The sequence below is a fragment of the Nerophis ophidion genome, linkage group LG06 (genome assembly GCF_033978795.1).
Source record: "Nerophis ophidion isolate RoL-2023_Sa linkage group LG06, RoL_Noph_v1.0, whole genome shotgun sequence".
Taxonomy (NCBI): Eukaryota; Metazoa; Chordata; class Actinopteri; order Syngnathiformes; family Syngnathidae; genus Nerophis; species Nerophis ophidion.
The window spans coordinates 35,054,358-35,162,390 of NC_084616.1; the positions used below are offsets into that span (position 1 = coordinate 35,054,358).

Genomic DNA, 108,033 nt, shown 5'->3' on the forward strand with positions numbered 1-108,033 from the left:
CATCGTCACAACATCCGGTTCAGTGCACAGATACTAGGCTTTAATATATCCATTCATGCTGTAACGACCTGCTGGTGGTAATGTTTTATGTTCATGTGGTTTATACTGTTGTGCATCGTTCCCAAGATCGTGAATACATCGTCCATATCAGAAAGGGGATTGGCAGAGAATGGGCACCTGTTGTGTGTCTGAGAGTAAAGCACGAAGACTGACGTGTGTGCACAGGAGGAAATACATGTTTGAATTGAGCCCGGTTGTTAGCATAAGATTGGCAAAAAAAGTTAAGAATAGCGTCAGAGTTTGTGTGACTTATTCTGCAGGCGACAATACCTTATGTTACTTTATTTTGTTTTCACATTAAAAAACTAAAATAAAATTTAAGATGTGGCAGCTTTAATTTTGCCGAGGTAGTGCGTCAAGATCACGGTGGCTGGTTCTTGCACATACACTTTTACTGCCTTCCTCCCAGTGGCACCCACATTGGCGTATGAATGTGCAGGACTCTCTTGAAAAAGAGGTATTTAATCTCAATGGGTACTTTCCTGGGTAAACAAAAGTTTTAAAAAAAAGGCTCAAAAAGATAAAGTTCTGGATCATCACTTGTCCCAAAGTATTGGCTCTCACAAAGTCTGCCATAATTAGTAGTAGTTGTTTTTTAATGTGACTGTTACTACATTACATATATACTTACAGCATGTATATAAAATGTTGTTGGCAGTTTTTGGATGAAGTGAAGTGAAGTGAATTATATTTATATAGCGCTTTTCTCAAGTGACTCAAAGCGCTTTACTTAGTGACACCCAATATCTAAGTTACATTTAAACCAGTGTGGGTGGCACTGGGAGCAGGTGGGTAAAGTGTCTTGCCCAAGGACACAACGGCAGTGACTAGGATGGCACAAGCGGGAATTGAAGTTGCTGGCACGGCCACTCTACCAACCGAGCTATGCCGCCCCATATGTTTTTTGTAAAGGGCTTTATAGGTGAAATTTGTCTTGCCTGTACTGTTATCCACCTCATGATAGACTTTTTTTTTTCCTATTTAGATTGAACGAAACAGAGAACATCATGAGTGTTGTCTCACATAGGGGTTGTGGACATGTTGGCCAACCTTGAGACCTCCGATTTCAGGAGGTGGGGGGCCGTGGTTGGGTGCGGGGCGGGGCGTGGTTGGGGGTGTGGTTAAGAGGGGATGAGTATATTTAGAGCTAGTGTCACCAAGTCAAGTATTTCATATATATATATATATATATATATATATATATATATATATATATATATATATATATATATATATTAAGGCTGTGAATCTTTGGGTGTCCCACGATTCGATTCAATATCAATTCTTGGGGTCACGATTCGATAATATATCAATATATAGATTTTTTTTTTAAAAGATTTTCAAATTGTAAAGGACAATGTTTTATCAACTGATTGCAATAATGTAAATTTGTTTTAACTATTAAACAAACCAAAAATATGACTTATTTTATCTTTGTGAAAATATTGGACACAGTGTGTTGTCAAGCTTATGAGATGCGATCTAAGTGTCAGCCACAGTGACACTATTGTTCTTTTTTTTTATTTTTATAAATGTCTAATGATAATGTCAATGAGGGATTTTTAACTAATATTGATACTGCTTTTGAGAATATTCATTTTTGTTTCACTACTTTTGGTTTGTTCTGTGTCGTGTTTGTGTCTCCTCTCAATTGCTCTGTTTATTGCAGTTCTGAGTGTTGCTGGGTCAGGTTTGGTTTTGGAATTGGATTGCATTTTTATGGTATTGCTGTGTAGTGGTTTGTTGAATTGATTAAAAAAAAAGAAAAGAAAAAAAAATAATGCTAATAAAAAAATCGATTTTTTAAAAATGAGAATCGATTCTGAATCGCACAACGTATTCAATTCGATTCATATTTGAATCAATTTTTTCCCACACCCCTAATATATATATATATATATATATATATATATATATATATATATATATATATATTATTTTTGTTTTAATATGTTTGTTATTTATGCATATATATATATATATATGTATATATATATATATATATGAAATACTTGACTTTGACAAGTATTTCACTTGACTTTCAGTGAATTTTAGCTATATATATATATATATATGTATATATATATATATATATATATATATATATATATATATATATATATATAAGAAATACTTGACTTTGACAAGTATTTCACTTGACTTTCAGTGAATTTTAGCTATATATATATATATATATATATATATATATATTTTTTTTTTTTTTATTTTTTTTTTTTTTTTTTTTTTAATCATATATACACATTTGCACACACATAACACTCGTCTAGTTAAGGGTTGAATTGTCCATCCTTGTTTTTCTTAACATAGGCATGTACAGTAAGTAGATGGCAGTATTGTCCTGTCTAAGAGTGTCACAACATTGCTGTTTACGGCAGACGAACTGCTTTTCGGTAGACGAAAACAAACTGCTGTTGTTGTGTGTTGTTACCGCGCTGGGAAGACGTTAATGAAACTGCCTAACAATAAACCCACATAAGAAACCAAAAACTCGCCCTCGATCATTCTACAGTTATAACGTCATTGGGCAGACATGCTGTTCTGGGAAAGCGGACAGGAAAACAGGCTGTCGACACGTCACTCAGGTCCGCATGGAGCTGGATTGGGCGTGACCTCCAGCTCCGCCTGAATTTCGGGAGATTTTCAGGAGAAAATTTGTCCCGGGAGGTTTCGGGAGAGGCGCAGAATTTCGGGAGTCTCCCGGAAAATCCGGGAGGGTTGGCAAGTATGGTTGTGGATGATAAAAAAGTGTAGTTTCCCTCTCAGCCGGTCCTGCTTCTCTCGCCTTACCGTCTATGTAGAAAAACATATCAAGTATGTTGTTAATAATATTACTAAAAAAGAGCCCATGTAAGTCGACGTTGGCATACATTGTCTGCTTTTTTTTCAGAAACTGTACCACATATGTTGACATCTGTTGTAGAATTGTCAACTTCCATAATGTTGCAGAGCCACACCACAATTACTGTGGTATTAAAATGTGACTGTGACTTCCTGTTCAGTGCGAAAAAACCTTCAAAATAGAAGCACAGCAGTGTTACCCAAGATTTTACGGCCATTACATTTTTTTTAATTTTTTAATTATCCACAATCGAGAGCTTTATTGTCATCGTAAACAAGACTTGCAGCCAAATGACTGCGGCAGCTGTTATATAAGAGCATAAACTATTGTAATGTCGGCGGAATGACGATAAGGCAGCATGACTGTGCGCAAAAACAGCATTTTATTGGCATCTCCAAAACAGCACTGAATACCTTTAGAGCAAGACACACTACAATTCAATGCGACCAACTGCCTCTTCTTCCGCTTCTTGGATTAGCTCTAACAGGCAAACACCACTGTCCCCTATTGATGAACCCAGGAATCACAGCAATAATTCTGCCATTACAAAATTACATTTGAACATAAGAATCATAATAAAAACATTCAATAATGGAGGAAAAACATGTCAACCAAATGCTGTAGGTTCAAAAATCATTGGCGTACCACTAGGTGGTATTGCACATTCTCCTTATGTCTGTCCAAAGGCCAATATGCAAGTAATTGTTAGTTTCAGTTTTGATTCCAGCTACAGGCATCAAGATAAGCAGGTTTAACTGAAAGCAATAAAGCAATGTCTTAACTTTGATTGTGCTTTTCATAGCTACTTCTTCGAACATCCTAACCAGTGTTGACAAATGATTACATCTTTTAATCACATTAATCATACTTTGGAATTTGGAATAATCCTGATTTTTCAAAGGTTATTATTAGCTCTTTTCAGGGTGCACCATTTTGTGGGTGGCTCTATATATGTGCCGAACCCTTCCTACAGGCCAAGCTCCCTTTGACTATGTTTCCAACTCATCAGACATGTTGTCATTTTTAGCCCTTCTATATCGAGTCTACTAACAGAAGTTAAAACTATAAGAGACAGCACTGGGTTGTATTGATATACCTTAATAAAGTGTCAACACTTCTAACCACTATTTAAGAAGGATTGCCATAAGGCAACCCCTGGCGGCCTACCTGGTTCCTCAGGATGGAGAGAGTGGTAGTCACGCGGAAGGGATGGATCGAGGATAAAGGAACTGCCCACCCATGAGCGATCTTCAAGGCCATACCCTTAACAAACAACCAGATACTGAGCGCTCCTGTCCCACCTGGAATCTGAAATTGCCTTCACAGTGTAAGATGGGTGACCATTGAGCATGCGTGGAGGAGGAAAATGCGTCAAAGAACTGGTGGTAACCGATTTGAGGTTGGAGACCTGAAACGCGTGATGGATAGGGGCAGCTGGATCAGCCTAAACGGATGATTGCCTAGCTGTTCAAAGTCGGGACCCAAGATGGACCACTCCTCTTTGCATCAGTTGGTGACGTCTCTGCGCTGCTGACTTGTCTCCAATCAAGATGATCTCCTGCTGGCCTCCCAATGGACTGGACTTTCACATGAAGTCGGGACCCGGGATGACCACTCCTTATGTATCAGTCAGTGACGTTTCTGCGCTGCGACATGTCTACATGCAAGAGGATCCTTTGATGGCCCCACTATGGACTGGACTCTCACATTAACTGTATCCAATCGGCATGCATTGCACCGGTCACACAGGGCGGGATCCCCACATCTGCGGTCCCTTTCAAGGTTTCTCATTGTTCCCATTGGGTTAAGTTTTTTCTTTCCCTGGAGTGGCGTCTCAGCCGAGGATGTCGTTTTGGCTTGTGCAACCCTTTGAGACACTTGTGATTAAGGGCTGTATAAATAAAATTTGATTGATTGATTGATTGAGGGCTGATGGTCCTGGTGATCTTGAAAGGTCCCACAAAAAATATTAAAGCTCGATGACTTGATAAAATTGCAAACAGCTAAATTGATGTACAAAGCAAATTATAACCTGCTACCAAAGAATGTATAACAATTCTTCTCAACTAAAGAGGAGAAATATAACCTTAGAGGAAAATCTAACTTAAAACATTTGTATGCCCGTACAACACTTTAAACTTTTAGCATATCAGTATGTGGACTTAAATTATGGAATAGATTAAATAAAGAAGTTAAACATTGTACTGATATGACCCAGTTTAAGAGGATGTTTAAATTAATAGTGCTTACAAAGTACAAAGAAGAAGTATTATGAGAAACACTTTCAAACTTATTGAAAATAAGATATTCTTCATCTTAGTCAATCAATCAATCAATCAATGTTTATTTATATAGCCCCAAATCACAAATGTCTCAAAGGACTGGACAAATCATTACGACTACAACATCCTCGGAAGAACCCACAAAAGGGCAAGGAAAACTCACACCCAGTGGGCAGGGAGAATTCACATCCAGTGGGACGCCAGTGACAATGCTGACTATGAGAAACCTTGGAGAGGACCTCAGATGTGGGCAACCCCACCCCCTCTAGGGGACCGAAAGCAATGGATGTCGAGCGGGTCTAACATGATACTGTGAAAGTTCAATCCATAGTGGCTCCAACACAGCCTCGAGAGTTCAGTTCAAGCGGATCCAAGACAGCAGCAAGAGTCCCGTCCACAGGAGACCATCTCAAGCGGAGGCGGATCAGCAGCGTAGAGATGTCCCCAACCGATACAGGCGAGAGTATGTTAATAATGACTGAAATAATTAAGTACATGTTAGAAAACTGCTGTGTTACTCACTCACAGATGTCATTTTGCCATTTTGATATTTTGCCGTAAAGAAGGTCAGTGAATGAATGTATATATTTGTGGGCGCTTTGAAGTGGAAAAGGGGTAGGATTAAATAAGCTTTGCTTCTTCCTACTCCTTTTCGGACATGATGTATGGTGTATTGCGAAATGATGAAATTAACTGATGTATAATGTTGTATGTATGTCATGTTCGAAATAAACTAAGAAAAGAAAAGAAAGAAAAGAAAAGAAACCTGGGAAAAAGCTTACCGAAGGAGCCAGCCGATAGTAAGTCCCAAGACGACAGTCCTACTTCTTCTACAGGTTAATGAATGGGGGATGGTGTCATGCTGCAATCTGCGAACATACGGTTCCAGGCTGCCGTCCAGGACGGAGCGGCTCTTATATACTGCTACTCCCGATGAGCTTGGTGAATGTGCTGGTAGACGAAAGGGATTGTGATCTCCGGCGGCATCGGACACCTTTCTCTCCACCTCCAATTAGTGAGTTCCCAATACTCCTCAGCAACAGGACCGCAAATTCTGGAGAGCACATGGGGCTTTGTGTTGCGGCAGTCGGGTCCGTAAGTAATGGAAAAGTTGAAGCATTTGAGAAACAGTGAACAACGTGTAGTAAACATTTGTTTAAGCAAAAAAAGGCAGCCTCAGCTTGTGGGGTCCACCTGAATTGTACCTTAGTGCATGTAAGTCTCTTCAAAAGTTTAGCTCTGCTGCTAAAGTTACAGATGAATCGCCTATAGAATTTAGCGAAACTCAAGAACCTTTGCAAGTGCTTTTTTGATGTAGGAAATGGCCACTCGACCACTGCCTGGAATTTGGCAGGATCATGTTTGAGATGGCCCTTCTCCACATTGGACCCTAGAAACGACACCGATGTAAAGTTAAATTCGCACCCTTCAGGTTTGACATATAGCTGATTTTCCAATTACTGCTGTAAGACGAGACGAATGTATAGGGCATGGTCTTGGAGATTTCCGGAAAAGATAAGAATGTCTTTAAGGTGCACAAAACATAATTTATTGATTATGTGCCTAAGGACATCGTTAATAAAATTTGACAAATTGTGGGTGCATTAGTGAGGATGATAGGCAAAAATAAATATTCAAAATGCCCCATAGGACTCATCCCTCTCCTTCAGTGAAAACAGCTGCCTAAGATAAAGAAATGAATGCCGAATTGATAACTGGCAAAGGATAGCTATTCTTCACAGTTATATCGTTTAGTGCCCCTGATCAACTAATGGTCTCATTTATCTGGCTTGGGGTGGCCGCCGAGGGAACGGCGGAATGCAAACAATTAGCGTAGCAAAAAGTGCTCCAATTCAAAATGGTGGATCTACCCTAATAAATACTGGAAATGTGCAGTTTTAGCCATGGCAGACCTAATAAAATGGGTGTAGACTTACATGGAAAGATAAAGAAGAGTTTCACCTCATGGTGATTACCTGATAACTATGAAGCTAAAATCTCTGTTTGGTCCGTCACTCTTGCCAGCGAACAACCTCCCCCGCCGAAGTCAATAAATGCAATAATCTTGACACTGCTTCCCTCCACTGACAAAGTTCCTGAAAGTACAAGTCTTTTTCTAGGTCCATGGACCTGAGGGTTTTCACACAATCCATTAGTAGTAGGCTGTATGTTGATCCCCACAGGAGAAGAAGACGCCTGAAGAGCGGGAAGTGCAAGTGCTGTCTGTCTGGGAAGATGAATGGAGCAGTAGGAGATATGGTGGTCCGGGTTTTAACAGTAACGGCAGAGGCGTAATCTTTGCAGACGAGCTCACTCCGCAGGGGCAACTTGTCCACCAAGCTGCATAGGCATCTCTATAGCATCGTAAGGCTGACGAGTGGTGGTTATGACAGGAATGATTACAGGGTTGACTCCTGCCACTGTATATATCGCTCCCTTAGGCGAAGACGTAAGTTATCAGTTATCTTCCTTAGCTTTTTATCAATCGTACTTGCGTATTCTGTCGTCTTGACCAATGGCTGAGCTAATGGGTGTGTCAAGGGTGGCATTTTTATCACGGGTAGCAAGTTTGTTCTTGATGCAACAATTTAATCCCTTGCGAAAAATGCTGCATGAAGCAGCGTCACCAAATCTGCTCTCTGCACCCAGGATGTGTAAGTCAATGGAATATGTGGCCAGAGAGAGCTTGCCTTAGCTAGAGTCCAGCAAGCGGCTACCTGATTCTCTGCTTTTTAGGGGGTGATCAAACACCTTCACCATTTCTTTAGTAAACAAGGGTAGTGACGTGCGCACAGCGGGAGCATTCTCACTAACCGCCATGGCCTGGATTACAGGATCATGATAAAACTATTTTAGGAACCAGGCTGTGGATGTAATGAGCACTGATGGACTGATGGAGGAACTGCTCGCAACAGCCAGACTTACCACTGAATATTTGCTCCCGAGGTGTGGGAGGAACAGCCTCTGGTGGGCGTTAGGTGAGGGTTGAGGATGCCGACATTGGCGGACAGCATCTCGAAGGCAGCCGTCAAATCACGCATCAGCTGCTCATGATTATCAAAAGTCTATCCAAAGCCAGTAAGCGCAGAGTTAATAGTTAGCTCCCTGGTTAACTAGTGGGTAGGATTCGGTGCTTTCACCACCGTGGCCTGGGTTCGATTCCAGGTCAGGGAAAGCTATCCAACCCTTTACCATGAATTGATTAACGTGGACCATGACTTAAACAAGTTGAAAAACTTATTGGGATGTTACCATTTACTGGTCAATTGTACGGAATATGTACTGTACTGTGCAATCTACTAATAAAAGTCTCAATCAATCAAAATCAAATGCGTTCCTTTTCTGCGGGGTCCTAGATGACAAGTAGATTTGTCGCGACCGGCTGTAGACAGAGTAGGACCCCCACGCAGAGAAAAATAATAACAAGATCAAAACACGCACTCAAAAAGGCGTGAAGAAAAACAACTAAGAATGCACACAAAAGGTGTGGACAAACAGAAAACACACACAAAAGGTGTGGAGAGAAAATAGTTAACACTACACGGTAGTGCCGGAGCATAGACACAGGAACGAGGAGTGTGAGTGGAGTCAGAGAGGAGGAGATGAACACGACTTGAAACATCAAGAATCTACTGGCGCAAAGTGAATGGGACTGGAGAGCTCATGTAGTCAGGAGGAAATAGGTATCAGGTGTGTGGAAAGATGGCTCCGCTACGTAACCCAAAAACCAGGCATTGTGATATTTTGTGATTAACCGCATGAGTAAACTGGTTATTTTTTTGACAGCCTTAATTCTAACATTATTCAAACTTGTCACACAAATGTGAAAATAAGTCAACCACTATTAAAAACCACAAATGCTTAGCCTCATGTGTGTCAGCTTGCCTAATGTTACCCCCTACCCCCATTCTACCCCCACCTGTATTGCAAACGAGCCAGGGAAAAAGGTAAACACGCACAGTTAACTGGGTTAATCACATAATGCAATCGTGACTACACGTGACGCGATGCATGATGGCGGTTCAAAGTGCAAAATATAGTGCAGTAAATGCCAATTTCTCTTTGATTACGTTATCTGCTTTCTACATACTACTTGCGGGAGAAAAATAACTAAATATGGAAAAATAAAAAATAAAAAAGTAGGGCCTGATCCACTAGGATCAAGATAAAATACATGCTATATAGTGTTTGCAAACTATAAAATTGTATGTACTTTTAGTGGGTGTGTTACGTGTCATCTGCTAATAATGTGTGCACAACTTATAACAAGTGAAAAAGTGGTGCACACATCCATCCATCCATTTCTACCGCTTTTCCCTTTCGTGGTTGCGGGGAGTGCTGCAGCCAATCTTAGCTGCATTCGGTTGGAAGGCGGCGTACACCCTGGACAAGTTGGCACCTCATGACAAGGCCAACACACAATACAATTCCTTATTGTTTTAAAGGGGGCCTAAAATGCAAAACCAACTTTTCTTACCTATTGGTACCTGTTTTTTGTGTATTTGGGACTTGCAAAAGTCCCGCAAATTTGAAATCAAACCATGGAGGCATGGCAGAAATATTTATAAATAGTCCTTCATACTTTCTCCAAACTCCCGTTTGAAATTTGCCCACTTTGTGGCGTTTTTCCAATTGGTGATATCAGCGGATTATCCATATATAGTAAAGACAATCTTATTTTAAGGGGATGAATAAAACAAATGAAATGGATTGGTTTTGGTGTATAAAGGCATTTTTTTTTAGTGGTGGTAATATTTTTCATAGAGGAGATATTTTGTTGTATCTTCTATATGGAAAAACTATTAAAATATATTTTTTCTTGCGTCTGTTGAACACCTCCCACAGTGCACCCTCAGCATGCTAAAAGTAGGTTCTGTTGACTTCATCGAACTTCACTATAGTCTAGAAATGGTGGTTGTAATTGTATTTGTGTGCTGCATGTCAACAACGCCACGTCGGACCATGTACATGCCATAAATGTTTTTCCACTGCGGTAGCCAGTATAATTAATTAAGTCATCTAGCAGGTATGAAATTAAAAAATAATATTCCTAAAAAGACAATGTGTCTGTTAGTTTTTATTTATGAAAGTCCAAATGTGTGGATAGACACATAGGATGAAATATGTTTTTGTTCACGGTCCGTCTTTGCAGTGCAATCTCCTCCTTTTTCACCGCTATTTGTATGTAGCGGTTCAAGATTGCACACACATTTCAAGCTGAAATGTATTTACGAAAATAAATACAATCGTCAGCATTAGGGGTGTAACGGTTCACAAAAATTTTGGTTCGGTACATACCTCGGTTTAGAGGTCACGGTTCGGTTCATTTTCGGTACAGTGAGAAAACAACAAAATATAAATTTTTTGGTTATTTATTTACCAAATTTGTAAACAATGGCTTTATCATTTTAAGATTGGGAACACTATAATAATTCTGCCCACATTAATCAACATTAAACTGCCTCAACTTGTTGCTCAGATTAAATAAAATGACAAAACTTTTCTTCTGCATATAAAAAGTGCAACATTGAACAGTTTCAAGTCAACTCCATCCATCCATCCATCCATCCATCCATCCATATTCACCGCTTATTCCCTTTGGGGTCGCGGGGGGCGCTAGTGCCTATCTCAGCTACAATCGGGCGGAAGGCGGTGTACACCCTGGACAAATCGCCACCTCATCGCAGGGCCAACACAGATAGACAGACAACATTCACATACACATTCACGCACTCGGGCTAATGTAGTGTTGCCAATCAACCTATCCCCAGGTGCATGTCTTTGGAAGTGGGAGGAAGCCGGAGTAGCCAGAGGGAACCCACGCATTTACGGGGAGAACATGCAAACTCCACACAGAAAGATCCCGAGCCCGGGATTGAACTCTGACTACTCAGGACCTTCGCATTGTGAGGCAGACGCACTAACCCCTTTTCCACCGTGAAGCCCCAGTTTCAAGTCAACTCATCATGCTTAATTTATTACAGCATTTGGAAAGCCTGTAGTTGATTTTTATTCTGTAAATGTTATATTTTTATCAACATGTGATAGCAGGGAACCTGCCATTCAAAACTAGGCTGCTCCATAATAAATGATTAATGTAACCATGGCTGAAAAAAATAGTACAGTAGGAACAGGAGAGACTATTCATCCCTGAACACCATGCAGTTCATGTAGGCTTAATGATGCACTTACCTTATTATGTCACTAGCACACACACACACGCAGACACACACACGCGCGCACACACACACACACACACACACACACACACACACACACACACACACACACACACACACACACACTTTCTAGAACGTTAACGGGCTCATAGTGATGTTACTAGTAGTTGACTTGGAAGTGTTTATTATAATTTGGGGAGAGTCCGCTGCCTTATGCTCGCCTGCTAAACACCTATCTGCTAACCCCACCGCAGAAGCACTGACTCAATGCGCTCTGAATACGCACTGCTGATTGGCTGTTACCGCTTTGAATACGCACTGCTGATTGGCTGTTACAGTTATGGTTGTAACCAATTAGATAGACGGTTGTGTGGGTGGGACAATGCTGGGTGCTGTGTAGGAGACAGAGGCAGAAAGCAGAGCAGCTTGTCAAGCCTTTAGGTTGGGCGGCTACTTCATATGTTTGTGTGGAAACTCGTCCGGTACACCTCCGAACCGAACCGGAACACCCATACCGAAACTGTCCAATACAAATACTTGTACCGTTACACACCTATTCAAAATGCAACAGCAAACAACAACACAGACAAAGAAAGCAAAAAAAAAAAAATTTGCATGATTGTCTAAAATGAAACCCTCATCCGCAGATCAGTTTTACCTTTGATGAATCACATTTCAGGCACAAAATGATTATATTAGCTTTTGTTTACATTTATTCTGCATATAAATGAAGACAGACACACTAGATGGATTGCCTTCGCTCTTTTTGCTCATTTAAGAGACGCAAGAGGGATTCATATCCTCCCATTCCTGTGTGGATCTTCTGTGAGAGGAAGAGGGAGGGTAAATCATTTTGCAATGCAGTCTGATGAAAATAATGGAAAGCGCCACTCTACTTAGCAACTGACGATGTGGTCAAACTTGGAATTGCCATTAAACACATTTTAAGATATGGATGAAACACAATTTTCTTCAACTAAACAGCTCCAAAACTGAAGCCATTCTAGTCGGCACCCCACATCAGACTCAGTCGTACACCATCACCAGCATCACCTTTTTCGGCCGCGACATTCACCTCTCATCCTCAGTCACAAATTTGGGTGTTAAAAAGGACCCTCACCTGACATTTGAGACTCAAATAAAACAAATTTGCAAGACCTCCTTCTATCACCTCAGTAACATTGCGAAACTCCGCCCCTCTCTCACTCTCTCTGATGCCGAGAGGCTCGTCCACGCCTTTGTCTCCTCCAGGCTCGACTACTGCAACACACTTCTTGTCGGGATCCCCAGCAAGAACATTCAGAAGCTGCAGTACGTACAGAATAGTGCTGTGAGGATCCCTTCCACATAGACATACCGCAGCCCAATAAAACGCGATAGTGCTTAGCTTTGTCCAAAAAAAAAAAAAAAACATTTAAAAAAACATTTCTATATAACGCAATTTGTTTTTAATGGAGCCCAATGACCTCTTTATATCGAACTTTGAGTGTAGTCAAGCGCCCTATGCCTGTTAGTTCGTACAATATGTGTTAAAGTGATTTGTGATGCTTATCCACATCCTTAAAAAACCTGGCATCACAATTATGTCGAACGGCCGTCACATTGAGAGGACCATATGGCTCTTGTTTCATTAAAACCCTTCGGTTGCCTCATGCTGACCGCTGTTGGCACAGATGGGTTCTGTCTTCAGCTCAGCTCCTTCAAATTATAGGCCGCGCTGTCACCACACAACACAATCTGAATGTGTGAAGGCTGTTAGTTTTGCTTTCACTTTGCTGCTGAAGCTGAAGCCCAGGCCCTTTCTGCACGCCACTCCTCCATAATACATAAGTTAACATAACGCAGTGTACCACACGGCACCTCCTTATGCACGGGCCACTTCGATGGGAGAATAGTGACCCTGTCACGGTCACGGCTCATGCATACGGGTGTGATTGATCTTTAAACTACAGCAAGATGACAAAAGCCTGCTTGTATCTGCTGGTACACTGTAAAAAATACAATTTGCAATTGTTGGATTAATTATAGTTTTTAAGTTAGTTAGACTCATAAATAAGGTTTCACTATGTTCAATAGGGGTGTGGGAAAAAATTGATTCGAATTTGAATCACGATTCTCACATTGTGCGATTCAGAATCGATTCTCAGTTTTTAAAAATCGATTATTTTTATGTATTTTTTACTTTTTATCAATCCAACAAAACAATACTCAGCAATACCATAACAATGCAATCCAATTCCAAAACCAAACCTGACCCAGCAACACTCAGAACTGCAATAAACAGAGCAATTGAGAGGAGACAAACACAACACAGAACAAACCAAAAGTAATGAAACAAAAATGAATATTATCAACAACAGTATCAATATTAGTTATAATTTCAGCATAGCAGTGATTAAAAATCCCTCATTGACATTATCATTAGACATTTATATAAACAAAAAAAAAGAACAATAGTGTCACAGTGGCTTACACTTGCATCGCATCTCATAAGCTTGACAACACACTGTGTCCAATATTTTCACAAAGACAAAATAAGTAATATTTTTGGTTAGTTTAATAGTTAAAACAAATTTACATTATTGCAATCAGTGGATAAGACATTGTCCTATACAATTATAAAAGCTTTTATTTTTAAATCTACTACTCTGCCAGCATGTCAGCAGACTGGGGTAGATCCTGCTGAAATCCTATGTATTGAATGAATACAGAATCATTTTGAATTGGAAAAATATAGTTTTTGAATCAAGAATCGCAATGAATCGAAAAAATCAATTTATAATCGAATCGCGACCCCAAAAATCGATATTAAATCGTGGGACACCCAAAGATTCGCAGCCTTAGTGTTCAACTACCAAAACAGTGTCTGGCCAGCAAAATTCTCTCTATTGTTGCATCTAAGGGTATTTTCAAAACACTACAACAAGGATTTTGGAGTTGCAATTAGGCAAATGTCTTTTTGTTGGAAACCCCGTAGATTCCGTATCAGAGGCACGAGTGAGTGGGTGTCAGTTTGGACAGACGAAATCTCAATATCGACTTTGTAGCCATGCAGAGCTGGACAAGGATCAAGTTTTGACGATTTGTCGAGTATTTATTTGGCGAAAAAGGTAAGTGTTTTTCTTTTCTTTTGTTTTCTACACAAGAAATGTTAATGGCAAAGTGCACTGTACTATTTAAATTGAAGGATGGAAAAAATGATTTGCCACCTAGACTACTGATGGCCCCAAAATAATATATTTCACGAATGGGAATAAATGGTATAGCACTGAGGGCATTTAGTGGGACAACGGTGATTTTGTGTAATTATGGCATAATGAGAGTAAAGGTTCCACTCGTGCGTTGAAAAAAGAAAAAGACGGGGGGGGGGGACGCGAAGGGTTCGGTCGGGCCTGTCAGTCAAACAAGAATAGTAGCTCAGGGAGTGCATGTTTGACCCTGGTTATAATCGACACTCGTGTAATATACATCAGTTGTGTTTTATTCGAGTTTTAGTTTGCCACTGTCTTTAAAGGCCTACTGAAACCCACTACTACCAACCATGCAGTCTGATAGTTTATATATCAATGATGAAATATTAACATTGCAACACATGCCAATACGGCCGGTTTAGTTTACTAAATTGCAATTTTAAATTTCCCGCGAAGTATCCTGTTGAAGCGCTATACAAGTACAACCCATTTATCATTTATTTATTAAAACGTTGCGGAATAATGACGCGTATGATGACACTACGCGTGACATCACCGGTTGTAGCGGACATGTTCTTCCAGCCCGATCCAAGCTATATGTAGTCTGCTTTAATCGCATAATTACACAGTATTCTGGACATCGTGTTGCTGAATCTTTTGCAATTTGTTCAATTAATAATGGAGAAGTCACAGAGGAAAGATGTAGGTGGGAAGCGGTGTATTGCGGCTGCCTTTACCAACGCAAACACACCTTGTTTACATTCCCGAAGGTGAAACTTTACTATGGAACAGAGCGATCAAGCGAACATGGTTCCCGACCACATGTCAACCGGCAGGTTTTGTTGAGAAAATTGTGGTAATAAGTCGGCTCTTGCCGTAGACATGAGTGGAGCTTGCGTCCTCCTGCCACTGCGGACTATTACCTCCTCCCACCGGAGACACTGGCGGTCACCACACCCGTGGCCACACCCCTCCGACTTTCAGGTACCATATAATCTCACTAAAACACTAGTAACACAATAAGCAGATAAGGCATTTTCCAGAATTATCCTAGTAAATGTGTTTAATAATATCTGAATCGGTCCCACTGCCCTCGCTTTTTTTTTTTGGTTTTGTTTTGGGGCTTTTTCTAGTCCTTCACTTTCACTATCCTCATCCACGAATGTTTCATCCTCGCTCAAATTATTAGGGAAATCGTCGCTTTCTCGGTCCGAATCGCTCTCGCATTCACGTCTCGCTCGTGCCAAATTCCCTCTGCGTCGAAGAAACAACCTTAATCCAGGTCAAAATTTGACACTTTTTTATTAGCAACCAAAAGTTTCGAACTTTATCGTCGATGTTCTCTACTAAATCCTTTCAGCAAAAATATGTCAATATCGCAAAATGATCAAGTATGACACATAAAATGGACCTGCTATCCCCGTTTAAATAAAACAATCTAATTTCAGTAGGCCTTTAAGACATGACTGTGGTTAAGCGTGTGTCGTGTGTGTGGCCTTGATAATGGCCAAGATGGCGGTCGCCGATAGCAATGACTGCTAAATGTAAACCTGGTCACTTTCTGTGTGGGTCGAAACGAGGGTAATACATGTTTATAGCTATGTATGGTTAAGGCATTGTGGTGGTAACAAACTGTGTGAATGATGAAATGGGTAAATATTTGCGGATGCCGAATGAGCAGTGTGTACTGACGGATTACCCCGCCAGAATGCTCTAGCCCAGTGGTCCCCAACCTTTTTGTAGCTACGGACCGGTCAACGCTTGATAATTTGTCCCGCGGCCCGGCGGGGGGATTTTTTTTTTTTTTCTTTCCCTTTGTCATGAAAAAGGGAGGTTTTTTGGGGTGAGTGCACTAATTGTAAGTGTATCTTGTGTTTTTTTAATTTAAAAAAAATAAATATATATATATATATATATATATTACTTTTTTATTTATCTTTTTATTAAAAAATTCTTAAAATTAATTAAAAAAAAATATTCTGCCACGGCCTGGTGAGTGGGGACCACTGCTCTGGCGGAAGGCCAGGGATATCCCCCTCTTAATAAGTGTAGGAGTGTATTACATTGACACATATATTAACACACTCCACTATACCTGCCCTACCACTCCACAACATGGTCCTCCAACATAAAGCACCCCACTATACCATCAGCCCTGAAATTTGAAGTCAAAAGCTCACATTGTGATTAAAGTTAAAAGCCATTGCTGATTGTGTTTTTCAGATATCTGATGAATTTAATCGCATCACCAGCAAAAACCTCCTGAAGACTTTCAATGACTCCCTTGAGAATTATGTGCCTCGCCTGCTTAGACTGTACCGGGCTAGAAAAGGATGAGCATTTGGTCAACAAATAGAAGACTTCCTAGATAAGCTTGATTAACAGGTAAGTGATGGACATGTGTCTGTAAAATGGATCTTATCAGTTATTGCTATATGTTCTTAGTTTGTGCCATTTGATAATTATAACATTTTTTGATTTGCAAAAGTAGAAAATGCACTAATACGAAGGCTTGAAGTGTTTTTTTTTCCTTTTCTTGAGCATGGTACTGGTCAGACTTGCTGTCTACTGGTCATTACTAAAAACAACTTTTGATTTTGCCATTTGTATAAATCCACCATGGCGCTTCACTAATGTATATGCTTATGTTTTCCACTGTATACTCTATAGACATCAGACATTGTGTCTCACCGAAAGATGACAGCACTGAGATGCCTCCCCGTTTTTGTCCGGGACGACACAACTACGTTTTTCCTGCAGCATTTGGTAAGTAATAATAACAGTAGGAAATTTACTCGAAAATTACAAGTAACTTGGCCTAATGTAGCTTTGATGGAACTCATATGGAAACAGGGTTTGTACGCCAAATTTGTGCCCAGCAGAAATAAGTGCTCAGGGGGGGTGTGAGAATGTGCGCACCTGTGCAGTCCACAGGTGCGCCAGGCAGTTTTTTGGCAGGGCGGCGTCATTGTCAAACCAACGTGTGTGTAGCGAGAGAGAGACCGTCCACCATTTTTAAAAGCTTAAATCACCAAAATTAAAACTACTGATCTTATTTGTTTCATCCTGCCGTTTCTCCATATTTAATAGCCTAAGACAATAAATATCACAGTAACTTTGGTATGATAAAGTTTTTCTTTTAGCTAACAATATCAGCAAATCCACAGGGGCAATTATTTGGCAAGCCGTCCCATACAAAAGGGTGGGCATATATTTCGCTCTTAAAGGCCTACTGAAACCCACTACTACCCACCACGCAGTCTGATAGTATATATATCAATGATGAAATATTAAGATTGCAACACATGCCAATACGTTTTTTTTAGTTTACTAAATTACAATTTTGAATTTCCCGGGAGTTTCGACTTGAAAACGTGTACGCAAGACGTCACGCGTTTTTAGGAAATATGAGAGCTACAGACACACACACAGCTAAATGCCGTCTGCTTTAACGGCATAATTACACAGTATTTTGGACATCTGTGTTGCTGAATCTTTTGCAATTTGTTAAATTAATATTGGAGAAGTCACAGTAGAAAGATGGAGTAGGGAAGCTTTAGCCTTTAGCCACACAAACACACGGTGATTCCTTGTTTAAAATTCTCGGAGGTGAACATTTCCTATGGATCAGAACGCGGTCAAGCGAACATGATTCCAGGCCAAATGTTAACCAGCAGGTTTCGGTGAGAAAATTGTGGTTAAAAAGTCACTTCTTGGGCTGTTCATGAAGCAGCCGTCGACTCCCCTGAGACACTGCGCGTCAAAACCCGTGGAGACACCCTTCTGACTATCAGATACTATTTAACTGACGAAAACACTAGCAAGACAATAGAAAGATAAGAGATTTCCCTGAATTATCCTAGTAAATGTGTTTAAAAACATCGGAATCCGTCCCTATGCAATCACGTTTTTTTTTTAACTCAGTTTTTTTTTTTTTTTTTCTAGTCCATCGCTATCAATATCCTTAAACGCGAATCTTTCATCCTCGCTCAAGTTAATGGGGAATTTGGTGTTTTCTTGGTCCGAATAGCACTTTTTGTTGGAGGCTCCCATTAAAAACAATGGGAATATGTGAGGAGCCATCAAACATGTGACGTCATCGTCTGCGACTTCCGGTAGAGCAAGGCTTTTCTCCAGTTGCGAACTTTATCGTGGATGTTCTCTACTAAATCCCTTCAGCAAAAATATGGCAATATGGCGAAATGATCAAGTATGACACATAGAATGGACCTGCTATCCCCGTTTAAATAAGAAAATCTCATTTCATTAGGCCTTTAATAGCCTAAGATGATAAATATCACAGTAACTTTGGTATCATACGGATTTTCTTTCAGCTAACAATGTCAGCAAATCCACAGGGGCAATTATTTGGCAAGCCGTCCCATTCACACTGTATACAATAGGGTGGGCATATATTTCCCTCTTAAAGGCCTACTGAAACCCACTACTACCCACCACGCAGTCTGGTAGTTTATATATCAATGATGAAATATCAACATTGCAACACATGCCAATACGGCCTTTTTACTTTACTAAATTACAATTTTAATTTTTCCGGGAATTTTGACTTGAAAACGTCGTGTAATGATGACGTGTACGCAAGACGTTGCGCGTTTTTAGGAAATATGAGCGCTACGCACACACACAGCTAAATGCCGTCTGCTTTAACGGCATAATTACACAGTATTTTGGACATCTGTGTTGCTGAATCTTTTGCAATTTGTTCAATTAATAATGGAGAAGTCACAGTAGAAAGATGGAGTTGGGAAGCTTTAGCCTTTAGCCACACAAACACACGGTGATTCCTTGTTTAAAATTCCCGGAGGTGAAAATTTCCTTTGGATCAGAGCGCGGTCAAGCGAACATTAATCCAGACCAAATGTTAACCAGCAGGTTTCGGTGAGAAAATTGTGGTTAAAAAGTCGCTTCTTACTGGAGAAAAGCTGAGCTTGGGCTGTCCATGAAGCAGCCGTCGACTCCCCTGAGACACTGCGCGTCAACACTCGTGGAGACACCCTTCCGACTATCAGGTACTATTAAACTCACTAAAACACTAGCAACACAATAGAAAGATAAGGGATTTCCCATAATTATCCTAGTAAATGTGTTTAAAAACATCAGAATCCGTCCCAATGCAATCGCTTTTTTTTTTTTTAACTCGTTTTTTTTTTTTTTTTTCAAGTCCGTCGCTATCAATATCCTCAAACGCGAATCTTTCATCCTCGCCCAAATTAATGGGGAAATTGGTGTTTTACCGGTCCGAATAGCACTTTGTGAATATGTGAGGAGCCCCCACACTTGTGACGCCATCGTCTGCGACTTCCGGTAGAGCAAGGCTTTTCTCCAGTTGCGAACTTTATCGTGGATGTTCTCTACTCAAATCCTTTCAGCAAAAATATGGCAATATGGCAAAATGATCAAGCATGACACATAGAATGGACCTGCTATCCCCGTTTAAATAAGAAAATCTAATTTCAGTAGGCCTTTTTGGTATGATATGGTTTTTCTTTCAGCTAACAAAATCAGCAAATCCACAGGGGCAAGTATTTGGCAAGCCGTCCCATACACACTGTATACAATAGGGTGGGCATATATTTCGCTTTTAAGGCGCAAAATATATGCCCTGACACGCTTGGGCACTTATTTTGCAGCAACCACTTATTTCGCCAAGGGATTAGGACACCTGATTGTGATCATTTGGATGGGCGGCCAACCACTCTGACCTCCTTAGAATGAATGCACTGCTAGCAAGGTGCATCACAATGATGCACGTGTGCCATTTCCCCGGACTTTATCTATGTGTCGTTAGCTGAAGCCTCTCCCTCTTTCCCCTGACAAGAGTGCAAGGTCCACTACTGCCTGCACCACAAGGAAGGACTCCACATGCATTTTCTATTTTGAAATATTACACGCACTACAGCTTCCTCGGGACCGTCCCACTCGTGGATGATAGCTGCGTTAAGACCAAAGAGCAAATCACTTGGACGGCATGAAAGCACACCCGGGGTGGGGGGAGGAGGAAAGAAGAGGAGGTGTGGGTGTGGAAGGGGGTTGGGGGTGAGGGGAGGGAGGGGGGGGTGTTCTTCCATTCCGCTTAATTGGCTCCAATTTGCGTGTTGGCGCGCCGGCATGAAATATACGTTTGTTTGCTGAAAAACACCCTCCCGGCTTTGTTTAGTTTAAGCCGAGTTATTGACGTTAAAGCCCCCCTTGCACGGAGGAGGATGCGCCTCTCTCCGCCCGGAGCTGTGAGCGCACGCATCGGCCGTGGACGCACGGAGCTCGAACACCTGCTTGGGATAAAAGAGGGATCCTCCATCCTTGTTTCTATCACCCACGAAGCGTGGATGGGGAACTGATACGGACGCGAAGCTCATTTGGTAGCCAGAACAATTTGGAGGCTTTTTGTTTTTGTTTTTATACACAGGAGATCAATTCCCCCACCCTGCAAGGATGCCGGGAGGACCTCTGTCTCTCTACATCGGCATGGAGGTGGCCATCGCGGTTGCGTCCGTCATCGGCAATGTGATGGTGGTGTGGGCGGTGAAAATCAACAGATCCCTGCGGGACACCACCTTTTGTTTCATTGTCTCCTTAGCCCTGGCCGACATCGCGGTGGGAGCACTGGTCATCCCCCTGGCCATCACCATCAGCATCGGACTCCAAACTCACTTCTACAGCTGCCTGCTGGTCGCCTGCACCGTGCTGGTGCTCACGCAAAGTTCCATCCTGGCGCTGCTGGCCATCGCCATTGACCGTTACCTCAGGGTCAAGGTCCCCATCAGGTATGAGAATGGTCCGTGATGATGATGGTGGTAGGCTTGCATGTGTCTTAATTTAAAAAAATATACTCCCAAGTGGTCCAAGCTGGTGAAATCACGGCAAGATAACTTAAAAATAAAGACAACTTCAGATTGTTTTCTTTATTTAAAAATAGAACAAAATTTAGAAATCATAATGTTTGTTTTTTTGTTTACACTTACATGTTGCGGTTAATAGTGTCCGATCTTTATTTTTCGTTATTTGTACTTTCGGAATAAATGATGTGACGATGTTCCTTAGTTCATTAGTGCAGTGGTTCTCAAATGGAGGTACGCGTACCCCTGGGGGTACTTGAAGGTATGCCAAGGGGTACGTGAGATTGTTTTTAAATATTCTAAAAATAGCAACAATTCAAAAATCCTTTATAAATATATTTATTTAATAATACAACACTAAACTCACGTGAGTGTGTGAATCTGAGCATGAGTGATTGTCTATCTGCAATGAGGAGGCGACTTGTTCAGGGTGTACCCTGCCTCGCGCCCGAGTCTAGCTGGGATAGGTTCCAGCCCCCCCTACAATCCCGAGAGGGACACGCTGTAGAAAATGAATGGACGTTGCCTTTGACTTTTGTGCCTGTATGTAGAAATGGCACCGCTTAGTGTCTCTTATGTCCTTCTTGTTCATTAATGTTTCCCTCTTGCTTTCATGCGTTTTTTGCCTCGTTCTTTGTAGACTTTTTGAGCCTATGCTGCAACCACATGGTTTTGATTATTAGCCTGAAAGAGTGGCAATTGAGCGGTCTGTCAAACAATTTCCCTTGCAGATTAATAAAGCTTGTCTTGGACCAGTGTTTCTCAAATGGGGGTACGCGTACCCCTGACGGTACTTGAAGGTATGCCAAGGGGTACGCGTACCCCTGAGGGTACTTGAAGGTATGTCAAGGGGTACGTAAGATTTTTTTTAAATATTCTAACAATAGAAAATACTAAAAAATCCTTCATATTTATTGAATAATACTTCAACAAAATATGAATGTAAGTTCATAAACTGTGAAAAGAAATGCAACAATGCAATATTCAGTGTTGAATTTTTGTGGACATGTTCCATAAATATTGATGTTAAAGATTTAATTTTTTGTGAAGAAATGTTTAGAATGAAGTTGATGAATCCAGATGGATCTCTATTACAATCCCCTAAGAGGGCACTTTAAGTTGAAGATAACTTCTATGTGTAGAAATCTTTATTTAGAATTGAGTCACTTGTTTATTTTTCAACAAGTTTTTAGTTATTTGTATATCTTTTTTCCCAAATAGTTCAAGAAAGACCACTACAAATGAGCAATATTTTGCACTGTTATACAATTTAATAAATCAGAAACTGATGAAATAGTGCTGTATTTTACTTCTTTATCTTTTTTTTTTTTCAACCAAAAATCCTTTGCTCTGATTAGGGGGTACTTGAATTAAAAAAATGTTCACAGGGGGCACATCACTGAAAAAAGGTTGAGAACCACTGCATTAGTGTTAAAGGCCTACTGAAACCCACTACTACCCACCACGCAGTCTGATAGTTTATATATCAATGATGAAATGTTAACATTGCAAAACATGCCAATATGACCTTTTTAGTTTACTAAATTGTAATTTTAAATTTCCCGGGAGTTTCGTCTTGAAAACGTCGTGTAATGATGATGTGTACGCAAGACGTCACGGGTTTTTAGGAAGTATGAGCGCTGCGCACACACACAGCTAGAAGTCGTCTGCTTTAACGGCATAATTATACAGTTTTTTGGACATCTGTGGTGCTGAATCTTTTGCAATTTGTTCAATTAATATTGGAGAAGTCACATGGAGTTGGGAAGCTTTAGCCTTTAGCCACACAAACACACGGTGATTCCTTGTTTAAAATTCCTGGAGGTGAAACTTTCCTATGGATCCCGACCACATGTCAACCAGCAGGTTTCGGTGAGAAAATTGTGGTTAAAAAGTCAGTTCTTACTGGAGAAAAGGTGAGCTTGTGCCGTCCATAGCTGCCGTCGACTCCCCTGAGACACTGCGCGTCAAGACACCCGTGGAGACACCGTTCCGACTATCAGGTAATATTTAACTCACTAAAACACTAGCAACACAATAGAAAGATAAGGGATTTCCCAGAATTATCCTAGTAAATGTGTCTAAAAACATCTGAATCCGTCCCAATGCAATCGCGTTTTTTTTTTTTTTTACTTTTTTTTTTTTTTTTTTCTAGTCCGTCGCTAGCAATATCCTCAAACACAAATCTTTCATCATCGCTCAAGTTAATAGGGAAATTGTCGTTGTCACGGTCTGAATAGAACTTTTTGTTGGCGGCTCCCATTAAAAACAATATGAATATGTGAGGAGCCATCAAACATGTGACGTCATCGTCTGCGACTTCCGGTAGAGGCAGGGCTTTTCTCTTAGCACCAAAAGTTGCGAAGTTTATCGTGGATGTTCTCTACTAAATCCTTTCAGCAAAAATATGGCAATATCGCGAAATGATCAAGTATGACACATAGAATGGACCTGCTATCCCCGTTTAAATAAGAACATCTCATTTCAGTAGGCCTATAATTTTCATTTATTTTTTTTCATTTATTCATTTATGTCAAGCAATGACATTAAAACAAACAACAAATACAAGTATAAGGTAGACAATACATAATAATATAAAGTAATATAATGAAAAAGCGGGCAGCATGGTGCAACAGGGGTTAGTGCATCTGCCTCACAATAAATAGTTCCTGAGTAGTCCTGAGTTCAATCCCGGGCTCGGTATATTTCTGTATGGAGTTTGCGTGACTGCTTGGGTTCCCTCTGCTTTCTCCCATGCACTTCCAAAGACATGCACCTGGGGATAGGTTGATTGGCAACACTAAATTGGCCCTAGTGTGTGAATGTGAGTGTGAATGTTGTCTGTCTATCTGTGTTGGCCCTGCGATGAAGTGGCGTCTTGTCCAGGGTGTACGCCGCTTTCCACCCGATTGTAGCTGAGATAGGCACCAGCGCCCCCCGCAACCCCAAAGGGGATAAGTGGTAAAAAATGGATGGATGGATAATGCAAAAGCACGGTGGAAGATGGGTTAGAGCGTCTGCCTCACAATACGGAGGTCCTAAATTCGGGATCTTTCAGTGCGGAGTTTGCATGTTCTCCCCGTGACTGCGTGGGTTCCCTCCGGGTACTCCGGCTTCCTCCCACCTCCAAAAACATGCACCCTAGAATAGGTTGATTGGCAACACTAAATTGGCCCTAGTGTGTGAATGTGAGTGTGAATGTCTGTGTTGGCCCTGCGATGAGGTGGCGACTTGTCCAGGGTGTCCCCGCCTTCCACCAGAATGCAGCTGAGAAAGGCTCTGGCGACCCCCTAAAAGGGACAAGCGGTAGAAAATGGATGGATGGATGTATAATGCAAAAGGTAATGTCCATCCAATATGTAAGCATGATTTGCAATCTTATCAAGATAAAAAAATTATATCAAAATCAAATTACAGGATGTTATTTATGTAGTGTCACAGTTGCCATTGACAGTTTGTTTGTGTTTTAGTTTCTCCTCTGTGTATTTTGTATTTCCTGTCCTTAGTTCCTGTCTAGGGCTCTTATTTTGGTTCAGCTTCCTGTTTGTCTCCCTATGTCCTGTTTTTACTCAACTGCGGCTGATTGGCATCTGGTCACACCTGATGTCAATCGGCCAGCTCCTATTTTACCTGCTTGGTTCCTCCAGTCAGTGCTGGATCATTGTATTGTCGTTTGTATTGTCGTTGCCTCATGTCACTCTTGTCGTGCTACCTGTCGTTTTGTTACAGCTATTACCTGTCGTGCTACATCTTGTCCTGGTCGTCGTAGCGGTAAGCTGTTTTTGTTAGCCATAACTATTTCCAGTTTTTCTGTTTGTGATCCTCTAGCTTCCATGCTAAAGTTCCTTTTTGTTTCTTGTTAGCTTCTATGCTAAAGGCCTTTTGTTTTTTATCCGCCCACGTGCGCGCTTTTGGTTTGAACCCTTTGTTTGGTTTTGTCTTATTATTTATATTAAAATCATGTTTGCTCACTCCATCTCTGCATCTCGGGGTTCGTCAACAAATAATCCTGACATGTAGTTTGCTAATTTTCCTCGACTGGTGCGCTAACATCATGTTTTTTTTTTTGTTTTACATATGTACCAACATCTACAAAATAATTGCTATTGGGACATCTAGTGGACACATTTAAAACTGCAATTTATTGCATTCAAAAATTTCAAGTCATTTTTATACTTAGCAAACTCATCCCGCGGGCCAGATAAAACCTTTTCCGTAAGTTTGACGACCCTGAACTAGCCTTTATCAGCGCTTTTCAACTAGCAGCCTGGGGCCCAAACCTTGCCCGGGAAGTTGAGCTAATAACTTGAGTGATAGCAATTTTGCAGCACATTTATAAAACCACTAGAGTGCTCCCGTTGTTTAGAGCAGTGTTTTTCAACCACTGTGCCGCGGTACGAGATACAGTCTGGTGTGCTGTGGGAGATTATGTATTTTCAACTATTTGGGTGAAAAATGTTTTTTGCAAACCATTTATTGTACTCTGCCAATGATGTGTTGTTGAGTGTCGGTGCTGTCTACAGCTCGGCAGTGACCGTGTAATACTCTTCCATATCAGTAGGTGGCAGCTGGTAGCTAATTGCTTTGTAGATATCGGGAACAGCGGGAGGCAGCGTAAAGGTAAAGAGGTGTTTAATGCTTAAACAAAAAATCAACAAAATACGAGTGCCCCTTAAGAAAAGGCATTGAAGCTTAGGGGTGGCTATGCAGAACGAAAGTAAAACTGAACTGGCTACAAAGGAGAAAAAAATTGAATGCTGGACGACAGCAAAGACTTACTGTGGAGCAAAGGCGGCGTCCACAATGTACATCCGAACATGACATGACAATCAACAATGTCCCCACAAAGAAGGATAAATACGACTGAAATATTCTTCATTGCTAAAACTAAGTAAATGCGGGGAAAATCGCTCGAAGGAAGACATGAAACTGCTCCAGGAAAATACCAAAAAAAGAGAAAAAGACAGCAAAATAGGAGCCAAGACAAGAACTAAAACACTACACACAGGAAAACTCAAAGTAAGTCAGGGCGTGATGTGACAGGTAGTGACAGTACATCTACTTTGAGACAAGACCTATATTGCTTGGTTATGGTTTAAAGTCGTATCCAACAATTGCGACTACGACGTTTTACAGTCAACTGATATTTGTTTTTTAATGATTTCTGTTGGTGGTGTTCCTCCGGATTTTTTCAATGCAAAAAAATGTGCCTTGGCTCAAAAAAGGTTGAAAAACACTGGTTTAGAGGAACTTGGAACACTGGAAACACATTGGCTGATCCGTGTGTTGAAATGTTGGGGTCCAAAATTGGGATTTACAATAACTGAGGCGTTCCTCAAGGCACCCCTTTAAGTCCTCACTGTTGCAGTTTGGTCGTGGCTAATTTGGTAGAGCAGCCATACCAGCAACTTGAGGGTTCCTGGTTCCATCCCCATTTTCTGACATCCCGACAATTCAGTGTTGCCCTGACTGTTAGCTAAAAAAATTAAGTGTAGTTTTGTGCTTCAACCAGCAGAGGCGCTAAAAATGCAGCTTCAATATTGTGTGAAATATTGGGTTGGTTTATTCTTGTATAGCCCTTTTCTACTTTGAAGGTACTCAAAGCGCTTTAACACTAATTCCACTTCCACCCATTCACACACATGGCGGGAGCTGCCATGCAAGGCCCTAACCACGACCCATCAGGAGCAAGGGTGAAGTGTCTTGCTCAAGGACAGAACGGTCGTGTAGCTGGGAATCGAACCAGGGACCCTCAGATTGCTTGCACGGCCACTCTCCCAACCCTGCCACGCCGTCCCCAATAATACTTGTTGACGACATGTGTTGATTTAAGTCACTAAAGATCATGTGGTTAACTGATAGTCGCAGGGAGCGTGGGTTCAGGCCTTACTCAATGACAGTGTGAATGTTTTTTACCGTATATGTGCCCTATGGTTAACTGGTAAGCAGTCCAGAGTGTAGTCAACTGGGACAGGCGCCAGTTACCCACAAGCCTAAACAGGATATGCGGTAGAACAGTTGTTCTTAAACTTTTTGACCTCGAGGCCCAACTTTTTCCACTCCTGAGGGGCCCAGGCCCACTCAAATATTAACACTGAATAATAAATATAAAGTCCATCCATCCATTTCTACCTCTTGTCCATTTTGGGGGTGCTGGAGCCTATCGCAGCTGCACTCGGGCAGAAGGTGGGGTACACCCTGGACAAGTCGCCACCTCATCACAGGGCCAACACAGATAGACAGACAACATTCACACTCACATTCACACACTAGGGCCAATTTAGTGTTGCCAATCAGCCTATCCCCAGGTGCATGTCTTTGGAGGTTCAATTCAGTTCAGTTTCAGGTTATTTCGAATATGCATACGATTGATTGATTGATTGACTGAAACTTTTATTAGTAGATTGCACGGTATAGTACATATTCTGTACAAATGACCACTAAATGGTAACACCTGAATCAGTTTTTCAACTTTTTTTACGTTGGGTCCACGTTAATCAATTCATGTAAAGCATCACACAATTCCAGTTGTTTCATTACAGCATGTCCAAAAAGGATTATGAAGAAGCAGAGCTTATTAAATCCTACCCCATTTGATACCATAGCAATTTTATCCCATATCCCTGTTCTCTGCAACAAAACAGTGAACAAATAAATAATGAATAAATACTTTACCATCGTAAGCATACAATATTAAATACATCAATAATCTTTGCCTCAATAAAAGGTTTTTTTTTTTTAAAAAGGGTTCAAGATGTTCATCATCATTCTTGTTCTGTGTACTTTTTGTACACATTTGTAGTTTGAACAGTTTCTTAAACAGAATCATATTGGTGCTTTGTTTGATTTCTTTAGTTAATCCATTCCATAATTTCATTCCACATTCCGGTGTATATATATGCTAAAGGTTTTAAGTCTTGTACGAGCATACACATTTTTTAAATTACAGTTTTCTCTAAGGTTATATTTCTCGTCTTTTGTTGAGAAGAATTGTTGTACATTCTTGGGTGGCAGGTTATAGTTTGCTTCATACATAATTTTAGCTGTTTGAAAATGTACCAAATCGTCGTATTTCAATATTTGTGATTCAATGAATAAAGGGTTTCTATGTTCTCCATATGCAACATTATGTATTATTCTAATTGATCTTTTTTGTAACACACTTAGTGAATGAAGTGCACATTTGTAGTTGTTTCCCCATATTTCTGCACAATAACTAAGATATGGTAACACTAGCAAGCAGTAAAGAATGTGAAGTGATTGTTGGTCTAGAACATGTTTTGCTTTATTCATTATTGACGTGTTTCTTGCTACTTTATGTTGTATATATTTTTTTACATGAGATTTACAATTTTATCATTTATTATTACACTCAAAAATGTGTTTTATTTTAGCCGTTCAATATTTACTCCGTCTATCTGCATGTGTTTCACTTTCTCTTCTTCTGTTACCAAATAGCATTATTTTAGTTTTACTGAGTTTCAAAGATAGTCTGTTCTTGTCAAACCATCTTTTTAATTTGTTTATTCCTTCTGTTATCATTTGAATTATCTGCTGTGTGTTAAATTCTCTCCTGAACAAAACGCAGTAGTGTCATCTGCAAATATTTCTAACTTTAAGTCCTTTGTAATTTTAAAAGTGTCATTTATATAGAGATTGAACAATGTTGGTCAGAGTACTGATCCCTGAGGTACGCCACAAAATATTTCAAGCTCTGTGGAAGTGTGTTCGCCTATCTTCATGTAATGCTTCTTGTTGGTTAAGTAGCTTCTTACCCAGTTTAAGACCAACCCTCTGAATTCATACCGTTCTAATTTGTTTATTAGAATGCTATAATTGTGTCAAATGCTTCTGTTAAATCCATAACACTCCACCAGCGTACATGTTTTTACTATCTATTGCATTTGTCATATCTTTCTTTATTTCGATTAAGGTGGGAGGTAGTAATAATAATAATTTATTTTCTTAATCTTGGTTTTATTCATATTCAATAATTACATCAAACTTAGAGTTTGCAACTTTGTCAAATGTATGAAACCTTATGTTAATCACAAAGATTATTATTTATTTGACTCATAAACCTTAGACTGAGGTCAGGCTGATTACAAAAATAAATACTAACAAAATATATTGCTTAAGAAGAGACTCATAGATATCAGACAACAAAATACTTTTACATTGTTAGAATAATAATGTGTAAGTTATCACACAACTCTTATTCTTAAAGGCTGTTGCTATAGTTATCAATCACAATTATAATGTGCTAATATAAATAAACTATTTTATCAATGAACATGTTTCTTAAATAAACTGTCAATAAAATTTAACTGCAACTGTAAATTCTTCTTCACCACTTTATTCATGTTGTTTTGTGCTCAAAAAACTTCTCTAAGGCTTTAGCCCCAGAATTGTGTCTGGTTGTTTGACGTTGTTATTAAGTGGTGGAAAGTGTATTATAACTGAGTACCACTGTGGCCCATACGAACCACAGCTGAGAAACAGATATTTTTTGGCGGCCCTGTAGGGGGCACTTGCAACCCGATGATGGTTAGGAAACACTGTGGTAGAAAATGCATGGATGGATGGAATTCAATCATTTAGGGCCATTTTCTCCCATATTTTTAAGTGGAAAAAAGCTATGCGGCATGAATTCGCACAGTTTCGCAACTTTTTTAATTTCTTCACATGACTGAAAGGGGAACTGCACATTTTTTGAGGGAATTTTGCCTATCGTCCACAATCATTATGAAAGACATGATGACGGATGGAAAAAAAAAAATGCATTCTCAATATTAGATCAACGTGATCAAAAGTCTATGGGAGCCGTTAACTTCTGCCTATAAAGCCCTTAAAAAACATCCAAAAATCTCCATTAAAATGTTGTATACATGATGTAAGAATATATGAAATGTAGTAACGGACACATGTATAATAACATGCAATATTAACTTTTTATGATCATTTTAAGTATACGTGGCACATAACATTTTATAAAAAAGCATCACGTATGCTTTTTTTTTTTCTTTCTTCATCACTGATTATTACTGATTGCAGACTTTATGAGAGCCAACAAACATAATAAAACATCACTTCTAGTGCAAGGTCCGCTATCATAAGGATGCTGACTGTCAGGATGTTTGTAGCTGTTGCTGGGAGAGTTTGCATGCGTAAAATATGTGTTATAAATATATAAATACTAATAAATAAGTTTATATTGCAGAGTTATAAAATATTACAAAGTGTGTGATTGTGTTAATTGTGTTGCAAAGCGGAACGAGAGTTGGGACGGACTGTAAACACTGATTAGCTTCAGCTCTTCGAAATATTAAAAGTCTTTTCATTGATTTGTACAAAACTCCGCTGTAAGAAGACATTTATTCAAGTTTATTTAATATTTAGAATGCATTTTTTAAAATCCCTCTGTTGTCTTGTCTTTCATAATGATTGGGAACGATAGGCAAAATTCCAAAAACAAGTGTGGATCCCCTTCATCCAAGATGCACACTTTGGGAGGAGCAGACCTTAAATATCAAATCCAGCCTTCTGCATGAATATTGTAAACAAATATGGTAAAAAAAATGACTTGAGTCGACGGGAAAATGTTGTTCTTACGTGCCCCTATGATGTGTCACTGCTTCACAAAACATTTGTTCTAAACACAACTCTTAACATCACAAATGACACCAGGAGGATTATTATAATAATTGGAACAAAGTTTCATCTACGAATTATTATGTACATTCCGCGAGGTAGAAGATGCTGTTGTAGCATGCGAACACACACTACGCCACTTTGACAACACATACAAACACCACATGGCTTGATTCGTCCATTTCGAATTTAGAGTGTTTAGTTTTTTTGTGTTTTTGGGCTGCTGGTGGCAGGAGCTCTGTGCTCTTGTATCATCCTATTGTGTTCCTGATGTTTCCCTCTTGTTTTCATGTGGGGTGTTTTGCCTTTTGGTTCGAGACCCTTTCGAACTGTGCGAACTTTTGTGACTTTGTGCTATTTTAGTGAACTTCTGGATTTGCCTCCCGGGAGCCTTTTGGCCATGGAGACCAGCTGCTGGGTCTCTGCCACACCAGAATCCATTTGGAGAGTCTGGAGGGGGTGCGGGTGAAGAGACAGGGCTAGCTCTGATTGCCTGGACAGACAAGCTTCACAGTTTCTTGGCTAAATGAGCAGGTATCGAACACTTCGGTGACCTTAGATGCATCCTTGCTCATCCCTGCAGACTGGACACTGGCCAAGAGTTAGTTGGTAGCCGAGGGTGGAGTCGGCTCTCATGGTTGCTTTGTTGGGTCTGCTCTTGTCTCTGGCCATGCTTCACCCACCTCAGCAGACGATATGGGTGTTGAAATTACGTTTTCGTTTGGTTGCTTGTTTATGCATGTTGCAATCGTGTGGGCGCAATATATATTATTGGTTAATTTTTTGTTGTTGTTGTTTTAATTTTGTAGCTGTATGTAGAAACGGTTCTGCTGGAGTGGCAGCTGGTTGCATCAGCTCTGCTCTTTTAATGTATTTAATGTCCTTTGTGTCAGGACTGTGACATGGATTTATTTTGCTTCTTCTACGCAAAGGATAATTAGCACGGGCGAGACGTGAATGTAAGTACATTTTTTATTTATACACTATAACACAAAACAGGAAAAACAAAGGTCGCGCTCGGTGGCGGATAATAATCAATACTAAAAACTTTAAACAAAAACAGCACAAAGGCAGGACTATCTACAAACAAACAGAAGATACTATAAAAGGCACAAGGCAAACCAAAAACTAGCACTGAGGCATATATACAAAGAAGTCTTACATGGAGTCGTCAAACAATAAACAGCGTGGCAAAGCATGAGGGTCCGCCAAGGAAAGGTAGGTGCGTTATGAGGGTTCAACACAGTCCAGTAGGTAAAGTAGCCAGGCCGAGAAAAGGAAAACAAATGACTTAAATACTGCTGTGGTAATTAGAAACAGGTGTGAGAGGCTGAGGATCGGGGCGTGACTAAGGGGACCAGGTGGAAACCAATGGGTTGGCATGGAAACAAACAAAACCAGGAAGTGCAAAACGTGAAGCAAGAGTCCAAAAACAAAACAAAACATGACCAAACATAACCCTGATTTACAGGCATGACACTTTGTATACTTTGTAGTTCGCCTCTTACACACATGTTTATGTGTGCTATGGCTATATGGTGTTTTTCCCCTTGGCTTCAGTCAAGAATCCCTCTACAGGGGCCCAGGCTTATAGACTGATTTTTTTTGTTTTTAACTGCTTGTTAATTTCCCAGAGTACCCAGTTCTATTGATGCCCATCCATCTATCCACCCATCCATCCCTTTTCTAAACAATTAGTCCTGCTCGCCTGTGTATCGGCTGGGGACATCTCTGCGCTGCTGATCCGCCTCCGCTTGGGATGTTTTCCTGCTGGCTCCGCTGTGGACGGGACTCTCGCTGCTGTGTTTGATCCGCTTTGGACTGGACTCTTGCGTCTGTGTTGGATCCATTATGGATTGAACTTTCACGGTATCATGTTAGACCCGCTCGACATCCATTGCTTTCCTCCTCTCCAAGGTTCTCATAGTCATCATTGTCACCGACGTCCCACTGGGTGTGAGTTTTCCTTGCCCTTATGTGGGCCTACCGAGGATGTCGTAGTGGTTTGTGTTGTGGTTTGTGCAGCCCTTTGAGACACTAGTGATTTAGGCCTATATAAGTAAACATTGATTGATTGATTGATAAAAGGCAAGGGTAAACTGGAGCCTATCCCAGCTGACAATGGGCAAGAGGCAGGGTACACCCTAAATGGTTGTGTGTCAAACCCATGACACATACAAACAAACAACCATTCACAGTAAAATTACACCTATAGACAATTTAGAATCTCCAATTAGACAAATGTTCATATTTTTGGAATGTGGGAGGCAGCTGAAGTTCTCAGTGAAACCCCCCCACATGCATGGCTCTAAACAGAGATTTCAAACCCTCAATCATCTGACAGTGTGGCCAACATGCTAACCACTCGGCGAGCATGTGGCGTTGTATTGACGTAAACAGTAAAATAACAGCACGTGTTAAGCACAAACCCACTATTGCATACATTTGTTTTTCGTCCTCCTCTACTCTTTGGGAGACACCATCCTCCAGGCTTAGCGTGGGAATTGCTCCGCTTTTGAGAGTCAGCCGTCCCAACACTTAACATCTGCAATCAATACTAATCCAATGCATTACGGCCGAGCCTAATTGCAGCATTTCCTCCTGCTTCAGGCCAGACATGTGTGAATGTGGTGTTTTCTGCAGAGTGGGAACAGCCATCCTGAAAAGTGTCAATCATTTCTCTGTGTGCATGTTTTAACTTCACCCAACCTTCCCCAACATAATCAAACCGGGTGTGGTGAATGAACAACGGTTTGTACTGGGTTGTGATATTTTTGTAATGATGAATTATTTAAAGAAATTTCATTTGACTATGCAGGTGTAGTTCATTCAAAAATAGAATTCCTGTTCCTTCTGTCATTTGGTAAAACAGAAGTAAGTGAACAGCAACAAATCATTATTTTTTTACTTCAAGTCCCTTTTAAGGTCCAATGTGGACTGTGGACCCAAACTTGGGCAAGAGGTGGGGTACACCCTAGACTGGTTGCCATTTAATAACAGGGCACATAAATAGACAACCATTCACACTCGCGTTCATCATTTTCAATTAACCTGACATGCATGTTTTGGAATTTGGGAGGAAACAAAAGTCCAAGCTTTGACTTAAAACCAAAAACACCTGGCTGTGAGACAGATGTTCTTACCATATGTCCTACTGTGTTGTCTAAATAGCTACAATCTAGGATCTAAATGGCTAAAAGGAGGTCAAGTTATGTGTAAATGAAACGGAACAACATATAAGATTAGTGACAACAAGAGAACTGCAAATTATTGACCACTTGCCAAGATTTAAAATGTAATTTCCAGATATGTGCCTAGTTTTAAGACAGGGGTGCATTTGCCAAATGTACTGCCCGCAGGCCAGATCAGGCCCGCAAACAGGTTTTATCCAGCCCGAGGGATGAATTTGCTAAGTATTAAAATTCACTTAAAATTTTTGAATGAAAGAAGTAGCTGTTCTAAATGTGTCCACTGGATGTCGCAAGAGCAATTATTTGTATCTTTGTAGTAGAGATGCGCGGTTTGCGGTCACAACCGCAGTGTCCGCGGGTAAACCGCAGGTCGGGCGGGTGACATGACGAAAAAATTGATTTTAAATAGATTCGGGCGGGTGGCGGTTGAACCAATTAGGAAATATATATTGTAATAATCCCAGGAATGTAGGCTCATAAAACTTCTTTGTTTGTCTTGTCTTTATTGCACAAGATGTAATACAACCACACGACAGCTCTCATGTCTCTAACGCTTTTCCCGGTACAACGCGAACTCTCACTTCCTGTCGATAATGTCCCTTCCCAATCTCTCCCTGAAGTCCCGCCCCCCAACCAAAGTCATTGGCTAACACCCCGTAGCCAGCCGCTACATTATACATCAGGGGCGGTTCTAGGCATGCTTATATGAGAGGGCAGTCAGAAATGTGAAGGGGGCATCATGTGTACACATCATGCTTCAGCACTTTTTTTCCTGTGCTTATAGTAACGATGCTTTCTTCATTGAAATAGGTCTTTAGCTATGTGTCCAACCCCAACCTGGAGTAGTGGATTGCACTTTGTCAGGCCTCTACCTTCAGACCTGTCCAACTTGGGTGTCCCACCTGAAGACCAAGCTCCTGCTGGTATAGCTCTTACGGTCACCGAGGCACGCAAACCCCCTGACCACAATAAGGTGGCAATCCCTCAGGGGGGGAAACATTAACAGCGCTGCCATATTTCCGACAGGGGAAACAGAAGCAGGCGTCTTGCACCACAGAATACTGTAGCCATGGTCGTGTGCGGTACCAGGCAGGATTGAATGATCTTAATGTTGTACCAAATGTACGCTTTGGATAGCCACCCAGTATTGGCTGAGATGCTGCGGTGCCATTCAAGTCACTGGGTAGCTGAGCAGGCTGCTTTGGGGGGACGGAGGGAGCTGGTGCAGGAGAATCAGTGCTTGCTGGTGCTAAAGGTGCAGTATTGCTAGCTGCTGTCCCTGATGTACTAGCAGTAGCATCATTGCTACTACTACATGCAGGAGCAGGACTAGACTTTTTAAATGCTCTGAAAAATGGATGCATTACAGAGCATTAACTTTCTCTTTGTGAGCTGCTGGAAGCTGGAGCAGAAAATAAGTAAGCTTGAACAACAACAGAAAAAACCTGCTGTGATTACATGAAGAAAAACAACAACAGTACAGGACTACAGCCTGGGGCGGGGCTTTACGTAGGGGTCTGTCAGACACAGGTCACTTGTCTTCAGTTTGTCACATGCAGTGGACGTGGGCCAGGGACGTCGCCAGACAGATTTCACTGGGGCACGTGCCCCACTGTTGATCTGCAGTGCCACAGTAAAAAATTCACCAATAAAAAACAACGCTTCAGAGTTTTAAGTCTACATAACATAGACAACAGCGCACATACTACTTAGTATGGTAATTGATTGCTACTGTATTCACTCCACGAAACAATGAGCACATGGCTAATTAATACGGTAATTTATTCACGTGTGGATCGAGACTTCGGTTGAGAGAGAGAGGGGGGGGGGGCGGGGGGTGAGAATCACTGCTGAGGTAGGTAACGTTAGCCAACAACAATTTGTTAATTACATTATTTTGATTTTGATTTGACTCAAACTGTAACTCCTAGATGGATTTAAGAAAGTTATTCGCCCGCAGCAGAGAAGAAGCAGCAGGAATGAGAGATGTAAGTGAAGTCCTAGCTAGCTAGGCAACATCATTGTCTTAAGTTGATGCTAAGTTAGCTAACGTTATTCCTTGTATCAAGACAAACATATTCATTTGCTGTAGAGCTGTCGGGGGAATTTCCAATAAACATGAAACATAATGTTGGTTATTGTCTGCTGGTTCTGCATCAATGATGATTTGGAGTAAGCATGTGTGAGTTGAGTGCTTCTCAAATGGTTTATCTTCAGGAAGAAAAACATTTTTCCAGATCATCAAGTCGTGAGCCAAATTTCTAAATCATTCAAGTTTATTTCACAGAAAAATAGCACAGTAGACTTGTCTTGTTAATCGGTGTGACTTTGACTAAAATAATCTTGTTTTGTCACCAGAAAAATGGCTACAGCTAAAGCATCTGGTTTTGTTTCCAGAAAAAATTGTAGCATTTCTGTATTTGTTTTCAGAAAGATGGCTGAAAATATCAGGTTTTGTTGCCCCATTTAGATTTAAAAAAATATGTATTTCCATGTCTGTCCTGAGTCCTCCTCCAACTTGTTAGTCGGTTTGCCTTTTGCTGAAATACTCACTAATAGTCACTAGAAAAAAATCTAAAAATATCTGGTTTTGTTGCCACAATTTGATTTTTTTCTCCCTAAACTTTTTTTTTTCCATGCACACATCTGACTGCGACTCACTGAAAATGACACACAACCCACTTTTATGTCACGACCCAGCAGTTGGGAACCACTGGTCAACTGTATAACAGTTACTGTAATATTTCCATGTCTGTCCAGAGTGATTGACCACTTTGCAAAAATGAAAAGGAGACGTTACAGTTTACTTCTCAGAAAATGATTCCCTGAACAGACACACAACCATTGTTCATTTATTCTACTACTGTGGCTTTATTGTTTTGTGTATATTTTATAGTTTTGTTTATCTAAAATAGGATTAGCCACATTGCCATAAATGGAAATTAAATAATATAAAACAACCCAGAGATGTAGGGGTGCTTTATTTTTTGTTTTACTTTTGTAGATGTTAAATTTGCAGATGATTACTGCAATATATATTTCAAAAAGATTCATTGCTCTTCCTTTTGGCTTTTACCAGTAGCAGTTTAGAAGTCTGGAGTAAAAAAGTGCACAAGTAGGTCAAAGGCATTAGTTAATTTCAGGTGGTTAATCAAAGATCCATACAACATCATCTGATATGATTTCATAGTTTAAAGCACTATGTATGTATTTTTTATGATAAATAAGAGCTAAAAATGTTTTTGCTTGCGCGCTTTGCACACTTACTTGAATTATTTGTGCCCCAGGTGTGCCCCAGTACAGTATTAGGTCTAGTGACGCCTCTGGCTCAGAGCCTCCGTGGTCACTGCTCTCGTCAAGTTGTAAAAAAAAAAAAAAAAAAAGGGAACTCCGTAGCACCGGAAGTCCGCGACGATAAACGTGTTTATGACAGATAAGACTACACAAATACACCCATCCTAACAAGTATATGATAAATGTAGACAACTTTTCCTTTTCTTTTACTTTCATACTGCAACAGTGATTGGATGTTTACTGACGGCTGAGGGGTGTGTGCGGGTGTGTGTCTGCTGCGCATCCTGTGGAATGTTGAATACACGCACAGCGGAGGGAGGGATGGGAGGGAAGCCGACACTACTATATCGTGTGTGTCCCTTTTTCGGCGGATTTTTCGGCTAGTGCAGATAATTTTCTCAACTTGTAATGTAGTAATTTTGTGAGTTTATTAAAATTTGCTTTCTCAAATTTTGAATTGTGGGGGCAAGACATTTATTTAAGGGGGCTCCGCCCCCTCTTTCCCCTGCGTATGTATGTTATACATAGTTAAATGTTATGTTGAAGAGGTTCATTTAGCCTACTGACGTGTATTTATAAATGTTTGATTTATGTAGGCTAGTAGGTAAACTGTTGTACCTGACAACTCTTGATGGTACAATCCATATATCACGTCACAGACAACGTCACGCTAACATCACGTGACACCTCTGATGAAGGCTGCAGAAGCAAGGTAGCTCAAACTTGTCAGGTACAACACTTTACCTTACTAGCCTATAGAAATCAACCATTTATAAATAGTTAAATGTTGTTACCCACATACGAAAAAAGAGCAGCACTCTTTGAAACAGTATGTGGGCATACTTTTATTTTGAAGTGTCTCGTTCGGTCTGTCGACGGATGTAAGGAAGCTACTTCCGGGTATGGCCAACGAGGTATTTGTCATTTGTTGGTATTTTACTTGGTAAAATGTTTGATCCTCATGCTGTGCATGTTTTTATTTTTACGTTTGTAACATGCTTTATTTATTACAGTTTTCACGGTGAATTTGAAGGGAAAGTAAGCCTTCAAATAAATCAGTTCAAGAAAGACATTGTGTCTGTGCTATTTGGAGGGAGTTACACTTTTTAACCTCACTAATGCCTTGCATCGTCAATATTAGATATATAACAAAGGGCGGGTAGCCTGCGGGTGTGGCTTTGATGAAATGTTGGTTCGGGTGGGTGGCGGGTGAGTGACGACTTTAGTGATGCAGTTGCGGATGATATAATTGCCTAACCGTGCATCTCTACTTTGTAGATATCTACATTATTTAAAAAAAAAAAAAAAAAAAAAAACCCTTTAGTAAACCAGTTAAGGAAATTGGGCAAACTACATAAATAACACACTGTAAATTGATTTTGATGTATTTTTTTTATCTTGATAGATTAAAATTTAAGACCAATGAGTTTACTGATGAACATTATGACATTATTTATTCAGAAAATATAAATAAAGGACAAATAAAGGTAGAATACTATTAACCACAACATGTAAGTGTAAAAAAAACAAAAAAAACATAAGTGATACATTTTCAGAATGTGCTTGTTTTATTTTTAAACAAAGAAAACATTCTGAAGTTGTCTTTGTTTTTAAGTTTTCGTGCCGTGATTTTACCAGTCCGGCCCATTTGGGAGTAGACTTTTCTCCATGTGGCCCCCGATCTGAAATGAGTTTGACACCCCTGCTTTAAGAGCTATTTACCTATTTTTAGTCATTGACTAATCTAAATTTTAGCATGACTAATAATATGTTGTCTATTGTAGTTTAAAAATCAAAACATTAAAAGCTTTCAGACGAAAATACTTATTTCAATTTGAAAAGTTATTCTAACTTCTAAATGTACAAATGTTAATTCAGGATGTATTATCAAGTAAAATGATATGTCCATACAGCTTGTTAATTCTTCTAGTTTTTAGTATTTTGTTTTCTAAAATCTAGTATTTTTATCTTAGCTCTTTTTTTGCAATGTATGGGCATTACCATTGTTATGTTTACTAAATATGAGATTTGGATTGAATTACTTTGATTGGGAAAAAGGTTTTCAAAGTGTGAGGAGAGGTGCATCAGCATGAGAGAAATAAAGAAAATACATATTCCAACCTGCAAAGATTATACATTTTTTTTGTTCACTATAGCGAGAGAGTGAAAAGAGCGCAGAAAACTCCACAAAATGTGCTCCAGAAGATCTGTCTTTTATGTATATTATGTTCTCTGAAGAGAGGTTCAATGCGCCACACTTGAAAAAAAAAACAACAACCCTGGACTAGATTGTTAGAGATGAGTGACAATAGTGAAATCCCTTAGGATATGGGCTTTTTTTTGTTCCAGACTAAAATAAGTAGCAACTATGTTGGAGAAATGCTAGTCTGCTGACAGATTCTTCATCACTGACAGCTCGCCTTGCCTGTATGTGTGTGTAGTTGTAGTCTTTGTGTGGGGCACAGTAATGCATGCAACACAATATACACAGCAGAGTGACAATGGATATTCCCTTTAGGGATAAAAACAAATAATGTAAACAGAATTAAACTTGGTGTTTTGTCATGATCCGTGATCCGGATCATGTTTTGTTTAGTTGTGTTCTGTTGGTTTTGGACTCCCTTGGTTCCTGTTTTGTGCACTTTGGGTGTTTGTTTTGGTTTCATGGGTACTGATTGGTTTCGCCTGCCTCTGATTAGTGCTCAACAGCAGGTGAACGTGCAGAGCACTTGAGCATTAATTAAAGTCGGCAATGCGGAGTTCCTACTAACCTCTCTGGAAACCCTGAGGGTCATCACCGCGTCACCTGAACCCCCCACGGCCTACACAGGTTTCAGGGGACTCTTCGGAAATCCCTGGTCATTGTTCTCAACCTCACCAATACCCGCGAATAACACGTCAACTCCCACCACTCCTACCTGGCCTCCCCTCTTCAACTCCACCCCTCCCCCATCTCCTGGACGATGAACAATGAGCGTCTCCCCCATCCCCAAGTCTTGCCACACAAACTTCAATAACAACCATCCCTCCCTCTTCTGGACAGTACCTCTCCCCAACGAACTCTGATGTTCTTTTTGGTCCCGGTGGGCTACACATCATCCATCTTAATGTGAACAGCCTCTCTGGAAATAAACTCGACCAAATCAGACAAATATTCCACAACAATAAGGTAAAAATCCTGTGTTTCTCTGAAACTATATTAGATGGAAGTGTTTCTGACTCAGAGATACAGATAGGAAACTTCTCGGTCATCAGAAAGGACAGGAATAAACATGGTGGTGGTGTTTGTATATATATTCAACAGGATATTAAATACATAACTCGCTCTGATCTTAACCACAATGCCCTTGAATCTGTGTGAGCAGAAATCAAATTCACAAACACTAAGCCGGTACTGGTATGTACTGTATACAGACCCCCTAATCAGAGTGATTTCTATGGTGCTCTTGAAGAGTGCTTAGCTGGTGTAGACAACGTGGAGAAGATTATAACTGGAGATCTGAACACAGATATTCAACGCGGTGATGCGCCTGTCTTCAAATCTTCCAGCAAGTTCTGTAATCTGCACGCTCTCTCCCAGCTAATAACACTCCCCACACGGGTGTGTGATTCCACCCAATCAATCATAGATCTCATGCCCACATCAGACTGGCATAACATAAAAAATAGTGGGGTCATGATCTGTGGTCTTAGCGACCACTATATAACCTACTGCACGCGCAAAATAACCAAACCCAAAGCCAATGGCCACATAACAGCTCAATCTAGATCCCTTAAGACATACTCCAGTGATAATTTCAACCTTAAATTGGGTGAGTGGGACTGGACATCGGACTGTGCTCAGGAGCAACCTAATTGAAGATACTTGGGATCGCTCCAAAACAGCGTTTCTAGCGATACTAAATGATATGACTCCTGTGAGAACAGTCAGAATCAAAGCCCGCTCTGAACCAAGGATAGATCCAGACCTATTAGCCTCCATAAAAGACAGATACAGAAAATACTACGAATACCAAAAGTATAAAACCGAAGTAGATAAACAACCCAATAATAATCTCCAATCACTCCTTTCAACACTCAAAATGCAATGCAATAAATTAAGAAATAAGACAAACAACCTGACTAAATCCTTAAAAGAAAATTATATCAACTACAAAATAGAGGAAAACACAAATAAGCCACGTGAGCTCTGGAAAATTCTCAACAACCAGCTTCCTGGATGCAGCCAGAAACTTAAAGCCAGACTCACCAACATCAACATCAAGGAAGGTGACTCCCTCATTACAGACAAAATGGAGGTAGCAAGCAGACTTAACACCTTTTTCACCAGCATAGCCACAACTCTCGTCAACAAGCCGTCCTATCATTTTGGTCGCTTTGGTGTAGAAATCGTTAAAGCCTATTACAGAAAGCTAGGAGTAATCAACAACAATTTCAAATTAGAAATGGTCTCAGCTGACAAGGTGCTTAATAAATTGAGCGCGCTCCACCCAAAAAAGGCCACGGGCCTTGACAATATCCCCTCCAGATTCCTCATGGACTCTGCCACAACCATTGCCCCAATAATCACTCATATAATAAACCTCTCAATCAAACAAGGCCAAGTACCCAAGGATTTCAAGATAGCAAGAGTAACCCCCTTTTATAAAAAAGGAAGCAAATTAGAACCTGGTAACTACCGACCTGTTTCTACTCTCAGTTCCATTTCGAAAGTAATGGAAAAAGTAGTTTATGAACAGGTCAATAGATACCTTGCTACTAATAAACTAATGTACACATTCCAATCCGGCTTCAGAACTAACCACTCCACTGACACATGCCTTGTCTATCTGACCGAACACATCAAACATGAGGTGGACGCGGGCAAATACTGCGGCATGGTCATGCTGGACATTCAGAAGGCCTTTGACACCGTTAACCACACTATACTGTTGGATAAGCTCAGAGCAATCAAATTCGATAAAACCTCATCGAGCTGGATGCAATCTTACTTGGAGGGGAGGAAACAGGTGGTAGAGGTGAACGGCACCATGTCCCCTCCCCTCTCAGTAAGCTGTGGAGTCCCCCAAAGCAGTAGACTAGGACCTTTACTGTTCCTAATATACGTAAATGACATGCCATCAGCATGCCACTGTGAATTGTTCCTGTTTGCGGATGACTCAGCCCTGCTGGTATCCGGCAAGGACAAGTCACAAGTGGAACAAATCCTGAGTGCTGAACTCCTTAATATTTGCACCTGGCTCGCTGACAACAAGCTATCCATACACTTAGGTAAAACGGAATCCATCCTATTTGGGTCCCATATCGACCTTAAAAAAGTCACTGACTTTACTATAAAAGTGGGTGACATTGTTATCACCAGGAAAGATGAGATCACCTACCTAGGTTCCATACTAGAGGCCAATCTTTCCTGTGATAAAATGGCAACCAAGATAATCAAAAATGTCAACCAAAAAACCAGATTGCTCTACAGAATCTCCTCTCTGGTCAACAAAAGCACCTTGAAGATTCTAACGGGAACTCTTATTCAACCCTTTTTCGATTACGCTTGCACCTCCTGGTACCCCAGCACCTCCAAAACCCTCAAATCAGGACTCCAAACATCCCAGAACAAGCCGGTTACTTTTAGACCTCCACCCCAGATCACACCTCACTCCAACCCACTCTTCCAAAGTGGGCTCGCTCATGGTGAAGGACAGAGTAAAACAACTTGCTCTAAGCCTAGTCTATAAAATCCGCTACACCTCCCTGATACCGAAGTACATGTCAAATTACTTCCTTAACGTAAATGACCGCCATAACCACAACACCAGGGGGAGCTCCACAAACCACGTTAAACCCAGATTCCGATCTAACAAAGGTCTTAACTCATTCTTTTTCTATGCCACATCAATGTGGAATGCACTTCCAACAGGTGTAAAAGTAAGTGCATTTCTATTCTCCTTCAAAACTGCTCTAAAACAACACCTCCAGGCAACTTCAACCCTTTACTAACACCCTCCTCCATTCACATTCCATCTCCCCGGATTGTAAATAACCTAATGTAAATAATCAGATGTATTTCAAATGTATTTACTTGTTCTTATGCTATCTGAACTCACTATGTTCTCTGCTGGCTGTACATATCCTACTATGTAAGACCTACACTGTTTCAATGTCCATTTCTCTGTTGATGCAATTGTTGATGACTGAAGTACTGATATCAACCAAAGCTCCTCATCCCACCCCCTGGATTGTAAATAATGTAAATAATTCAATGTATATACTATGATGATTAACTTGTGTGATGACTGTGTTATGCTGATAGTATATATTTGTACCATGAATTGATTAACGTGGACCCTGACTTAAACAAGTTGAAAAACATATTCGGGTGTTACCATTTAGTGGTCAATTGTACGGAATATGTACTTAACTGTGCAATTTACTAATAAAAGTTTCAATCAATCAATCAAAAGCATGACTTATTGTACCCTCCCACAGTATGTAGTGTGGTGTGATTAGATATTCCTAGTACTCCAGTGATGATACCTGGAAGTAATGTTTTTTTATTTTTATTTTTTTTCTGCCATTGAGGCGAGGGATTAGTGACTTAGAAGTGGCTTTGCACCGTACAGGGACAATAGCCGCTAGCAAGGATGCTACATTGCGTTAAGAACGCATTTGTTTGTTGCTTGTTGCCGTTAAGTTTGCAGAACACCGCTATCAACATGCAGTAGTTCCACCATATACAGTTACTTTACTTGGTATCGCTACTGATGATATTTGTATCAATCCACTACCCCTGGTTTGTATATTTTAGCGGTTAGCATGACTTATTGTACCCTCCGACCGTCTGTAGTGTCACATGATTAGCTAATCCTAGTCATCCAGTGATGATATTTATAACAAATGTTTGTTTGTTTTTCTGCCATTGAGGCGAGGTATTAGTGACTTAGAAGTGGCTTTGCACAGTGCGGGGACATTAGCCGCTAGCAAGAATGCTACATTGCGTTTAAAACGCATTTTGTTTGTTGCTTGTCGCCGTCAAAATTTCAGAACACAGCTATAATGTGTCATATAATGATAGTACTGAAAGTGTCATGCTGTTGTCGCATCGTGATGCGTGGATTGTTCTCACAAGGATGCAGTATTAACTCCGGAGGCAATGTGCAGAGATAATGATTTGTTGTCCACAAAATCAGGCAGAATGCAAACAAAAGCAACGCGTGCAGAATGCACGGGGAGCAAGGCTAAAGCTTAGCAAAAGGAAAACAAGCATTAGAATCGAAAAGGTAACAGCATAACATGTAGCATGGAAGCAAACAACACAGCCAAACTGAATTGTGTGCGAAAGGCAGGAATAAGTAGCTCTCTGATTATTGCCCAGGAGCAGGTGAGTGTCCCGAACACTAATCAGAGGCAGGTGAAAATAATCAGCACCCATGACGACCAAAAAACCCAAACCCAAGAGTGCTGAAACAGGAACTGAGGGAATCGAAAACTAAACAAATGTGATCTGGTCAATGGATCATCACAGTAAGCTCTATCATCAACCATCCATCCATCCATTTCCTACCGCTTGTCCCATTCAGGGTCGCAGGGGGTCGCTGTTGCCTATCTCAGCTGCATTCGGGCGGAAGGCGGGGTACATCCTGGACAGGTTTTCACCTCATCACAGGGCCAACATAGATAGACAGACAACATTCACACTCACATTCACACACTAGGGCCAATTTAGTGTTGCCAATCAATTTATCCCCAGGTGCATGTTTTTGGCGGTGGGAGGAAACCGGACCACCCGGAGGGAACCCACGCAGTCACGGGGAGAACACGCAAACTCCACACAGAAAGATCCTTAGCCCGGGATTGAACCCAGGACAACCGAGGACCTTCGTACTGTGAGGCACATGCACTAACCCCTGTTTCACCGTGCTGCCTATCATCAACCAAAATCAAATAATTAATATTCTATCCATATCACGCAATCCTGAAATAGAGAAATCCGCACCAGTGTCCATGATGCTCAGTGCAGGGCCAAAGTAGTGTGCTTCGTTTCGGTGACTCTACAGCTGTGTACACTCTAACAAGGGTCTTCTGGGGTTTCCTCTTTAAATGTCATATATGTATTGTCCAATCGGTTGACAGCATCCGTCCTCTCTGTTGGCTCCTGCAGGTACAAGAGTTTGGTGACGCCTCGTCGAGCGGGGATGGCGGTGGTGGCGTGCTGGACAGTGGCTTTCATCGTGGGTCTCACCCCCATGTTGGGCTGGAACAACCTGGGGCGTCTTCAACAGAACGGCTCCATCAGCCCCGACCTGGTCATCACCTGCCAGTTCGAGAACGTCATCAGCATGGAGTACATGGTCTATTTCAACTTTTTCGGCTGGGTGCTGCCGCCGCTCTTGCTCATGCTGGTCATCTACGTCGAGATCTTCTACATGATCCACAAGCAGCTCAATAGCAAAAAGTTCACTTGCAGCCACACTGACCCCAACAAGTACTACAACAAGGAGCTCAATCTTGCTAAATCTTTAGCTCTGGTCCTTTTTCTCTTTGCCATCAGCTGGCTCCCCCTGCACATCATCAACTGCATCACACTCTTCTGCCCCAGGTGCCAGAAGCCCATCATCCTCTTATACATCGCCATCCTGCTCACCCACGGCAACTCTGCCGTCAACCCCATCGTTTACGCCTTCCGCATCAAGAAGTTCCGCACAGCCTTCCGCAAAATCTGGCAGCAGTATGTCTGCTGCAAGGACACCCCTGCTCTGGAGATCCAGCCCAGTGACAGAAGGGAGATGCCCAATCTAGAGCCGCTGAAGGCCACGCCGCTGCAGCTCACCTGGAAGAGGAATCAGACAGCCGACACCTTGCAGCTCTCGCCTCAAGCTGGGGAGTACCTGGACCAGAGGACCGATACCTTGCACATGAAACACCATCCCCGCTTGTTGGAGCAGAATGCAGTTTAAGCTGAAAGCTGTCTGGGGATTACTAGTCATAGCACAAAAACTGTCCATCCTCATTGGGAATGTATTCTAATGAGGAGGAGGACTTCCTCCAAAGTGCTCGTGGATGCTGAGATGAACTAACCTGACTCGCCAGATCCTTGTAGTTCGCTGAGCTCCACACAAGAATCTGGGACTTCTCAATTGCAGATGTAATTCAGAAGACGGGCTCTTGTAAAAAAAATATTGCATGTGATTGGATAAACTACTTGTCCATTATCTCACATGGAAATCAATCCGTGACGCTGATGAGAGCGACGCTGGGAAATCCAAAACAGAAGAGCCGCCATATTGGATAACAGAGCGAAAAATTCTCTGTTCATCTCTTAAATAATTAATATTCGATAGGTTAAAAAAAACAGTTGCAATAGCAGAATCAATATCAGCACACGACTCCTCGCTGCATCCCGCCATTGTTTGAATCAAACAGTCACTTCGGCGCTACGTCACATCTATGAAATCCCTCCCGGCGATCCTGATTGGTTCATTATATTTTATTATCTTGAAGGAGTTTGCAATGCCCTTGAGCCCAGATCCATGTGAGGAGCTCAGCGAACTACAAGGGCCTGGCCAGAGTCAGGTTGGAGATGAACACGATCAACAGGAAGATCATTTGCCTTTTCTCAGGAGGAGTGCGTAACACTGGAAATCTGAGCTGGAATAAACTTGCAATAATTGAACATAAGTCTATGACAGTGACATTATGTCCCTCTTTGTGTGGGAGGCGGTTTCATTCATTTTGATGCATCAGTCGGTTTGAAAGAAACAAATGAAGACATTTTGGTTTATCAGTATCAAAGTCAGATTTAAACATGACTTTAGTGAAAATGAACACAATCAACAGTTAAGCCACTTCTTGGGCCAATTTTAAGTCATTAGGCATTGTCAGTTCTGCAGTGTCAAAGTGGGTAAGGGAGGCCATTGGCAGCTCCCTATACTTATTTTTCTTGCAAACTCTCTGACCGTTTTTAATTATGGCGCCTGCACAAAGTGGATAAACAGCCAGCTAAAATCACATTGTGAAGGACATTGTTACGTTTGCGCGGCATTGTGGATGCGCGGGGAGTGTCGCCTCTCGATGCGCAGGATCACAGCAGGCAGGAATGAAGGTATGAACAGCCTTTTAATGTGAAGTTACAAAAGAACACTGGTACAAAAGAGCAAATCAAAGGCGTGTCTGAGCACAGAAAACTAAATGCTAATATACACAGAAGACAGAGTTTGAAGTCCATAAAGCGCGAGCCAAGCGCGCGGAGGCAAGCTACATTTAGCAAGCAGAAAAATAAACAGAGACTACTCACGTAACGGTTGCAGGTGCAAACAAACTGGCGAGAGCGAACTTAGGTAGCAGAGGGGCTTAAATACAGAAAACATAATTACAAACCGGTGTGTGAATGAGCCATGCAGGAGGAGCAAATAAGTTGTCATGGTGATGAATGTAAATAAGGAAGTGCGCTAACAAACGGGATCGGTAGAGTCCAAAACATGATCAAAACATAGTAGGACAATACAAAAAAGACAAACATGCTAGAGATGTGTGATCCGGAAGCCGGATCACAACATTACCCCCCCCTTAAAGGGCAGATCCCAGATGCCCCCCAAAAAAACAGCAATAAAGAGAACCCCCTCCCACAATGAGACAGTCTGAAAAATGAAGGGAGGGTGGAGGGTCGATAAGTCCTGTGTCCCCGGATCCACCGAGGACACGCTAGGTGGCGGCGGCGGATGGAACGTCGCTGCCACAACAGTCCAGGCGGGCAAACCCGCAGAGGCCACTTTAGTTGCTGACGAAGACCCGGGCATGTCCTATGGGGAGGACACACGGGGTAGGACCACAGCCGTGGTCGACGTGGAGGTGGACGCGCCCATTGCGGGGGACGCCCGTGGTACGGCCACACCCGTGGCCGGAGTGGAGGTGGACGCGCCTGCTGAGGCGGACGCCCGGGGTCGGCACGACGTGGAGGAGGACTCGGTTTGGCAGCAGCAGACGAAGGCGCGGGGGCTGCAACCGAAGCAGGCACCGATGCTGGTGTGGATGCCGGCAGGGAAGCAGGTGCGGATGCCGGCAGGGAAGCAGGTGCGGATGCCGGCAGGGAAGCAGGTGCGGATGCCGGCAGGGAAGCAGGTGCGGATGCCGGCAGGGAAGCAGGTGCAGAGGCCGGCAGCGGATCAGGTGCAGAGGCCGGCAGCGGGTCAGGTGCAGAGGCCGGCAGCGGGTCAGGTGCAGAGGCCGGCAGCGGGTCAGGTGCAGAGGCCGGCAGCGGGTCAGGTGCAGAGGCCGGCAGCGGGTCAGGTGCAGAGGCCGGCAGCGGGTCAGGTGCAGAGGCCGGCAGCGGGTCAGGTGCAGAGGCCGGCAGCGGATCAGGTGCAGAGGCCGGCAGCGGATCAGGTGCAGAGGCCGGCAGCGGATCAGGTGCAGAGGCCGGCAGGGAAGCAGGTGCGGATGCCGGCAGGGAAGCAGGTGCGGATGCCGGCAGGGAAGCAGGTGCGGATGCCGGCAGGGAAGCAGGTGCGGATGCCGGCAGGGAAGCAGGTGCGGATGCCGGCAGGGAAGCAGGTGCGGAGGCCGGCAGCGGATCAGGTGCAGAGGCCGGCAGCGGGTCAGGTGCAGAGGCCGGCAGCGGGTCAGGTGCAGAGGCCGGCAGCGGGTCAGGTGCAGAGGCCGGCAGCGGGTCAGGTGCAGAGGCCGGCAGCGGGTCAGGTGCAGAGGCCGGCAGCGGGTCAGGTGCAGAGGCCGGCAGCGGATCAGGTGCAGAGGCCGGCAGCGGATCAGGTGCAGAGGCCGGCAGCGGATCAGGTGCAGAGGCCGGCAGTGGAGCAGGAGTCGGCTTCAGCCGAGGAGCAGGAGTCGGCTTCAGCCGAGGAGCAGGAGTCGGCTTCAGCCGAGGAGCAGGCACAGGGGCCTGCCGAGGAGAACTAGGGGACTGGTTGTGAGCAGGACTAGGACTATGATGAGTGATAAGACGAACACTAGGACTCGGGCAAGGACTTGAGAGAGGACCAGGACTTACAATCACACTAGTGCTTTGAGAAGGGCTTGGGCAACGACCAGGACTTACAGTCATACCAGGGCTTGGGCAAGAACTAGGACAAACTGTCAAACTAGGGCTTGGGCAAGGACTGGGACTAACAATCAAACTGGTGCTCGGGCAAGGACTAGGACAAAGACTAGGACTTACAGTAACACTGGGGCTCGGACAAGAACTTGGGTAAGGACTAGGGTTCGGACTAAGACCACGAGGGGAATCAGTACTAATATTACAAAGGCAAGAAACAAGACTCGGGACCGGACTCGAAACAGGACTCGGACTACGGATCAGTCTACGAGTGGAACTAGGACTACGACGACTACGAGAAAGACTAGGACTACAACTAGAATCAGAACGGAAACTCGGACCAGGACTTGGACTACGACTCAGTCTACAAGTCGGTCTACGAGTAGGACTAGAGCATGGGCTACGAAGAAGGCTGGGACTCGAACTCTGAGAGAGATTGTGACTAAAACTAGAACTAGGGCACGGACGGAACACAGGTGGAGGAGGTCTAAGAGGGCGTGACTTGACCGGGGAGAACACCGGTGGAGGAGGTCTAGGAGGCCGTAGTGGCTTAACAGGGGTAAACACCGGTGGAGGAGGTCTAGGAGGCCGTACTGGCTTAACAGGTTTAACAGGGGTAAACACCGGTGGTGGAGGTCTAGGAGGCTTAGTAGTAATACTGGCCCTCCCCTCAAGACCCGGATTCCAGATGGGGCCCAGTTGGACAGAGGCTGACCGTAAGGGCGGGCGGTGGGAGGTTTGGAGGAGGGCAGTCTCCTCCCCTCTAAAATGTTCAAAATCCTCACTAAATGAGGTGGAAAAAGGAACGGATTCAGGCGGAGAACGAGACTTGAGAGGGGGGGAAGCAGGTATGGGGGGTGAAGACTGACTAGAGTCATAGTAGTGGCGGAAAATGTCCTGGTAATAATTAATTATATTATTAAAGTCATTGTTGGGGGTGTGACTGGGCTTGGATGTGCTACAATTATCCTTGAAAATTTTCTTATATAAAATTAGGTCCTTGGGTGGAATGGGAGAAAGTTCATCTTCAAAAAACTCCTCGTCACTAAGGTCAAAAAAATGTGCAGAGGAATCCACTAAGGTGTTAACGGTGACGTCATAGGGGGGCGTGAACGGAGTGACGTCACTGTGAGTGACAGGGAAGGCGGAAGATGGTGGGATGCTAATGGGAATAACAACATGGTGACTGGGAACGGGAGAAGTGAACAAAGTACCAACCCGTAGAGAAGAGTCCTGGGTTGGAGAGGAGGAGTACTTGGTCGGGTATGCTGCTTGTTGGGAACGGTGTCCTGGAGGATCCAGCGCGAGGTGACGCGTTTCTGCTCGCCAGTTTCTGTTACGTTTGCGCGGCATCGTGGATGCGCGGGGAGTGTCGCCTCTCGATGCGCAGGATCACAGCAGGCAGGAATGAAGGTATGAACAGCCTTTTAATGTGAAGTTACAAAAGAACACTGGTACAAAAGAGCAAATCAAAGGCGTGTCTGAGCACAGAAAACTAAATGCTAATATACACAGAAGACAGAGTTCGAAGTCCATAAAGCGCGAGCCAAGCGCGCGGAGGCAAGCTACATTTAGCAAGCAGAAAAATAAACAGAGGCTACTCACGTAACGGTTGCAGGTGCAAACAAACTGGCGAGAGCGAACTTAGGTAGCAGAGGGGCTTAAATACAGAAAACATAATTACAAACCGGTGTGTGAATGAGCCATGCAGGAGGAGCAAATAAGTTGTCATGGTGATGAATAAGGAAGTGCGCTAACAAACGGGATCGGTAGAGTCCAAAACATGATCAAAACATAGTAGGACAATACAAAAAAGACAAACATGCTAGAGATGTGTGATCCGGAAGCCGGATCACAACAGACATTAATTTATCACAACTAGACTGTTCAGCTTGTCTAGGACAGGGGTGTCCGAAGTGCGGGCCGCAGCCCATTCTAAAAATATTACTATATATACTAATTATAAACATCTAAAACATGGAATAAAAGGGCAAACAGTTGTAACGTAACACGACAAAGTTAAAATATTCATGTGTTTTCTGTAAATAATATTTGTTTCAAACTGACAAATATGAACATTGTTCTCTATGCAGTCCTCAGTGGATGAAAGTTTGGACATCTCTGGAAATAGGAAGACGCTTCACCTCTGATTCATGCTGGCACCGTCAGTTTTTGATTGATTGATTGAAACTTTTATTAGTAGATTGCACAGTACAGTACATATTCCGTACAATTGACCACTAAATGGTAACACCCGAATAAGTTTTTCAACTTGTTTAAGTCCAGGTCCACGTTCCATGCCAGACTTAGAACTAACATGAAGTGGAATGTCTTCTAGAACAACCTGCACACTCCAGTTTCCACTGATTCAATGCTCTGAGAATACATTGACAATATTCACACAGGAAAGAGTGTTGTAGTGCGCGTACATGCACTTAGGTTGCTTTCTGTGGAAATCTAGACGCAGACAATGATAAAAAGCATAATATTTCTCAGTTTAGGTTGTTTATATCATCAGCACTAATGGCGTCCCAGTCCGATATTTATAGCAGATATCAGCATAACGAGTATCGGATTACTGTATATTGGCTTGCGTCTAAACTTTCCCACATACGTCTCAGATACAAGCAGTCCTGCAGCGCATTTACTTGTGCAAAGTTGGACAGCCAATTAACATCTAAATATTCATCAACAATCACACACAGTTGGTCTTTTCATGTATTTTTCAAGTCATTTACAAAAACATAAATATTTTGGCCTCTGACTCTGAGGGAGACAATCGATAGAAAATGGATGGATGAATAGTTAGGCTGTAAATTACTAGGATCTATCAGCTACACAACAGCTAAGCGCACAGTAGCATACATGCTAGACATACGTAAAAACTGACCTTAATTGAACAACATTGCAGTCCAAAACACATTTGTCATATAAACAAGGATCAAATAATAATAGTTACAGATACAAAGCCTCCAAGGCAAGAAATCATCCAGTAACAAACGTGTCCGCATCAGTCAATTTACCGCGTCGCCGTCTCAATTAAATGGATTATTTGGCCGCTCGTTGTGGCCAAATAATCCACTAAATAAGAATAAAAAAATACCACTCCACTTCAATTTTAAAACTGACATAGATATATTCCAGAAATAAATGCATTTTTGATTGATTGATTGAGACTTTTATTAGTAGATTGCACAGTATAGTACATATTTTGTACAATTGACCACTAAATGGTAATACCCGAATACATTTTTCAATTTATTCAAGTCGGGGTCCACGTTAATCAATTCATGGTTAGTGTTTCTAATACCTACCATTGTTCTCTGTTTGAGTAATGTTATTTGAACAACCTTTTTCTAACATGCCAATCTACAACATAGTCAAAAGTATGTATGATTAATGGTGATAATAAATAGGGTTAATATCAATTACAGCCAATACTCAAGACCCCGATATCGGTATCATATCGGAAGTAAAAAAAAAGTTGTTTTACAAAATGCTTTGTAAAACATGCCAGCAGATACAGTATACTACGGATATCCTCAGTTTCATTAGTGATATAGTAAAAATCTTACAAACGATTAGTTGCTTTAAGTCTCACCCGTGCCCTCACAAAGAAATTTTTGTTGATGGCGGCCGTATTTTTTAACCAATTTTACTCAAATATTCTTGTCCCTTGTCCAACAAAATGACCGTAGTGATTGGTCTAAAAACCCACAGGATACAACGAGGGTCTAGAAGAATGCAATAAAGGGGATGTTTGCAACTTTTATGAGGCTACTAAATAATAATAAAATAAAAAAAATACCACTCCACTTCAATTTAAGAACGGCATTTGTTATATTCCAGAAATAAATATGTTTTTGATTGACTGATTGAGACTTTTATTAGTAGATTGCACAGTACAGTACTTATTTTGTACAATTGACCACTAAATGGTAATACCCGAATACATTTTTCAACTTATTCAAGTCGGGGTCCACGTTAATCAATTCATGGTTAGTGTTTCTAATACCTACTATTGTTCTCTGTTTGAGTAATGTTACTTGAACAACCTTTTTCTAACATGCCACTCTACAACATAGTCAAAAGTATGTATGATTAATGGTGATAATGAATAGGATTAATATCATCCATCCATCCATCCATTTTCTACCGCTTATTCCCTTTTTTGGGGCCGCGGGGGGGCGCTGGCGCCTATCTCAGCTACAATCGGGCGGAAGGCGGGGTACACCCTGGACAAGTCGCCACCTCATCGCAGGGCCAACACAGATAGACATACAACAGTCACACTCACATTCCCACACTAGGGCCAATTTAGTGTTGCCAATCAACCTATCCCCAGGTGCATGTCTTTGGAAGTGGGAGGAAGCCGGAGTACCCGGAGGGAACCCACGCATTCACGAGGAGAACATGCAAACTCCACACAGAAAGATCCCGAGCCTGGATTTGAACCCAGGACTGCAGGAACTTCGTATTGTGAGGCAGACGCACTAACCCCTCTGCCACCGTGAAGCCCGGATTAATATCAATAGCAACCAATACTCAAGACACAAATATCGGTATCATATCGGAAGTAAAAAAAAAGTTGTAGCGGACCACCACTATTTGACGTCATGCATCCATGTGAAATTAATGTATAACATCCCCTATGTTGTGTGTTCAAAATGCTTTGTAAAACATGCCAGCAAATTTCATTAGTGATATAGTCAAAATCTTACAAACGATTAGTTGCTTTAAGTCTCACCCGTGCCCTCACAAAGACGTTTTTGTTGATGGCGGCGGTGTTTCTTAACCAATTTTACTCAAATATTCTTGTCCCTTGTCCAACAAAATGACCGTAGTGATTGGTCTAAAAACCCACAGGATACAACGGGGGTCCAGAAGAATGCAATAAAGGAGGTGTTTGCAACTTTTTTGAGGCTACCGAGAGGGTGCAAACTTTCCAAAGTGATGTGATCATTGTTTCCAGCCTTAGATCAGTGTTCTGTAGATGCAATGAATCTAAGTAATGCAGAAATGTAATTGAAGTTGTCTCACATGAATACAATTAATACCCTGAACGACACTAAATATTTTTCTTAAATGTTGTCATTTAACATATACGTTTCACACTACTAACAATCAAATATATGATTTATTGTGCTTATTTAATCATGAAACCATAACCCAATCATATTTACACATTAGCTAGTTTAACTGTTTGTAGTGTGAAATATCAAATGACAAAATGTGTACAAAACTGATAAAATATGCATAAAATTGCACAGTGTGTATAATAAACAACGAAATACACAATGTATTCTTTTACATGTGGGTCTCAGAAAACACATAGCTCTCCAAGTACCACCATTATGACCAACTATTAAAATGCAAGATCGTAGTAGGCCTAAGTATTCATTAAAAACTACGCAGAGATTTTATTTGACAAACATGTTAATATTTTAGCCGCTGTAACATTACCCTCAGTTTTAACAGTAACACTGCGTTTTAGTATAGGAAACTAAAACGCTGTTGAAGTGATTCTTTCACTAGATGGAGCCTGCGAAACACGACAGAAAGTTTGAGAATCACTGTACTATCAGAATAACAGCGTGACAGCAAATTGTTAGTCGTTTCTCTGCGACTGCTTTTGTGTACGTGCACACGCTGTAAGTGAACACAAAACAAATTCCTTTAGCCCAGGGGTCTCCAAACTACAGCCCGCCAGCGTCCAAAACCCAGCCCGCAGGAAGTAAAAAAGTTAAAATTATTTTAATTATTTTTAAAAAATTAATATTTAAAAAATTCTGTCCTTTCTAATCCATTTTCTACCATTTGTTACTCTCGGTGTCTCCTAGCCGCTCAGGCAAATCATATTGTCTAAAAATGCATTTTCCCAACGACAACGTGACATCAGTAGCGGAAAGTGCGCGCTCTTTCAGTCAATTAGTGTGCAAGAATTATATATATATATATATATATATATATATATATATTTATTTATTTATATATATATATATATATATTTCTTAATACATACATATACACATATATGTACACATGTACATTAAAATATGTATATACTATATATACATATATATATATATATATATATATATATATATATATATATATATATACAGTATATATATATATATATATATATATATATATATATATATATATATATATATATATATATATATATATATATATATACACGCACATGTATACACAGCCCGGCCCCCAGCCAAATTCTTTTAACCCAATGTGGCCCCCGGGTAAAAAAGCTTGGGGACACCTGCTTTAGCCAAAACAATTTTCATTTACTCTAATTAGTAACTATACTGTTATACTGATGTACTGGTAGGAATATTTATTGAAGAAAAGGTAAAATGGCAATGCCACACGAAAAGCGCAGAATGAAGATGGTGAAAGATTGGGCCGACATGCCACATCGCCTCTCTCTCTCAACAAAATGGCTACCTACAGGATGTGGCGGACAGTTTCTGAAAAACAGGATGTGCCAAAATAAAAGCCTCAACTTCAAAATAAATTTAACCAACTAAGTCCCTAATCTGTTACAATATAGTAACTTTGTATAAAAAAATATGTGAACATGTTGTGTTGAATCACTATACATATATAACATAACCAGCTCGTGTGTTTTTGTTATGTTTTTGGTTTACAAACATGGATTGATTGATTGATTAATTGAAACTTTTATTAGTAGATTACACAGTTCAGTACATATTCCGCACAATTGACCACTAAATGGTAACACCCAAATAAGTTTTTCAACTTATTTAAGTCGGGGCCCACGTTATCAATTCAAGGTAAAAAAGGAGAGTTCCCTGACCGGCAATCGAACCCGGGCCGCAGCGGTGAGAGCACCGAATCCTAACCACTAGATCACCAGGGAACTTTAAGCAGGTTGCAAACAGTTCCTTTAAGCAGTGTAAACAAATTCAAGTCAATCCGATTTATGTGTTTAAACTTTGGGTTTTGATAAAAGCGCCACCATTTGGTGTTTTTGTCCAACAAAAGTAAATGATTGACTAATGTTCAAATGGAGTAAAAGAGTAAGAGACTAATATTTCACACAATGCTGTACATGCGAAGCGACACATTCTTAAATTGTTTTGACAATTCACAACTGTTTGAAACACATATCTGACCCCTACATAACCTCCAATCAAATACAGCACCGATCCTCAAACTGTGGTACGGGTACTTTTTGTACGTGTGCTCTATGTAGTAGTAAGCCAAAGAATCACCTTATTCAAAATTCCAATTTAACAGTTTTATTTATCTATATTAAAACAAAGTTGTACTGTTTAAACCAGAGGTGTCAAAGTCGTTTTTACACATCGCAGTTATGTTTGGCCCCAGAGGGCCGCTTTTAACACACATTTTTTTAATGCATTTCATAAAAACATTTTAAAAACTAAAATGTCGAAAAAATAGTTGCAATAAATTCACCTCAAAATGTAGTGTATATTACTCTAAATGAAAAAAAAAAGTAATGCTGTTTTCTGGTAAAAAAAAAAAATGCGGCTCAGTTGCCAGAATTTTACTGTAAAAATTACATTTGTTTTTTGACTGTAAATTTAAAAAAATGCAAATTTACAGTAAAATTTTGGTATTTAAGCTGCCGGGTTGCTCGTTTTTTTTTTTTTTTTTACCGCAATCAACACCTGTTGATTTTTTCCGTGTATTACTGTTCATGCCAAAACAACACCACAGTTTATTACAGTAAAAAAAAGTAGTTTTTTTTTTTCATTCAGAAAAAAATGCTGTAAATTTCATAATTTCACCATTCTATTGCTACTTTTAAATTGCACAATTTGATGGATAACTTGCTTTAAAATCATTATTATTATTATTAATTTCTAATTGAAATTGGTTTGAATGTTTGATAAGATTTTTTGCATAATTAGACCAGTGTTTTTCAACCACTGTGCTCACCAGTGTGCCGTGAGATACAGTCTGGTGTGCCGTGGGAGATGATGTAGTTTCATCTATTTGGGTTAAAAATAATTTTTGCAAACCAGTAATTATAGTCTACAAATTATACATTGTTGTTGAGTGTCGGTGCTGTCGAGAGCTTGGCAGATTAACTGTGTAATACTCTTCCATATATAAGTAGGTGGCAGCCGGTAGCTAATTGTTTTGTAGATGTCGTAAACAGCGGGAGGCAAAATGCAGGTAAAAAGGTATCTAATGCTTAAACCAAAAAAAAACAAAAGGTGAGTGCCCCTAAGAAAAGGTATTGACACTTAGGGAAGGCTATACAGAACAAAACTAAAATTGAACTGGCTACAAAGTAAACAAACACAGAATGCTGGACAACAGCAAAGACTTACTGTGGAGCAAAGACGGCGTCCACAATGTACATCCGAACATGACATGACAATCAACAATGTCCCCACAAAGAAGGATAAAAACAACTGAAATATTCTTTATTGCTAAAACAAAGTACATGCGTGAAAAATCGCTCAAAGGAAGACATGAAACTGCGACAGGAAAATACCATAAAAAGACACCAAAATAGAGTGCAAGACAAGAACAGCAAAAAACTCCAAATAAGTCACTGCGTGATGTGACAGGTCGTGACAGTACACCTACTTTGAGACAAAAACTATAGAGATGCATGCTTGGTTATGGTTTCAAGTCATATCCAACAATTACGACAATTACTTTTTACTGTCAACTGAGTTTCGTTTTTTTAATGATTTTTGCTGATGGTGTGCCTCCGGATTTTTTCCAACGCAAAAAATGTGACTCGGCTCAAAAAAGGTTGAAAAACACTGAATTAGACAATATTTAAATTGACATAATTTAAGATTACATGGAGTACATGTATTTTATTTCTCCCTAAATAGAAATAAATAATACATTTAGTAAGAAAAGTTACATTACTTTATTGATGCATATTAGTTCAGGCTTTCTAGGGCCAAATTGTCACAACATGGCTTGGACGCGGATTGTTTCTGCGACGCAGATGAGAATCAGCACGAGTGAGGCGTGGACATGAGTACATGATATTTATTAAATAAACAAACAAACTACAAAAAGGCAAACCAAGGTCGCGCTCTGTGGCGGATAATAATCTATACTAAACTTAAAACCAAACAGCACAATGGCATGACTATATACAAATAAACAAAAGATACTATCTATGGCATAAACAACAAAACGAACAGCAAGGCATGAAGTGGATTATCGAGGTCGTGAAGGAGGTGCAGCATGGGTAGGGTGCGTGCGAGTGTGAAGATCCCAGAATGAAGACAGGAAAAAGAGTGACTTAAGTAGCTATGATAATTTGTGAAAACAGGTGTGAGGCTGAGGACAGGGACGTGACATGACAGGTGAAAACTAATGAGTTGGCATGGAGACGAAAACAAACCAGGAAGTGCCAAGACAGAACTTAAATGTCCATCCCATCCATCCATTTTCTACCGCTTATTCCCTTGTGGGGTCGCGGGGGGCGCTGGCGCCTATCTCAGCTACAATCGGGCGGAAGGCGGGGTACACCCTGGACAAGTCGCCACCTCATCGCAGGGCAACTTAAATGTCCAAAAAACTAAACATAACCTGACCAAAACCAAAACATAAACTTACAGGCGTGACACAAATAAAATGAAGTCGCGGGGCCACATTTGGCCCTCGGGCCTTGAGTTTGACATGTGTGGTTTAAACTGTGTGTAATGTTACAATATACTTGCTCAATAAATCTGCCTTCTTTTTAATGAATGCGTAGGTCTACTATGATGCTGTATTTTAATGTTGCTCACTATGGCGGTACGTGGAGAGCCAAGGGATTTCTGAGTTAGTACTAGGTGAAAAAGTATGTTTTTAATGAATATGTAGGTCTACTACTATACTGTATTTTAATGTTGGTCTTTCTGTTGCAACTTGGAGAGCCAAGTGTTTTCTGAGGTGGTACTTGGTGAAAAAAAAAAATGACAACCACTGAAATACAGCATTTACTTTATACATTTAAATTGTCCGATTAGACGTGCAAGATGGAATTTACGGTTAAAACCCATCCTATTACTGTTTTAATGCGCTGGCAGGAGAGCTCAAGAATATGAATGTAATATTAATGTAAATACAACATGAGGGCAGCTTCGCTGTGAACTTCTTCAGGGTCTTAATCGCACAACAGTGACAAGCAAGCGGCGCTCGGAGAGAATATGTTTTGCACAAAGGTGTGTATGTGTTGAGATTTTTTTTTTTTTTTTTTTGGTGCTTAATCCCCTAACTCTTTTTCCCTCAATGATCTAGAACAGCAGAAATGCACTTGCAGGGATGAGACAAGAGGGGAAAGACATTTGAAGGCAAATACTTTTAACCTTTAAGAGACTACACGCAGGAGCCTTGTAGTGATGGGATGGCTTATATTCTTAGGGGAGAAAGCGAAGATGCACTTAAAGCGCCGTCCTCTGGTTTTTCCCTTCAGGTGATGAAAGTGAAAGTGGGTGGATGGATGACGACCTAATCCCGGTCTACCACTAGAAGCAGTGGCTCCCATGGCCTTATTCACTGTGGACTGGTTTAACTGTCTTTGAAGACACATTACATGAACACAAGTATCGGGACACCTGGCCACTACACCTACAGGAAATGAACATCAAATTGGCGCTCATTTTGTTGTGTCCGTCCGCAGACTTTCCACCAGATGTTGCAGTGTTGTCCAGGTGAGGTTTGACCAGAAAGGGTCACCATTTCCATTCTAGTTCATCCCAAAGTTGTTTGATGGGATGGAGATCAGTGCTCTTTAGGAATGGGTACCTTTCAAAATTCTACAGTACCTGGGAATCAATGCTGTTATTTAAGGGTGCCAATTTTTGGTACTTTTGTGTGTGTTGATAAATGTTATTGTTTAATTAAAATGTTTTGAATGTAACATTTAAAAAATTAGCTGGTATAATACATTTATTACATCTTGTTTTCTTAATACACAGTATTATAAAATGGACTTTGCATGCATGTGGTTACGATTCCAAGACGTTAGATGGCAATAGTGCAGGCTGTTCAACTGGTGGCCCGTGGACAAAGTCCAGCCCAGGACTGACAAACCTTGTTTGCAGCCAATTCCTAAAACCACTAGAGTGCTTCTGGTATAATTTCACCTATTAAGATTAAAAATATTTTTTTCAAACCAGTAATTATAATCAGAAAATAATGTGCCGTTGCTTAGTGTCGGTGCTGTCTACAGCTCGGCAGAGTAACCATGTAATACTATACCATATCAGTAGGTGGCAGCTGGTAGCTAATTGCTTTCTAGATGTCGGAAACATGGTTTGTCGTGATCACAATATGCAGACGACAGCGGGAGGCAGTGTGCAGGTAAAAAGGTATCTAATGCGTAAACCAAAAATAAACAAAAGTTGAGTGCCCCTAAGAAAAGGCATTGAAGCTTAGGCATGGTTATGCAAAACAAAACTAAAACTGAACTGGCTTCAATTTAAACAAAAACAGAATGCTGGACAACAGCAAAGACTTACAGCGTTTGGAGCAGAGACGGCGTCCACAAAGTACATCCGTACATGACAATCAACAATGTCCCCACAAAGAATGACAGCTTCCGCACAACTTAAATAGTCTTGATTGCAAAGCAGGTGCGGGGAATAGCATTCAAAGAAGACATGTAGCTGCTACAGGAAAATACCAACAAAACAGGAAAAGCCACCAAAATGGGAGCGCAAGACAAAACACTACACACAGGAAAACACCAAAACATTAAAAATAAGTCACGGCGTGATGTGACAGGTGGTGACAGTACACCTACTTTGAGACAAGAGCTACAGTGATGCATGGTTGGTTATGGTTTGAATTAATATCCAACAATTGCGAGAACTACTTTTTACTGTCAATATCGGTTGCTGAGTTTCAATAATTTTTTGTTTTCTGCTTGTGGTGTGCCTCTGGATTTTTTCAATGAAAAAAGTGTGCCTTGGCTCAGAAAAGGTTGAAAAACACTGGTATAGAAGACCTTGGACAAGGGTAAAAACATTGGCTGATCCTTCTATTGACACTTTAACTGGGGTGCACACTTGTGATTTTTGATTAACTGAGGCGTTCCTCGAGACCCCCTCATAAGTCCTTTCGTTTTTGGCAGTTACAATGTTTTTCATGAAGTGATTTACAGTATGTAACTAACTTGCTGTATCGTGTTTACTTCAGATGCAATCAGTAGTCGTTTGTTCAACTTCTTTAGTTATTCTTGTGGTGGTCATCAAGGTTCTGGCTATTCAAAAAAACGTGTGAGAGACACAATTCTGCAGCGGATTATTAAAAAGTGCTGTCATAGAGATTATCTTTGACTAGCTTTTTTTGCAGTAGGTCCTTAAAACGACAGAGCACTCCTAAAATTGACACAAAATAAAAAGACCAAAATCAAATCAAATGTCTCTGGGAGACGCTGGTTCTCCAGAATATACAAAATAGGACTAACGGTGAAGGGAGAAATCCTGCACCTCGGTCTGTAGCTTTCTGTAATTACAAACAAATGAGTGGAATATCCCTACAGTTGTGTATAGCCTATAGTGTGTTGTCCAGCTGGGAAGTAGCCCCTTGTAGCATTTAAAGTGTGTGCTTTTTTATAAAAAACTATTTTTTTCACTGATTTTATGTAACTGAATTTTCTGCGCTGGAATTTTCTGTACACATTTTTTTTTACACCAATTTATGCTGACAATTTCATTAAATAAAAATGTATTTCAAAATTCAGTAGATTAAAATGCAGTCCATAATAGTTCAGGGCAAAAACAAAGTGCAGGAAAATTAATTGCTTCAAAACTCAAGACCCACCGTCAGTCGGTAAATTAGGACTGAAGCAGTCGATCCTGATTCAGAAACGACCACTGAGGTGTCAAGTCTGCAGTCACGTGACACGGGTCTGAATTTTTAAGCTTTAAGACGCTTTTTGAACAATTGTTATTTAATGAAATCGCCACCATAATTTCATGTCAAATAATTTTGTTCACAAAATCTAACTGCAGAAAAATCGGTGAATAAACTCAGCGTCCAAAAAAGCTACATGAAGCTGTCTAGTTTGAGTTGTGCCCTACAACGTGTTTGTGCTGTAAGTATTTCACTACAGCTGTTTGAATGTAACATACATCTCAGTTGTAGTCTTCATTACCACATTTGGAGATGTGGAAATCCATCCATTTTCTACCGCTTATTCCCTTTTTGGGGTTGCGGGGGGCGCTGGCGCCTATCTCAGCTACAATCGGGCGGAAGGCAGGGTACCATCGCAGGGCCAACACAGATAGACAGACAACATTCACACTCACATTCACACACTAGGGCCAATTTAGTGTTGCCAATCAACCTATCCCCAGGTGCATGTCTTTGGAAGTGGGAGGAAGCCGGAGTACCCGGAGGGAACCCACGCATTCACGGGGAGGACATGCAAACTCCACACAGAAAGATCCCGAGCCTGGGATTGAACCCAGGACTGCAGGACCTTATTGTGAGGCAGACGCACTAACCCCTCTGCCACCGTGGAAATCACCATGTAAAATCACTCATGCTAATCAGTCGCATGTATAAGGCACAGCCTATCAAGCTTGCACTTTTTGAAAAAGTGTATTGATTGATTGAATTGTTTGATTGAGACTTTTATTGGTAGACTGCACAGTTCAGTACATATTCCGTACAATTGACCACTAAATGGTAACACCCGAATAAGTTTTTCAACTTGTTTAAGTCGTCATCCACGTGATTCAATTCATGTAGCCTTACTTTACGTTTGAGCGTTTAGTTTTTTTTATCAGGCATCCTTGCTTTGTTGGCAGCTAAAATTGCAACAGTGAGGGGGTTTGTCTGAGTCCGCTCTGAGTGCTCCTTGGGTGCTTATTTCCTCGCCAAGTATTTGAGCCAGTGTCACACGCAACAAAAGTATTGAAATATGGCACTGTTTGATTTTCCGTAAATCGTACCTTGTAGTACTGCCGGAATTTGGTTGGTGCCTATGAATGTGCTAAATTGTGTACCCATGCCTAATGTGCTTAAATTCTTCCACATCCAACTCATCAAAGCATACCTTGTGCTTGCGCAGTGGAGCACAATCACTCAATGTGTTCCTTAAACATTGTCCAAAATATATTCCCAAAATGAATTCAGATGAGTTAAATGATGGGGGTGTTTCTCAAGACTACTGCAAACAGTGATAATTGTATGTACTGTATCTCTACTACTCTATAAGCTCAATATGTTGCCTAACAATGACAAACTGAGACATTTGTAGCTTAGTAATAAAACTATGTTCCATATCACTGGCATAAAAACGATCTCACTAGCGTGTCTTCTCCTGAAAAGTAATTATTCTCAACATTTCTGGTTTTCACATATGAAAAATGTGCCAAGTCAATCGCTCGGTACAGTAATGTTTAAAAATGCTTAATGCTTAATGCACTCTTGGTTGCCATGTGTAATTACTCCTCAGAAGCCAAGACTTTAAAAGTGAGGATATCTCGACTTTCCACTGGTGCTCTTCCTGCAGCGCTGTCAGAATTCTCATTACCACAGTGCAATAACGCAGCGGACACTCTTTGATAAGTCGGGAGATGTCAACACTCTACCAGCCCACTTCTCCACTTATTACACCTTCATTTGGTGGGAGCAAAAGACTGAATATTCCAACTGTCAAGATGTTTTCTGTATGTTTGTCTTTCGCCGTAGCAGAAAATTTACATTGCAGGAAACCGTGATCGTGCCAAGCAAAACTGAAATAAATGGAAGCCCTGGTTCAATGAGTGTGTTCTTAGCATGCAGACTGTGTTTCCTGGACAAATGCATTGTTTCGAGAAACTGCTATATATCATATTCAGATAAAAAAACTGTAAAGAGAATGTGAGAAGAGGTGACCTTTACTTGCAGTAAATCTGTCCTGTGGGGCAATGTGGTTGTGTAGGCTCACTTTTCTCCTCAAAATATGTACACTATATTACAAAAGTATTTGGCCACCCATTCAAATGATGAGAATAAGGTGACCTAGGTGTATAAAATCAAGTTTTTAGGCATGGAGACTGTTTCTACTAACATTTGTGAAAGAATGGGCCAATCTCAGGAGCTCAGTAATTTCCAGTGTGGAACTGACCTAGGATGCCACCTGTGCAACAAAACCAGTCATGAAATGTCCTCGCTCCTAAATATTCCAAAGTCAACTGTCAGCTTTATTATAAGAAAATGGATCAGTTTGGGAACAACAGCAACTCAACCACAAAGTGGTAGGCCACGTAAACTGACAGAGAGGGGTCAGTGGATGCTGCACAGTCAGTTGCTACAGAGCTCCAAACTTCATGTGACCTTCCATTTAGCCCACGTACAGTACGCAGAGAGCTTCATGGAATGGGTTTCCATGGCCGAGCAGCGGCATCTAAGTCATACATCACCAAGTCCAATGCAAAGATGCAGTGGTGTAAAGCACGTCGCCACTGGACTCTAGAGCTGTGGAGACGCATTCTCTAGAGTGACGAATCACGCTTTTCCATCTGGCAATCTGATGGACGTGTCTAGGTTTGAAGGTTACCAGGAGACCGCTAAATTTCGGACTGTATTGTGGCAAGTGTGAAATTTGGTGGAGGAGGAATTATGGTGTGGGGCTGTTTTTTACGAGTTAGGCTTGGCCCCTTAGTTCCAGAGAAAGGAACTTTGAATTCTCCGGGAAACCAAAACATTTTGGACAGTGCCATGCTCCTAACTTTGTGGAAACAGTTTGGAATGAGAACCTTCCTCTTCCAACATGACTGTGCACGAGTGCGCAAAGCAAGGTCCATAATGGATGACAGAATCTAGTGTGGATGAACTTGACTGGCCTGCACAGAGTCCTGACCTGAACCCGATAGAACACCTTTGGGATGAAATAGAACAGAGACTGAGAGCCAGGCGACAGTCACTTTTGGAAGAATGGTAGACAATTCCAATAAACACACTTCACAACCTTGTGGACAGCCTTCCCAGAAAAGTTGAAGCTGTTATAGCTGCAAAAGGTGGACCGACATTATATTGAACCCTATGGGTTAGGAATGGGATGGCACTTCAAGTTCAAATGTGAGTCAAGGCAGGTGGCCAAATAATTTTGGCAATATCGTGTGTATGGTGCAAAAAACATGTTCTGGGTCGGTGGGATGGATGAGCCACAAATGACTGCAAATGACCTTTTTATTCGTAGGCCCTGGTGGTTAAATGTCCAATCTGTATTTTCTTGGGGTGCTTTGAATCTCGTCAGTCTTTTGCTGAACACTAACTGACGTTATTAGTTGTTCCCTTGGCATCAGCAAACCATCACGTGCATGCCATGTCTCAGTATGGGGGCTCTTTACATTAAAAATGGAAGAGGCAGTTTGATCCACCTGGACTCTGATCAGGATTCATGAATAAGCAAGAGCGCTGTGCCCGTGTTGCAGCAAGACAACAGGAAACGGGACTACTTGTCAGAACATTCTCCACTTTGTACCCTGCATTCATCACTCCGAAGGAGCTGCTTGGACCGGTGGCGTTTTCATACACTTGGGGTAGCAACCACTTAGAAAGGCTATAGTAGGAGAACTCCCTCTTACTGTGTAAGTATGCTTTCAATACATCAGTGTGCAGCAGTATATTGTGTTCTGAAATAGCTGCACTTCTGTGTTCTATCTGTCAAACTAGGGGCTGATGGTGCTGTGATGCTGGACAGGAGGTCAAATAGACTAAAGCTGCAACGATTATTTGACTAAATAAATTAGTAACAAATGAAAATTGATCAATTCAAACAGAGTGCCCAGAACTTTAAACACACGGACATTATTTCCCGAACAGCAATAGAGTGCACATGACAGCAGGGGATGTGTGGGTTCCGCGATCTGTGCGGTGGATAGTTTTTTTATTGTTTATTTTAAATACTGTATTTTTTGGACCATAGGGAGCATCAGATTAAAAGGCGCACTGCCGATGAGCGGGTCTATTCTATTTTCACACAAAATGCACTGGATTATAAGGCATGTTAAAGGGGGTCATATTATGATTTTTTTTAATTTTTAAAACACTATCTTGTGGTCTTCATAACATGTAATGGTGGTTCTATGGTGAAAATGTTGCATAGATCATGTTTTACAGACTTTTTTCAAGTAGCTTTCGGAGCGTCTCTTAAGGATGCGCCGTTTTGTGGGCAGTCTTACCTTTGGGCTCACCTTCGGCAGCGTCTCCTCATCGTCATCTTTGTTGTAGCAATGTAGCGTGCAAGGACGAGAGTCAAAGAAGTGTCAAAAGATATAGCTAACTGTTTAAACAGCATTCAGACTTTACTTAAATCAATACCGGAGCAGCATCTTCTCATCCGTGGCTCAAAAATGCAACTTCGATGCCAGAAAGGTGTCCTGTGAAAAAAAACGTCCAACCTGAACCCTCTAATAACTAAAGTTCTGTGGGTGAATTATGTAAACCCACTTAAGTTTTTAGCGCTTTGATAGCTCGTCTACTTGTTACATTTACAGGAGGAGTAGTGACGGCACAGTTCCACAAGGGAGCAGTATAGCTCTACGAATGTTGTTATACATATTCACTATGTATACATAATAACAAACAATCATCTAAATTAATTAACACCTGAATGGTGTGTGACAAACCCAATGGGCATGGTGTGAGACTGAGTGTATGAATGATTAGCTGTTGAGTAGTGCCATGTCCGAAGGGGCTAAGCAGAAGAAGGTCCGTGAGACAGGCAGGTTGTTGGGGAATAGAGCGAGGCGTCAACAGGTCCGTGTCCAGAGTGGGGGTTGAGGACTGTCCAAAGTCCACAGTAGAGCCGAGGCACACAGCACAACGACGGAACACACGGGAAGCACTGCAGGAAACACAAAGGGACATAAGACATGGGAACAAGGAAGTTACAGGGAGAGATCAGTGTGCGGGAGCAAAGCCGGACACGGGATGCTAACTACATAACATAGGATTACGTTACAGCGCAGGATCCTTGGGTTTAATGGTCCTTATACTGCTCACCCTCATTAGGTCCAGGTGTGCTTATTGCTGATTGAAAGCAGCTGCTGCTGCCGGTGTGTCCCGAGGTGCGCCCCAAGGGGCTCAATGAAGAATGCACATGCTAATGCGCCCGGGCCGTGACACTACTGACAGATATAAGTAAGAACTTCACGCTACTTCATATAGGAAATGGCAACAGCGGAAGATGAATGCTACATAAGAAGATAGAGAAAAAAAGGAGCTTATCGACTACGGTGTGGACACGGACTGTAATGGCAGAAGCACTCCAATTTTCAGTACTTATGCAGATCCCAAATACACATCAGCAGTTACCAGAAGGTGAGAAAAGTGGGTTTTGTATAATATTGCGAAACAGAACGCCAGATAATGTCTGCTAATAGGTGCCATTTTGCGGTATTTATACACGCACCATATTAATACTTGTATGTCAAGTGCGCCGACAAACCATCAAGCGGTGCAGCTTCATAGCTTACCAAATTCGTACTAAAAACATTTTGACGGATTTTTAAGCACCTTGTGTAATGTTCTATATTCTCAATAGAACATTTAAAGTTTTGGTGCTGCGTCATCTTGGAGTTTACATGTATCTGTTATGTGTGACTGCCATCTACTGGTCACACTTATCATTCCACCATGTACCAAATAAAATAGCTTTGATGTCGGTAAGCACAACCAGAATTATGCCATACATTAGAAGCAACGGGTTATAAGGTGCATTGACATTTTTTGAGAAAATTAAAGGATTTCAAGTGCACTTTATAGTTCGAAAAATACAGTAATGTACAAAAGTGAAATTTCAATGTTGATGATATGCATTTATTACGAACATGAAAGTTATGATAATCAGAAAAATATTTGTTTATTTCAAATATTTTATAAAGTGTATTTCATCCCATTAATCAAACAAACTAATCAACAGAATACACGATCAGTACAGCCCTAAAATAGACACACAGTCAGAAAATTCCCCCCCAAAATAACTTTGAGGATTATGAGAGAGTATTTATACAACCGCTGTGTATGATGCCTTTTTTAAATTTTTAGGCAATTATGGTACGTGTTTGCATAATTTAAATTAACCTTACAAATGACCGTAATAAATTGATACAATTTCAATTTTATTGTAAGAATGTCAAAGACAAACATTTTTTTCAAAGTTTTTATCAACACACATAATTTATTTCCCCAAAACCTGGTAACAGTTTTATCAAAATTCCCTTCAGGTTGTATTTTGAAGTGAAATTTGTCACAGAGCAGACCAGTCCGAGTGTCTTCATTTTTCTTTGTCATTCACCGTATTTAGGTATTTTCATGCATAAAAGTGGCTAAATGAACTAAAAATCTAAATGCTATAGTAGTACTGTTTAAAACAAATCAGAGTGCGCTGTTCAGGCTTAGGCAACAATAGTATATTGGATTAAAAAAGTGTGGTAACTGAAGGCTATTTCATGCTGCTATTTCATAAAGTTGAAAAATGTATTTTGAAGGTAGTAAACACTGTTGTTAATGATTTAGCTATGAACATATTCCATTTATAATCAATGATTCCTACTTTGCGGAAATGCATTTATGGCCAATTAACCAATTACAGCAATAAACATAGAATGCAACAGAAAATCAGGACTGCAGAAAAGATCAGCAACACCCTCCATTCAGGTCTTATACCTGTCCGTGGTCAGGAAACGGGCAGGTAGGATCATTGCATACCCCTCAAACCCTGGTCTCAAACACTTGGTGAGAAAACTAGCAGTCCAGCAGCACTCGGGTCAAACTGCATCTATGTCTAATGTTGCAATTTTCTATGCCAACAAAGCAAGTATGCCTGATAGAAAACATTTGATCTTACAGTAGGGCTCCACTTTTCAAAATGTACGAGTTCGATGCTAATTTGTATTGGTTGTGCTAGTGATTAGCATTAGCAATTTTACATGGGGATTTCAACACCTCCAAATTTGGTAATGAAATATGCATCTTACAGTCAAACAGCAATTGTGTAATAAATACAGCCCATACGTTATAAATACTTTGTAGGACTCAACAAAAAAATAGACTGGCACATTCATCATAATGGCAAAGACTGCTTCCTGACTAGGCAGTGCAGCGTAGTTCGTACATTACTGCTATGGCAAGGCAAGGCAACGTTATTTATATAGTACGTTTACAACAATTAAAAAATTTGACTAAAGTGCTTCACAAGTTTAAAATCATAGAGCAGAAAAACTAAAAACATACACAAAAACATACACAATGCATAAGCTAAACAAGATAGTGCAAAAGCTGCGGCTGATTGGCACCTGGCCACACCTGGTGTCAATCAGCCCACTCATATTTTGCCTGCTTTATTCCTCCAGTCAGTGTTGGATTATTGTCATGTCGATGTCGCTCTTGTCGTTGCTACCTGTCGTGTCGTGTCATATCATATCGTGTCAATGCAGCGTTGCGGTAAGCTATATTTGAGAGTGGTTTGTAGCTTATTGTCTTTTGTTCCCTGCTTCCAAGTTTGTTTTCATATTATAAGTACAACGTTTCTTGCTCGATACCTGCTAGCTTCCACGCTAGGCCTTTTTGTTTGTTATCCGCCCACGTGCGCGCTTTAAATTAAATCATGTTTTCTCACTCCATGCCTGCCTCTTTCCTTGCATCTTGGGGTTCGTCACAAACCAACTTTGACAAATGTATTGGAATTGCAACTGCATGCAAAGTCTACTACATGATACTTCCAGATGTGCCTCAGGAATGTAATTAGAAATCAGGACATAGCAACTGGACACCACAGTAATCATTACCTGTCTAGAATGTATCGCATTGTTGTGTTGGTGGAGAGGCAAGCAGTCATAGGAACGAGGCCACCGATTCTAAAAGAGCATCTGCGTGCAATCCATATTGTGTTCTGATTTGGCAACACAGGAAATGCTAACAAGAGGGTGCATTCAAACAAACTTGCATAAATACTAACAAAGAGGCACATTTTCCGCGGATGGAAAATGTTTACGCATTAATGGCTGTTGACCAAGTATGCCTTGCATTCGTCTATGTGTGTGTAGAAGCCGCATATATTATGTGACTGTGCTGGCCCGCTCTTTGTATGGCGGAAAAGTGAATGTGACGACAGGTTGTAGAGGACGCCAGAGGCAGTAATCTTAAGGCACGCCCCCAATATTGTTGTCCGGGTGGAAATCGGGGAGAAATTCGGGAGAATGATTGCGCCAGGGGTAATTTCAGGAGGGGTACTGAAATTCGGAAGCCTCCCGGGAAAATCGGGAGGGTTGGCAAGTATGAGTATTAGCGGTGTTACAGCGGCGGTGCCGCTGTATAACACTGGCGGGCCAGCTCTAATGTTAATTTGAAATTGCCTGAAAGGCCAACTGAAATAAGACGTTCTAATTCAAACGGGGATAGCAGGTCCATTGTATTTGTCATACTTAAACATCTCGCGATATTGCCATATTTTTGCTGAAAGGATTTAGTAGAGAACATCGACGATAAAGTTCGCAAATAAAAAAGCCTTGCCTTTACCGGAAGTGGCAGACGGTGACGTCACCCGTGTGAGTGATCCTCACATCCTCACATTGTTTATAATGGGAGCCTCATACAAAAAGAGCTATTCGGACCGAGAAAACGACAATTTCCCCATTAATTTGAGCGAAGATGAAAGATTCGTGGCTGAGAATATTGATAGCGAAGGACTAGAAAAAAATAAAAATAAAATAAAGTTTTTAAAAAAAAGGCGATTGCATTGTGAGCGATTCAGATGTTTTTAGACACATTTACTAGGATAATTCTGGGAAATCCCTTATCTTTCTATTGTGTTGCTAGTGTTTTTGTGAGATTAAATAGTACCTGATAGTCGGAGGGGTGTGTCCACGGGTGTCTTGACGCCAGTCTCTGAGGGAATTAGTTACGGCAGCAGCAGCACGACAAAAGTTCTACTGATCTCCGGTAAGAGGCTACTTTTTACCACAATTTTCTCACCGAAACAAGTGGTCGAGATCCATGTTCGCTTGACCGCTCTGATCCATAGTAAAGCTTCACCTTCAGGAATTTTAAACAAGGAAACACTATGTGTTTGTGTGGCTAAAGGCTAAATATTCCCACCTCCATCTTTCTACTTTGACTTCTCCATTATTTATTGAACAAATTGCAAAAGATTCAGCAACACAGATGTCCAAAATACCGTGTAATTGCACGATGAGAAGAGACGACCTTTAGCCGCTAGTGGAGCTGCGCTAATATGTCCCCTCCAACTTGAGATTTCACGCGCACGCGTCATCATAGGCGTCGTCATTCTGCGACATTTTCAACAGGACACTTCGCGGGAAATTGAAAAACTGTAATTTAGTAAACTACAAAGGCTATGTTAATATTTCATCATTGATATATAAACTATCAGACTGCGTGGTCGGTACTAGTGGGTTTCAGTAGGCCTTTAAGGACCAAATGAAATTACACGGGAGGCCAAATTTGGCCCGCCGGCCAGAGTTTGACACCCATGCTCTAATGCCTCATGTGGGGTAGACTACTGTTGGGTTGTAGGTTGTTGAATTAATGTATGTATCTGTATAATTGCTTTAGTACTCCACTCCTATTTTGTGTCTATCATATAGCGTTTTTGGGCTTGACACCATGTTTTAGTATTCCATGCACATATACTGTTCTCTGGACCCCCTGCCAAAAGCTTCTTCTAGCTTATTTGGGGGACGTTGATTGATTAAAACCTATATTAGTAGATTGCTCAGTACAGTACATATTCCGTACAATTAACCACTAAATGATAACACCCGAATAAGTTTTTCAACTTGTTTAAGTCGTGGTCCATGTTAATTAATTCATGGACCCTTTCACTTACCACCATCCTTAAATGGATATTCACTACTGTTGTAATTGTAATATGGTATTGTGAATAAACTTGAAACTATGCGTGATAGTTACAATGAACGACAGCTCATTGCAAAGCACAAACACAGCAAGTAAAGTAACATCACACCCAATTAAAATGATTTTCTCAGTCGCATTGTATGATCAATGGTCTTCTCCCTGTCTTTGAGGAGCAGCCCACACACACCCTGGCAGCACATGAACACCCCTCTCTCAGGAAAGAGAGAGGGGTGTACATAAAGCTCATTTTCTCCTGACAATCAATTATTTACCAAAAGGCTAACGGAAAAATTGGATCAACATCATTATTTTATCATCTCCTCAAACCATATCTCTGCCTCCAGGAGGTATTGAGACAGCGTAAAGATTTAGAGTGAAAGGGCTTCACGGTGGAAGAGGGGTTAGTGCGTCTGCCTCACAATACGAAGGTCCTGCTGTCCTGGGTTCAAATCCAGGTTCGGGATCTTTCTGTGTGGAGTTTGGTATGTTCTCCCCGTGAATCCGTGGGTTCCCTCTGGGTACTCCGGCTTCCTCCCACTTCCAAAGACATGCACCATGGCAACACTAAATTGGCCCTAGTGTGTGAATGTGAGTGTGAATGTTGTCTGTCTATCTGTGTTGGCCCTGCGGTGAGGTAGCGACTTGTCCAGGGTGTACCCCGCCTTCCGCCCGATTGTAGCTGGGATAGGCGCCAGCTCCCCCCGCGACCCCAAAAGGGAATAAGCGGTAGAAAATGGATGGCTGGATGGACGGGATGATTGCCTTCAACTCAAGGTGATCAGGGAGGTGCAAGAAATGATTTGCACAATTTTAATTTTGAAAAACATATTCAATTAGGCTTCTGGTGTTTTTTTTTATTTATAACTCAGTCTAGGGAATAAAAAACATTTTCCCTGTGACAATTCAAACCTGAAAGTAGTTCCTTGCACCTTTCTTGAATGTCCACCACCTTTTCAGCCTCGCTGGCTGTGCTTATGAGAGGCTGCCACCTGCTGGTTTGGCACCTTATTAAGCCTAGATACCAGAATGACACACTGATGATATGGAGGGTACCATGGTGACACATGGGGTCCTTTCATTAAGCTGCTCCCACAGGCCCTGATAGACATTTCACTGTCCAAAACTTGTATTTGAAATCTTTTGAAAGCCTGCTTGGCTTCTAAAAAATGAAGCTAAAGTTAGGGAAGTCATATCAATTTAATAGGTTACAACCAAAACCTTCCATACATCATCATTCTTTGTGGCATAGATAATATGTAATGGATATGATTTGGTGTCAATTTTGCTCAAATGTCACTTTTATAATAACCCTTTTGACTCTGCAATAGGATTGTACGGTATACCAGTATTAGTATAGTACTGCGATAATAACGGATCATATCCGGTACTATACCTTCTCTGAAGCGTACCGGTCCCGCACACCCCACGGGATATTGCTGGTTTTACAAGCAGACAATGTGTGTAGACTGAAAAGGGAGAACGGACGCATTCTGTCTTAAAAACTAACGATAAAGGTGAAGTTATAACACTGAAACGCCCTCAGGAAGAGGTGTTTCAAGACATGGCTAGCTAGCTAGCAGCTAATGTGGGGGCGGTATGGAGTAGTGGGTAGAGCAGCCGTGCCAGAAACCTGAGGGTTGCAGGTTCGCTTCCCACCTATTGACATCCAAATCGCTGCCGTTGTGTCCTTGGGCAGGACACTTCACCCTTGCCCCCGGTGCCGCTCACACTGGTGAATGAATGATGGTGGTCGGAGGGGCCGTAGGCGCAAACTGGCAGCCACGCTTCCGTCAGTCCACCCCAGGGCAGCTGTGGCTACTGATGTAGCTTACCACCACCAGGTGTGAATGAAAGATGCGTTCCCACTTCACTGTGAGCGCTTTGAGTATCCAACAATAGAAAAGCGCGATATAAATCTAATCCATTATTATTATTATTATTAATGTCCATTCCCCGTCGGGACTGTTTAATCTACTTCTAAATCACTAATCCTCGCCTCCATGGCGACAAATAATGTAAGTTTCCTACAACTGTTATCCCTGCAGGACGAGGAATAGCAAAACATGCTTCACTACAGACCGGCATCTAAATGTAAACAAACGCCATTGGTGGATCCACACCTGACATCCACTGTAATGATACCAAGTACAGGCACGTATCTAGTCGATACTACTATGATTACGTCAATATTTTTTGGTATCTGTTGAGTAATTGTGATCTCATTGTTATTAATGCTGTTTTTGTGTATCATGAGAAGAGAGGCTTGCCGTTGTTGTTGTGCGCCTCCAATAGGTTATATACGATAGTGCCGGCTCGTCCGTGCTATCGTCACGTGATCTCTTCCGGTTCACTTCGCGCGAGAGAATGTGAGAGACACACAGAAAAGTACGATGTAGTTGTGTTCTATTTATCCCAGTTACCAATGTTTTGTTTCCCGGTGCTGTTAGGCATTGTACTGAACCATCCTTAAAATAAACCATCATCTTTCATATAAATACAACTGGAGTATTTAGTGAAGATGAGTGAAGAAAAAAGAAACCCAACAGTATCACAACATTTTCTTTCGTTTTTTTAAAATGTATATTATCTTTATAAACTCGGGAAATATGTCCCTGGGCACATGAGGACTTTGAATATAACCAATGTATGATCCTGTAACAACTTGGTATCGGATTGATACCCAAATTTGTGGTATCATCCAAAACTATTGTAAAGTATCAAACAACAGTAGAATAAGTGATTATTACATTTTAACAGAACATGTTAAAAGAGAAAGTAAGCAGATATTAACAGTAAATGAACGAGTAGATTAATACTACATTTTCTACAACTTGTCCTTAATAATGTTGACAAAATATTAGAATGATAAATAACACAATATGTTACTGTATACATCAGCAGACTAATTAGGAGCCTTTGTTTGCTTACTTACTAATAAAAGACAAGTTGTCTAGTATGTTCACTATTTTATTTAAGGACTTAACTGCAATAAGAAACATTTGTTTAATTTACCCTAAGATTATTTGTTCAACTAAAGCCAATAATGCATTTTTTTTGTGGTCCCCTTTATTTCCGCAGGAACATCGCGGCGGACGGTGGTGCTGGCCCTCCTCCTGGAGGACACCATGACGACAGGACCTCAAACCCTGGGATTGTCCCAGGGAGGGTCATGTCCGAACACAGCACCCCGTCCAATGCACTCATGCGCTGTCGGAGACCATTTGTTATGGGAACCTTCAACGCATGCTCAGCGAGAGAAGAAGCGAGGTTGATAGAACTTACACACTGTGCAGAAGAACGGGAAGTGGAGATCCTGGGGGTCCAAGAGCACAGGAGAGTGCACACTGATGACTCCATCCTGTACTGCAGAGTGGAGAGATGCACGATCATTTCTGCATCTGCGTGGAGGAACGAGGCCCAGGCCGCAATAGGCGGTGTAGGGTTAATGCTGGGCCCACGGGCACGTAAGGCTCTCCGTTGGGTTAACCACCACACCGACAGGATTCTGAGCACAGAGTTCTCGGGCAACCCAGTAACAACAGTCATTGTCGTGTACTCACCCACCATTGTGGCACCATCTGACGTGGTAGAGAAGTTCTTTGAGGACCTTGTAAGAACGGTCCGTGGCGTCACAGCGCACAACTTCCTGGCAATCCTTGGGGACTTCAATGCAAGGCTTGGACCAGAGGACGCACCCTTCCGGTACCACGACTCTACCAACCACAACGGCACCTACCTCACTGCCTTCCTCATGGAACATGAGCTACTGACGGCGAATACCATCTTCCGGAAGAGGACAGGAAAGAGGTGGACCTTCCGAGACCGAGCCTCAGGAACACTACGGCAGCTAGATTACATCCTAGTGAGGAAAAAATGGAGGAACTCCATCCTGAATGCTGAGCCATACAGCACTTTTAGTTCTGTGGGCTCAGACCACCGTGTGGTCTCAATGAGAGTTCGCCTGAGCCTCAGGGTCCCCAAACCAAGTCCCAAGATCCAGTATAACTGGAAAGCCTTCTCAAGTGACCCTGGCCTTCAAACCAGATACGCAGAGGAGATGAGGAGATGATTCCAGCAGCTGGACAGGGGAGCGGAGGCCAGTGGAGAATACAGGAGATTCGTCACTGCGAATGAGGAGGTGACCAGGCTGTGCGTGCCCATGATGGAGAGAGTCAGTACCTCCAGACGATCCAAACACCCAGAGGTCGTAGCAGCACGAGGGATGGTGGAGGAAGCCCGCCTCAACTTTGAGCGGTAACCAACTGTGGAGAGGCGTGGCGAGCTGAATGAAGCCAAACAGTTTCTCCAACGTGGAACAAGCACAAGTACTACGACACAGGGTAGAGCTAGAGTGTGCCAAGGTTGGCCTTAGGCTAAATGCCAAGAAAACTGAGGTCATGACCTACAACATTCCACCAGAACATCAACCTCTGGTAACAGCAGGATTCACTGTGCTGAAAGAAGTTGAGGACTTCAAGTACCTGGGCGCATGGGTCAACTCAACTGAGCAAGATCTTAAAGTGAGGAAGGCACTTGCATGGAGGGCCCTGAACGGCATGACCAATGTATGGAACTCCAACCTCCCCCGCCAAATCAAACTCAGCTTCTTCTACGCGACAGTTGAGTCCGTTCTCCTCTATGGCAGCAAATGCTGGACCCTGAAGCCAACCCTGGAGAAGTCTCTGGATGGTTGCTACACCAGGATGCTGCGTGCAGTGCTTAACATCGACAAGAGTGCGCACGTAACCAAAAGAATCCTCTACAAGGGAATAGCAAGGGTGAGCGAGAAGATTGCTGTAAGGAGAATGAGACTTGCAGGACACTGCCAAAGACATCAGGAGCTGCCAGCCAGCAAATTGGTGCTGTGGGAAACAACACATGGGCATCAGTCAAGAGGACGTCCCACACAAACTTACGTGGACGTACTCAAGAAGGATGCAGGAGCTCAGAGTACCAAGGAACTGGCCAAATGTATGGAGAATCGGGATGACTGGAAGCAACGAAGGAAGGCTCGCCTGAGGACGACCTAGTGAGAAGGCAGCTCTGCGTACAGTAATAAACAAAAACAATTTGTAATTAGGCTTCCAGTAATGATGTTGTGTGCACAGTTGACTTTTTTGACGTATTTTAAATATGTACATTGTTTGATGTGAGTTTTAACAATTGTCATCTTATAAAAAACAGTCTATGATACCTAAGAATTCCTGATGCTTGCTGAGTTATCTCTGTTAAAATGCTCTACACACAATTGAGGGAATAGGAAAAACTCATTACATTTACAACTACATTTTAATCATGATTTGGAGTGCAACCGAGAGTGAAAAGAAGAATGTAACTAGCTCTCTTTGACAACATGGTCATTTGTTGTATTGCACAACACAGCAGCAACACAATCAAAGTTGTATTAGTGGTAATAAGCAAACTGTTCAGTCAGCATAATGTTGCTGATGTTCTGTTTTTCACCTGTTTTTGACCTACCAGGGGATCATTATGAGGGGCCTGAGCTAGGGGTCATTGTGGAAGTTGCTTTCCAGTGGGTCCTCCAGAACACCAAACATTTCATTGCAGACCGTTTCAAGTTTACTAGAGTTTTATTTTTCCATTCAAGTATCTCAGTGCTTTCCAGCAATTGTATTTTTGTGACTGTTCGCTTTGCTCTCGCTCTCCCCCAGTTCCAGCAACGTCTCTCCTCCCAGTTGCTGCTTATACAGAGCGACAGGTGATTAGATAACAAGGCCCAGGTGGGCCATCTACGCACCTGTCGCTGACTTCGAGGCCAGTTCTTGGCACGTCCCGCTTTGCTGCAGGCCCACAGGCCATGCCCCCTCCACTATCACATCTAAGATTGAATGCAAGACTGTCCTAAAGTTGTGTTTTTTTTTTCTTTAAGAAGTTCCAAATATGTCGTGAACGTGCGACATAATTAACTGCCACAATGGTTGTTGGTAATGCTTTGATTTGAAAAAATTATTTGGTAAGATTTGGCTCATTTGAAGCTTTATAGCAAAGCCAAGGAAGTCGGGTCAGTGAGCTGGCAAAAAGACGATGAATAGCCGTGAAACGATCAAACGTCACTTAACACCATCACCTGGTACATGTTGGTGTATAAACGCCATTTTCACGCGGCTAAGTTTGCATCGAAGCTTGTTTTATTCCGTTGCACACATAGCATTTAGTAGGATGCTAGCGTTAGATGAACTAAGATAAACTTGCTGCTGGTTACGAACAACGTACAGTATGTGGGGTAAAAGCAATACTCCTATTCATAGATCAATAATGGAGAATACTTTCCCCCGTCCCCAGCGTTTACCTAATTCTCACCATTTTGTAGAGTGTGCCGGAATTTGGCAGACCCGTCAGTGATCCTGTTCAGTCTCCCTGTAATATTTGTCTGCTCTTGAATGGCATTGTGCTGAAATCTTAATTTCTCCTCCGGGTGTACTAAAGTATTTCTGATTCTGATTCTGATATTTTATGCGTCAGGGACCAGTACCGGCCCTCTGACCGGTGGTTGGGGATCACAGATTTACAGCACATATTGTTATCATGCTCCTGTCGCAGAGCAGCAGACATGTACCACTTTTGGGGGCATTTTAGAAGCAGTCCTACGGTGCATCAACAATGGAAACTGCTTAAGTGTGTGCACTGATGCTGCGCTCATGGGAAAGGTTTCGGCACCAGCTGCGACTCGACGCCACAGAAAGCGTATTGGGAGAAGTTCATTTCACACAGGAGATGTTTTAATCAGCCCAGGATGGATGGATGGATGGATGGACGGACGGACGGACAGACAGACAGACAGACAGACAGACAGAGAGACAGACAGATAGATAGAGAGACAGACAGACAGACAGATAGATAGATAGATAGATAGATAGATAGATAGATAGATAGATAGATAGATAGATAGATAGATAGATAGATAGATAGATAGATAGATAGATAGACAGACAGACAGACAGACAGACAGACAGACTGATAGATAGATAGATAGATAGATAGATAGATAGATAGATAGATAGATGGATAAAGTGTCTCCCCTACAGTAAGCCCACATCTAATGCTACTATGCGGCGCCAACGTTCTGGAGTCCTTCAATATCCCCAACATGTGGAAGCAGGAAGACAGGAGAGTTCCCTCATATGTACATTTTGATTCACTTGTTGTTTAAAGGGGAACATTATCACAATTTCTGAAGGGTTAAAACCAATAAAAATCAGTTCCCAGTGGCTTATTTTATTTTTGTAGGTTTTTCTCAAAATTTTACCCATCACGCAATATCCCCAAAAACGGCTTCAAAGTGCCTGATTTTAACCGTCGTTATATCCACCCGTCCATTATCCTGTGACGTCACAGCGTGATCCCTCAGAAACCAACATGGCGGATAGCACAGAAAGGTATAGCGATATTAGCTCGGATTCAGACTCGGATTTCAGCGCCGTAAGCGATTCAAAAGATTATGCATGTATTGAAACGGATGGTTGGAGTGTGGAGGCAGGTAGCCAAAACAAAATTGAAGAGGAAACTAAAGCTATTGAGCCATATCACGACAGACAGCGGCACGGGAGGAGGCGAGGACGAATTCGGCGATCGCCTTCTAACCAACGATTGGTATGTGTTTGTTTGGCATTAAATGTGGGTGGAGGGAAAGGCTGGATGCAAATACAGCTACAAATGAGGCATAATGATGCCATATGTACATACAGCTAGCCTAAATAGCATGTTAGCATCGATTAGCTTGCAGTCATGCCGTGACCAAATATGTCTGATTAGCACACTCTAAATAAGTGAATAACTTCAACAAAACTCACCTTTGTGCATTTATGCACAACCTTATAAGTTTGGTGGACAAAATGAGACAGAAAAAGAAGTGGCATAAATCATATCCAGGGGTTTACCTCACTCGTCTGCGGGAAGAGACTGCCGTTGTCCCTAAATAGCTCGCACTCTTGCAGATTCAGTGGTGGTCTATTTTCCAGTATTGCAGATTTCGTTGACTTTATCGTTGGAAAAACATCTGCTTTGAGTGTCGCAGGATAGCCACACTGATTTGACTTGGTGCGTGTAATAAGATTGAGAAAATGGCGGGCGGATTGCTTCATGTTGTGACGTCACGGGTAAAAGGTCATCGCTCGACAGGCTATCAATTGAAAGGCGTTTAAATCGCCAAATTCACACTTTTAGAGTTCGGAAATCGGTTAAAAAACATATGGTCTTTTTTCTGCAACATCAAGGTATATATTGACGCTTACATAGGTCTGGTGATAATGTTCCCCTTTAAGTTCTGTATCAGCACCCCGGTTTTGTGTCTCTTTGGTTGCTATGGTTATTGTTATGGTTAATGTGTTCACCTACCTCTGATTAGTGTTCGGTACGCTCATCTGTTACTGGGCACTAATCAGAGAGCTATTTAGTCCTGCCTTTCGCCTCACTCTGTCCGTTACTTTTGTTCGTTTCATGCAACTGTTTATTCCTTGTGTTTCTTGCGCTAAGTTCCGGCTTAGTTTTTCCTGTGTTGCTAGCCCGTTAGCTTCCGGTACTATATGCGTGTTTGTTTTTAGAACCTTTATTTAAAGGAGAACATTATCACAATTTCAAAAGGGTTAAAAACAATTAAAAAAACAGTTCCCAGTGGCATGTTGTATTTTTTAAATATTTTTTCAAAATTTTACCGGTCTCCGAATATCCCTAAATAAAGCTTTAAAGTGCTTGATTTTCGCTATTTGCGATGCCACTATCCATTTCCCTGTGACGTCATACAGTGCTGCCAATGTAAACAAACAATGGCGAATAGCACAGCAAGATATAGCGACATTAGCTCAGATTTAGACTCGGATTTCAGCGACTTAAGCGATTCAACAGATTATGCATGTATTGAAACGGATGGTTGGAGTATGAAAGTATTGAAGAAGAAACTGAAGCTATTGAGCGAATAGCTATTGACACTATTCATAGCCATAGCATGGCCAAATAGCTGCGTTAGCATCGCCGGTAAAATGTGCGGACCAAACGATCAGGACTTTGGCATCTTGTGACACTGGAGCAACTTAAATCCGTCGATTGGTAAGTGTTTTTTTCGCAATAAATGTGGGTGGAAGGAAACGTAATATAGTTGCAAATGCATCTGCAGGTTATCCATACATGTCTGTGCCATGTCTGCTTTAGCACCGCCGGTAAATAGCATGTTAGCATCGATTAGCGTAGCATGTTAGCATCGATTAGCTGGCAGTCAACATCAACAAAACTCACCTTTGTGATTTCTGTGATTTTATCGTTACAAATGCATCTGCAGGTTATCGATACATATCTGTGCCATGTCTTCTTTAGCACCGCCGGTAAATAGCATGTTAGCGTCGATTAGCGTAGCATGTTAGCATCGATTAGCTCGCAGTCACGCCGCGACCAAATATGTCTGATTAGCACATAAGTCAACATCAACAAAACTCACCTTTGTGATTTCGTTGACTTAATCGTTGCAAATGCATCTGCAGGTTATCCATACATCTCTGTGCCATGTCTGTCATCACCGGTAAAATGTGGAGACACTTTGGTACATTCAATGGGGGTCTGGCGGCAGACACTTTCGCATCTTCGGTGCAACTTGAATCCCTCCCTGTTAGTGTTGTTACACCCTCCGACAACACACCGATGAGGCATGATGTCTCCAAGGTTCCAAAAAATATTTGAAAAAACGGAAAATAACAGAGCTGAGACCCAATGTTTACACTGGGTTGAAAATGAAAATGGCGGCTGTATTACCTCGGCGACGTCACATTCTGACGTCATCCCATCCAGAGCGATAAACAGAAAGGCGTTTAATCCGCCAAAATTCACCCATTTAGAGTTCGGAAATCGGTTAAAAAAATATATGGTCATTTTTCTGCAACATCAAGGTATATATTGACGCTTACATAGGTCTGGTGATAATGTTCCCCTTTAAGCCGATAAGCTCCAACAACGTCAAGATCTCTTTCATAAGGGTGACCTGGCCAAAAGGTCAACAGAGCAGTTTCAAAAAAGTAATACGTTAAGACATACATTTTAAAATACATGAAAGAGAACTGTAAAATAATAAAGATTTATACCTTTTGAAAAAACAGGCACTGTGCAATCGTCTCTCGCTGTCTGTACCTCAGGACAGGACGGAAGGTTCCAAATGGAAGTAGTTCAGTGAGTTTCAGTTTTGTCTGCAATGCATTGCATGCCATAGGGGCAGCAATGCCAAAAGCTCTTTTGCCAAATGCAGTTCATACATGGGGAACAGTTAAAACATACAAATTGTTAGAACATAATTAGAACGCATTAAACCTAAAAGAGTCTTATAAATGATAGTCAGCCAATGTGTGTATCTGCGTGCACTCAACAAATATAAGTCTGACTTAATTTACAGTTGACAATGGGGTGAGACTACGACAGCCAGTAACAAATCTTAGTTTAGTTTGTTTTCTTGTGTTTGTTTTACTGTGGCCTGATTTATGAAAATAATTCATACTCTTGTCAGGTTCAAACACTGATGTCATCTATTAATCAGACAAGAATCAAGGAATCATGCAGAGACAGAGTTCAATTTAGCTCATGAGGAGACACGTATTTCGGGCTGTATTCTGGTTACAGATCCAAACTACGTTCTAAAAAATCAAGCCCGCATGCCTCCTCTATTTATTACGAAAGTCTCTATTACATCACTGTCGCTGAGGGAAGGACTTGATAACTCCAGTTAGACACAATATATAATTATACAAAAATGCAAATATGTTGGCATTTTTTGCTATTGCCCAGTTTCTGCTTTGTCTGGTCCCGGAACCCAATGTTCGGCCTTGGTAGTCAGCAGACCGAGTACTGGTGCCATCACCCAGTCTCTGCTTTGTCTGGTCCTGGTACCCAATGTTCGGCCTTGGCAGTCAGCAGGCGGAGTCTGGACAAAACACTGATAAAAAGAGGCTAGCAATCTCTTGGATTGCTAGTTCTGCACAAACACAGAAATACCACTTCAACACAAATTGACAATACTTTATAGTAACGGCCCTTAAGCATAAAGTTTTGATGAAAATATATAAACAATAATTCTAACAACTCTTACCTACACGCCGTTTCCCGTCGTTCCGTCTGCACCGTGGAAGAACAATCCGCGCATCACTATGCGACCCAACCGTTACAATGAGCAGGTTAACACAGGTAAGTTTTGTAATAAAGACACTTTACGCAATTTACCCCAGCCTTAAAATTATTAACACAACAAGACAGTCACAAATGTGTAGGATTCTTTCACTCTCACGGGCAAACTGACTCGCTTGTTAGGCGCAATGTTTGGCCCTACAATAACTGAGCTAATATATGAAAGTTACTTAAAAATGACCATGTGTCTGAATGTATCAGAGTTCTGTGGTCAGCACAGTCGCGTCTTAGGCAAACGACCAAGGTTTGCGTACCTGTGTGGAATAGGATAAAGGCAGGGGGCCTAGCCACCTGGGTTACAGTGGTGGCGTGACCCAGATTAGAGTTAAGTTTAGAGGCGTGAGTGTAACGGAGGCCGGCCAGTGTGGCTGATCCCGTTGTGTACATTACTAAACTTCACTCCATGACGACCTTACTCAGTGGCCTAGTGGTTAGTGTCCGCCCTGAGGTCAGTAGGTGAATTCAAACCACGGCCAAGTCATACCAAAGACTAGAAAAATGGGACCCATTAACTCCCCACTCAGCATCAAGGGTTGGAATTGGGGGTTAAATCACCAAAATTAATTTCCAGGAGCGGCCACCGCTGCTGCTTACTGCTCCCCTCACCTCCCAGGGGGTGAACAAGGGGTTGGGTGAAATACATAGGACAAATTTCACTACACCTAGTGTGTGTTTGACAATCATTGGTACTTTAACCTAACTTCAAGCGTATGCCGGATGCCGAATTAGCCAGCCCTGGCCTTAAACTTGGTGGTAAGCACACTTGCCTCTCATGCGGCAGGGGTGAACCATCTGGTTACATAAATCCAGCTGCTTCAAAGCCAAGTTTTGTTTTTTTAATTAAAAAAAATAGACAGTTATCGGACAGAGACAAACATTGTGACTGAAAAATGACCATGAAATATTCAGGTGGGATGCTTCAACACAATTAGTAAACAACAATTTAAAAAAAATATACACTTTTGACCTTTAGTCGGTCAAACCGCTCCTCTTTAAAAAATGTTGAACCCTTGTATTGCTTTCCAGTGTAGTGACAGGCAAGAGGAGTCATCCCCATGCACAACCACCAACAGTAATGTCAGGGTTCAAGCTGCTTTGCTGCGCTGCAGGAAAATGACACAGTGTGTACACAGCCATCTAGGTTTTTGCCCGGGGGGGAATGTTGCATTTATCTTGGGACGCACATGGCTCAACCGCCAGCGAACCCTTTGCGATGCTAACAGGCAGTGAAAAAACCCAACAAAACACATAGGAGGGATAAGTGCCTGCCTCAACAAGTCCCAAGCAAAATGCAGTGGCAGCTCAAGTACTGATACTGACTCACTTCCCCATGCTATCAGCTGTTTGTTCTTGATCACCAAATGGGAAATTCCCATGCCTTATTCTTGTTTTCTGAAGGTGTGAAGAATACTGCTGCATTGACTCATCCTATAAATCCTTAACAGTCACAACATTAGGGAGGTGATCTATACAACAGCCTTGACAAAGATGATGATGCTTAATTTTGAATGGAATGCAGTATTTATTTAACAATGTTTGTCATGGGGGCTGTAATTTGCTGCTGTTCGGACATGCACTAAGAACTATTTTCGAATATTATTACTCTCAGGTAAAAAAACATATATATATAACCACACAAACTCGGCCTTATTACTTGGTAAAGGAGCATTTGTGACATTGTTTTTAGGGGTGCTGAAAAAAATTTATTCACACCCTAATAGGGATTCTTATTTATACAGATACTAAATATATCAATAATTTTGCTGTGTGTATTCTGTAGCAGCCAAGAGGCGTTTTTGTGACCTACAACTTGTTTTGAAAATATTTTATTATAATGATATATTGCGAATATCTGTTTGAATCAAGAATTGTGTTGAAGAGATAACTGATTCTGAGCAAAAAATAAGAATCTGAATCGAAACAAAATCGTGAGTTCTTGTAAGTTTCACAACCCTGCTAATCTTGCATCGACTAGCAATAAAATTGTCATGATCCGTGGCCCGGATCATCCATCCATCCATTTTGTACCGCTTATTCCCTTTTGGGTCGCGGGGGGAGCTGGTGCCTATCTCAGCTACAATTGGGCGGAAGGCGGTGTACACCCTGGACAAGTCGCCACCTCATCGCAGGGCCAGGTCCGGATCATGTTTTGTGTTTTCTTTTTGTTTTGGACTCCTCTAGTTCCTCTTTGTGCACCTCCTGAGTTTAGTACACCATGGTTACTTATGATTTTCACCTGCCTTTGTTGTTCGGGACACTCGAACAACAATGTTTGTGATCAAGAGACACTATTTAAGCCTGCCTTTGCTGATCACTCGTGCTGGCTATTTTGTTTGCTTCCTGCTCAGGGGCGTCACTAGACCTAATACTGTACTGGGGCACTACTGGGGCACAAATAATTCATGTGAGTGTGCAAAGCGCGCAAGCAAAAACATTTTTAGCACTTATTTATCATAAAAAAATACATAAATAGTGCTTTAAACTATGAAATCATATCAGATTATGTTGTATGGATCTTTGATTAACCACCTGAAATTAACTAATGCATTTGACCTACTTGTGCACTTTTTTACTCCAGACTTCTAAACTGGTACTGGTAAAAACAAAAAGGAAGAGCAATGAATCTTTTTGGGTTATTTTATATCATTTTATTTCCATTTATGGCAATGTGGCTAATCCTATTTCAGATACACAAAACTATAAAATATACACAAAACAATAAAGCCACAGTACTAAAATAAATGAATTGTTGTGTGTCTGTTCAGGGAATCATTTTCTGAGAAGTAAACTGTAACGTCTCGTTTTCATTTTTGCAAAGTGGTCAATCACTTTGGACAGACATGGAAATATTACAGTAACTGTTATACAGTTGACCAGTGGTTCCCAACTGCTGGGTCGTGACATAAAAGTGGATTGTGTGTCATTTTCAGTGAGTCGCAGTCAGATGTGTGCATGAAAAAATAAAAGTTTAGGGAGAAAAAAAACAAATTGTGGCAACAAAATCAGATTATTTTAGCCTTTTTTCTAGTGACTATTAGTGAGTATTTTAGCAAAAGGCAAACCGACTAACAAGTTGGAGGAGGACTCAGGACAGACATGGAAATATATTTAAAAAAAATCTAAATGGGGCAACAAAACACAATATTTTCAGCCATCTTTCTGAAAACAAATACAGAAAAGTTACTATTTTTTCTGGAAACAAAACCAGATGCTTTAGCTGTAGCCATTTTTCTGGTGACAAAACAAGATTATTTTAGTCAAAGTCACACCGATTAACAAGACAAGTCTACTGTGATTTTTCTGTGAAATAAACTTGAATTATTTAAAAATTTGGCTCACGACTTGATGATATGGAAAAATGTTTTTCTTCCTGAAGATAAACCATTTGAGAAGCACTCAACTCACACATGCTTACTCCAAATCATCATTGATGCAGAACCAGCAGACAATAACCAACATTATGTTTCATGTTCATTGGAAATTCCCCCGACAGCTCTACAGCAAATGAATATGTTTGTCTTGATACAAGGAATAACGTTAGCTAACTTAGCATCAACTTAAGACAATGATGTTGCCTAGCTAGCTAGGACTTCACTTACATCTCTCATTCCTGCCGCTTCTTCTCTGCTGCGGGCGAATAACTTTCTGATATCCATCTAGGAGTTACAGTTGGAGTCAAATCAAAATGAAAATAATGTAATTAACAAATTGTTGTTGGCTAACGTTACCTACCTCACGCAGTGATTCGCATCGCCTCTCTCTCTCTCTCTCTCTCTCTCTCTCTCTCTCTCTCTCTCTCTCTCTCTCTCTCTCTCAATCGAAGTCTCGATCCACACGTGAATAAATTACCATATTAATTAGCCATGTGCTCATTGTTAGTGGAGTGAATACAGTAGCAATCAATTACCATATTAAGTAGTATGTGCGCTGTTGTCTATGTTACGTATACTTAAAACTTTGAAGCGTTTTTTTTTTATTGGTGAAATTTTTACTGGGGCACTGCAGATCAACAGTTGGGCACGTGCCACAGTGAAATTTGTCTGGTGACGCCCCTGTTCCTGCTACTGTCATGTAAGATTTGTTAGTTCATGATTCCAGTGCTAAGTTTTGATTGTCTCCTAGTCCATGCTACGTCTTAGCTTCCCGTGTGTTAGGCACGCTTGCCTTTTTGTTGTTTGCCTGTATTTTGGTAGTTTGGATGATTTATGAAGAGTAAATCAAATCCTACCTTCACACTTTCGTCCGGAGTTGTCCGTTTTGCATTCAGGGAGAATGAACCACGTAGTAAGCCGCAACCAAACTGTGACAACAATGTTTTTTTGTTTTTTTTGAGTGTGCTATTTTCAGTCGACAAGCAGACTCAAGAACAGCTTTTTACCCAGAGCTGTCTTCTCTTTAAACTCACCCACAGATCCCATTCTTTTGAGTCACACTGATTTTACCCGTTTGTATGTGTGTAACATCATTCTGTACCTTAATTTTCAGACAGTAAGCTGTCACTTGTTTCCCCACGCTCCGAACCTTGTGCTCTAAACGGCGGTGTGGTGCAGATTGTAAAGCGACCAAGCCAGCTACTTGAAAGTTCCATGTTCAATTCCAGCTACAGCCATCCTAGTCACAGCTGTTGTGTGTCCTTGGGAAATACTCTTCACCCTTGCTCCTGATGGGTCGTGCTTAGCGCCATCAGTGTGTGAATATGCTTGCATGCATTTTAAAGCAGTATATAAATACAGACCATTTACCATATAAATAATGTTGTGGCCATTTTATGTATTTTTAGCCTTGTCACATCAGACTAATGAAATTACCGAACTAGTTCCAAAGGACATTAAAGCATCCATCCATTTTCTTCCACTTATCTGAGGTCAAGTCACAGGGGTAGTAGCCTAAGCCACTTCGTCCAGCTCCTCCCGGGGAATCCCAAGACGTTCCCAGGCTAGCTGGGAGACATAATCTCCACAATGTGTCTTGGGTCTTCCCCGTGGCCTCCTACCAGGCAAACGTGCCCTAAACACCTCCCCAGGAAGGCGTTCTGGGGGCATTCCAACCAAATGACTGACTCCACCTCATCTGGCTCCTCTCGATGTGGTGGAGCAGCGTCTGTACTCTAAGCTCCTACCGAATGAAAAAGCGACTCATACTAAGGGTGAGCCCCGCCACCCGATATAGGAAAATAATTTCGGCCGCTTGAACAATTGTTCTTTCAATCAAGCTTTGCCTTCCAGCTCAGCTCGTTCTTCACCACTCCGGATCGATACATGTCCGCATTACTGCAACGCTGCACTGACCGCCTGTCGATCTCACGATCCACTCTACCCTCACTTGTGAACAAGACTTCAAGGTACTTGAACTCCTGCACTTGGGGCAAGATATGCGCCCCACCCTGAAGATGGCACTCCACCCTTTTCCAGGCGGGAACCATGGGCTCATACTTTTGATCGTCATCCATTAGAGCAAACACACTCAATCATTCAGTTAGCCATTTAGCTATGTTAAGGAATCATCATGGAGTGGACACGACCAAATGCATAAGACGCAGCCCCAAAGCCAAAGACAGTTGACCCATCCATTGAAATTTGAAAAGACCCGCCGCACAGAGTGGAAATCCACCACCACTAACGGGTCCCGAAAGACAAAGACGACATCACGGACCACCAGTACAAGAAAGGACAGAGCAGGAGACTGCACTCCTTCAACATTTGTAGAAAAGTCCTGTGGATGTACTACCAGTCTGTGATTGCCAGTGTTCTGTTCTACATGGTAGTGTGCTGGGGGGGCAGCACATCTAAGAAAGACAGCTACAGACTTGAGAAACTGATCTGGCGGGCCGGTTCTACAATCGGAATGAAACTAGACTCACTGGTGACGGTGGCAGAGAAGAGGACTGTTGACAAACTAGTGAGCATCCTGGATGATGTCAGTCACCCTATGCATAGCGTTATCAGTATCCAGACGAGCCTCTTCAGTGCTAGACTGCTTCATCCCAAGTGCAGGACTAATAGACTCAAAAACTTCTTAGTCCCACACGCCATTAGACTGTACAACTCCTCTCTGGGGCGGGGGGCGGGGGATACTAGGATGACAGGGGATGCAAAACAATAACAGTGCAATACGTTTACTGCCTACTTTGTCTTGTTATATTCTTATTTTACTGTTATATTTTTATTCCCATTGTTGCTTTTTATTTTTTATTCTTATTGTAATATTCCTCTATTTTGTTTCCATTTAAACCCCCATTATTTACTTTTTACTTTTTTTAAATTGATCCCAACTCTGTACACTGCTGCTGGAATTTTAATTTTCCTGAAGGAATCAATAAAGTACTATCTATCTATCTATCTATCTATCAGTGGTTTCAGCACGCAGTAGGAGGAGAACGATATAGAGAGCGCTCATTGACCTCTCCGGAGGGCTACTGTATGCCGTGTTACAGGCATTGTCTTTTGTTAAATTTGTGAATGAACACAAGCACCCGTGTAACTATTTCCTGTTTCAATGTGTACACCTGCGGCCTGTAGACTTGTGCGGCCAATATATTCACAAAATAAAATGTTTCTAAAAATTAGGTGTGTGTAGCTTATAATGTACAAACCCCAAAACCTGTGTTGTTGGCACGTTGTGTAAATTGTAAATAAAAACAAAATACGATGATTTGCAAATCCTTTTCAACCTATATTCAATTGAATAGACTGCAAAGACAAGATACTTCACGTTCGAACTGGAAGACGTCATTTTTTGCAAATGTTAGTTCATTTGGAATTTGATGCCTGCAACAGGTTTCAAAATAGCTGGCACAAGTGGCAAAAAAGACTGAGATAGTTGAGGAATGCTCAACATATGTTGACATCCGAGCAACGTTATCATGGATGCCCCTGCTTATTTCAGCAAGCCAATGCAAAGCCACGTGTTACAACAGCGTGGCTTCATAGTTAAAGAATGCGGATACTGGACTGGCCTGCCTGTAGTCCAGACCTGTCTCCCATTGAAAATGTGTGGCGCAATATGAAACCTAAAATACCACAGTGGAGACCCTGGACTGTTGAACAACTTAAGTTGTACATCAAGCAAGAATGGGAAAGAGTTCCCCCTGAAAAGCTTCAAAAATTGGTCTCAAACATTTACTGAGTGTTGGGAAAGGGCATGTAATACAGTGGTGAAAATGCCCCTGTGCCAACTTTTTTGCCAACTACGTTAATGATTATTTGCAAAAAAAAATGTAATTCTCAGTTTGAACGTTAAATATATTATCTTTGCAGTCTATTCGAATTAACATAAGTTGAAAAGGATTTGCAAATCATTGTATTCTGTTTTTATTAACATATTACACAACGTGCCAACTTCACTGGTTTTGTGTTTTGTAATTAGGTGCGCTTCATAGCCAGGAAATTACAATATATAAGTTTTCTTTATTTATACAATATTTTATATAGTATTAATAAATATTTTATATTTTAATATGTATTTATTTTGCATGTTGATAACATAGCCGGTGTCTATCTATACTGTAGATTACTCTGTATCCATTACATCTAACGCGTATATTAATAGATACTCCAATTATTTATACTGTATATAAAACGTTGTATGCAAATTAATGCACTTCTGGATTGGATGTTAAACCCCCTGTTGTTGCTCTGTATTTTTTATAGATGTTAAAGGCCTACTGAAACCCACACAGTCTGATAGTTTATATATCAATGATGAAATATTAACATTGCAACACATGCCAATACGGCCTTTTTAGTTTACTAAATTGCAACTTTTTAATTTCCCGCAAAGTGTCCTGTTGAAAACGTCTCGGAATGCTGACGCGTACATGTGAAGTCACGGACTGTTAGGAAATATTAGCGCTGCGCACACACACAGCTAAAAGTAGTCTGCTTTAACCGGATAATTGCACAGTATTTTGGACATCTGTGTTGCTGAATCTTTTGCAAGTTGTTCAATTAATAATGGAGAAGTTAAAGTAGAAAGATGGAGTTGGGAAGCTTTAGCCTTTAGCCACACAAACACACGGTGATTCCTTGTTTAAAATTCCCGGAGGTGAAACTTTACTATGGATCAGAGCGTTCAAGCGAACATGGATCCTGACCACTTGTCAACCAGCAGTTTTCGGTGAGAAAATTGTGGTAAAAAGTTGCCACTTACCGGAGATCAGCTGAGCTTGTGCCATCCATAATGCTGCCGTCGACTTCCATCAGACACTGGCCTCAAGACACCCGTGGATACACTCTTCTGACTATCAGGTACTATTTGATCTCACTAAAACACTAGCAACACAATAGAAAGATAAGGGATTTCCCAGAATTATCCAAGTAAATGTGTCTAAAAACATCTGAATCTATCCCAATGCAATCGCGTTTTTATTCAATTTTTTTTATAGTCCGTCGCTATCAATATCCTCAAACACAAATCTTTCATCCTCGCTCAAATTAATGGGGAAATTGTCGTTTTCTCGGTCTGAATAGCTCTTTTTGTTGGAGGCTCCCATTAAAAACAATGTGAGGATGTGAGGAGCCATCAACGGGTGACGTCATCGTCTGCGACTTCCGGTAAAGGCAGGGCTTTTCTGTTAGCGACCAAAAGTTGCAAACTTTATCGTCAATGTTCTCTACTAAATCCTTTCAGCAAAAATATGGCAATATCGCGAAATGATAAAGTAAGACATATAATGGACCTGCTATCCCTGTTTAAATAAGAAAATCTCATTTCAGTAGGCCTTTAAATGACAATACAATGAAGCCTAATCTTAACTCTTGTGGCAGAAAGAGACTTTGTCTTAAGACACATTTTAAAAAACAATAATATTTAGTACAATGAGTGTTGTGTTAGTGGTTCATGCCGTCACTACTTGTGATTATGCTTGGAATGTTTTAGGGGGGCGGCACACCCATAAAGGCAACCGCGTACAACTGGCAGTAATTGGCGTTTAACAGCGGCGGTGAAACGTGGCTGTTCATAAAGTCAACATGCCTGCCTGAACTTGATGTGCACTGGCAGCCCACGCCGCTGCAGACGTACTTTGTTTTTGCGCGTGGCCTTAAGTCAAACCCGCTCTGCGGTTTGCGATGCTATTTATAGCAACATATAAATTCTGTAAATTGAGTCGAATGTAAAGGAACCCATGAGTTGGCCTCATAGTCAAGATGCTGACCATGCAACATAACCTTTGTGGTTCATTTCAGGTTTGGGTCATGTTTAGTCATGTTTCTTCTCTTCTCTAACCAACGTTTATGGTTGAACAATGTCGATACACTTAATGAGCATTTCATTATGTGGACTTACTAAAAAGAGTGTTAATAAAATAATGACACGCTCATGTCTTCATGTGCAAAGGAGTCAGGGTGAGTGGTAATGGTTGTCTGTCTATTCTATAATAGCGGGTGTTTCCCACCGATCATTCAAAGTTCGCCGGGAAAAACTCCAGTAGGAAAACGGAGTGTGTCTGTACTTTATGTGGCCAGCTGTAGCAATTTTATTGTAAGACTGTTTATCATTCAGTAATACCACGTGGTATTTGGGTCACAAGTTAGCTGGAGCCTATCCCAGCTGACATGGGAAAACAGGTGGAGTACACCTTGGACTGGTGTTGTCCCAATACCAAAATTATTTTGAGACATTTCTAAATAAAGGGCACAACAAAAAATTGCATTATTGGCTTTATTTTAATGAAAAATCTTACGGTACATTAAAAATATGTTTCTTATTGCAAGTTTGTCCTTAAATAAAATAGCGAACATATCTTTGTATAAGACAACTTGTCTTTTATAAGTAAGTAAGCAAACAAAGGCTCCTAATTTAGTCTGCTGATGTATGCAGTAACATATTGTGTCTTTTCCCCTTCTATTATTTTGTCAAAATTATTAAGGACAAGTGGTAGAAAATGAATTACTAATATACTTTTTCATTTACTGTTAATATCTGCTCACTTTCTCTTTTAACATGTTTGTGGAAGTCACTTCCTAGCGGTTCAAAGCGTGCCAAGTTGACAAAGTTTTAATGTTTTTAACAAGATCTTTCCAAAATGTTTTTTCAGCAGGTCGTGACGTTGCAGTCACTCCCAATCCTCTCTCTTCCTCTGCTCCCGGCTGCTTACTGTTAAAGACAACAGATGATTAGATTAACATGTACCACCTGTGAAATGTAATCACCTGCCGGCTGTGTCTCGCCGTCAGCACATGCAAAGCCCCTGCCCGCTGGTGCTCGTCCTCAGTTCCATGGACAGCGGCGGTGACTTTTTCTCCTACAGGAAGCGCTGGCTATACTTCCCCCCACAATGTTCTATCTACAGTTATGTTAAGATGTAATAATCATTTATTCTTCTGTTGTTTGGATGCTTGACATTAGTTTTGTGTGATACCACAAATTTGGGTATCAATCCGATACCAAGTCGTTACAGGATCATATATTGGTCATATTCAAAGTCCTTATGTGTCCAGGAACATATTTCCTGAGTTTATAAACATAATATACACTTTAAAAAAACTAAAGAAGATGTTGTGATGTCAAAATATATTGACATAATCATAGTATTATCGACGAGATACGCTCCGTAGCGTTACAGTGGATGTCAGGTGTGGATCCACCAATGGCGTTTGTTTACATTTTGATGCCGGTGAGTTACGGTGTGTATTAAATCATGTTTTGCTATTCCTCGACCTGCAGGGATAACATTTGTAAGAAAATTACTTTATTTGTCGCCATGGAGGCGAGGATTAGTGATTTAAAAGTAGCAGTTTTGGATGATACCACAAATGTGGGTATACATCTGATACCAAGTCGTTACAGGATCACATATTGGTCATATTCAAAGTCCTCATGTGTTCAGGGACATATTTCCTGAGTTTATAAACATAATATACATTTTAAAAAGAAAAAAGAAGATGTACTGATGCCAAAAAATCTTGACGTAATCATAGTATTATTGACTACATACGCTCCTGTAGTTGGTATCATTACAGTGGACGTCAGGTGTAGAGCCACCAATGGTGTTTGTTTACATTTTGATGCCGGTGGGCTACGGTGTGTAGTGAAGCATATTTAGCTATTCCTCGTCCTGCAGGGATGATACTTATGATAAAGAAACATACTTTATGTGTTGCTATGGAGGTGAGGATTAGTGATTTAGAAGTAGCTAAAACACTGCCAACTGGGGCTGGACTTTAGACACTAGCTAGCGAGCCATGCCTTAACGCAACTCTTCCGGTGGGCGTTTCAGTGTTATAACTTCACTTTTATTGTTAGTTTTTTAGCCACAATGCATCCGTTTTGCCTTTTCTGTCTACACACATTGTCTGCTTGTAAGTACTATTTTACTGAATATGATTCATTAGTATCGCGGTACTGCAAAGAGGTGGTGGCTTGTCCAGGGTGTACACCGCCTTCCGCCCGATTGTAGATGAGATCGGCACCAGCGCCCCCCGCGACCCCAAAGGGAATAAGCGGTAGAAAATGGATGGATGGATGGAGTATCGCGGTACTATACTAATACTGGTATATAGAACCCTACCCGGGACTAATCAACAGTCAGTCACAGTTTGGGATGTATATTTCGATACTGTTGCTGCCTGTGATGTCACGTTCTGTTGCAGATGCAGCCGGCTCAAACACTTGGTGGGCAAGCAACACTAAGAGTGGACTCAGCCTAACTGCCTCTAAGTCATGTTGCAATTTTCAATGCCAACAAAGCAAGTACGCCTGATAGAAACGTGATGCTAATTTAAGTTGGCTTTGCCATGTGCGTACAACTGATTAATAAAAGCTATTTTGTAAGGCAATTTCAACAACTACAAATATGTAAATGAAAATTACAACTAAGATGCATATTACAATCAAATAGCAAGTGTGTACTTACTACAATACTTAGGGCTTGATCTCCTAAAGAAGGGTTCCCCAAACTTTTTGACTTGTAGGGCGCATTGGGTTAAAAAAATTTGGATGGGGGCCGAGCTGTCTGTATGTATGTGTGTGTCTGTGTGTTTATATATACGGTCGCGATCAAAAGTTTACACACACTTGTAAAGAACATAATGTCTTGGCTGTCTTGCGTTTCCAATAATTTCTACAACTCTTGCTTTTTTGTCATAGAGTGGTTGGAGCACATACTTGTTGGTAACAAAAAACATTCATGAAGTTTTGGTTCTTTTATGGGTCTACTGAGAATGTGACCAAATCTGCTGAGTCAAAAGTATACATACAGCAATGTTGATATCTGGTTACTTGTCCTTTGGCAAGTTTCACTGCAATAAGGCGCTTTTAGTAGCCATCCACAAGCTTCTGGTTGATTTCTTTACCACTCCTCTTGACAAAATTGGTGCAGTTCAGCTAAATGTGTTGGTTTTCTGACATGGACCATTTTCTTCAGCATTGTCCACACGTTTAAGTCAGGACTTTGGGAAGGCCATTCAAACCTTAATTCTAGCCTGATTCAGCCATTCGTTTACCACTTTTGACGTGCGCTTGGGGTCATTGTCCTGTTGGAACACCCAACTGCGCCCAAGACCCAACCTCCGGGCTGATGATTTTAGGTCGTCCGGAGGAATTTGGCGGCAATCCTCCTTTTTCATTGTCCCATTTACTCACTGTAAAGCACCAGTTCCATTGGCAGAAAAACAGGCCCAGAGCATAATACTACCGCCACCATGCTTGATGGTAGGATGGTGTTCCTGGGATTAAAGGCCTCACCTTTTCTCCTCCAAACATATTGCTGGGTATTGTGGCCAAACAGCTACATTTTTGTTTAATCTGACATCACATGGACAAAGATAAGAACTTCTTGAGGAAAATTCTGTGTCAGATGAAACAAAAATTAGCTGTTTGGACACAATACCCAGTAATATGTTAGGAGGAAAAAAGGTGAGGTCTTTAAATATATATACATGTACGAACGTTTGTATATTCCTCACACACTACTTGACTAAAAGAGTGCACACTAGCCGCACGCTCCGTCCGACACTGCGGCGCGAGCGCGATGGTGTCACGTTATCGATGGGGAAATGCCTTTTTTGACAATATGATTTGCCTGAGTGGCTTGGAGACTCCGAGAGTAACAGGTGGTAGAAAATAGATTAGAAAGGACAAATTTAAAAAAAAAAACAAGACTTCCCACGGGCCACATTGTGGACGCTGACGGGCCGCATTTGGCCCACGGCCCATATTTCTGTCCTATATGTTTGCATGCATCAAAACACATGCAAATTTAATAGCAGACCCACATCTGATCTACTAAACCTGTGCACAGAGGATTTAGTCTCTTAAGTGAGAAAAATAAGGAGCGCAATCTATTTAGTGTGTGTGTCTTCATGAATATGCCCCGAATATTCTGATCATCAGAACGCCCACAATACTGAGAGGAGAAAATGCAAATACAATTATGTACCACACGCACTGTGATTTACCAAGACTAAAACTGTTCTGTACATGCTGTCTTAGTAAACGACTCGCCTTACTCTGCCTTGGATTGGCTCGGACCTGGAGACAGCGGGCTTTTAAAGTGACCAATCAAAGAGGAGGGGACTTGCTGGGCCTTGTATTCGATGCCCGCTCCTAAATTCCAAAAGGGTGGAACGAAGCACGCGGAGAGAAAGAGAGACAGATTAACGCAGCGCTCGAGTGCACAAAGACACAAAAAGCCTAAAATGAGTCGGCAGAGTGTTTTTTACGTTAGAGCATTTTGGCACTCTTCTGACGTCATAATCAGGCCCCAACAGTTTAAACACATTTAAGAGGGAAACAAGAGAAAAAATTCAGCTTTATGGCAAAGATTACTCCCTGATTAGACTTATACTCTACTGCCATCATGGAATTGCAACTGCCTGCAAAGTATATAATACCTGCAAATGAGCCTCATAACTGTAAGAAATCACAACTGGACAGCCCAATTATTATTATCACCTTACTTTTAAATGTTAAATAGAAACATGAGATTTTATTATTCAACTAATTAATATGTATTTACACATGAAGAACCTAAAATTGGTACCGTTGAGTACCGGTACCGTATCAGTTCAAATGTGAAAGGTATACCAATCCCTTGTCACAGGGCAAATACAGACAAGTATGGACAATTTAGAATTGTTAATTCACCAACCGTGCATGTTTTTGGAATGTGACAGGTCGTAGTACGCAAAAAAACATGCACACTCAACATTGAGATGTTCTAAAAGAGATTCAAACCCTTCATTTCCTGATTGCAAGGATGCCATGCTAACCTCCAGGCACCCTGCAGCCTCGTGTCTATCCAGATGAAAAATAAACAAATGGGAAGTACTTCACGAATCCTTCTTGGACTGTATGTGATGAAGCAGCATTAAGTATTCTGGATCAATGATGCATAAAATCTTGCTGTGAGGAACACCCCCAAAGTTCTGATTTAAAATGTCACTTTAAATCAGACTAAAGAAAAGTTGTTTATGCCTCACCCCAGTCGGTTTGATTCCTGGGCTCAATCCAACCATAACAAACCAATCCAAGCCTCCAGGGTTTGGCTGCATTTGTTCAGTATGGACACACCCATAGCCTCACTTAAAAGCCTTATTCCAAGAACTGCATGTTTTATGTTGCTGACTGTATTATTTGCAAAATTTGGATTTTCCCCACTGTCTCGAAACATTCAATACAATCAGCAGTTGACACAGTGCACTATTACGGATACCACCTTAAATATGATATATTACTTTTTTAATACCAAGATTACCCAACAAACAATTAAAACGTGCAAACTTGATAGCACATGCAAAGCTGATCTGCCAAACTGGATTGTGTCTCTTAACTGGACAAAATTTGGAGCACACCATGTAGCCTGTCTGTCTTCATGAATTTGCAGAATATATGCTGATCATCAGAATGAACCACAAAACTGAGAGGAAAGATGCACATTTAATGTTTTAGCACAGTAATTCTCAGACAGTGGTAAGTGTACCACTAGTTGTACTGTGTTTAATTTCCTCAATTCAAACACGTAACTGTTCAAACTGTGTGTTATGTTACCGTGACCAAAAATATTAAATATATGTGTTAAACAAAACCTCTGCCTTGTTTTTAAGGAATACTTAGGCCTACTACGCTACTGTATTTTATGTTGGTCATTTTGGTGGTACTTGGAGAGCCAAGTGTTTTCTGAGGTGGTATTTGGTGAAAAATAAGTTTGAGAAACACTAATTTAGCACATGCAGTGTGATTTATCAAGGCTGAAACTCTTCTGCAGCCACTTTTTTCCGTATTTATTTAGCACGTCTGAAAAGTACATGTAAACTTGCAGTTGCACAGAAATGGCTGTGTATGCTTGTTAGCATATATGGTTTGCCAGAATTAAAAACATTAGACATATGGTCTATTCAGCAATATCATTGTATAATTTTATAGCTGCTGGATGACTAAAGGGGCTTATTAAAACAAATTCAATGAATGCGTTTTTGTGTCTGTCAGTGATCTTTTTAATGTTTTTTTTTTTCAGTAAGGATATAGAATACATTATTATGATATATCTTTTAAATTAAATGTCCTGGAATATGCATTTTATTTGGATCATTTTAGACGCATGAATGCACTGCGGTGTTGTGATGGTCTACAGCCTGGGTGTCAAACGTACGGCCCGCGGGCCGGATCAGGCCCCCAAACAGGTTTTATCCGGCCCGCCGGATGAGTTTGCTAAGTATAAAAATGAGCCAGAATTTTTTAATGACATAAACAGTAATAAATGTGTCCACTAGATGTCACGATAGCAATTATTTGTATCTTTGTAGATTATGCTACAAAATAAACCACAATGTTAGTGCACCAGTTGAGGAAAATGAGCATACTACACAAATAACATCATGTAATTTGATTTTGATATTATTTTTTTATCTTGATAGATTGAAAATTAACACCAATGAGTTGACTGATGAACATTATCACGTAATTTATTCAGAAAGTATAAATAACGACAAATAAAGACAGACTACTATTAACTGCAACATGTAAGTGTAAAAAACCATAATTTGTACATTTTCAGATTGTGCTTGTTCTATTTTTAACAAAGAAAACAATCTGTAGTCCTCTTTATTTTTAGGTTATCCTGCAGTGATTTTATCACTCCCACTTACGAGTAGATTTTTCTCCATGTGGCCCCCGATCTAAAATGAGTTCGACACCCCTGGTCTACAGCCTCCCCGGAGAGCGCATTGTCAACATTGCAAAACCCCACAGGTAGTAGAGCAAATTAATATGAATGTGAAGGGAAATGGGTGTTTCCATGGGCACATAATGCCGGTAGTATACCCAAGCACCTTATTTGAATAGGGCCGTCTGCACTATTTTGCACTTGTTATCAGTTGTAGTCTTAGCAGATCGCACATAAAACGGTCACTAATACTACACACAATTTGCACATGCTGCACATTGTATTTGAATCTTAGTAGATCAGGCCCCTGGACTATCCCAACAAAATCATTGCAAAATGTATGTACATTACACATGCATCCCTTATTGTCATGACTCATTTCCTGTTTAAGTCCCTAATGCCAACATGTCTCAATTCTGTAAAATACCTGAGAAGTTAAGAAAGTCTCCATTCTTCATTTAGCATTCCATTTTGTCCCTTGGTCTTAATACATAACTATAATTGATGATGGCTGCCAGGGACAAAAAATGTTAAAGGGACAGATGGACATGTTCCCTGCACTTTTTCATGAATCAGTTTTTGTTCTATGCACTTTTTTAACGTCCAAAAACGTGTCCCTTTAAATTGCCTACAAGCTCATTGACGGGCTCACTGGGACTGCCTTCTTGCCAATGTGACAATTATTCATTGCACGCTGTAGCTGACCAATCGGCAGTCAGATTTGAAATAAGAGTGATTTGGCCTCCATTAGGCAACATCACAAACGAGTAAAACAAATGAAAAATCCAAACAAGAAGAGTTTAGTGCTTTGGTCAAAAGTTGTTCGTTAGATTGTTGACTATCGGCCCTTTTCCACCGCAGGAACTTATGAAGAACTTTCCCATAATTAATAAGAGTCCCCCTGTGTTTCCACCAAAAAAAAAAAGTGTTTTTCAGGAACTCTTTGGAGCACGGTGTAACAGGGGTTAGTGAATGTGCCTCACAATAAAAAAAGGTCCTGGGTAGTCCTGTGTTCAATCCCGGGCTCAGGATCTTTCTGTGTGGACTTTGCATGTTCTCCCCGTGAATGCGTGGGTTCCCTCCGGGTACTCCGGCTTCCGCCCACTTCCAAAGACATGCACCTGGGGATAGGTTGATTGGCAACACTAAATTGGCCCTAGTGTGTGAATGTGAGTGTGAATGTTGTCTTTCTATCTGTTTTGGCCCTGTTGTGAGGTGGCGACTTGTCCAGGGTGTACTCCACCTTCCGCCTGAATGCAGCTGAGATGGACTCCAGCACCCCACACAGCCTCAAAAGGGACAAGCGGTAGGAAATGGATTGATGGATGGAAGAACTATTTGGAATTGCTGCCAGCTAAGTGGCTTTTTGGAAGGTTCCTGGAACCTTCTTAGGGTGCAGGATGCTGATTGGTTGAACATAGATGGGGCTTTCCTAAAACTTATATTTCCAACACAGCACCGCCATTTATTAAATGTTCGACGACTTATCTATTTCTTATTTCTTTGTTTATTTTTTTTCAACAACAAAGTTGACAACGAAGAGAATGAAGAACTAAAAGCGCTTTCGACTTGCACAAACTTTTGTGGGGCTTCTGTGTGCCGAAGAACACTGATCAGTGGATATATCTTGCAGTGTTTTTACTCAGTCGTATTCTCTATGCAGTTTATTGTTTTTGGTTATTGTTATAAAAGTTAATTTCGATATGCATAAGTACAACAAGTGGACGGACGGTGGAGTATAAAGCCGGACTCGAGGCAACATCCTCAGCTACTTACTACTCTCAGACTTCGTTGGATAAATGTTAATTAAAGAAAGCAGTACCTGAGTAGAACAAAGGTAAATAACATCAAATGTTAACAGGTTATCTTATTACATCTTGTAGATTATTCAGTGACAATTTTAGCTTCAACACGAGTGAACAGAACGCTAATGTGTTCATGTTGTCGGCGTGAAATAAACCCTGACATTTATTCTTTATATATTGTTATTTACAGCTGAAATGGACCAAAAGTGATCACCTGACCCTCACAAATTCATCATTTACTCAGAGGACGGACGACCTTCTGACTCTTCATCAACAATTTGGTACACTTTTTTAAATCATATTGTTTTTGTATATTGTTGCTCTTTATTTAATTTTTTTCATAGTTTTTTGTAAAATAACTTAGTATTGTATGTTTATTTACATGGTATCAGTGTGGAAATATACTAAACCATTCCTCTTTATGTCATCAACCTGATTTGTATAAACTACCCTGAACTGTGAGATGCAGTGTAACACAAACCACACACTTCTACAGGAACCTATAGATCAGGGGTCGGCCACCTTTACCACTCAAAGAGCCATTTTGACCCATTTCACAAAGTAAAGTAAACAATGGGAGCCGCATGACTCTTTTGAAATTTATAATGAAATAATATTGCATACAGAGTTTTTTTTGCTTTGTGCTATGTATAAACAAGGGGTCTCAGACACGCGGCCCGCACCTTAATATGAAAATGTAATGTTAGTGCGGCCCGCAAGTTTTATATGAATGCCGCTTCACAGGGTCACACCTGCCAACCGTCCCAATTTTCCCGGGAGACTCCCGAATTTCAGAGTAATTATTCTCTGGATTGTACACTGGTGTTCACCCAATGAACAACAATAAGGGCGTACAATGATGTGACTACCGCCCTCTACAGTCTGTACAAATAGCTTGCCAGCCCAAAGAATTGTTTGACGAGGCTATTGCAGACATATGCAAGAGACTGCATGGCATCCTTATTCAACAGCAATACAGGTTACACTGAGGGTGGCCGTTTAAACAACTTTAGTAAACTTACTAATATGCGCCACACTGTGAAACCACACTGTGAAACCACACCAAACAAGAATGACAAACACATTTCAGGAGAACATCCGCACTATAACACAACATAAACACGACAGAACAAATACCCAGAATCCCATGTATCCTGACTCTTCCGGGCTCCATTATACACCCAGCTACCACCAACCCAACCCCCTACCCCACCCCTCCGTGCGCCAGTTGAGGTGGTAATGGAGCCCGGAAGAGTCAGGATACATGGCATTCTGGGTATTTGTTCTGTCGTGTTTTTGTTGTGTTATAGTGCGGATGTTCTCCTGAAATGTGTTTGCCATTCTTGTTTGGTGTGGGTTCACAGTGTGGCGCATATTAATAAGAGTGTTAAAGTTGTTTATATCACAACCTGCAGTGTAACCTGTATGGCTGTTGAACAAGTATGCCTTGCAGTTGCGTATGTGTTCAGATAGAGGTCGTATCCGAAATGTGACCGGACGTCCGGCACGCAGATAGCATGGTGAAAATCCTGGCGCGAGATGACATGTAGAAAGGGTGTTAGAGGCATTGTCATCACGGCACACCGTCAAAGTTGTTGTCTGGGTGAAAATCGAAAAACGTTTAGCCGGGAGATTTCTGATGGAGACATTAAAATTGGAAATCTACTGGACTTCTCCGGCCGGTCGGCAAGTATGCGGCTGAGCCACATCAGAGTTGTCAAAGAGCCGCATGCGGCTCCGGAGCCGCGGGTTGCCGACCCCTGCTATAGATCCAGGACCTAGAGGTTCCAGGAACCAATGGGAAAATACATTTTGCGCTTGTAATTCCTGGTAGCACAAAGAGTATAATTTTCTTGTTCCAGCAGACATCTTCTGATTCCCAGCCAGGACATACAAGATAAACATTAAACTAAATCTTAAAATAATGAAATCTTGAAAAACCAAAGTATAGTTCTGGTGATTTAGTTATTTCATACAATATATATACATGTACATATGTATATATATATATATATATATATATATATATATATATACAGATATAATATACATATATATATATACATATATATATCTGTATATATATATATATATATATATGTATATATATATATATATATATGTATATATATATATATATATATATATATATATATATATATATATATATATATATATATATATATATATATATACTGTATATATATTGAAGAATATGTTTTATCCTTCATATTACTCCAAATCATGCATCAAGTCCCTCCTACACTGCAAAAACTGAAATCTAAGTAAGATTAATTATCTCAAATACGGGTGGTATTTGCCTATTTTCTGTCTGATAAGATAATTCTTCTGATTAAGCAGATTTTATGTAAGAGGGTTTTACTTGTTTTAAGGGCTTTGGGCCTAAACTTTCTCAGTAAGATATTACAGCTTGTAGATGAGATTGTATGACCTATATTGAGTAAAACATGCTTGAAACTCGAATATCAACTGTTGCAAAGCTGTGCCATCAACACTCACATGTAGAAAACTACTTTTTTATAGTAAAAATGTCTTACTTCAAGCATGAAAAAAGAAATCATGATGCCGAGCACATATCATTATGTCAAGATAATGGCACTTTATAGCTTTTACTTAATTTAAGAATATTTTTCAACATATTGAGCAAAAAGGTCTCGGTTTTTTTCTACCAAGAAAAGTGCACTCGTTATTAGTAAGAATATAATTATTTGAAGGTATTTTGGGGTTTATTGAGGTTATCTAATTTTATTTGCTTTGGAAAGTCTTGACAAGCCACATTTTCTTGTTCTACTGGCAGATAATTTTTCTTAGTTCAAATAAAATACTTTTTTTTGTTTTTTTGTTTTTGAACACTGACTTTTTGCAGTGTAACCGGGCCCCTTAAAGCCATGCCCCCATATACGCAAGACAGTTGTGTGTCCCCTACATCTGAAATCCAATTTTCATCCCTAATAAGTGCCGTTTTTCAATTTGGCCCGTGTGTGTTCTTTTGTGTTCATAACTTAAAAAATAATTAACTGATGTCAATGAAATCATGAGAACAGGCAGCAAACGTGAGCATGAAATGTTGCTGTGCAACAAATATGTCATTTGATCACAATGCAACCAAGCTTCCCTCCCCGAGAATGCAGAAGTTATGCTCTCATTTAGATTTCACCATGCAAATGCAGCACACAGTAGCAACCATGACTTACCTAGTGTAACTGTGTGGATATGCATGTACAAGTAAGCGTTAGTACGGTTATATTCCTTATAACCGTATTTTTCGAATCATACAAAAGGCGCATTAAAGGGGTCATATGATTTTTTTTTCTACATTCAAAACACTTCATTGTGGTATCTATATCAAGTAAAAGTGGTTATTTTGTTAAAATGTTGCATAGATTATGTTTAACAGATCATCTTCAAGCCGTTTTTTCTTTTCTGTTTTATGGACGGCCTTATTTACGTAGCTCCACGTCAACAGCGTCTTCTCCTCATCCTCTTTGTTGTGCCGGTAGTTTTTAGCGCTTCCATAGCGAGTCTAATGACAGATACAAATTAGAACTGTATGCTACTTGATATCAGAAATTGCAACAGCGGAGGAAGAATGCCCCACAAGAGGATAGACAAAAAGAAGAAGTATATTCACTTCGGAATCGGCACGGACGACAATGGCGGACCCCCGCAATTTTTCCAGACTAATGCAGATGCCAAATGCACATAAGCAGGTACCAATAAGTAATAAAAGTTGTTTTTCATTATAATTGCGAACAAAGCGGAAGATAATGTCTCCTAATAAGTGCCATTTTGGGGTTCTTATACAGACACCATATCCATCCATTTCCTACCACTTATTCCCTTTGGGGTGGCGGGGGGCGCTGGTGCCTATCTCAGCTACAATCGGGCGGAAGGCGGGGTGGACCCTAGACAAGTCGCCACCTCATTGCAGGGCCAACACAGATAGACAGACAACATCCATACACTGAGGCCAATTCAGTGTTGCCAATCAACCTATCCCCAGGTGCATGTCTTTGGAAGTGGGAGGAAGCCGGAGTACCAGGAGGGAACCCACACATTCACGGGGAGAACATGCAAACTCCACACAGAAAGATTCCCAGCCTGGGATTGAACCCTGACTACTCAGGACCTTCGTATTTTGCGGCAGACGCACTAACCCCTCTTCCACCATAATAATACCAATATGTTGAACCACAGTACGTCTGACTACGGTAGCCGTGATGCTGAGCATTCCATCAAGCAGTATGGCTTCGTAGCTCAACAAAGTCGTCCTAAACCATTTTGACAGAATTTCTGAGCGCCGCATGTAATGTTTTATATTGTCAATGAAACATCAAAGTGTTGGTGTCACTTGATTACGGAAACTTGCTAGCAACATTTATTGAAGAGGTGTCAACCTTCTGTCCACACGTATGTCTTATGTGTGAGTGCCATCTACTAGTCACACTTACCATTACACAACGTACTAAATAAAATTGCTTCGAGGTCAATAAGCACAACAAGAACTAATACGCTCATTAGGCGCACTGTGTCGATTTTTGACAAAATACAAAGATTTTAACTGTGCCTTGTTGTTGCCCTAGGGCAGGGGTCGGGAACCTTTTTGGCTGAGAGAGCCATACAAGCCAAATATTTTGAAAAGTATTTCCGTGAGAGCCATATAAAACAATTTTAAGACTGAATACAACTAAATGCGTGCATTTTTAAGAAAGACCAACATTTTTAGAGTGTAATAAGTCTCTTATTCTTTTTAATAACATTGTTATTCCGAAGCTAACCAACAATAAAATACTTCTTACCATTAATCCGACTTCTTGAACAGGTGCGGTAGAAACCAGATGGATGGATTAAAATGCATGAGAATGTTTTATATTTTGAACGTTATTTTTCACACAGTGTTTACCAGCGGAATTATTCATTACTTACGGTGTTAAGCAATGTCAGCTAAGATTTATCTAAGAGCCAGGTGCAGTCATCAAAAGAGACACATCTGGCTCTAGAGCCAGATGTGGCCTAGGGGAAACTGGGTAACACATGGCACACTGACAAAGCTTAACCTATTGTTACTATAACAATCTACAAGGTTAATATAGTTTGCTTCTCTTTCTTCCCCTCCATTTTTCTGCATTCTTTTGTATCTGTAGTTATCATTACATATATGTATTGTTGCATTAGAACAACTGTATTGTTGATAATAGAAGTAAACTATTGGTATTGTTCATGATCAATAGCGCTATTTCTATTGGTATTTGTATTGCTCTATTTGTAGTGTAATAATGCTCATTGTCATTTCTGTATTATTTATTTCATTAACTGCTTCTTGGCTATCACTTTTACCATCATATTTGTACATATCCTCTTTGCTGATGTTGCTCTATTGTTGTTATTGTTGTGTTTGCTGTTATTGTTTTTGTCTCTCTCTCTCTTATCCCCCTCTTGTCCCCACAATTTTCCCCTCTGTCTTCATTTGTTCTCTTTCTATCCCCTCCTGCTCCGGCCCGGCTGCACCAAATGATAATACAAATACATTTAATAAAGTCAAATACAAGTACGATAACAAGAGAAGTATCCTACAGCACATTGGCAGTGGGGTCTTTACCCCGGCATCCACTGATCAGAAAATTATCTCGTTTGCAGAAATGTATATAAAGATTTGAAAAGCAGAGGATGCAGGTATTGTATGCAATACGGTTGTTCGGTTGTCACTTAAAAAATAATACGGCCCTGTGTAGATTCCACATTTGGCACATACTGTATAAAGTCAACAGCATGAGCCACAAACTGCGACTTACATCTATTCCAGGTATTTTCCGTTGTAAGTGAATAACGCTGGCTTCTTTCATCACGCCCACTTTTTTGCAGACCACAATCTTTCTATTTTGGCGGATATCTCCGTTCTGCCAGGCGTTGTATTTACACGCAAAGGGATAATGAAATACTTCCAGGCACATTTGTTTGATATGACATTGCACTGTTTTGAGCCCTGTCAGGACATTGTCTACCAATATTCCGGCATATTCTATCATTAGGTGTCGTATGCATATGTATCTTATTCTTGCCAGGAGATTAAAGAGTCACATAATGTCTGAACTGGACTCATACATGACAAAACCGGAGCTCTTGATGAATTGCTTGGAGAAAAAGATCAGCATGGTTTCACTACAGGAAAACGTGAGTCACCATTGTGCTCCTACAGTCCCAAGCGTATGACAAATTAATGACAACTGTCTTGTTTATGGAATTATTCTTGTCAATGAAGATGTATGGCTCGCCATTGAGCAATATGGGTGATACCAGACAGCTCAACATGTTGTCCTGTTATAGAGTACTCCTACCAAAAAAAATGTTTTATTAGTATTGCTGTCTGTGAGTAGGGAACTACTTTACAATATTTTTGATGAGAAACAGGAGTGCAAATTCAGGATTTTTCAGTCCTTTGTAAACATAGATTAATATTAGCGCTGTCAA

At 41.1% G+C, this 108,033-nt stretch overlaps 2 protein-coding genes and 1 non-coding gene across 3 annotated transcripts; 2 read left to right on the plus strand and 1 right to left on the minus strand.

Moving 5' to 3' along the window:
• The first annotated feature begins 20,718 nt into the window (after window positions 1-20,718).
• Window positions 20,719-48,187, plus strand: adora1b (adenosine A1 receptor b). The gene is made up of 2 exons (XM_061902261.1): window positions 20,719-21,357; window positions 45,721-48,187. Exons 1-2 carry the CDS (start codon window positions 21,026-21,028, stop codon window positions 46,514-46,516), a joined length of 1,128 nt encoding a protein of 375 aa, XP_061758245.1. The 5' UTR covers window positions 20,719-21,025; the 3' UTR covers window positions 46,517-48,187.
• A 16-nt stretch (window positions 48,188-48,203) lies between these two features.
• On the plus strand, window positions 48,204-76,559 carry LOC133554569 (uncharacterized). Its single transcript, XM_061903493.1, has 3 exons — window positions 48,204-48,701; window positions 74,755-74,828; window positions 75,541-76,559. The coding sequence occupies exons 1-3, from the start codon at window positions 48,204-48,206 to the stop codon at window positions 76,529-76,531; spliced, it is 1,563 nt and encodes a 520-aa protein (XP_061759477.1). The 3' UTR covers window positions 76,532-76,559.
• On the minus strand, window positions 56,441-56,512 carry trnae-cuc (transfer RNA glutamic acid (anticodon CUC)). The gene has a single exon. It is a non-coding gene; the product is annotated as a tRNA-Glu (tRNA).
• Window positions 76,560-108,033: the final 31,474 nt, after the last annotated feature.

Coding starts and splice junctions, on each gene's coding strand:
- adora1b (XM_061902261.1), top strand. CDS start 21,026: ATGCCGGGAGGACCTCTGTCTCTCTACATCGGCATGGAGGTGGCCATC. Junction 21,358..45,720: donor AGGGTCAAGGTCCCCATCAG/GTATGAGAATGG, acceptor TGGCTCCTGCAG/GTACAAGAGTTTGGTGACGC.
- LOC133554569 (XM_061903493.1), top strand. CDS start 48,204: ATGAAGGGAGGGTGGAGGGTCGATAAGTCCTGTGTCCCCGGATCCACC. Junction 48,702..74,754: donor GGATGCCGGCAGGGAAGCAG/GTGCAGAGGCCG, acceptor CGCCTCCAATAG/GTTATATACGATAGTGCCGG. Junction 74,829..75,540: donor TTCACTTCGCGCGAGAGAAT/GTGAGAGACACA, acceptor TTATTTCCGCAG/GAACATCGCGGCGGACGGTG.